General features: G+C 39.4%; 1 protein-coding gene and 1 long non-coding RNA gene across 3 annotated transcripts; one reads left to right on the top strand and one right to left on the bottom strand.

Moving 5' to 3' along the window:
- Nucleotides 1–32,743: 32,743 nt before the first annotated feature.
- EDARADD (EDAR associated death domain) lies at nucleotides 32,744–105,970 on the bottom strand. 2 transcript variants are annotated; one of them, XM_037821739.1, is made up of 6 exons: nucleotides 105,913–105,970; nucleotides 90,016–90,074; nucleotides 85,939–85,978; nucleotides 69,849–69,907; nucleotides 45,862–45,907; nucleotides 32,744–33,696 (listed from the first exon to the last, which is right to left on the bottom strand). In XM_037821739.1, exons 1-6 carry the CDS (start codon nucleotides 105,950–105,952, stop codon nucleotides 33,314–33,316), a joined length of 627 nt encoding a protein of 208 aa, XP_037677667.1. In that variant the 5' UTR covers nucleotides 105,953–105,970; the 3' UTR covers nucleotides 32,744–33,313. The 2 variants fall into 2 exon arrangements, with proteins under 2 accessions (XP_037677667.1, XP_037677671.1); XM_037821743.1 differs by lacking the exon at nucleotides 105,913–105,970 and adding an exon at nucleotides 104,498–104,727.
- On the top strand, nucleotides 35,574–120,899 carry LOC119523002. Its single transcript, XR_005214582.1, has 3 exons — nucleotides 35,574–36,071; nucleotides 36,166–36,256; nucleotides 120,840–120,899. It is a non-coding gene; the product is annotated as an uncharacterized LOC119523002 (long non-coding RNA).
- Nucleotides 120,900–127,831: the final 6,932 nt, after the last annotated feature.

Here is a 127,831-nt window from a genome sequence, read left to right as displayed (position 1 = left end):
GAATTTAGCAACATGGAGGTCATTGTTGACTCAGACTCTGAAGTGAGTTGAGGAATGTGAGGTGAAGTGATGAAGGTAGCGACTATAGCTATTTCCAGAAGTTCAGCTGTGAACAAGAACAGAAAAGCTTCATAACTGAGGAGGCAGTGGGGTAAAGGGAAGGTTTGGGGTTTCTTGGGTTCTTTTGGTTGTTGTCTGTAAAAAGAAAATACTTCAGCAGTGGCCTTCAGACCTTTTTCAAATGCTCTACAGTATGATCATGTTCATTTTGACTTATTCAATGCATACTAAAAACTGTTTTTGCCAAACAGTTTATTATACATGAAATACTCTACTTTTTCATTTTAAATAATGCTGCTCATAATCCACTAAACTGTTTGCAAGACCGGCTAATGGGTTGTGACCTGAAGTTTGAAAAACACTTTCAGGGGTATGCTGGAGTTGGCTCATTCCAGCTTGCAAGTACCAATTGTGCACATATCTTCCAAAACTGTTTGGTGATGTCATGTTAGTACCTTGAAATTGGCCAGAGGAGTGTTTTTACACCCTGGAAATAGATGACTGCTCCAATGTAGGGCTTTTTTCCCCCCTATAGAGCCTGATGTTCAACATTTAAAAGCAGGCTACTGACTGTACTAAGAATGATCCAGTAGAGAAAGAGAAACTGATGATGCAGGAGAGAGGGAACGGTTCTTCAGATGAATTCCCCCACCCCTCCAAAAAAAACACAAGGATAGGAGATGTAAATATCAGTTCAGAACAATAGTATAGATGTTACAAATTATTTGCACATACAATTGCCTTAGAATTCTAAGAATGGAAAGATCACTTCTGGGTGGATCAATTTCTCTTTCATCTATCTTAATCTTTCTCTTTCCTTACCCATGAAGGCACTTTTATATACTTCAGTGTGGCTGCAAACTTTGAAGTAGTGCAACATAAAAATATGAGGTCTTATAAGCAAAATGTGAAATAATATAAATTGCCCAAATTCAAGAAACTAGTAAAAAAAAAAAAAAAAAGAACATGATTTTAACTTATGAGTTATATACTTGTTTACTTAGCAGCATTAACTGATTAAACAAATATTTGCCATCTTTTATTAATCCTGTGAACCACATTGACAGGAACTTCTGCCAGTGATTTTGTTTATTGTGGTTTTGCTCTTGTAACTTTTTTTTTTTTTTTTCCCTAGAACAATGTCATTCAAACATTCCTTAAATGGTGCTGCCACTGCCGGGAAAACATGCCCACAAAACAATAACTTTAGAACACAAGTTAGATGCGATAAAACACCATGAAGCACTTTAAACAACTGCCTTGATGTATTGTGCTCTGAGTTTAGATCCAGAACTCTGAAACCTTTAGCGGTAATAATGATAAATAAGAAGTAATATTAAAGCAACATCTTGCCACAACAGTTATAGATTTATGCGCTCCAAAAACACATACTCTTGTTTTCCATTTATTTCTGTGAACAAATTAGTCTTGGATTATGGGGGTTTTAAGTTATGGGAAGTCTTCAAGAAAGTGTTCTTTACAAAACCACAACCCTCATATTTCTTATACACATGTCTACTTCCCAGAGAAACTTCGTGGTTGGTACCATCTACCTCTTCTCACCATTCTCCCCACTCTAAATGGACTAATTTCCTCTTTGAATCATCTTGCTTTAAACTGATCTCTCCCAATAGTACTAGCTCCACCCAAGAGCACTCAGTCTCGTTTCACTCTTCGAACCCCTTGTGTTCAGATTCATCAGTCTTACCTCTTATGTTCTACAGGATCATGCTGAAATAGTCTTCTCAGATGTGCAAAACAAGCTTCTAGAACTATGATTTTGTCATAAAATAAAAGAATCTTGGGGATGGGAGAAATCTTCAGAGGATCTATTGAATTAATTCATCCCAACAGCTCAAAAAATGAGATCTATCCTATTTTTAAATACTTCTCTTGAATGGTTTAGCAGACAGTGGTATATTAGCACTAAAGAATATTGTATTGTTATTTGAAATTATGTCAATTTTAAAAGGCAAGACACAAAATAGAACACTAAAAAAGCCATATATATGGTAACCATATTGCCTGTGTAACTGTATGCATGCATATATTTATGTATACATATATGTATATAAGTATGCATGTATATGGTAATTTATCCAAAAAATCATTTTTGGATACCTTCACATCCATACCATATTCTAGGTAATATGTTAGGCACTAAGATCCATGGGTAAAAGTATAGCTGTCACGGAGCTTAAAATCTAGGGGGAGTTAGCCATTAAGTAGTTATACATGTGTATTTAACGAAGTACAAAAGAATGAAGTTAATAACTGTTAATGTTCTTTGTGATCTTTGTTCCTGCAAAGTTACTGATTCATAATATTGCTTTCCTCAATGGCCCAGTCTCCCTATTTACCCAGCCTGTCTTGCACATAGCTAATCCACTTGTAACTTGTATTTTTATAGCTCATTATAAAATTAAATGACAAGTGTAACTGAAGGAAAGAATTTCTGTGATATGTTGGAACAAACAAGAAATCCAACTGGTTTTTCAAATAGAAAACTGTTATTGAGTTCAAGTGCTTAAAAAGACTTTTTATTTTGCAAATTTTAAAACATATCCCGAAGTAGATAGATGGTGTGATAAACTCCCAAGTACTCATTGTCCAGCTCCAACAATTATCAACATGGCCAATCTCATTTCATCTACACCTCACCCACACCCTCTCCCCTACTGGCTCATTTGGAAGCAAGGTTCAGACATCATTTAATCTGTAAAAACTTCAATGTGTATCTTTCCAAAAAATGACTTAAAAATATATCATATCCATAATATCATTATTACATCTAAAACATTAGCAAGATTAATATTAAATCTTCTTCTACTTTAACAATCATATCCATTTTTTCTCTATTAAATTATAGAGAGATATACTTTTATCTATAATATCGCATCTTTAAACTCTGTAGTAGCAAGGTGAAGCTAAATTTTATGGTCTTTTTTATTTTGAGCCTTAAGTAAAGCCATTTTAGCAAAATGGCTTCAAGATCAAAATGTGACTGCCAACTGGGGAGACCCAGAGGTTGTGTGAGGTGAGGGATGATGATATTTTAATTTATTTGGAGACGGGAGAGGCAGGAAAAAGCAGCAAATCATACAATATCTGCAGATGATATGGAGAGCTTTGTGTTAAGGATCTTGGGGCTTTGGAGTCAAGATGAACCAGGAACTGAATGCTGGCTCTTTTGTACACTAGCTTAGGTAAGGGGGCTTTGAACATTTTTGCTAACAGACTTTTGAAAAATGATGTAAACTTTGACACTTCTTAAAAGGACATTTAGGTTTAGTTAGTTGAAAGGATGTGATTTCTAGCATATTGCAAATATTGGCATTTTAAATAAAATTATGTTACCCTTTTTTTTTTTGATTGGATTTTTTTTAACTTTATTTTGAAATAAATTCAAACTTACAGGAACAGTTGCAAAAACAATACAAAACCCATACGCAGAACTCCAGCATACCCCGACCCCCCTCCCCCGATACCCCAATCCACCAACTTTAACATCCTGTCACACCACCATTCCTTTCTTTTCCTCCATCCCTCCCTCCCTTCCTCCCTATCTATCATCATCACCTATTGCTCTGTCTTCTGAACATATGAGAGCAAGCTGCACACATCCTTCAACAAACAGTATAATTCACCTATACAATTCCCATGAACAAGAACATTCTTTTATGCAATCCCATTAAGCGCAGCTAAGAAGTTCAAGAAATTCAACATTGATACAAAGCTTACATTCTATATTTCCTTTTTTTTTTTTTTCCTTATGTCCCAACTGTGTCCCTTTGAGCCTCCTCTCCTCCATCCTCAGATCCCATCCAGGATCATCCTTGGCATTTAATTGTCATTGCCTATTTAGACTGTCGTTTTCTTTTTTTTTTTTTTTTAAATTTTGGAAACATATATACAGCCTAAATCTTCCCATTCCACCCCCTCCCTAGCTTTCCATTAGTGGGATTAATCACATTTAGAATGTTGTAATGCTATCACCTTCCCACCATCCATTACTAGAAATTTCCCTTCACCCCAGACAGCAACCCTACACTCATTTCTTAACTCCCCATTTCCCCTTCCCCCACTTCTCGTAACCCATATTCTACTTTTCATCTCTATGGTCATATTCTCTGATAATTTATTTGTGTTTACCATGGGGCTTAAATTTAACCTCTTAAATCTATAACAGTCTTGTTTTTCTTTGATACCAGCTTAACTTCAATAGGACACATAAACTATGTTCCTATACTCCTCCATTCCCCCACCTTTATGTCAAAATTTACATATTTTACATTGAGTCCAAAACCACTGATTTGTCATTATACTTTACGTATTTTAGATCCTGTAGGAAGTAAATAGTGGAGTTACAAATAAAAAATTATTGACTTCTATTTGTATTCCATTGTGGTCAGAGAATGTGCTTTGAATATATTCAATTGTTTTTTGTTGTTTTTTTTTTTAATTTATTGAGGCTTGTTTTATGTCCCAGCATATGGTCTATTCTGCAGAAAGATCCGTGATTGCTAGAGAAGAATGTGTGTCCTGGTGATTTGGGATGTAAGGTTCTATATATGTCTGTTAAATTTTTCTATAGCTCTCTCTCCTTTCTTTGTTTCTCTGTTGGTAGGGCTCTCTTTAGTATCTGAAGTAGGGCAGGTCTTTTATTAGCAAAATCTCTCAGCATTTGTCTGTCTATGAAAAATTTAAGCTCTCCCTTAAATTTGAGAGAGTTTTGCTGGATAAAGTATTCTTGGTTGGAAATTTTTCTCTCTCATAATTTTAAATATGTCATGCCACTGCCTTTTCACCTCCATGGTGGCCGCTGAGTAGTCACTGCTTAGTCTTATGTTGTTTCCTTTGTATGTGGTGAATTGCTTTTCTCTTGCTGCTTTCAGAACTTGCTCTTTCTCTTCAGTATTTGACAGTCTGATCAGAATATGTCTTGGAGTGGGTTTATTTGGATTTGTTCTATTTGGAGTTCGCTGGGCATTTTTGCTTTGTGTATTTATATTGTGTAGAAGGTTTGGGAAGTTTCCCCAACAATTTCTTTGAATACTCTTTCTAGACCTTTACCCTTCTCTTCCCCTTCTGGGGCACCAACGAGTCTTAAATTTGGATGTTTTATTTTATATATTGTATCCCTGAGATCCATTTCAATTTTTTCGATTTTTCCCCCATTCTTTCTTTTGTTCTTTCATTTTCCATTCTGTGGTCATCAAGGATGCTGAGTCATTGTTCAACTTTCTCTAATCTTGTATCCAGAGTCTTTTTAATTTGGCCAACAGTTTCTTTTATTTCCATAAGATCTTCTATTTTTTTATTTACTCTTGCAATTTCTTCTTTATGCTCTTCTAGGGTCTTCTTTATGTCCTTTATATCCTGTGCCACGCTCTCATTGTTTGATTTTAGGTCTTTGATTAATTGCGCCAAGTACTGTGTCTCTTCTGATCTTTTGATTTGAGTGTTTGGGTTTTGGTTCTCCATATCATCTGGTTTTATCATGTGCTTTAAGATTTTCTGTTGTTTTTGACCTCTTGGCATTTGCTTTACTTAATAGGGTTTTTTCTGGATATAAAAAACACCAATCTCTAATTTGTCAGATCTACAGCTTGGTGGCGTACACTTTCTCTAACTAGCCAGCAGATGGCATCCGTGAGTCACCTATTCCCCTCAAGTCAGTTCTCTCCAACTTTGTCTTTGTGGTATGTGGGGATCTAATTCTTGTGGGGTTCAGTTGGTGCACTATGTTTCGGTGTGTTGTTGGTGCTGTCCGCCCTGAATGTGGGGCGTGTGTCTGGGTGGTTAGGGAGGCAGGGCAGCTTTAATAATCAAACCTCCCAGGTGTTCCCAGAGATTTAAGGCTGTTGCAAGAGTCTAAGCCTTTATTTCAGTCTTGCCACAGATTGTCTCTGCCGCTGACCCACAAGTCCTTGGTATTGGCTTAGGGTCCCTGGGATTTCCAAGCAAGTCCCCCTTCTCAGTCGTGCTCTTCCAGGACCTCTGCTGAGGGAAGGCTGTGCCACATCACAAGTGCATGCTGGCCCTGCAGGGAAGCCCTGGGCCACCGGGCCGTGCAGGGGCGTTCCCAGCCTGCTTTAAAGATGGTTGAATGGGGCGTGTTAATTTCCCCCCTTTTCGCACAGCTCCGCCTTCCCAGCTCTGGGAGAATTAGCTGTGGATGCACTAAAGGCCACTGTGCCCAGCCAGTATTGTGGCGTGTGCACAATGCTGTGGGAAACACTCTTGGTGCAGCTCTGGGCTATGGCTCCGTCCCCAGTCAAGAGTGTCTCCAGCCTGCTGGGGAGATGGCTGCAAGGGGCACGGTTTCTTTCTCCTTTTGGCTCCCCTGGCCCCGAGACAGTCAGCAGCGAGTGTGCAAGAGCTATCCTCTATGCCAGACACCAACGCGTTGGCTACAGCCTGCTCCTGCCGTGCTTCACCACACAGTTCTCATTGCTGTATCTGTAGCCACTCCTGGGTTTTTGTTTTTTTTTTAAAAAAAGAACTAGTCCATCTCCAAATGCCAACTCGCAGTTTCCCTACACTGCAGCGCTGCTGCTGGACTTTCAGCCGGTTTACTCAGTCGTTTCAGAATGCAGACTCCAGGTTTCACCAAATGCATGCTCCTTGTAGATTTAGCAGACCTTGTCCGGCTGGTGCATTGCTGGAACTGGCATTCTGGGTCACTTTCTGGCTTTAGTATTTTTCTCGGAGGTGTTTTTTTTGCCCTGTCTCACCTAGCCGCCATCTTAGGTTCCTCCTATGTTACTCTTTTAAAAGTATTAAGTGGAATATAAATACCAAAGTAATTTGATATCCACCATTATCCAATTAAAAAATACATCAGCATGTTTTTCTTTAAATCAGTTTTTTACTTCATTCCTTTCTCTCTTGAAATAAATTTATATTTTTCAAATTTCACTGGTTAGAAGGCTCTAAGTGTTAAAAACTTTTCTTCTAGATTGAGTTAGTGTTACATGTCTTTTTTTTTTTTAATCATTTTATTGAGATATATTCACATACCACGCAGTCATACAAAACAAATCGTACTTTCGATTGTTTACAGTACCATTACATAGTGGTACATTCATCACCTAAATCAATCCCTGACACCTTCATTAGCACACACACAAAAATAACAAGAATAATAATTAGAGTGAAAAAGAGCAATTGAAGTAAAAAAGAACACTGGGTACCTTTGTCTGTTTGTTTCCTTCCCCTATTTTTCTACTCATCCATCCATAAACTAGACAAAGTGGAGTGTGGTCCTTATGGCTTTCCCAATCCCATTGTCACCCCTCATAAGCTACATTTTTATACATCTGTCTTCGAGATTCATGGGTTCTGGGTTGTAGTTTGATAGTTTCAGGTATCCACCACCAGCTACCCCAATTCTTTAGAACCTAAAAAGGGTTGTCTAAAGTGTGCGTAAGAGTGCCCACCAGAGTGACCTCTCGGCTCGTTTTGGAATCTCTCTGCCACTGAAGCTTATTTCATTTCCTTTCACATCCCCCTTTTGGTCAAGAAGATGTTCTCCGTCCCACGATGCCGGGTCTACATTCCTCCCCGGGAGTCATATTCCACGTTGCCAGGGAGATTCACTCCCCTGGGTGTCTGATCCCACGTAGGGGGGAGGGCAGTGATTTCACCTTTCAAGTTGGCTTAGCCAGAGAGAGAGGGCCACATCTGAGCAACAAAGAGGCATTCAGGAGGAGACTCTTAGGCACAAATATAGGGAGGCCTAGCCTCTCCTTTGCAGCAACCGTCTTCCCAAGGGTAAAACTTATGGTAGAGGGCTCAACCCATCAAACCACCAGTCCCCTATGTCTGTGGTCATGTTAGCAACCATGGAGGTGGGGTAGGCGAATACCCCTGCATTCTCCACAGGCTCCTCAAGGGGGCACTACATCATTTTTTTTCCTTGTTTTTCTTTCTTTCTTTTTTTTTTTTTTTAACTTTCCCTTCTTTTTTAAATCAACTGTATGAAAAAAAAAGTTAAAAAGGAAACAAACATACAATAAAAGAACATTTCAAAGAGATCATAACAAGGGAGTAAGAAAAAGACAACTAACCTAAGATAACTGCTTAACTTCCAACATGTTCCTACTTTACCCCAAGAAAGTTACATAATATAGCAACCTTTCTGTGAATTTGTTCCTACTATATCCATCAGAAATTAACAGAACATAGTCATTTCTGGGCATCCCCAGAACGTTAAAAAGCTTATCTGTTCTTCTTGGATTATTGTTCCCCCTTCCTTAATTACTCTCTACTGCTAGTTCCCCTACATTCTACATTATAAACCATTTGTTTTACATTTTTGAAAGTTCACATTAGTGGTAGCATATAATATTTCTCTTTTTGTGCCTGGCTTATTTCACTCAGCATTATGTCTTCAAGGTTCATCCATGTTGTCATATGTTTCACAAGATCGTTCCTTCTTACTGACGCGTAGTATTCCATCATGTGTATATACCACATTTTATTTATCCACTCATCTGTTGAAGGACATTTGGGTTGTTTCCATTTCTTGGCAATTGTGAATAATGCTGCTATGAACATTGGCGTGCAGATATCTGTTCGTGTCACTGCTTTCCGAGCTTCCGGGTATATACCGAGAAGTGCAATCGCCGGATCGAATGGTAGCTCTATATCTAGTTTTCTAAGGAACTGCCAGACTGACTTCCAGAGTGGCTGAACCATTATACAGTCCCACCAACAGTGAATAAGAGTCCCAATTTCTCCACATCCCCTCCAGCATTTGTAGTTTCCTGTTTGTTTAATGGCAGCCATTCTAACCGGTGTTAGATGGTATCTCATTGTGGTTTTAATTTGCATCTCTCTAATAGCTAGTGAAGCTGAACATTTTTTCATGTGTTTCTTGGCCATTTGTATTTCCTCTTCAGAGAACTGTCTTTTCATATCTTTTGCCCATTTTATAATTGGGCTGTCTGTACTATTGTCATTGAGTTGTAGGATTTCTTTGTATATGCAAGATATCAGTCTTTTGTCAGATACATGGTTTCCAAAAATTTTTTCCCATTGAGTTGGCTGCCTCTTTACCTTTTTGAGAAATTCCTTTGAGGTGCAGAAACTTCTAAGCTTGAGGAGTTCCCATTTATCTATTTTCTCTTTTGTTGCTTGTGCTTTGGGTGTAAAGTCTAGGAAGTAGCCGCCTAATACAAGGTCTTGAAGATGTTTTCCTACATTATCTTCTAGGAGTTTTATGATACTTTCTTTTATATTGAGATCTTTGGTCCATTTTGAGTTAATTTTTGTGTAGGGGGTGAGGTAGGGGTCCTCTTTCATTCTTTTGGATATGGATATCCAACTCTCCCAGCCCCATTTGTTGAAAAGACCATTATGGCTCAGTTCAGTGACTTTGGGGGACTTATCAAAGATCAGTCGGCCATAGATCTGAGGGTCTATCTCTGAATTCTCAATTCAATTCCATTGATCTATATGTCTGTCTTTGTGCCAGTACCATGCTGTTTTGGCAACTGTGGCTTTATAATAAGCTTCAAAGTCAGGGAGTGTAAGTCCTCCCACTTCGTTTTTCTTTTTTAGAGTGTCTTTAGCAATTCGAGGCATCTTCCCTTTCCAAATAAATTTGATAACTAGCTTTTCCAAGTCTGCAAAGTAGGTTGTTGGAATTTTGATTGGGATTGCTTTGAATCTGTAGATGAGTTTGGGTAGAATTGACATCTTAATGACATTTAGCCTTCCTATCCATGAACATGGAATATTTTTCCATCTTTTAACGTCCTCTTCTATTTCTTTTAGTAGAGTTATGTAGTTTTCTTTGTATAGGTCTTTTACATCTTTGGTTAAGTTTATTCCTAGGTACTTGATTTTTTTAGTTGCTATTGAAAATGGTATCTTTTTCTTGAGTGTCTCTTCAGTTTGTTCATTTCTAGCATATAGAAACATTACTGACTTATGCGCATTAAGCTTGTATCCCGCTACTTTGCTAAATTTGTTTATTAGCTCTAGTAGCTGTATCGTCGATTTCTCAGGGTTTTCTAGATATAAGATCATATCATCTGCAAACAATGACAGTTTTACTTCTTCTTTTCCAATTTGGATGCCTTTTATTTCTTTGTCTTGCCGGATTGCCTTGGCTAGCACTTCCAGCACAATGTTGAATAACAGTGGTGACAGCGGGCATCCTTGTCTTGTTCCTGATCTTAGAGGGAAGGCTTTCAGTCTCTCACCATTGAGTACTATGCTGGCTGTGGGTTTTTCATATATGCTCTTTATCATGTTGAGGAAGTTTCCTTCAATTCCTACCTTTTGAAGTGTTTTTATCAAAAAGGGATGTTGGATTTTGTCAAATGCTTTTTCAGCATCTATTGAGATGATCAATTGATTTTTCCCTTTCGAGTTTTTAATGTGTTGTAATACATTGATTGTTTTTCTTATGTTGAACCATCCTTGCATGCCTGGAATGAACCCCACTTGGTCATGGTGTATGATTTTTTTAATGTGTCTTTGGATTCGAATTGCAAGTATTTTGTTGAGGATTTTTGCATCTATATTCATTAGGGAGATTGGCTGGTAGTTTTCCTTTTTTGTAACATCTTTGCCTGGTTTTGGTATTAGATTGATGTTAGCTTCATAAAATGAGTTAGGTAGTGTTCCATTTTCTTCAATGTTTTGAAAGAGTTTGAGTAAGATTGGTGTCAGTTCTTTCTGGAAAGTTTGGTAGAATTCCCCTGTGAAGCCATCTGGCCCTGGGCATTTATTTCTGGGAAGATTTTTGATGACTGATTGGATCTCTTTGCTTGTGATGGGTTGGTTGAGTTCTTCTATTTCTTCTCTGGTCAGTCTAGGTTGTTCATATGTTTCCAGGAAATTGTCCATTTCTTTTACATTGTCCAGTTTATTGCCATACAGTTGTTCATAATATCCTCTTATAATTTTTTTAATTTCTTCAGGATCTGCAGTTATGTCACCTTTTTCATTCATTATTTTGTTTATATGGGTCTTCTCTCTTTTTGATTTTGTCAGTCTAGCTAGGGGCTTGTCAATCTTGTTGATCTTCTCAAAGAACCAACTTTTGGTGATATTTATCCTCTCTATTGTTTTTTTGTTCTCTATGTCATTTATTTCTGCTTTAATCCTTGTTATTTCTTTTCTTGTACTTGGTTTAGGATTGGTTTGCTGTTCATTTTCTAGCTTCTTCAGTTGATCCATTAGTTCTTTGATTTTGGCTCTTTCTTCCTTTTTAATATATGCGTTTAGTGCTATAAATTTCCCCCTTAGCACTGCTTTTGCTGCATCCCATAGGTTTTGGTATGTTGTGTTCTCATTTTCGTTCATCTCTATATATTTAGCAATTTCTCTTGCTATTTCTTCTTTAACCCACTGATTGTTTAGGAGTGTGTTGTTTAACCTCCAGGTATTTGTGAATTTTCTAAGTCTCTGATGGTTATTGACTTCTAATTGTATTCCATTGTGGTCAGAGAATGTGCTTTGAATAATTTCAATCTTTTTAAATTTATTGAGGCTTGTTTTATGTCCCAGCATATGATCTATTCTGGAGAAAGTTCCGTGAGCACTAGAAAAGTATGTGTATCCTGGTGATTTGGGATGTAATGTCCTGTATATGTCTGTTAAATCTAATTCATTTATCAGATTGTTTAGGTTTTCAGTTTCCTTATTGGTCTTCTGTCTGGCTGATCTATCTATAGGAGAGAGTGATGTGTTGAAGTCTCCCACAATTATTGTGGAAACATCAATTGCTTCCTTTAGTTTTGCCAGTGTTTCTCTCATGTATTTTGTGGCACCTTGATTGGGTGCATAGACATTTACGATTGTTATTTCTTCTTGCTGAATTGCCCCTTTTATTAGTATGTAGTGGCCTTCTTTGTCTCTCAAAACATCCCTGCATTTGAAGTCTATTTTATCTGAGATTAATATTGCTACACCTGCTTTCTTTTGGCTGTAGCTTGCATGAAATATTTTTTTCCATCCTTTCACTTTCAGTTTCTTTGTGTCCCTATGTCTAAGATGAGTCTCTTGTATGCAACATATTGATGGTTCATTTTTTTTGATCCATTCTGCGAATCTATATCTTTTAATTTGGGAGTTTAATCCATTTACATTCAACGTTATAACCGTGAAGGCATTTCTTGAATCAGCCATCTTATCCTTTGGTTTATGTTTGCCATATTTTTCCCCTCTCTCTATTAATATCCTTTATTGTACCCATACTGAATCTCTTTAGTACTGAACCTTTCTCCAAGTCTCTCTGTCCTGTCTTTGTTTCTCTGTCTGTAGGGCTCCCTTTAGTATCTCCAGTAGGGCAGGTCTCTTGTTAGCAAATTCTCTCAGCATTTGTTTGTCTGTGAAAAATTTAAGCTCTCCCTCAAATTTGAAGGAGAGCTTTGCTGGATAAAGTATTCTTGGCTGGAAATTTTTCTCACTCAGAATGTTAAATATATCGTGCCACTGCCTTCTCGCCTCCATGGTGGCTGCTGAGTAGTCACTACTTAGTCTTATGCTGTTTCCTTTGTATGTGGTGAATTGCTTTTCTCTTGCTGCTTTCAGAACTTGCTCCTTCTCTTCTGTGTTTGACAGTGTGATCAGTATATGTCTCGGAGTGGGTTTATTTGGATTTATTCTATTTGGGGTTCGCTGAGCATTTATGATTTGTGTATTTATGTTGTTTAGAAGATTTGGGAAGTTTTCCCCAACAATTTCTTTGAATACTCTTCCTAGACCTTTACCCTTTTCTTCCCCTTCTGGGACACCAATGAGTCTTATATTTGGACATTTCATATTATCTATCATATCCCTGAGGTCCATTTCGATTTTTTCAATTTTTTTCCCCATTCTTTCTTTTATGCTTTCATTTTCCATTCTGTCATCTTCCAGGTCACTGATTCATTGTTCAACTTCCTCTAGTCTTGTACTATGAGTGTCCAGAATCTTTTTAATTTGGTCAACAGTTTCTTTAATTTCCATAAGATCATCCATTTTTTTATTTAGTCTTGTAATGTCTTCTTTATGCTCTTCTAGAGTCTTCTTGATTTCCTTCATATCCCGTACTATGGTCTCATTGTTCATCTTTAGTTCTTTGAGTAGCTGCTCTAGGTGCTGTGTCTCTTCTGGTCTTTTGATTTGGGTGCTTGGGCTTGGGTTATCCATATCGTCTGGTTTTTTCATATGCTTTATAATTTTCTGTTGTTTTTGGCCTCGTGGCATTTGCTGAACTTGATAGGGTTCTTTTAGGGTTTGTAGACCTATTGAAGTCCTTATCTCTAATTTATCAGATCTACAGCTTCGTGGAGTACACTTTCTCTAACTAACCAGCAGGTGGCGTCCACGAGCCAGCTGTTCTCCACAAGCCAGATCTCCCCTGCTTAGCCTTTTTGGTGAGTGGGGGAGTGAGTCTTGTGGGGCCCAATTGGTGTACCAAGCTTGCGTGTGTAGTTGGTGTTGCCTGCCCTGTATGTGGGGCGTGTTTCTGGGCAGTCGGGGAGGGGGGGTGGCCCTAACAATCAAATCTCCCTGGTGATCCTAGAGTTTTAAAGCTGGTGCAATAGTCTAATCCTTCAGTTCAGTCCTGCCACAGTTTGTCTCTGCCACTGACCCACAAGTCCTTGGTATTGGCGTATGGCTCCTGAGACTTGCAAGTGGGCCCCTCTTCCAGGCTGTGCACCCCGGGTCCTCTGTTGAGGGATGACTGTGCTATGTCACAGGTGAGTGCCGTCCCCTCAGGGCAGTTCTGGGCTGCTGGGCTGTGTAGGGAGGCTCCCAGTCTGCTCAAATGATGGCTGAATGAGGCTTTGTTAATTCACACTGCTCCACCTTCCCAACTCTGGGACAATCAGCTGAGGTTGCAGGGAAGGCTAATGTCCACGCCCAGTTTTGTGGTGTGTGCCTGTTATTTGAAGCCCTTCCGTCACACTGGGTTGTCTGGGGCAGCTGTGGGCTATGGGGCTGGCGATGGGCAGGAGTGTTTCCTGTCCACCAGGATGGTGGCTGTGAGCGGACACCCCCGTTTTCTTGGGAAGTTGTGGTGTTTAGTGAATTTTCTCAGCCACTGAATTATTGCCTTTTGTCTCAGAGCTCTCTTAGTTCTGCTCTTGACTTGACGTGCCCAAATTGAAAGTCTTTGAAGCTTTCTGTATTGGGCTTCTTAGAGTAATTGTTTTAGAAAAAGAAAAAAGGATTAAAAAAAAAAAAAAAAAAAAAGGGTCCTCCTCAGAGATCTAATGGGTTATTGAAATGCTAAGAGACAAAGCAACCGGGGCCATTAAGGAAAGGTCCACAGGGCAGAGAGATCGGCTTTTCTTCAGGATTTGCATATGCGCCTTAGGGCCTGAGCTCCGCCCTTCCCCTTTCTGTGTTCACCAGAACTCTAAAAATCCTCTGCTTTTATTTTGGAGTTTTTCGTGTTGTTTTTTTTTTTTCTATGCCTGTCTCCTCTCTGCTGGGCTGGCTGCTCACAGATTCTCTGGTGTCTGGTCTCTGTCTATCTATGGTTGGAGTCTGGATCAGTAGAATGAGTTTCCGTTAAGAGCAGCCACTGCAGTTCTCCCTTCTCCTTCCCGGAGCTGACAGCCCCTCCTCCCACGGGACTGAGCCTGGCAGGGAGGGGCGCGGGTCCCCTGGCCGCAAAAACTTACAGATTTCGCCGATCTCAGCAGTTCGACATTTTCATGAGTGTTGTATGAAGTATGCCCAAAGACAGATTGCTCTGTGGTGTCCAGTCCACGCAGTTCCTGGGTTTCTACCTACTTTCCTGGAGGAGTAACTAAAACATACAGCTCACCAGTCTTCCATCTTGCCCCGCCTCTCTACATGTCTTTTTATTATTACAATTATCAGTACACAATCAAAATTACAACTAAATTTTGTCATTTTTAACATAATTGTTAACATAAAAGTTTATTGGAACCTTCATTGAAGGAGGCTTTGCAGGCATCAGTTGGACTTGCCCCTTCATTAGGCAAAGTGGATTTTTTTTCTTAAACCTTGGGGCAATGCACCATATTAAAATATAGGATGGGTGAGAGTTCTGTTTTGTTTTGTTAAAGTGAGAGAAGAGCAATTGTGAAATGGGAAGTGGGAAAAAAGAATCAGCATCTTGATGCCCCCATTTGCAGGCCCTGTCTTAGACAGATCAGTGTTCAGAAAGAGCACAAATGGAGGTCAGTGATCCCTGTCCGTGGGCCCCATGCAAAGTCTTCATCTACCCTCAGGGGTATGCATGCCCCAATATGAAGACCGCTGGCTCCTGTGATATTAGTTTAGGGTCTTCATTTACAAAATGGAGGGTAATAAAACTTAACTTGCAGAGTTGTGAGGACTAAACACGATAATATGTCTGAAGTGCTTATACATATTATGATATGCATAATCACATTGCCTTCTGAGTTGGGCATTCATTGTTATTGCGCTTATGATCAGTGGTAAACATATCAATGATAATTAAGGTAAGGGATGAGAAGTATTTGTTGCACGTTCTCAACATACTCTTAAATAATTATGCCACTGAGTTGTAACTGCCTGTTTTTTTTGTTTTCATCCTTAGACTTGTTGGCTCCTTGAAGGTGGTGACTGTCACAGTTGTCATTTTTTTCCCAGTAATTAGCAGAGAGTTTGACCACAGTAAGTGCTTAGTAAATGTTTGTTGACTGAATTAATGTGATTTCTCCTATTTGTGTCTATTTGGTAGTTAAAACCAGAAACAGAAATCATCTTAAAAAGATGGAAGCAGTTAAGCCAAAATTGTCACAGCAGAAAAATGCCCCTTATGATCTGATTCTTTTCAGAGACAGACACTAACAGGATGAGCCCATTCTTGCCATTGTTTCTCATTGTCAAATGAATATGGGCTAAATAACTGTTTTTATTTGCACTGTTGCTGACATTGGCCATGCCCAAAATTCAGGCTGAATGTTTACTTAGGTCTAAGGTTTACCATTTCCCCTTGGTGCCCAATAAAGTAATGTTGCTGTCTTGACAAAAAGAAAGAGAAAAAATTAGAGAGTGAAGGAAAAATTCTTTATTAAAAGTATTTGAGATTTAATAGCCTCATAAATAATTACAACCATGTTGAATTCATGTATTTTACTGCATTGAAACCAAAGGTGCTGCAAGTTTCTGCGTCTGTAGAATCTGACTCCTGATGAACTCCAGAATCTCTCTAGTTCTAAAATTCTGAGTCTGTCCATACCAAAGTGACCCATTTTACTAGAGTGCCAGATTTTCACCAACTCTGTTTTTATTCAAATGGAAGAAAAGGCAGAAAAATTTGTTCGATTGGTTGAAATCTTTACTTCATCACAAGCTTGTTTCTTTTATGGTCAGCTAAATTTCTTTTCAATCGTTTTTCCTGTGGATGTCTAGTTTTTTCCCCTAGTCTAGAAGAGTTTCACTCTATCTCACTAGAGCTTTAATTATTCTGACAGATCATGAAGAATGTATGCATGCATGGTAGTGGAAAACTGCAGAGGACACTGTCTTCTTAATTGAGCAAGTGCTTCACAGTAGCAGAAATTAATCTTTTACATCAGCATGATTAGGCAAGAATTCATCTTGGTTTGACAATCATATATATTTAGGAACCCTATGCCCCTCCTGTGATCCACATTTCATCACCCATTTAATCCATGGAACAAATATATTAAAACAAACAAACAAACAAAATCCCACCCTATTTATTTGTGGAAAACTGTGGTGACCAGGATTGAATTATGAACCAGCTGTTGGGAAATTTTTGTGGGACCCTTTAAGAGAATGAGTCTTAAAAAAAAATTACCCAAGTAATTTAGTACAGGGGCTTGGAATTTGAGACTACCAGCTCTCCCTCCCTCCTATTCTTCCTTATCTATCATTTAATATCCAACAAACTTTTATTGAAGTGCTTATTTTGTAAGCACTAGGGACAGAGGTATATTGAGAGATATAATCACTACCCAGAATTGGAGTCATTCAACTTGTAAATGTTGTCAAAATTCTACCTGCCATGGGTTTGGTCCTGAGAGCTGCACCTCATGGTAGAGATTCCCTTCTAGGCCCTGACATCAGACCTTCAGGGAGAAGGGGCCCTAGCATAGGTGATTAGGAACCTGGGCCAACAGCTCCTTTCTTCAAAGTAATATCAGTTTAAGAACTTTTAATATTACTGGCCAAGGAACCAAAAAATCAGACCATTTTCACTGGCAATTCAACTCCTAAAGGTCCTCCTCACACCAAATATCATCTCTATGTGGCCATTATGCCTGGACTTTGTTTCTTCAAAACAATTGTATGAGATCAATATCAGTTTAAGAACTTTTGATATTACTGGCCAAGGAACAAAAAAAATCAGACCATTTCCACTGGCAGTTCAACTCCTAAAGGTCCTCCTAACTCCAAATGTCTTCTTCCCTGTGTGGCCATTATGCCTGTACTTTGTGCTGTTCCTGGTCGAGGTACTTAAGTATTGTGGGAGTGCAGGGTGGTGGGCAGAGGCAGGTCATGGGGAACTAGCTGCAGGGGTGCGGTAACCCTAATCAAAGCAAACCATCCCCTTGACCTGAGGATTCTGTCATAAAGCGGTCTTGGTTAAAGTAATCTCAGGACATAAGGGATTACCAACGTGCTAACAGATTTGCTTCTGGGGATTTAGTGTGCCTCCCTTCTGGTAAGCCAGGGTCCACTGTGCACCCCCCTTTTCTTCCTCAAAGCCCCAAAGGCTGCGCCTGTTTGCTTTGCTTTCTTAATATGCTGCTACCTACATTGCCATGCACAGTCTTCTCCTGAACAGTGAAATGCAGCTGGTCCACCGCCCCTTCTCTCCTCCCCACCCCCTCCACCCACCACCTACAAGAGAGACACACGGGTCCTTTTCCCTCCCTCCTCCCTTTCCTTCCTCACTCCTTTCCTCCCTTCCTTCTTTCCTTTCTTTTTAGATTTACTGATTTCACTCTAAGGAAACAGGAAGTTTGAAAAAGAACAGCAAGGGTGAAAATATAAGCATTCTAGGTATCTTGTGACTTCCTCATAAGATGAACGTATATTTCTTCACTTCCCATTCTCAGGTTATTCTGAAAGCGTGGCAGGGTGATTCAGCACGTAACCTCAGGGACCAGATTCCTGGTTCTTTCACTTAGTGGTTGCAAGTGACTGAACCTTTCTGTGGCTCAGTTTCCTTATCTATAAAGTGGGGATCAAAAGAGGACTTTCCTCACAGGGCTGTTGGGAGGAATAAATAAGGGAAAAGTGAACATATGTAATGTATGTGAACATGTGATGTCGTAAATGCCATGTAAGTATTATTACTCTTATTGCTATTACTATTATTGCTATTATTACTTTTAAAATTCTGGAAATCTCATAACCCATTTGGTTTGGATATGACTTTTACTTCTGAGGGAAGAACCAATTAATGGATTCAAGTGGAACAACAGATATTAATTATTTAAGTGTCATAGTATTTAGATCTTAGAGGTACTCTAGAATACCTCCCACAGTACAGAAAGTCTAATAAGGTTATACTCTGACTTAATGTTTATCATATTTTAACTAGGTCTTTCCTTGCAGAATAAGATGACTTCAAAGAACAACATCAACAGGGGGTGGCAGGCAGTGTAATATTTTTTGACTCAGATCATACAACATAGGTAGCTACTGTTTCAGCCAGTTATGGGGATTTAGGGAGGGAGTAGTGTTTTAGTTTTCTAGGCTTAGGCTGCTCAAGCAAACACCATGAAATGGGTGGGGTCAAACAATGGGAATTTATTCACTCACAGTTTGAAGCTGGGAAAAAGTCCAAATCAAAGCGTCTTCAAGGTGATGCTTTCTTCCCCAAAACTGTGGTGTTCTGGGGCTGGCTGCTTGTTATCTTCAGTCCTTAGCTTGTCATATGACAAGGCACATGGCAGGGTCTCCTGGTCTCTCCCTTCTCTTCTGGATTCTGTTGATGTTTATCTTCTTGCTTCCTGTGGCTTTCTCTCTGCCTGACTTTCATTTCACTTACAAAGAAGTTCAATAATAGAATTAAGACCCATCCTGATTGGGCTGGGCCACACTTTAACTGGAGTAACCTCATCAGAAGGTTCTACTTACAATGGGTTCAGACCCACAGGAATGGATTAGATTTAAGAACATGTTTTCCTGGAGGACATACAATTTCAAACCACCACAGGGGATTAGGCCAGCTCTAGCAATGAAAGCTGGATTTCCCCAAGTAAAAGGACATCTTACACTTAAATACCCTTGGCATTTAATTTCTTGATAGTCTCAATAGTATTTCTTCATCCCTCTGTTAATCTATTTTGTGATACCAGAATGAAAAAATACAACCTCATATGAGTGAGCCTCAGAATCAGTTTATCATCTAATTAACAATTTTATCAGTAGTGACCTCTTATAAGCATTATTGACACACAGCTATTTAGAGCTATCAGTTTTCCTGACTTTGGGAGAGCTAAGAATAGCATTCTTCCATCTTCATTCAGCCTTATAAAGTCCTTTTTTTTCCTACTCAAAATAAAGTATCTTTATTGTAGAAGCATGGTGGTGTAGTTTTGATGATTCCCTGGGTGATTCTTTGCCCGAAGGCCGAAAAAACTTTTTTAATGCTATCATAAGGTTGATGTTTTCTAACAGTATTCTGGGTTCAGTCAAACACGTTGACTTGTATTTTGGAAATTGCTCCTTTGTTAGCTGTGATGGGGAAAACCTGGCCAGGTAGGCCAGAAAACTGTTTGATACATCACTTAGGGAAATGAGATAGCCCAAGAGGGCAGGCAGTGCTGGCGAGGGCTACCCTTGACAGGAGGACATGCTGTTCATCAAAGTGGACGTGTCCAATTCCTTGGGGTCTAGAACAGTGCTTGCACTCTAGCATTATTTGTTGAACAAATGAAGCTTTTGGAAACTTTCCAGTGGGCCTATCCCTCCACCTGGAACACTTTCTAATTAAAGTGTTAACTTGGAGCAAAACATCATTTTCATAGTTAATCTGCTTGTTAGAAGCTCAGTTATCTTTGCCAAGAATAGGTAAAACAGTATCCGTTATGTATTTTTCTGTTGAATGGTAAGTAAAAGGACTTTTTGTTTTCATGAATGGAAGTAAAGATAGATTCATCAAAGAACTGAACAGAATTTTGCTTCTAGCTACAGAGAGTGTATTTGACTTGGACTGGGTTTTTAAATTGTCATAGGCTACAATAACAATGAGGTTTCATCACCATCACTTGAGTATAGTCATGATATATGTTTTTAGGACCAACATATATGACATTCTTGGAAAGAGTCAAAAAAGTCTTTTTCACTTGTAGGAGGTAGGCAGCTGGGGGTAGGTGGGTGGGGAGTATAGAGGAAGCAAATCAAGGAATTCAAGCTGAGTAGTAACTTGATTTGATTGTGATTTTGGATCACTCTAGCAGATATATTAAAGATGAACTGGGAATGTGGGATGGGGCATAAAGGGAAACTAGGGGTGGGAGACCAGAAAAAGATTATGACAATAGTTGAGGCAAGTGCAGATGAACTGGGAGAGGTGGTAGAGATGGAGGAGAGGTTCAACAGGATTGACGGTCAGTAGGGTGTGGTCACAGAGAGGATGGCAAAGTCAAGTTTGAATTCCCAGTTTCTTACTTGAGTAAATGGGTTTTAGGGGGGAAAGCCAATATTGGGGAGGAAATGATGTCTGCCATTAGAGATGTACTATATTTGAAGCACATGTGAGACATTTCAGTGCAAAGTTTCCATGTTCAGCCTTTTCTGTGTTCAGTGGAAAGTTGCATACGTGCATATAAAGCATAAGAAGCAGACAGGACTAAGGAACAAAATCATGTCTTACCCTCGTATAGGTGGCAATTGAAACTAGAGGGATTGAGTATAGAGTAAGAAAAGCAGGGAAGGAAAAATGCAACCCTGAGGCCCACCACCATTTAATGAGACAGGCAAGAAAGAAGAGCCAACAAAGAAGATGAGAAGCAAAAATCAGAGAAGTAACAGAGAACCAGGAGAGAAGGATGTCTTAGAAGCCAAGGAAGGAATGAGTTTTAATGTTAAACATGGCAGAAAGAAAATTTTCCTTGGTTCCTCACTTCCACCTGCAGACAGGGACCCCAGCACTCTCTGATTCCCCTGGGAAGTATATTCCTGGGAATCCTTGGGGCTGTTGCATCTGTGTTTCTCCCACGTGGAATTCTCTGGCTTCTCTCAGTAAGGCAGTTCTCTCCTGAGCCTGGTGAACCCTTCTCCATCCACATGGTTCCTTATTACTTGGTGGGCAAGTACCTGCTTCTCCCTGCTGTGCCATTTGTAGTCATTCTCTGTTGGCAGATGCCCTGAACAGTCAGGGTGCCAAAGCCATACAGTGATTCATGACAGAGTGAAGGAGAATGGGTCCCTCCCCTTGTGTCACAGTTTGTTAGAGGAGCATTATTCATTGGAGTGATCTCAAAGTTTGGGGACTTCATTGGGGGACGATTCAAGAAACATCCATTATGCCATGCTTAAAATCCCTACTTCCCTCCTGTTATAGATCGAATCAGATCCCCCACAAAGACATGTTCAAGTCCTAACCTCTAGTCCTGTGGTTGTGAATCCATTTGTAAATAGGTTCTTTGAAGATGTTATTAAAGTGGGGTCAAACGGAATTGGAGTAGGCCTTAATACAATAAGATGGGAGTGCATATAAACAGAGGAAATTTGGACACAGTAAGAAGAGACACAGACAGAAGGAGACAGATGGTCACGTGATGGAGGTAGAGACTGAGTTAATGGATTGCCAGCAAGCCACCACCAGAATCTTACAGACTTGAGAGAAAACATGATCCTGCTGACGCCTCGATTTTGAACTTCAAAGCCTCCAAAACTGGAAGGCAGTAAATTCCTGTTGTTTAAGTCCACCAGTCTGTTGTACTTTGTTAATCAGCCCTTGCAAACTAAGGCCCCCTCAATGGGTACATCTTGTTTTCTTGATAATTTGTTATAAAATTTTTTTGTTTTGTTTTGTTTTTTGTTTTTTTTTGCATTAAACAACAGGAATTTATTTATTGTCTCACAGTTTTAGAGGTTAGACGTTTGACATCAAGGCATTGTCAAGGCTTGCTTCCTTCTGGAGTCTGTAGTGGGTTTCTGGCAAACCTCCATCACATGGCGATTTCTCTCTCCCTGGGTCTGCTCTGGTTTCTGATGACTTCTGGATTCTCCTGGATTCAATTTCTTTTGCTTATAAGGACTTCAGCCGTTTTGGAGCAAGGCCCACCTTCAATCAGTTTGGTCATACCTTTAATAATAAATCTTTGACGGGCCTATTTACAGATGGGTTCACACCCACAGGAATGCAGATTAAGATCTGAATGTGTCTTTTCTGGGTGTGTCTTTTCTGGGCATGTAGGAGAAGGAGAGATTGAATGATCCTGACTCCACTTTTGGATAGGTAAAAAATAAGCAGCCATTGTCAACAGGGTTGTCTGTGTTGTTAGACTTGGTCTGGAAACGTCTTGAAAGAGTGGTGGACTCTGTGTTACTTTATGTCCTCAAGCCCAATGCAACTAGTTGCTTTATTAAAAACTTCTTGATGAGTGGTAATTAGAAGATCTTTTATGTTAGGATTTTATTATTTAAAATATGATATATCATTAACATTAAAAGACCACTGCTATTAAAAAAAAAAGTCTCACATAATCCAACCCATACATAATACAACTGTTTACATTTTAGCAAATCCCCTTCTTAGTCCTAGCCCATTTTATGCATATTTTTATAGAGGCAGAAATTATGATACAAAAGTCATTTAGCATTTTGATTTTTTTACTTGAGTTTGTAGCGAGAACTTTTATATGATCTTTATAATTTTTTAATGGTCTTATTCTTTTTTTAAAAAATTGTGGTAACATACCTACAACGTAACATTTCCCATTTTAACCACTTTCGAGTATACAATTCAGTGATGTTAACTACATTCACAATGTTGTGCTACCTTCACCACCCTCAAAACTTTTCCATCACCCCAAACAGAAACATTAAACATTGACTCCCCATTCCTCTCCCTCACCACTGTCCCTGCTATCTTGTGATTTTCATGTTGTCTCTAGGAATAATTTATTTATTTATTTATTTATTTTTTCATTTTTATTGAGATTGTTCAGATACCATACAATTATCCAAAGATCAAAAGTGTACAATCACTTGCCCCTGGGTACCCTCATACAGCTGTGCATCCATCACACTTAATTTTTGTTCAATTTTTAGAAACTTTTCATTACTCCAGACAAGAAATAAAGTGAAAGATGAAAAGAGAAAAAAAGAAAAGGAAACTGTAAACCTCCCCTATCCCTAACCAACCCCCCTCAATTGTTGACTCCTAGTATTGATATAGTACGTTTGTTACTGTTTATGAAAAAATGTTGAAATACTACTAACTGTATATTTCTTCCCTATGTGCCCCTCTATTATTAACTTCTAATTGTATTGTCATCCATTTGTTCTGGTTCATGGAAGCGATTTCTAGTATTTGTACAGTTGATCATGGACATTGCCCACCATAGGATTCAGTTTTATACATTTCCATCTTTTGACCTCCAACTTTCCTTCTGGTGACATATATGACTCTGAGCTTCCCCTTTCCACCTCATTCACACACCATTCGGCACTGTTAGTTATTCTCACATCTTGCTACCAATACCCCTGTTCATTTCCAAACATTTAAGTTCATCCTAATGGAACATTCTGCTCATACTAAGCAAGAGCATCTACATTTCTTCCACAAGGCAGGAGGGAGAGTCATAGAAGGTAGAGAGGCAAAAGAAAGAGGAAACAAAAAAATGACAGCTAGGAAGCAGCAAAAGGAAAAATAACCTTAAATCAAAGTAGAATAAAGAATCAGACAATACCACCAATGTCAAGTGTCTAACATGCCTCCCCTATCCCCACCTCTTATCTGCATTCACCTTGGTATATCACCTTTGTTACATTAAAGGAAACATAATACAATGATTCTATTAGTTACAGTCTCTAGTTTATGCTAATTGCATCCCTCCCCCAATGCCTCCCCATTTTTAACACCTTGCAAGGTTGACATTTGCTTGTTCTCCCTTGTAAAAGAACATATTTGTACATTTTATCACAATTGTTGAATACTCTAGATTTCACCAAGTTACACAGTCCCAGTCGTTATCTTTCCTCCTTTCTTGTGGTGTCTCACATGCTCCCCATCTTCCTCTCTCAACCGTATTCATAGTTACCTTTGTTCAGTGCACTTACATTGTTGTGCTACCATCTCCCAAAATTGTGTTCCAAACCACACACTCCTGTCTTCTATCACCCTGTAGTGCTCCCTTTAGTATTTCCTGTAGGGCAGGTGTCTTGTTCACAAAGCCTCTCATTGTCTGTTTGTCAGAAAATATTTTGAGCTCTACCTCACATTTGAAGGACAGCTTTGCTGGATACAGGATTCTTGGTTGGTGGTTTTTCTCTTTCAGTATTTTAAATATATCACACCACTTCCTTCTTGCCTCGATGGATTCTGCTGAGAGATCCGCACATAGTCTTATTAAGCTTCCTTTGTATGTAATGGATTGCTTTTCTCTTGCTGCTTTCAGGATTCTCTCTTTGTCTTTGACATTTGATAATCTGATTATTAAGTGTCTTGGCGTAGGCCTATTCATATCTCTTCTGTTTGGAGTATGCTGCGCTTCTTGGATCTGTAATTTTATGTCTTTCATAAGAGATGGGAAATTTTCATTAATTATTTCCTCTATTATTGCTTCTGCCCCCTTTCCCTTCTCTTCTCCTTCTGGGACACCAATGATACGTACATTATTGTACTTTGTTTCATCCTTGAGTTCCCGGAGACATTGCTCATATTTTTTCATTCTTTTCTCCATCTGCTCCTTTGCGTGTAGGCTTTCAGGTGTTTTGTTCTCCAGTTCCTGAGTGTTCTCTTCTGCCTCTTGAGATCTGCTGTTGTATGTTTCCATTGTGTCTTTCATCTCTTGTGTTGTGCCTTTCATTTCCATAGATTCTACTAGTAGGTTTTTTGAACTTTTGATTTCTGCCGTATACATGTCCAGGGCTTCCTTTACAGCCTCTATCTCTTTTGCAATATCTTCTCTAAACTTTTTGAATTGATTTAGCATTAGTTGTTTAAATTCCTGTATCTCAGTTGAAGTGTACGTTTGTTCCTTTGACTGGGCCATAACTTTGTTTTTCTTAGTGTCGGTTGTAATTTTCTGTTGTCTAGGCATGGTTTCCTTGGTTATCCAAATCAGGTTTTCCCAGACCAGAACAGGCTCAGGTCCCAGAGGGAAGAAATATTCAGTATCTGGTTTCCCTGCGGGTGTGTCTTAGAAAATTGCTCCACCCTTTGATGCCTCAGGTCACTGTGCTTTTCTGCCCAGCAGGTGATGCCTGTTAGCCTATAATTCTTGACTGGTGTGAGGAGGTGTGGCCGTGTTCCCCCAGGCTCTGGGGTCTGGTTCTGAATGGAAAGGGCCCCACCCCTTTCCTCCTAGAGAAGACAGACCCCTCAGGTGGAGGTCATTAGCATTTCAATGGTCTCTCTCTCAGCTTGTGGTGTCTCCACCCTTCCCAGAGTCACAACCCTGGAAACTGAAAATGACTGGGGCTTTCTCCACTGAGCCAAAAAAGAAACAGATAGTCCCCTTCAGACCCAGTCCGAGGCAACCCTCCGGCTCTCCCAGGTCAGTCGTCACCCAAAGCCTCTGTCTGTTTTTTGGGGCTGCGTACCTGTAGTGAGCAGTTCACACTCGCTACTTAAAACCCCAGTTGGAGCTCAGCTGAGCTATATTCACTTGCTGGGAGAGAGCTTCTCTGTGGCACCACGCGGCTCTGCAGCTCGGGCTATGGGGGAGGGGGTCTCCCGACCTGGTTCCGCAGGTTCCGCAGGTTTTACTTACAGATTTTATGCTGTGTTCTCAGGCATTCCTCCCAATTCAGGTTGGTGTATGATGAATGGATGGTCTCGTTTGTCCCCCCGCAGTTATTCTGGATTATTTACTAGTTGTTTCTGGTTTTTTGTAGTTGTTCCAGGGGGACTACTTAGCTTCCACTCCTCTCTATGCCGCCATCTTGCCCGAGTCCTGTTATCAAATTTTAAATTGTCATAGAGCTCTGAATGAGCTCTGTCCTGAGAAGCCCCTGCAAAAATATTTCTGTAGAAAGGCCCCTCCAATTCCCCTGATATTCCCAGATACACACAGAAGTAGCTGTGATTTGAGTTCAGTCTCAGAAACTCTGGAGATTCCATGCAACAATCTGTCAGGTCTGCCATTTTGTAAACATTTTTGAACCTCATCAGTGACCATGAGAGGCCAAGTGTGGAACAAGTGAGGCTCTTTGCTACATAAGGTTGTGGATGTGTATGGATAAGGATATGGCTGTGGTAATTAGAAGGTCATTGGCCACCGCTGCCTGACACTTTCATTGGCATCAGACAGTAGTGAGTCACTGAATCAAATGGGAAATTAAGAATTAGAAACAACAAGAGCAGGCAACTCTTTCAAGAGGCTTGGCTGTGAAGGAAAAGAGAAAGATAAGATGGTAGGCAGCCATAGACAACCATAAAATTGAGGGATTTTTTTTTTTTTTAAGATGGGAGAAATTTAAATGGAAGGCAAATATTGTCATAATCTAATTTATTCTTCAATTTACATTCCCTTCCATTTTTGTGGTTCAGTAGGTTCTCTTATGTTGTTATTGAATTGAGTCCATAACAAACATATGATGATTATCTGTAATGTACACAAATCCAACAGCTACCCTCCTGACCACTTCGATCTTGTCAGTGATTTGCTCTCTTCCAGGAGAGGGAAGGACTGTGAGGCTAGCAGGGTAAAGGAGGTTGGATGGAGAGTAGTATGTGTAACAGGGGCCCTAGCTCCACAGAGACGTTCTGTGAGGAATAGTCCAGCCCTAAGTCAAGCCAAGAAGAAGAGAGCAGGTCTCCAGAGCTCTTTTTGTTGTTTTAGCTGTCACTAAGGAAATGGAAGAAGTATTGCCTTGATGGGCTCACAAGACAACAGTCCTCACTGGCTGTCCAAGGTCAGCTTCCTCCTTTCCTCGTCTCCCCCTTTTTCCCTCTCCCCACAAACTGCAGACTCTTGCCTTTAAGTTTGGTGCTGCTCTCTTTGCCTCACTTTTTTTCTGTGGGAACAGCTTTGATTTTTTTAAAGCCTTTTTTTTAAAATATCGGGATAAAATTCACATAGCATAAAACCAACCATTTTTAAAGTTTTTAAAGTATACAGGTCAGTGGTTTTTAGTCTATTCATAAGGTTGTGCAACCATTACCACTATCCAATTCTAGGATATTTTTACTTTGATCCTTTAAGCTCAGAATAGGAACAGAAGGGGATGGAATAAACAAATAAATAAAATAAACAAAAATTCCCAATGTACTAGAATCATTCATGGTTGGAAGCAATTTCCCTCATTTTGTATTTTCTGTTTTTAACATTCTTCTTCCTCAAGGGCCATAAAATTTTAAAGAAAGGTTTTGCTGTATTTAGAGTATTTCATTTTATTCATTTATTCCATTTCATTCATTCAGCTTGTTTGGTATCTCTTCTAAGCCAGGTACTCGGTTAGTGTTGAGCTGATGATACAGAAGTGAATAAGCAAACAAAGCCCCTGCTTTCTGGGGTTTGCAGTCTCCAGGGAAGACAACTAGTGATCAAATAACTACTATTGTGGTAAGTGCTATAGAGTAAATAATAGGAAGATACTGAGTCTGGGGGGTCAAGGGAGACTTCTCTGAGGAAGTGGTGTTAAAGATAAGACCTGGGGACTGAGTACGATTAGCTAGGGAAAGATTGTATATCCATGTGTGAGTGTACCTGGGCAGGAGAGGGATGTGTGGGTGTCGACAGGGGCAGAGGGAAGAGCAAGTGCTGACGCCTTGAGTCAGGAAAGAGAATGATGACCTTTGGGACTCAGAAGAAGTCCAGTGTGGCTTCAGGAGCTGTGGGAGAATGCAGCAAGATGAACCTAGGCGAGAGGAAGCAAATCAGGCGGGGCCTTGTAGGTCATGTCAACAATTAGGACTTTATCTTCACAATGGGAATCTGTTGAAGGGGTTATTGCTGGGAATGGCAGGATCCATGAGCTGTATAGAGAAAGGAATGGAAGGAGGTAGGAGCTGAAGCATGGAGATCAGCTGGAGGCTATTGTAGGGTGACAAAGGACTGCTGCTTGGGTTGGGATGGTGCAGTGAGGATGGAGAGGAGTGGAAAGATTTACGAGATTTCTGGTGGAACAGACAGGAGGGAGAAGATCTTAAGGATGATATAAGCAAGTAAGTGGGCAGTAAGATAGGAAACAAGTTTCGCAGGAAAGATCATGGGTTCAGTTTAGGACAGGTTGAGTTTAACGTGCCTGTGGAAGCATCCATATGAAGAGGTCAGATAGATAGATACAGATGTCTGGTATTTCAGAGGACAAGCCTGGGCCAGAGAAGTAAGTTTAGGAGAGGTGGAAGGGAGCTGTGAAATTGCTCTTCACATACAGGTATTACAGCATCTGAAACACTATGTTGAATTGTTTATTTACCTGTCTTTCCTCCTAGATCAGTGATTCTCAGTTTTCTTCGTCCTTTCCTGGACCAAATGTGCAGCACTCTCACCAGTGTCTCTCATTGTGCACAGTGATTCTCCTGAGTCCATAGACTCCTTGAGGGTAGGAACTCTGTTGCTTATCTTTGCATCCCTAGTGTCCAGTACACATTTTAGGAACTACTAGGACTCAATAAATGATTAACAGTTGACCAACAGAACACGAATGAATGATTGTGTGGGACTCTATATGAAAGCACCAATTAGAGAGAGTGATTGACATCAATCTTTAATATTGGAGCACGCATTACTATAGTTAAAAATAATTTTTTATGTATGAGAAAAATAGAAAAATCATCAGAAGATCAAAGCTAAGACAACTTAAAAAGAACAGCTCACAGACATATAAAAGTAGAATGCCACAATGATTCAGTAGTTCCAACACATTGCCTTCATCAGCTGCAGAAATATCTCCTCTAAAGCTTCTGAGAGCATGTCTCAAAAGAAAATGGTCACCAGGTTGTCATATAAATCAATAGAGCCTGGCTTGGCTCAAGGAGTGGTGAGATACTCAGCTCTTTTAAAGAGCTGATAAGCTCAGTTGTTTCATTTCAAATTGTACTGTCGAGTCTATTTCAAATCTTTTCAATTCAAATGCGGAGATGATTTCTAGGAGGTATCCCCAGCTAGATATGACCACCAGTTTGATACAGCTGAGAAACCATCCCCATTCCCCCTCCACAGCTGCAGGAAGAAAGAGCACAGGTTCTCGTCTGCCATGGTCCATTTTAGTTGGGTGAGCACCATCAGGTCCACTCTGGCCAGAGGCCCCAATTTGGCCAGCACATTGTCCGGCACCACAGCCACAGTCCTCTCCAAACACCGGGGAAGCAAAACTTGCCCTCACGGCTTTTATAACCAAGTACACAGGGTTCAGAAGGTGGAATTTGGCAGAGAATTCCCAAGTAGCAAATCATGGTACAAATAAGGCGAAGGTTTTTCAATCACTTCTTTAGGTATGTGTAGACATATGTATTTCAGTTATAAGGGTAGAAAACAGTTTTAGTGTTATTAGGCCCAAAGTGCCATTAAAAATGAAAAATAATCCAACAAATTGCTTCTCCATGGTTAACTGAAACAAGGAAGCAGATGTTAGCCTGTGGCAGTGAAGGAGAAGGCCATACACAGGTAAAGGAAATCTGCTTCATGAAATGAGCAAACAGCTCTAGACAAGCCACACAAAGCAAAAGCATTAAACCAAAGGAGAGGAAAATTATAGAACAGGGAGGATAGAAGTAGGGAAAAAATGTTCTAATGAGGCTAGTCTGCTCAAAACTAAATAAAACATATTTATTCTTCTAAAAAAGAAAAGAATGGGAGAAAAAATCTACTAGAACTTAGTTATGAATACTTGTACTTAAAACAATTTTTTTAGTATTATATATTATAGAAGATGGAGGGAAGGCTAGTGCTCTTGGTAGTAACTGCTATAACTAAGGGAGATGAATCCCTTTGCCTTTGTATATAACAGTAACTGTTCATCATGACTCCTTATTCAATGTTAGACTGAACTTTGTTAAATTGAAAGGGAAAAGGACAAAATATCCACAAATGGCTAACCCTAAATCTACATGGAAGAAAAATCTTATTGTTTAAAATTAATCCCCAGAGTACAGAACTGTTATTAGAGTTGACTGATCACATATTAGATCTGAATTGTGCCAGCCTCATTCCACTTATACTTGCCAATGTGTAAGTAATTTAATTAACTGCACTCTTCCTATCTTTTAGCAGGGCAACTTATAGGGATTCTAAGGTATAACTAATAATTAATAGGAAATTGGTCAGAAAGGATGTGTATGCAGATTTTGTGCTCCACTAGAGGGCAGTGACACACAAAAATTACTGTTAAGGAAAACCTGAGGAGCAGCAGTCTTTTGTCTATTATGAATTTTCAGTTATTGAATAATTATTATTTAGTACCACAAAAAATGGGTGACTTGTTCATACAGGTTATGTTTTGAATGTCAGTGGGCAATCCCGGCACAAAATTTAAACCATAGCAATTTTAAATCTTATAATTTTAATCATACTTATTTGAGTCTCCCTCCTCTGTTTGTGAGTCTCTCTGTATGTGTCCTGGGTGTGTATAGCCTCTAATGTGGCTATTCTTTCCCTTCCCTTGCATATACTTTATTATTTAACCAAATAAAATCCATATTACACAGAACCTAATCATGTAACATTAGAGATGGGAATTTTGTTGGAGATATCTTGGAATTTAGCTAAGCAAGTTTCATTCTTTCAATAGCAGAAGGACCTCATCATAAACAGTTTAATTTATAATGTGATCAATTTAACACGGCTCCCCTCTGGACAGTGTTATGAGCAAAGCCCTTAAGTGTTAATGTATTAACCTAAATTTTAAGAATTAGTTGATCAATTAACCATAAAGTAATTTCCTTCCTTTCCTCTCTTGCCTTTGTAAAGCATCAGCAGATTTATGCTATTACAATATTTGCTTTCTATAAATTAACTTTAAAGAAAATTGTTTTGGGTGATTACACAAGTGACATACTTATATTTTACTTGAGACTTACTCTTTGGTATTTCTGTATGTAACACAGATAAAAGTCTAAATGAAATTTAGTAAAAAAAATTTTGTTAAATTTCTGTCTGTTCATAGGATGCTCCTAATAATTAAAACTTTTCATAAGATAAATGTCAACAGATACAGATGTGAATATATACAAATAATGGTAAAGACAAATCAAAACAGTAAATTTATGTCAACTCCCCTATTTTAAAAAATCCTTTCCATCCAGCCACTTCCCCTTGCAATTATAATAGGAATTTAAAAAACATAAGCCCTGCTGACATCCCGGGGAGGTGGCAGAGACATGAGGGAGTGAGGACATTGCACTCCCAGGGGCCTGGGACACCACAACACGAAATACTCACAGCCTTCTTAGTTTCCTTCCCCTAAAATGTCAATAATGAATGTCAAAGACATATTTATATTTTCTCACAGTAAATTTTGAACTAAGTAATGAGAACATGGCACATGTAGCTTAACGAGAACCTGGTATATAAAACCAAAGTCCTAGAAGACTAAACTCCCCCTTACAATTTCTGTATGGTGTCTCCAACATGCCTGTCAATGTGAAATATTTATTTGATTTATTTAGTTACCTCATTGAACAACAATTTGCAAATTAATCTACTTTTTAAAAATCTCTACATTTTATTACTGGCTGTTATTTTAAATACATCTTGCCATAAATCTTATAAGGGAAGATGAACTGGTTGTGATTAATACCAAGTCAGAAGTAATGAGCAAATCTCTGTAGTAGTTTTTGCTATACATTTAATGATAAAGCTGATTTTATGTGTTGGCAACCTAACAGAAGTCATTGTTAATGGAAAAGATGTTGGTAGCTTAGAAAATAACTTTCTTTTGAGTTAATCTTAATCTTTCTGTTGTACTCCAATTAGTGTTATTAATCATTTTTGCTTATTTTAATCAGGGACTTCTACAGAATCCCCCAAATTGAATGAAATGCTTTATTTTCTAAACCCATAGGCAAAAGCAAATAGCACTTCAATAGATTGCGAAGCCAACCAGAGCTTTGCTTTATTCTCTCTTCTGTCCGCCACCCCCCCCGCCAAAAAAAAAGCCTAGAAAATCTAATCTCTCCAATTACGTGCCCTCCTAGTCCCACACTCCACTCCCCCGAACCATCAGATAGGAGCATTAGATTTTTCTCATTTGTTTTAAAATTATTTAAAATTTGGATTTTAATGCATACCCTCTCCAGCCATTTAAAATTCTCTCTTCTTGGCTAAACTGCTATGTAGTGTTGTTGGGTCCTGTTTTAAGTTAGGACTAGAGCAGGCACTAGACGTGGTCGCATTTTAACAAGGCACCTACTGTTCCTTGTTTATTTTTTAACTGAGCTTCATCTCAGGGGAGGAACACTCAGCCCAATTAAAAGATGTAAAAGTAAATAGTAAATGAATCTTTTAGAAAGTCATGGGTAACAAAAGGGCACCACCATTCCCATGGCCCTTATTACCCTCAAATTTCCTGATTTTGACTTCTCAATAACCATTGCTTTTTGTATTTTAAAAATACTTGAGCAAATGACATTTTTTATTGTGCACAGATTATAAAAGTATTTGAATAAAAATGGCACATGTGTTCTGAAGAGAATGGCAACATAATACCAACAGCCCATTAATTCATGTAAGTACTTTTTATAAAAAAGTAACAGATAAAACAGAGTAATTTCTCAGTGTTGTTTTCTTCTAAGCTGTGGGAATGCCATGGATCTTGAAGGTTCTCATGTATGATGATTGCTGGGGGCCATCAACAACTGTAGGCCCTATTGTGTTTAAACCTTCAGCGGTATTTAAGGGAGAGGGCAATTTTATTTTCACAATGACATGAATCCCTTCTGCTCATAGGCTTTGGCCTCCCTCTGAGTCTACAAAATATTTTTCTCAATTCCAGATTCACATATTAAATTAATGTGCAAACATAAACAAGAAAAATCCACCACCAAAACAAAACCTACCTCTCCACAAAACCACCTGCTTTGGGGAAAACAAATGCCCTCTGTTCCATGTCTTTATCCTAAACTTAAAAAAGAACAGATTAACATTCCCCCCTGAACCTGTGGCTGTTTCAGTGTCCAAAGAGGCCAATGAAGGAAGGAGAAGCTCTAGAAGTGCCTGGGGTGGTCTCCACAGCCCCTCTTGGGCCACTCCTCCTCCACCCATCTCCGCAGGACCTTCTCCACATCAGCCCTGTGGTAGAGCCTGCAGAGCTCCATCAGCTGCTCCACAGTCCTCTCACTGTTCCGGAGCAAGAACTCCAAGGTGGGGCTCTGTGGCCTCTGCTCCAGGAAACATAATTCATCATAAGGCATGCCCCATTTGCTCGCAAAATTCCTCCAGTTTTTTACCGTTGGGTGACACGGATCCAGCTTTATCCTGATTACGTCTAGTAAGTCCTGATCATTGAGCAAGTCACTTATGTTGGGGGCCCGGAGCAAGCATAAGGAACAAGTACAATTTTCTTTACAGGATCTGTCCTTGCTTATATCTGCAGGGAGAAACAATATATCCAGCATGTCAACAAGTGGCCTAAAACATGTAGTCAATTCTCACAACCTCAATTGTCCTGCTGAATTGTCAGTGGCATCAGTGTAAATATAACATAGTATATCTTACAGAATGCTCATTTCTGTATGCTATCTACAACAGACAGACAAAATGAGTTGTGTTGCTGGAAGCAGAGTAAGTTTTTGTGAAGCCTGTTTCACTGTCTTTCTAAGGGTCTCTATGTCTTATAGTGTGCACCTGTGAGACCACTGACCCGAGATGAGGGCTCCAGGAAACTGCTCTCTGGATGCAAATAACCAGTCCAGGGGAGTCAGACTCTTACCAGCACCCTGCTGTGCCCTCGGAGTAACCAGCTCATACTTGCATGCACTGCAACCCTTACCCACTTCCAAGTTTCAAGTCAAGCCTGACAGCTTTTTAACACCAAACACAGCAAGTTAGGGTATAAAGGATTGCACAATTCTTTATAAGGTCTTAAAAAAAAAAAAAGAAAGAAACTGGCATATCCACTCCACATGCATATTTGAAAGTGAGTGATAACTGATAATGCCAGAAAACTTGTTTTTAATTTATGGCCACCTTTTCATGCCTTTGCCTTTATCTGTGTTTTCTTCACCCACGGGGCTCCCTTTGAAGCAGTGCCAATGGCCCGAGGTGTGTGCAGTGAGATGGAAACTGGGCTGGCCGAGCGGGAAGCTTTTGAGCTGAGCTCTCACCCTCAAGAGCACCCCATCCCAGTAGAAGGGCAGCATTCTTATATTCTGTCATTTTTAGCCTCATTTGATTAGTAGGAAGCATGTCAGTAGGAGGATGAAGTTAGTAGGCAAGAGGTGTTGGCAAATAATTTATAATAAATTATTAAGCCATGTCTGCAAAATGTGCCAACTTAAGCAACTTAAATTCTGCAACAACCCTGAATCTCATGAGCCCTGAATTCAGATTTTAACAGCCAATGGCTATGTTAGAAGTCACTGGCCTGTCACATTATGGGGAAGGTTATGATGACCTTTACTATGTATAACACTAAATTGAGTCCTGGACTTCTCAATTTAGGAAAGTAAAGAATTTGGCAAGAGGGAGTCACTTTGGTAACCAAAAGATCAAGAGCCAGCAACTTTGAGGCAAATATAAATTAAAAGATAACAAAGCAAGAGCCATGAAAATCGTGCTTATATCCTTCGACCTATGAATATGACTTTTGGGGTCTAGTCTATGAATATAATCTGAAATATGTCTATACATGAAAGTGTTTATAACAGTGTTATTTATATTAGCAAATGTTTAAACAATTTAAATGTCTAAAGTTAGGGGAATAGGAAGGAAATTATTGTATTACTTGATGGAATACTATTTAAATAATCATGCAGACTATGTAGCCACCTAGAAAATGCTTGTGCTGCAACATTAAGTGAAAAATTCAAGATATAAAGAATGTAGGTACTCCATGATTAGAACTATGTGAAATTGTATGTTAGTACTAGGAAAGAAAATGTACAAAAATAACAATAGCTATTATGTTAATATGGTAGGATTATTTTTCTATTTTCCAAACTTTTTCTAGTGGTGTTAGGTGTTATACTTCTGTAATAACTAAAACAATGTATTACATTAATAAACATTTTGTTTAGCTTAGCATAGAGAAGATTTATCAATGGAGCAGTTCTCTTCTTTACCCAACTAAATTTCAACCTTGGAGCTTACCACTTGAATTGGTTTCATTAGTTATTAACTTTTTCCTCCTAATCTTTGACCACCCACCTCAACTGATTCTCTCTCCCTTATCAAAAAATATGTGTAAAGTTCCTCTATCCTAAAAACAACCACCACCTTAAACTACCCTTGCTGAAGCCACTTTCTCTTTCTCTTCTTTCATTCACTGTTAAACTTCTAGAAGGAGAATTCAAAGCCTGCTACCTCCAATTTCTCACCAAGTTCTTAAGCTGCAGCTTCTTTGGCTTCCAGCAGCTTCTGACCCAGCCTTGTTCCTGCCAAACTCCTTGTGGAGACTGGACCCAGTTCCCAGTGCCCCACTGCTGGCCAGAGTCCAGTTCTGACTGGGCAGAAATTCCAGAGGAGGGAAGCTGATCCCCACCTGACTCTGAGGATCACTGTCTGCCTGGACCTCCTGCTGCTGCTAGTGCTCCATTCCATCAGCTCTCCCTTGGATGTGGCTGCCTCTGGAACAGAGCTCAAGACTCTTTTGCCCCTTTGGACACTATATTGCACTGCTGGCTGTGTCCTCCCTGATGATTCCCTCTTACAACCAAGTTGTATATTTCTAGGCACATCTTCAAGTCCTGGCCTCATCCCTTTCCTCAACTGCCTGACATGCTGAGAGCCCAGCCTGTCTCATGGGTGAGTCCTTGCAAATTATAAGGAGGTACCCTCATTCTGCTCTTAGCCCTAAGCTTTCCTCTCTCCATATTCCGCCCCCCCCCCCCCCACCCAGGTGATCTTCTCCACTGCCACAACTGATCAGTCACCTCTACAAGGCCCCCTGTCTTTGCATCTGCAGGACTCAGCACAGCCCTTGGCATAAAGTAAGTGCCTACCCGGTACTTGTTGAGTGATTACGTGAAAGCAGGAGTGAGTGAATAAATGAATGATTGGCCTGTCTACTCTCCTTGGCTCCAGAACTGACTACTTGGAAGCCTCTTCTTGATGTCCAGGTGACAGCACTAACTCAAGGGACACAAAACAGTACTTAAAAAATTTCCCCCATGCATCGAAAATACACCCACTCCCCAGTTTACACTTAGGGTTTCTAAATTCCTTAAAGACTTTTTTACTGAATCCAACCAGTTACCAAATCCCAGCCTTCCATTCACAGCTGTCTGTGCCGCTCTTTCTGCCTTATTTCCCAATGGCTTGTTTAAACACAACCTGTGCTCCAGCCAAATGGGATACTCAATTCCCTGAACAGATAACCTGGCATTTTCTGTTAAAAAGTTTAATTAAACTTTTAAAAAACTGATATAAGTTCAGTGTAGAAAATTTAGAAAATATACACAATTATGGAATGTTGGATAAATTATTGGATATTTAGGTTCTCCCAAATTCTCACAACTATGAAAAACAATGCAATACAGACACCTGTCCATAAATTTTGGACCACATCTTTAATCATCTCATCTGTAACAGGATTATTAGGTCAAAAGACATGAATATCCTAAAGCTATTGATATGTAGGTCCCAAATTGCTGTCTAGAAATAAAGGCCCTTCCAATTTACACTGATAACAGAGTATAAAGATGGTGCGTATCTCACTTCACCTGTGTCAGCACTGATAGTAGTTTCAGAAATCTTTGTTAATTTCCTAGGTTAAAAAATATACCTTACATTTTTCTACTTCCACACCTCTTCTTGTGCTTGCTCTATGATCAGAATGCCTTCCTTCCCTCTCTCGCTGAACTTTATTGAACTTCTCTTCCTCCCCTGTACTTTATCCAACCTATAAAACCACTTCAGATTCACTTCCTTCTATGAAGTCTTCCCTATTCTTACCCAAAATGCTGTCCCACTCAATCTTGACCTCCTTTGGTTTGCATCTCCTGACTCAGCCTCCTAGTGAAATAATCTATGTGGTTTTCTTGCTCCTCATTACACCCTAAATTCCCTAAACAGATCCACATCCCTCTGCAGTGTGTCGAATTAAATGTCTGTGAAATATAGGATTATTTTTCAGCTACATTAAAAATGGTGTATAAGGAAGTAAGACTTTAGGGACAGGTGGAGCAAAAATTTAGTTATTAAAAAAAAAAACTTTTAAATGGTGAGGGTTGTTTCTCACTAAATGAGAGGTATTAAGGGAGATCTGGAATTCCCTTTGCCCTTATTTTAAAGGTAGGGTCAAATTAACAATGCATCAAGTGGAAAAGAGAGCAGGTTACCAAAGAATATGGATAATCCAGTTTTTGTAAAAACAAATGATACAGGCATTTAACTCCATGTAAATCATATATTATATGTAATATATGATTTACATGCACCAGCTTGGAGAAATGTCCAGAAGGATGTAAAACAAAAATGTTAACAAGGGTTGATTCTGGGTAGAGAAAACTCAAGTGATTTTAATTTTCTTTTTGATTATGGGTATTTCCTAAATCTCTATAATCATTTGGCTACATATATACATACACACACACACACACACACACACACACACACACACACACACACACACACACACACACACACACATATATACACATGTACATGCAGAGAGAGAGAGAGTAATGTTTTAGGAAAATAAAGTAGAATTTAAACCTCTAAGTCCAAAACTATATATGTAATAGTACCTGAAGGTCCCTTTCTAGTCCTGTCTTTGTAAGATTCAGTGTTGGCAATGTTTTCTTATTTAGTGTCAAGAAGAGGAATAAGAACACCAGTAAGTTTTCTGTGAAGCTCCTTTAAACCTAGTATATGAGAAGCTTTTATATTACACTGACCATGTATCAGTTTGTTTTCAGATAAATTATGTGCCAAAAGATCTTCTGGTTTATTTTTCTTTTTGTATTTCCAACAGCACAAATGAATTAGAATCTAAATGGACTGCCAACATCAGTGAATTTAAAGCAACCTGTTAAAATCACAAACTATAATTAGCCCTCCAGGGGACTTAAGTGGGAGAAACATTTTTTTTTTCCTATCAAGTTCATTTTGTTCTGCCATACTGAAAAAAAAAAAAAAACCTATCATGTAATATTGCACATGAAAGGATGGGCAGGGTGATGCCCTGAGAAAGAAACAATTGCAGGGGTAGAAATACTTGGGACCAAAGAAATTTTAATCAGAAATGGGAAAAAATGGATTATTATTTGGTGCTTCTGAAAAGATAAGCACAGGATTGCTGTACAGTAGAATACAAAAATTGCTTGCTAAATGAACGAATGAGAACTGTGCTTTCTTCTCAAGAGACAAGATACATTAATATATTATTGCTTGATGAAATTTTAGAACCTGAATAGAGAACTTACTATAAAGGAAAGAGAATGCAGCCTGTGTCTGCTGACAGTAAACAGATATTGATCAAAAACAGATATTGATCAAAAATAGTACAGAATTGGTCTTAAAAAAAGACAAGTCAATTCTTTATTTGGGGAGTAAAGCAGAGAGCTTTTGAAAGAAGTTAATTATGTATAAAAATTCACTTAGATTCTTTAATAATTAAGGTAATCACATGCCATGTTTTGACAATTGTGCATTTTCCACCAATGCAAAGCAAGAATGGAACATAACATTAATTTATGTTGACTTCTTATCTTAGAGACCAAAATCCCAGGAAGATTTGCTTTCTGTAAGTCTAGTTTGAGTGCTGGCTCAGACTAAGGAAGAATTTGGCAGGAGAGTAAGAACCAGGTTTCTTGGTGGTTTTTCATCATTAGAGAGACTGTCATTTATTGACTGATATATACCCAGCACTGAGTCCTTTACATACATAATCCTGAATCATCACGATGATTCTGGATCTGCGTTAGGTGGAGCTCATTAAATACAGTGCTACAACTTCCTAGAGGCTTGCCTTCTCAGGGTATTTTATTTTCTGCCTCAGGGCCTTTGCACCAGCCAGCTTCTCTCCCTGGAGTCCTCTCCCCTCAGATCTGTACACATCTAGCTCCTCTTCATTACTCAGATTTCTATGCATCTACTTAGCTAAAGTGAAACCCTTCCCCTGATAGGCATCCCGTTATCCTGGTTTATTTTCTTCAAGGCACCAACCACCATATGGAATGTCTGACTTATTTATTTTGTGTTTATTGTCTGTCTCTCTCAACTAAATATGAGCTCCAAGAGGAAAGGGACTTTGATGCCACCCACTGTATGACAGACACATAGTAAGTGCTCAATAATATTTGTTGAATACATCAAATGCATGAAGAGTATGAAATAAAGAGATAGTTAAATTAGAAACCTCTGGGCAGCCCATGAAACAATATCTAGAAATTTTCAAATCAACTGAGACCATTTTTAGTGCTGAGTATATGCAAGGCAGAAGAAAGATTACTGGTTGCCATGGAGAAGGAGTACACTGTGGTTCTGTAAAGGTTAATGTCGGGCACCAGCTAACACTGTGCAGCTGTGCAGCCTGGACAGGTTACCGAGTTTGCTAAACCCATTTTCTCACTCTGAATTAATGGGGATAACGACAACCAACCTCACAAAGTTGTCGTGAGATAATCCATTAAAACCCCGTCCTCTAGCACACTGTAAACACACAGCAAAAGAACTTGTTGGGGTGAGAGATAATAACCAACAGTCTTTAAAGCCTTCAGTTCTCAGCCTTGGAGTCAAGCTGGAATCACCTGGGGAAATTTACAAAATACTGACATCTGGGTCTCACCCAGCCCAGATTCTTATTTAATTGGTCTGGGGTGCCAGCAGGACATGGGAAGTTTTCAAAGCTCCCCATGAATTCTAATGTGCAGCCAAGGTTGGGAACCCTACTGCCTTAAAGACTTCTAAGAAGGACTTTGTCAGAAGGGCTTGCCAACATGGAGCACAGCTACTTAGAATTTCATTTAGAAATTGGATTGGGGAATTGAGAGATACCATGTTTGTTTGGTGATGAAGAGTCTGGGAATTGTTTCCTCACTCTAGAAGTAGATGAATGGATTTTCCTACAGGGCATTGTTCTCTCGTACCCTTATTACAACTTGTCATTTCTCTCACACACCCTTCAAAGGGGGAAGAAAATGACTTATACTCTAAAGAAGTAGGCAGGAATCAAGTATGTTCATCAAAAAGGTATGTCTGTGTCACTTAAAACAATTGTAAGAAAGAGTTAATGTCCAATGGCGCCGTATCTAACTCTTGAATTTGGGGCTGGCAGGTTATAAAATACCTGTCAATTAACAGTTAATTTTGAATTTGGAACAAGCTTCAAAATTCACAAAGGTCATTATTAGTTGGGCCTAGAAAATGACTCCAGTCAGGATGTTGGCAGTGGATCACAGATTGCCTTAATATGTCTGCCTGCAGGTGAGGTGTTGTTTTATCTTGCACACTGGCTTTTTGAGAACTACTACCATGTGGGAGTTTCCTTCCAGTACACTCTAGTACAACCGTTAGCCCTCAAATAGTTTATAATGATATTTCCCAGGATAACCAGGTATTAAGTTAGCTCAAAACAATCAAACAGTAAGCCTTTCAAATTGGCAGCTTGAGAGATAGCAAAGTATTGAGGTTATGAAATAAAACAATTCTATCCCAGGTGTCCATAAATTATCAGATTTGGAGCCTGCATAACACCGAGTGTCAAAGTAGACTCAAATACTTCTGTAGTTGTATTTATTAAGGGTGTAAATTCATGCTTATTTCTGTGGTTTCCAATGTGGTCGGAAATAAATATTCTTAAAATGTCAGTTTATGACTGATAAATCACTGGGATACACATACGCCACATTATTCATCAAATGTAGCTCATATGCTTTGAGCTAGAAAGTGAGGAAGAACTACTTTTATCTACTAAGAAGCAGATCCAAGGGCTTTGAGTGGGTGCTTGATCCCTTAACCCAAGGGAAGCAACATGATTTCATTTTTCTCACTTTAAAACATCCTTTTATGAAGACGTCAGTTTGGAGGCAGCACTTTGGAGTCTGAAAAATTGGGTGGATTTAGGTAAGTAAATCATTTTAGGCCTTAATTTTATCATCAAAAAAAAGTGCAGTGCTTTCTATTATCTACTTCTTGTAGAGGATACATGAAAAAAAGAATTAAACTCTTATGTAAAAAAGGACCTGGCATGGTAGAATTTTATATGAATTTGAACCATGGGGTTCTGAAATAATGTGACACAAAGATATTAAAGTCTCACTTTATGTGCCAAATTTGAAAAAAATAAAAATCCTATTTTACATTCATTTCTTTGGAGAAGTAAGTTCTAGATTATACAAATTTTGGATTTTGTGTGGTCTTCAGAAACTCATTATCTTAAAAATAGCAACTGCTTCCACAGAACAGGTACAGAAAATGCCAAGTTCCATGTCATCTCTGCCGTCACTATGAGGTATACAAGAAGCAGAGTTTTTCTTAAATTACTTGAGTTTCTAAACATAAGAGTAAAGCTTCAATTTATTGGTTACATTGGGGAAATGAGGTCTTCCAATTTCATGGATTTTTGAATAACTGAGCCTTACTCCTTTAGTGCCCAAACATTTTCATTTTGTATAAAAACACTGTAAAACTTCATGTCTTCTTTAACAAGGTAGAGGGAACATAATTTATTTAGTTTAACTGCTGTGGTTTTTAGTCCAGGGCATCACTGTGACTGTGTTTTACTTTTTTGTGCCCTACCCGCAGGGATGATTGCTTCTATATTCAAGGGCTCCACCGAGGGGGCTTTGCTTTCCTAGTGGTGGCTAATTCTGAATTGTATTCTTTCTCTTTATTACAAACTGTTAGCTGTCATTTCTGCAGTCTTTGTCCCCCCTTCCTTAGTCAAGCCTTCCTCCCTTCCCATATTGCTTATTTTACTCAGCTGTAGATTGGATAACAGACAGCAAAGGTTTTCAAATTCCCCGAGTTAAACGGAAGCCAGGCTCTGACTCAAGGCCTGAGTGCCTCATCCGTGGACTATGTGGACGCTTTTGTGAAAGGTGTTTCAGGGGCTCAGAGACTGACTTTTTGGTGGGCTGGGGACTGGGCAGGTTTGGGCTTTGGCTTTGTTCCAGCTGAAGTTGGAAGTCTGAGCTAAGATGGTGCAGTATTACCACGCTGTGTTCACAAGAGGCAGCCTGGTGTGGGTGCTGGGCTCTGGGCCACCGGACCTCGAGTCCCATTGACTCCCTGTGTGACCCAGCGTGGGCCACTTAACCTCTCGCTGCCTCGGGCACTGCACCCATGCAATGAAGAAAATGGTAGGACTTATGCACAGAGTTGTCCTCAGGATTAGGTGAGCTACGTTAGTAAACTGCTTAGAAGAGTGCTGGTACACAGTAAGTGCTAAATTAATATTTCTAAAATAAAACATAAATCTTAAGTTGCTACCCTCATTCAAAGACAAAAACATTTGCTTTTGTCAGTTGTTCAAAACTGAACAACTGTTCAAAGCAGTTGAACAAAGCCATTAACCCAATGTTTCTCATTTGTTTTGTTTATAGAAACAGAACAAAACAAAACAAAACAAAAACCTCCCTACCCCTCTATGTGGCAGGCTACTTGGAGCTAAAGATATAACTTAGCACCATTTCTGCTCTGGAGAATGGCCCAAGGGCAGGTCCACAATGTACCAAAATACTATGGGCTATCACTGTGAAATATTTATTTCTGGGAGGGTTTATTGATATTCCTAATCAAGTTTCTTTATTCATTTTTATTTTAGCTAAGATTTCAGATTAATGTGTGGGGTGTTAGTCCTTTAAAGGTTAAAATACAGGTTTTTTTTTTTTTAATTATTATTATAAAAGAACACATTGTTGTCACAGAAATTCTGAAAATTCAGATGAGCATATGCCAAAAATAAAAATTAATGCTCTCCTCACCTACACTAATCATGGTCAAAATTTTGGATATTATTCTGGTAATTTCACCATGCATGTATGCATATTTGCCTATATCTGATCATTTGTTACATATACATTTGCATATATTGATTAAAATTTTTTTCTAGATTTTTCTGATACCTGTTCACGTTAGAAATTTTAGAAATATAGAATAGTAGAAAAAAATAAAAATTGCTTTTGCTTTCTCCAACCCTACATCCTTCAGTTAGGTACTTCTAATTTGAGCCTCTGTCAGCTGCAGCCTTGGTAGAAGAGGAATTCCTCATTAGCCAGTAGCCCAGGCCTCTGGTCAGGGTGGGATGTGGTCCAAGGAAGGTGAGTGTTCCAATGGGGTATGTGCTATGGAACCCTGGACATTAGGCCTGTCCCAGAACTCTAACTTCTGTCTCCCAGAACTGTACTTTTGCCTTATGACCTCCTTAGAGATCCCTGTGTACAGTGGGTCTTTAATAAATAAAAATCTGTTGAATGAAAAATAAAGTCACCTAGAATCTCACCACCCTGAGATAATTGCTGTTCACATATTTGGGTATTTTCTTATCATGATTTCTAAGGAAAAAAAAAAGTTGAGTATACACTGCATGTTCTGATTTTCAAACTGTTTACCTTTACACGGTCTGGGTTTGATGGCAGATTGCAGCTGCTCCTGAGAGTTTTATTGATCAACCCCCCACTCCACTCAAAAAGAAACAACCAAAACTCTGATGACTCTGATCATTCAATATATATTTTAAAAAATGTAGAAAATGTTGGTGGGGTTTTAATTTTTTAAAAATTATCATTTTGGTTATGTAGCTTGTTTTAATCCTCACTCCATATTCCCCCATGATTATATTAACAAGACATCTAAAATTACCAAAATTTCTGTCTTATGATAAAAATTGGCAGTGGGGAGCAAGCTTTCATGTTTCTTTGGTTAAATTCAATAAAAGCAGGAAAAGGCACGGGGATGTTAGATATGGCCTAATGTCAGGATGTGCTCCATTGGCTACCGATGTGCCCAGAGACAGAGAGAGGGAACTGAGATGGATGGTGGACAAGCTGATTTGATTTGCCTAATCCCAGGGGGAGTGGCTCTCACCCACCATCCATCCTTCCCTGCCAAGGCTGTGGCTCTCAGATGCAAAGGGAGGGTCTGCTCCTTTGTGACCTGCTGGGCCCCTCACAAGCAAAGTAAGGTTAGCTCAGAGAAAGTACTCTTTGAAGACTTTTGTGGAGTCTCATTAGATATAGATTTCCTTGCTTTTTACCATGACATACTACATGTTCCATACTACAAATTTTTTTTTATTAAATTCAGTTTTATTGAAATACATTCACACACCATACAATCATCCATGATATACAATCCACTGTCCACAGTATGATAACATAGTTATGCATTCATCACCACAATCTATCTCTGAACATTTTCCTTACATCAGAAAGAACCAGAACAAGAATAAAAAATAAAAGTGAAAAAAGAACACCCAAATCATCTCCCCATCCCACCCCGTTTGTCCTTTAGTTTTTATCCCCATTCCTCCACTCATCCATACACTAGATAAAGGGGGTGTGATCCACAAGGTCTTCAGAATCACACTGTCACCCCTTGTAATCTACATTATTATATAATTGTCTTCAGGAGTCCAGACTGCTGGGTTGGAGTTTGGTAGTTTCAGGTATTTACTTCTAGCTATTCCAATACATTAAAGCCTAAGAGGTGTTATCTATATAGTGCATAAGAATGTCCACCAGAGTGACCTCTCGACTCCATTTGGAATCTCTCAGCCACTGAAACTATTTTCGTCTCATTTTGCATCCCCCTTTTGGTCAAGAAGATACTCTCAGTCCCACGATGCCGGGTCCACATTCATCCCCTGGGAGTCATACTCTGCGTTGCCAGGGAGATTTACACCCCTGGGAGTCATGGTCCCACGTAGGGGGGAGGGCAGCGAGTTCACCTGTCGAGATGGCTCAGTTAGAGAGAGAGAGGGCCACATCTGAGCAACAAAGAGGTACTCAGGGGGAGACTCTTAGGCACCATTACATACAACTTTAGACTCTCCTTTGTGGTAATGAGCTTCATAAGGGCAAGTCCCATGCTCAAGGGCTCAGCACATCAAACCGCCAGTCCCAATGTTTGTGACAACATCAACACCAGTCCAGGTGAGGATGTCCAACACATCCGCACCTTCCCCCAGATCCTCGGGGCTGGGGAGGGGGAGGCTGTAAATATATTTTTTATTATCTGTCCAAATTACTCTGGGATGTGTCACTATTTCACTCCAGCCTATACTAACCTACCGTATCTCACTTCCTATTCAAAGTTCCATGCAATTGTGGTGTTTGAAAAAATCGACTGTAGAGTTGTACCGTTTAGAAAATTTAGATCCTGTACCAAATAGATATCTATTCCCTTGGTCTCATATGAAAGTTGAAGTTTTAAAACACAATCAGTTTCAACCTTTACCCTTTGGCCTGGCTTGCCCTGGTCTTAACCAGACCTGCTTCATTCATATCACTAATTGAAGTCTGGGCTCTTTTTCAGCTTTTTTTTTGACAGTGGCTGTCCATACTACAGATTTTTAAAGCTAATGATAAACACATTCTCAAATTCTCTTTCTCATTGAAGCCCAGATCTCATTAGAGTCAAAATCATTTACCTGAAAGTGTATCTTCAGTACTGTCTGGAAAGCCATGTTCTTCTCCCTAAAAACCAACAAAACAAAACAAAACAACCTTCATTAAAATCATACCTGTATGAGAATAGAAATATTACCAATTTAATTAAATTTCCACCAAAATCTATGGAAGATATGGATGTTAGGAATGGAATTTTAATGGGTCATGAACTGTGTCTCTCCATCTAGAATATAAGCTCCATGAGGGCAGGGCTTTTGTCTGTTTGCTCACAGTGCTGTGTCCCAATGCCAAGAATAGTGCCAGGTACACAGTAGGCACTCAATAAATACTTGTTAAATGAATTAGTGTCCCTATTTTAAAAATGTATCCACAGAGGAACCTAAGATGGTGGCTAGGAGAGATGGCAAAAAAAACACCTCTATGAAAAATACTAAACAGAGGCCAGAAAGTGACCCAGAACACCAGTTCCAGTGATGCACCAGCTGGACAGGGTCTGCTAAATCCACAGGGACCGTGCACTTGGTGAAACCAGGAGTCTGTGTTCTGAAATGAGTGAGTAAGCCAGCTGAATGTCCGGCAGCCAGGCTGCAGTGTGGGGAAACTGTGGGTTGGCGTTTGGAGGTGGACTACTTCTTTTTTAAAAAAACCCAAAAGTGGCTGCAGATATGGCACCGAGAACCACACAGTGAAGCACAGCAGGAAAGGGCTGAGCGAACACCTCAGTATCTGGCATGGAAGATAGCCTTTTGTGCACCCACTGCTAGTCGTCTCGGAGCAAGGAGGGCAGAGGGGAGCCAAAAGGGGACAAAAAACACGCACCTTACAGCCGTCTCCCCGGCGGGCTGGGAATGCTCTTGCCCGGCACTGGAGCTACAGCTCAGAGCCGCGCCAAGGGAGCCAGTGTGACGGGAAGTGTTTCTGGCAACACGTGCACACGCCACAATATCAGGGGTAGACAATAGCCTTTTGCGCACCCACAGCTAATTTTCCCAGAGCTGGGAAGGCGGAGCTGTGTGAAAAGGGGGAAATTAACATGCCCCATTCAGCCATCTTTACAGCAGGCTGGGAATGCCCCTGCACGGCCCGGCGGCCCAGGCCTTTCCTTGAGAGACGGCATGCACTTGTGACGTAGCACAGCCTTCCCTCAGCAAAGGCTGTAGAAGGGCATGGCTGGGAAGAGGAACCCACCTGAAATCCCAGGGACCCTACACCAATACCAAGGACTTGTGGGTCAGCGGCAGAGACAATCTGTGACAAGACTGAAATGAAGGTTTAAGACTCTTGCAACAGCCTTAAATCTCCAGGAACACCTGGGAGGTTTGATTATTAAAGCTGCCCTGCCCCCCTAACCACTCAGACAAATGCCCCACATTCAGGGCGGACAGCACCAACACCATACCCAAACTTGGTGCACCAATTGGACCCCACAAGAACCAGACCCCCACACACCACAAAGACAAAGTTGGGGAGAACTGACTTCAGGGGAATAGGTGACTCACGGTTAGTTAGAGAAAGTGTACACCACCAAGCTGTAGATCTGACAAATGAGAGATTGGTGACTGAATAATCCTTCATATCCTAAAAGAACCCTATCAAGTAAAGCAAATGGCAAGAGTCCAAAAACAACATAAAATTTTAAAGCATATGAAAAACCAGATGATATGGATAACCCAAACCCAAACATCGAAATCAAAAGATCAGAGGAGACATAGTATATGGAGCAATTAATCAAAGAACTAAAGACAAACAATGAGAGCATGGCACAGGATATAAAGGACATGAAGAAGACCTTAGAAGAGCATAAAGAAGAAATTGCAAGAGTAAATAAAAAAAAATAGATGATCTTATGGAAAGAAAAGAAACTGTTGACCAAATTAAAAAGATTCTGGATACTCATAGTACAAGACTAGAGGAAGCTGAACAATGACTCAGCAACCTCGAGAACCACAGAATGGAAAATGAAAGAACAAAAGAAAGAATGGGGAAAAAATTTGGAAAAATTGAAATGGATCTCAAGGATATGATAGATAAAATAAAACATCCAAATTTAAGACTCATTGGTGTCTCAGAAGGGGAAGAGAAGGGTAAAGGTCTAGAAAGAGTATTCAAAGAAATTGTTGGGGAAAACTTCCCAAACCTTCTACACGATATAAATACACAAAGCATAAATGCCCAGCGAACTCCAAACAGAATAAATCCAAATAAACCCACTCCAAGACATATTCTGATCAGACTATCAAATACTGAAGAGAAGGAGCAAGTTCTGAAAGCAGCAAGAGAAAAGCAATTCATCACATACAAAGGAAACAATGTAAGACTAAGCAGTGACTACTCAGCAGCACCATGGAGGTGAGAAGGAAGTGGCATGACATATTTAAAATACTGAGAGAGAAAAATTTCCAACCAAGAATACTTTATCCAGCAAAACTCTCCTTCAAATTTGAGGGAGAGCTTAAATTTTTCACAGACAGACAAATGCTGACGGATTTTGCTAATAAAAGACCTGCCCTACTTCAGATACTAAAGGGAGCCTTACCAACAGAGAAACAAAGAAAGGAGAGGGAGAGATAGAGAAATTTAACAGACATATATAGAACATTACATCTCAAATCACCAGGATACACATTCTTCTCTAGTGATCATGGAACTTTCTCCAGAATAGACCATAGGCTGGGACATAAAACAAGCCTCAATAAATTTTAAAAAAATTGAAATTATTCAAAGCACATTCTCTGACCACAATGGAATACAAATAGAAGTCAATAATCATCAGAGACTTAGAAAATTCACAAACACCTGAAGGTTAAAAATCAGGGGGAGATGAAAACATTCCCAGATAATCAAAAGCTAAGGGACTTCATCACCAGTAGATCAGTCCTATAAGAAATGCTAAAGGGAATTGTACAGGCTGAAAGGAAGGGACACTAAACAATTGACTGAAACCACATGAAGAAATAAAGATTTCCAGTAAAAATCACATGGTAAATATAAATACCAATACTACTGTATTTTTGATTTGTAACTCCACTATTTACTTCCTACAGGATCTAAAATACATAAAGTGATAAATCAGTGGTTTTGGACTCAATGTAAAATATGTAATTTTTGATGAGAACTACATAAAGGTGGGGGAATGGAGGAGTATAGGAACATACTTTATGTGTCCTATTGAAGTTAAGTTGGTATCAAAGAAAACAAGATTATGTTATAGACTTAAGTTGTTAAATTTAAGCCCCACGGTAAACACAAAGAAAGTATCAGAGAATATGATCTCAGAGATGAAAAGTAGAGTATGGTTTACAAGAAGTGGGGGAAGGGGCAATGGGAGTTAATAAGAAATGAGTGTAGGGTTTCTGTTTGGGGTGATGGGAAATTTCTAGTAATGGGTGGTGGGAAAGGTGTGTGTGTTTTTAAGTGTTTTCAATTAAGTCAGCAGAGGAGACCAGTCCCAATATTCATTTGTTCATTGTTAGCTTCACTTTTATAGAACTAAAATCTCTTTCAGCACCTGATGTCTCTTCCTCCATCCTTGAAATTGCAGAAGTACTAGACTTGGAGCAAAAGACTTGGGTTTTAGTCCCAGCTACACTAGTAACTTTAGGCAAATTGCTTACCAATTCTGGGTCTTATTTGGGCATTGGATAAACTCACCTCTAAGGTGCTTTTACATTCTCAGGTCTCTGAGTTTCACCTTAAAAAATGCTAACTCCCTGCTTTCAATGTATTTTAAACAGTCTTTTTCTCTTAATCACCTGAAAAGCCTTTCTTTCTCCTCTTTGCATGCTCATAAAATCCCATGTCTCAGCAGGGTCTACACATTTGCCTAATCATAGCCTAATTTTTTTTTTCTACACAAGAAGCAATTCCCATGTCTTAGCAGTCATATTTTTCTCCCTAACTAATCTAAATATTTTTTCCTTCTCTTTGAATCCCCTCCCTGGCTACAGTCTTTACTGGAAGGAAAAAACAAGCTGCTCACCATAATTCATACAAATTTGTTTCATTTACTTGAAGTCGTACTTTCCTCTCACATTTCCTTCACTCAGGGGTGTGTGTGTGTGTGTGTGTGTGTGTGTGTGTGTGTGTGTGTGTGTGTGTGTGTGTGTGTGTCTGTATGAGAGAGAAAGTTTGTAAGAGTTTTAAGAAATCTCTGAAAGAACAAAAATCTTCTTTCCATGCAACCTTTTACTTTTACAAGGCTAAAGACAGAAGCTGCAAGATATTAGGAACACTATTCACCATTCACCAGGTCATGTAGAGACCTGCCTTTTCACATCTGCAAAACTCCAGCAGGACAGGGCAGGTGTGCTCTTTTATCAACAGAGTCATGGTTCTGCTGAGTTGGAAACTAGTGCTGAGCAAACAAACAGGAACTTCAGGTCATGTGAAGGGACACAAATGTTAGAACTTGACAAATTTTGTGGAAAGAATGAGGTCCTGGCTAAAACATGAACTTACCTATTACATTATTACATTACATGGCATATTTGATTTAATTTCTCATAATCTAGATAAAATTTCACCAAAGTCAATATCTGGCCAGAATCATCACTGTGATAGAGACAGGGAACATGACTCAGAATTACTTGTGAAAGTTGATGAAGGGAGAATTTAGATTCATATCTACAATCTTTATTCTTGGCTCTGACTATTATATTATGCTACTTTTTAGGTTAGTTTTCCAAGAATAAAATCTGAAAAGACTAATGCTTGTGGTTTTTATCATCTTTCTTAAACCACATTCTTGCATTTATTCAACAACTATTTAAATTGAGCCAGCTAAGATCTACAAGCCTCCAGTTGGAGCCATTGTATAGGAAGATAAAAAACCTGAGTTCTTGACCTCACGGCAGATGCAAAGAAATAACTAAAATACAAGGCAGAAGACTGCGTGCTCCATCAGGGAGATACAAAAGATCAGAAGGGAGAGGATTCTTCTGATGAAAAACATCCTAGGAGATTCCTTCAAGACAGAAAAGTTTGAGATGGGCTTTGCAGATGATTGGACAGTGAAGACTTGGGAAGAGGGGCATTTAGCCACAGGTCTTTGCGAGTAGACAGGAAAAACATGGGGAACCTGTGGTAAGTAACAGGGCATTCTTAAGCAAAGGCCACGAGAGGGGAGATAAGACTGGAAAAAATGGACTGAGACCACACTGAGGCCAGAAAACCTGTCTAAAGATCTGGTCTTTATTTGGGAGACAATGTGAAGTCACTAAAGGGCTCTTGTCAGAAGCAGGGCACAAGTAGAACTGCTGGGAGCTCAGCAGGTAATAGTCACTTGGCAGTAGTGTATACAACAGACTGGGTAGTGGGGAGAGCCTCAAGGCATGGTGACCAGGGGGGAAACCATGACTGACTCATAGGCAAGGATTAATGAGAAGCCAAATCACTTACCCAGAGAGGAGGGCATAATGCAAGAGCTACTGTAGAGATAGAATCATTAGGGGACTAGTGAAAAGAGTTTCAGTGGAGAGCAAGGTATAAAGAGATGGTAGATAAGACAATGATGTCAAACTCAAAGACCACGAGTTTAAGATGCCCATGGACAAGTGGTGGTGTCCAGGGAGAGTTGAAAACATGGTGCTTGGGAAAGGCCAGGACAGGACATATAAATATGGATGTTGAAGTCATTATGGAAGAAGAAATTGACAATGGAGAGCAAGATGTGGGGACTACAACCTTGAGGAACACCTGAATACCTACTTGACAGTGGCAAGGGAAGGAGTGAGGAAGGAAAGCAGAGCAGGGGTTCACAGAGAAGAGGGAAGAAAGGCAGGTGGCTACAGCTTCAAAAGTTGCACAAAGGTCATGGAATCTGAGGGCCAAGTAAAGACAAGATTTGGTAATGAGGAATGAGTAGTAATTTTGGAAAGTTCTAGTAGAATGGTTAAAAGCTAGAGTTTTAAGGTTGGTAGTGAAGGTGGAGTCTTTTTTTTTTGAGAACACATATGTGGTCATATGTGCCTGGATGCTACATTCCCCATCCCATTTATCTGCTTATTTTCCTTTTATTTTTGAGGTGTTGGCTTAGATGTCACTCTCTCTAGGAAGACTTTTCAAAACCGAAATGTGCCTGAGGGTATCTCTGTCATCTCCTGTGTGTGCCGCCCCGAGGGAGTGCTTGAGATGCTGGGTGTAGAGGGTTGGAGACTCTCTCCTCTGCACCAGACTATAGACCACGAGGCTAGGACCTTGTCTGTGTTGTACCACAGTGAGTAGGGCGTGCCTGAGACAGAGTTAGCACCAAATATCTGCTGAAGAAAGGGAAGGAGAGAGGGAGGAAAAGAAGACTTCAACATAGAAGGGAGTGTCTGCTTTCTCCAAGCCAGTGGATGGATCACATTCTTCACGGTGCTTTTCCTTTCCCCTTCCCTCATTCCCTTTGACCCTGTTTGGTCCCCAGTTCTGTGGTCTCCATCCCCTCAAATTCCCTTCTGGTTTCCCCTGTATTCCTGTCCACTTAGTCACTGTCAAGCGTCTTAGTAATCTGCTTAAGAACACCCTAGAACTGTCTGTCAGTTGAGGATTTGTGCCAGTCCTTAACTCTACATAAACTCCACTCTGCCAGTTTTGCTCAAAACTGATGAGTGCTGCTGGGGAAAAAGAAACTACAAATATCTCACATTCGTGCTACCTGGTCCCAGCAGCTCTTTGGTAATTCTTGGATTCCCCTCTAATTGTCATCCTGAGGTCCCTGTGGTCTTATTCCAAACCTTTTCCACTCTGCTGATGGCCCTGTACCTATCCCTGCTCCCTCAGTCTCCGAGGTGTGGGCAAATGTAGTCCTCACCTCCCTCTAGATGTCTCTGGATTTGCTCCTATCATTTTCCTTCTTCATGTTCATCTCTGAAGAAATGGTGTCTTTTCATCTTCAAGTCCCATCCCTTGCCTCCTCCAAGCCCTTGCTTCTTCAATTATCATCCTATGCAGACCTTTTTTATGGCACTTACCTCGGTGCCCTGTGAAGAGTGGAGCTAGTGCCTTATTCTCTTGTGTAGCCCTGGCACTGAGCTCAGATGCTTTGTTAGAAATATGTCACTTCAATTAACTGAAATCAGAGTTATTGCAAAGTGGTCTCTTAAAATAACAGGATACTTGGAGGTTGGCCTGAGACCTGCCTCCATGACGAGATCAGCTCTGAGGAATGGCCTGAGATGGGCTTGCAGACAGAAGTCCAGCTCATGGACAAGGCACAGGAGGCAAAGGATGCGGCAAGTTCTGTGATGGCTTCAGCAGCAATGGGTGCAGGAATTTCCAGGAGGAGTTTGAGGGCTCCACTCGGATACTCAGAGGGGTAGACCAGGCCAGTAGGGAATGTGGGCAAGTGACACTTAGCATCCAGCAGAATATCACCCAGGGCCTATGGCAATCCTCAAAAGGAGGCTAGGAGTGGGTCTAGGAACTGGAGTCCATGGGGCTAGGGGGCTGTGACTTGGGCATGGAGGCCCAGCCCTGTGGCATCACTGGGCCACTAGATCCGAGCTGAGAAATGGAATAGGGTTCAGCAGCACAAGATGAGGAGCTCTCTCTTCTTTAAAAAATAATTTAGTAAATGGTTTTGAAAATATGATTTTAAACACCTGAGTGTATTTTGCTAACAGGGTTTATATAGCATGCATTTAGACAGTTCAGAAACTTTGTCACTTCACACAGCCAGTGGAACTCAAGCAGCTTTCAGTGATATGAATTTTCAAGGCAGTCCCAGTTTCTATATAATTCTTCTGAATATGTTTAATGACTATCCACTTCTAAACATTAGTATTAGACTGTGAATCTCCTGTTGGGTTTTCCCAAAAAGCCAACTGACACGTAGTTTTGTTTTGTTTTTTTTTTCCCCTGCAAATTAATTAATTATTATTATAATAGCTGTTGGTATTTATCCAGTTTTTAATTTATATTTGCTCTTTATTGAAGTATCCTATACTTCATATCCGTTTATTCAAAAGTATGTTCCAGAAATGGCTTTAAAAATGTATTTAATTTAGGATGCATTTATTGAGCACCCAAAAGTGTAAGAGACCCTACTAGGCACTGGAATATATAGACAAAGGAGAAATGTCCCTGCTGCCTCCAGGTTTTAATCCAGTAGTGGGACAAAGACAAGTACATGAATATTGATACCACAAGGAATAATGTATTAAAAAGGCACAAAAAGAATGCCAGGGGAGCACAGAGGTGGGTGAGAATTCAAGGGAGACCTCAGGGAACAGGGAAAGTTTCACTGAAGATGAAATACCCAAATAAGGAAGAATGGAAATTTAAAATGAATAATCCTGTGTTTTGTGACGATTAGAGCAAACCTGTGGGTTTGTATACATTTAATTCCTTCTTCTCTTTGGTGAGTTTTCTATCCAATTACAAGGGAGATTTGCTACTTCTGGAGTTGAAATGCGGGTCAAAAACTATAGTAGCCGTTCCTGTGGCTTTGAGGCTGGCATGCTCAAGTGTAATTTCATACCTTTGCTATGGTTTCAAAGATGAAAGATGGAGGGGTTTTCCCTTTGTGTATGAAGTATGGTTGATTATTGTTAAGAAATATCACAAAGCACTTTACAGAGGATTATGGTTTATACATGCAAATACAAGTAGACTATGAGAATATGTATATTACAGAGAGGCAAGGCATGTTTTGCTTGTATTTATTCCATTCACTGACACAGGGCCACAGGATAAATGATGCCAGAGTACAGACTAATCCAAAGTTGTTTGATGAGGAAGTTTATTAATAAATTCCTCAAATCTCCTGTGATGCCTATTTACATGTTAACTGAAGGAAGCCCACTTGATTTCAAGTGTTAATATATGAGAAGTTTACTGAGCCTAGATTCCAGTCTAAATTTTTGGATGACTTACTACATTTTTTTTCATTTGAAAAAATACTGAAAATAGACACAAAAAAGTAAAAATTACTCAAAATCATACTGTTTAAAAAATGTGAAAACCCTTTACCTCAATCCCATTTCACTTCTTAGTGGTAACTATTGATTTCTTAGCAGTAACTATTGATTACAATCTGGGCACATCCTTCCAGATTCCTTAGTTATAGCCATACTCACGACCTGTGTATGTGTATATGCGTGTGTGTATGCACCAAAAAAAAATGCAACATATTGGTCTACAACTTGCTGTATTTGTGTAACAATAGATCATGGACGTCTTTTAATGTCAGCGATCTTTTTTTAAAAATAGTTCCATAGTATTACATAGTGTTGCTCTATCACAAATTATTCAACCAATTCCTATTAGTAGGCATGTGAGTTATCTGCAACTCTTCTATTTCAAACACCACACTGTATATCTTACACTCTGCTATTATTTATATAGGATTGAGTCCTTAAAGTGGGATTGCTAGATCAGGGAGTAATAGATGCTGCTAATTGGCACACAAGGACAGAAACTACCTTAGCAAGCAGCTCTCCTGAAAGAGGTATTAAGTGGGCTGTAAGTGAAGCCTGCAGGGACTAACACTTTAGAAATAAAAGGAGGAGTGGAGATGGAGAGTTAAACTTTGCAGAGGGCGTGAAGAAAGAAAAAGAAAGAAAAGAGAAAAGACCGTGGTCAGAGAGGAGAACTTCAGAACCTGGGGCCTGGAGGTGGAGAGTTTGTCCTGAGTGATAATGTGATCATTCCCATGGGTGGGTAAGTTCAGTGGGGAGGAAGGTCATTGGAAGATCACAATTCAGGTTTGCTAAAGTATACCTAAGAGAAGCAGAATAACACAACTTGAGGAAGTTAAGAATCAGTGGGAGTGCTGGAGAGGATGTGGAGAAACTGGAACTCTTATTTGTTGGTGGGACTGTATAATGGTTCAGCCACTCTGGAAGTCAGTCTGGCGGTTCCTTAGAAAACTACATATAGAGTTACCCTTCGAGCTAGCAATTGCACTTCTCGGTATATACCCGGAAGATCGGAAAGCAGTGACACGAACAGATATCTGCACGCCAATGTTCATAGCAACATTATTCACAATTGCCAAGAGATGGAAACAACCCAAATGTCCTTCAACAGATAAGTGGATAAATAAAATGTGATATATACACACGATACAATACTATGCAGCAGTAAGAAGGAACGATGTCATGAAACATATGACAACGTGGATGAATCTTGAAGACAATGCTGAGCGAAATAAGCCAGGCACAAAAAAAAGAAATATCATATGCTACCACTAATATGAACATTGAAAAAATGTAAAATAAATGGTTTATAATGTAGAATGTAGGGGAACTAGCAATAGAGAGCAATTAATGAAGGGGGAACAATAACCCAATAAGAACAGATAAGCTATCATGGGTAAATTTAACATTCTGGGAATCCCCAGGAATGACTATGGTTTGTTAATTTCTGGTGAGTATGGTAGGAACAAATTCACAGAAATGTTGCTATAGTAGGTTATTTTCTTGGGGTAGAGTAGGAACATGTTGGAAGTAAAGTAGTTATATTAGGTTAGTTGTCTTTTTCTTACTGCCTTGTTATAGTTTGGAATGTTTTTTCATTGTATGTTTAAAAAAAATTTTTTTTTGATTATAGTTAATAGTTAATTAAAAAAAGAGTTAATAAAAAAACAAAAACAAAAACAATGAAAAAAAAAGAACCAATGGGAGATAGAATCAGATCTTTATCTGTTTATGTGAAAATTGTGTAGGGTAGCAAAAGACAAAAAAGTGATTTTTAAAGGCCCTCACAGAACATCTTCTTGACCAAAAGGGGGATGTGAAAGGAAATGAAATAAGCTTCAGTAGCAGAGAGATTCCAAAAGGAGCTGAGAGGTCGCTCTGGTGGGCACTCTTACGCACAATTTAGACAACCCTTTTTAGGTTCTAAAGAATTGGGGTAGCTGGTGGTGGATACCTGAAACTATCAAACTACAACCCAGAACCTATGAATCTCGAAGACAATTGTATAAAAATGTAGCTTATGAGGGGTGACAATGGGATTGGGAAAACCATAAGGACCACACTCCACTTTGTCTAGTTTATGGAGGGATGAGTAGAAAGATAGGGGAAGGAAACAAACATACAAAGGTACCCAGTGTTCTTTTTTACTTCAATTGCTCTTTTTCACTTTAATTATTATTCTTATTATTTTTGTGTGTGTGCTAATGAAGGTGTCAGGGATTGATTTAGGTGATGAATGTACAACTATGTAACGGTACTGTGAACAATCAAATGTACGATTTGTTTTGTATGACTGCGTGGTATGTGAATATATCTCAATAAAATGAAGATTAAAAAAAAAAAAACCATATGAGATACCATTTCACCCCTACAGAATGGTAACTATTTTAAAAAGCAGACAATTAACAAGGGTTGGAGAGAATATGGAGAAACAGAAACACTCATTCATTGCTGGTAGGAATGTAAAATGGTGCAGCCACTGTGGAAGACAGTTTGGCAGTTCCTTGAAGAATTAAATATAGAATTACTATATGACCCAGTAATCCCTCGGTTAGGTAAATACCCAGAAGAACTGAAAGCAGGAATTCGAACAGATATATTCACACCGATGTTCACAGCATTATTCACAATTGCCAAAAGATGGAAGCAATCCAGCTATCCATCAACCAAAGAATGGATAAACAAAATGTATATACATACAATGCAATATCATTCAGTCAAAAAAGGAATGAAGCTTTGATAAATGCAACAACATGGATGAACCTTGAAGATATCATGGTGAGTGAAATAAGCCAGAGATAAAATGGCAAATATCATATGACCTCATGATATGAAATAATTAGAATAAGCAAACTCCTAGAGTCAGAATACAGAATATAGGTTACAGGGGACAAAGTGGGCATAGGGAATAGGGAGTTAAGGCTTAAAATGAATAGGGTTTCTATTTGGGACTATGGAACAGTTTTGGTAATGGATGGTGGCGACGGTAGCACAACATTGTGAATGTTAATTAACAGCATTGAATTATGTATTTGAATGTGGTTAAAAGGAGAAATGTTAGGTTGTATATATGATTTTAGAATAAAAGCTTTTTTAAAAATCCAAAAAATAAATAAATAAATAAATAAATAAATAAAGGCCCTCACAAAGTCCACCTGGTATTATTCAGTTAGTTTTAACTTTCTAGTGGTTATGGTAGTTATTCTAAAATAACATCCTTGATCACCTTCCTAGAGGTGATGGTCAACTCTATAGACTGATGGGAAAGGTGGATAAACAAAGCAGGAAAAAAGACAAAGCTGGGAGAATGAGGAGCAAGTCAAGCAAGATTAGTGATGTCCCAATTCACAGAACAGCTGATTTCCAATCTAGTGACTCCAACCCTTTGAAATTCTTTCACCCTTCTCTAAATGCCCAGACAGCTCTGTGTCACAGAGCCTCCCCCGCTTGTTTCAAGAAAGTATAGTCTGTTTGGGCAGGTAGAATGTGGCTAGAAGGCTGAAGTGAGTCCCTCTTACCAGAATTAAAAATACCAAGTATACAATTTAGGGAAAGCTCTATTCTTCCTATCTTCTGATTTTACTCAGTAGCATTGGTTCCTCATTCTCTAAACTTCATATCAAGGGTGAAGTAAGACACCACCAAGTATTCCTTAAAACCAGAATGATCTGATTTTCCCTTAGAGGAAAAACGAAAAACACTCACCAATCTATTAAACAGATCTTGTTGGAGCTTGAAAGGATTGTTGTGTATCAAGAAGAGCAGGCAGGGGCCTGCTGGATTGACTCACGTAAGATATCATCTACAGCGAGTGCTGGTTGGGTCCATTCCCTGTTATTATAATGCACTTAATTACTTTGGGTTTGCAGGTAGTCTGGTAGGACCATTCCTCTGCCAAGGCAATGAGGTTGTTGTATGGGATTTGCCAGCTGCCTTTCAGTCCAATTTAAAGAAAGGAGTTAATCCCTCCATTTGCCAATTTTGTTGCAGCAGCTTTTACCCCATGCTATTCTGCCAGACTGATAGGACTGCAGAAAAGCCTAACATTTCCTTGGATTAGGCAAGGCAAGAGGCCCAGCAGCAACTGGGAACACCTACTGCTACTAACTCAGAAATGCTGGATATCCCCGGGGAGTGTAGGACACTGATTGAAGCTCCAGGTTCCAACTCTGCCCTTCATCAAGTATCTGGCTAGAAGCAAATTTATCCACTGGGCCACAGATTCCCACTTCTGTAAAACAAAGGACTGAACAAAATTATTTCTAAGGTCCCCTTCTGATCTAAAGATGTCAAGTTGTAAACTGGGTGTCTGGCCCCTGGCCCGTTTCCTAAATTGTCAGGATGAGCAATGCCAAGCCATCCCTCTACAAAGCACCTGGCTTGGGAGACAGGGCACAATAGACAGGGCTCTGGTCTCTTCCTGAACGGCAGGGTGGGCAGGGGTGCCAGGAGGAAGGTAGGAATCCAGGAATCAGAAAGAAAGGTGGTATGTGAGAAGTCAAAGCCACAGGTGAGAGTCACACCTAAGTTAAAAAATATGTCCTTTGAAATATGAGACTTCTGATTCTTGGGAGAATAAACAATGACACAAAATTAGTAATAATTTTCCTAAACTGCTACTTTAAGATCAAGCATTAACTATGATAGTTTTCTGGCTTACAACTGACTAAAAACCTTAAGCTTGGCCACTGTTCTTTACTTTTATAATGCTATCAAAATACCAGCATGCTTGGGGTTCTGTGACTTAAAAACTGTGTATGCCCTCTGCTCCCCTCCCCACCCCCCATTTACTCTGGATATCATGATTTGTAACTGTTTTTGAACAGTTTGTTTAAGTTCAAAGAAGGCAATTAGTTGTTGCTAGGCTTTTATCAGATAAAAGAGCATCTTTGGTTTTTGTTTTTTTTTTTTTTTTTTTAGATTTGGTGATATTTATCACTAGGACTGTCCTTTGAACTCTTATAGCCTGCTTAGTAAATGAGCAAACTAGCAGTTTGACCTATTAGGTTTGGTCTGCAAATATAATCTAAGGAAATACATAGCCTTACATGACAGCGTGGGGGTGGGGGGTTGGGGGGGTGTTGACACTTGGATGCTCACCAAAGCAGTACTTGAACAGCAAAATATTTGATATAATCTCAAAATCCAATAATAGAAAAACTCCTAAGTAATTCTATAGCATAGAATTTAACAGGATGTGAGATGGATTTTTCCTAGTGTCTTGAATTTTGATTGAGACTGCAAGCTGAGGACAAAGGTGTGTACACATTCTACAGAGAGGGAGCCAGGCTGAACCCCAAAGGACCAGCTAAGAAGGGTCTGGAAGTGGTGCTGTGACCCTTACCCACCCCCCACCTTCAGCTTATATTAGAGGAAGAGATTTCTTTGAAGGAATTGCTAGGTAAGAGCTGTGGCTGCCTCCCTTCCTCTCTCCATGAGGAGGAAAGGGGCTGCTTTCTGGCCCACCCAAGCCAAGTGTGGGGGCTGCAAGATCACCACTTGCTGGGCAGGGGGTTGCTTACCAGCACAGGGAGACCAGCCTCTCTGGAGACCAGCTGGGTGTCTGTTGACCTATGGAGACTCACGGGCCCAACCCCTCTACCTCTGGGAGACCCTAACCTGTTTGTGTGAGGAGGTAAGCAGCTAGTTGGAGCTGCCCTTGAGGGTGGAACAAGGGGCATGTTTTCCATGGGCCAAGTTGACCAGCGCCATCTTGAAAGGACCCTGCCAAAGACGTCTACCTGCTCAGGTAATTGTTGCACAATGAACCACTGGGAGAGAAGGAGCTAGGGTTGGAGGTCGGGGACAGATGTAAAAATTCAGCTGGGGAGTGCACTGCCCATATCAAGTGCAATGCTGAATTCTCATTTGCAGGGCGTGAGAGGGTGTACCTGAAAAACCTCATTAGGTACAACTTCCCAATGCCCAGGAGAGTGTTCCGACATTTTGGTATCTGCCCCACAGAAGGCAGCACTGACCAGGCAACCCCAGCAGAGTCAAGACTTTAACCTCATTTCCTCTCAGCCCTTCCCTACACCATCCCTGAGCCATAGCAGTAAAGTGAGTTGGGGGTTGGGGGGGAATGGGGAGGGAGAGAACCAGGTCTATGTGCCCATCTTCTGGGCCTCAAAATTTCAGACTGGGCCTGAGTAGGAGGTGAGGAGTAGAGAAGCTTTGAACTGGATGTGAGATTTAAGTCCTTTGTGGAGTCCATTTTATTTACATATGATACTAACCATTTATTTATTGAGTACCTATGGAGTGCTAGGAGATTGGTATTCTTATGCACATTTTACAGAGGAGGAAACTGACTGAGAGAGATTAGGTACTATCTCAAGGTGACACAACTAAGTAACAGCTAGAATTGGGGCCTAGAAGGTCTGTCTGGATCCAAAGGCCATGAAGAGGCTGTAGAGCATTTTACAAGCATGCGCTCTGGAGTCAGACTTGGTAACTGTGTGACCTTGAATAAATCATTTAATCTCTGTGCCTCCGTTTTATGCATCTGTAAAATGGGCATAATGAGAGTAGGTGCCACATAGGGTGTTTTGAAAATTAAATGAGTTAATACAGGTAAAATTCTTAGAACATTATGTGCCTTTAAAAATATTAACTATAATTATTGTTCTTTTGATTAGCTCAAGTTAACCCCTTATACAAAATGCTTATGATACTGTGTTAAGGGAAGAAAGGAAGACATTAAATTGTATATACAGTGGGATTATGATACAAAAAATAGTTACATCCATGCAAAGGAAAAAAAGAGGAAATAATACTTCCCTCATATTTTTTAATAAGCATATTACTTTCATTGGGAAAAGTAATTTAATAGAAAGAAGTTTGGATTCCTAGCTTTCAGGTACATCTAACTTTCTTCAACAAATACTGAGTGCCTAGCATGTGTAGGTGTTATGATTTGGCCAAGGGTGAGTAAACATATACTACTGTATCCCAGGTGGGAAATAGAACCAAAAAGGCTGCGAAGGCAAAGATCTAAATATGAACCATACAGCCAGAATGAAGGATAAAGCAAAATTATTCAACAGAGTTGATGTTAGTTGGAAAACTTCCATCATTCTCCTCAGGGTGTATATTTTCTGACACAGATTAAACTGCCAGCACACACAACACCTTGGGTGCTATGGTTTATGTATGCATCTACCCATTCCACTTATTAAATGCCTACTAAGTATCAGATCCCAAGAGAAATGCTGCATTATGATGAGCCCCAAAATATTGCATGTGATATGTTCATTGCTTCTGAAAAGGAAGAAATAAATCTGTTTTAGTATCTGCAAAGAGAGAAAGGCAGACCAAACAATACTTCTCCTTCCCCTCTAGTGTCCTGTAAGTCTTCCAAATCTCGGTATCAGAAACATACTCAGGTAGAGAACACATCTAAAACGGCCCAAACTCTTATTCAGGAAATACATTACATCAACATTTCCCAATGTGTGTTCCTTGGATTAGTAGACCCAAGAGAATGAAAAAAGAGTTTTGTGATCAAATGTGTTTGGATGTCAAAGATACTCTCTCACCTCCCCACCAGCAGCTGGGCCTGTCCTCTGTCCCAGCTCTGCCTGTGGCAGTTGGGGACAGGTTTCAGGATTAGGCCCATCCAGGCCACCCCAATTCTACTCTGGCTGATCAGGACCTGCCTGGCAGCTAGTGGGAGAAGTGCATATGCCAAATGAACTTCACTTAATGCTGTCAGCATGTCTGGGTTCTCCACCCTGCGGAGACATAGTCTAAGCCAGCATTCCTCATTCTGGCTGCATGGTAAAAACTCTGGGTCATCTAAAAATGTATCAGTGCTTGGAGTTTACCCCAGACCACTTAAATCAAAATCTCCAGGGGATGGGGCCCAGGCACTAGTATTTTATAAAAGTTCTCCAGGTGATTCTAATGGTGGCCAGGGTCAAGAACCATTGGTCTAAGCAGATCACAGGTGGACATCAATGACTTTTAGTAAGAAAATTTAAATGTACTTTCTCTGGACCACTAGTAGTTGCTTTCCACGTTTTTTCAAATATGTTCTTGAGGTTTATCATTACTGCCTATTGGGCCAGATTATATGGTGGGCACTTGCAGTATGCTGGCTCCCTGCCCCTCACCAGTTCCAACATCTGAAATATCTTCTATGTGCAAAATCATGCCTAGGCTCATGGTTTATCCAAAAATCACTGAGAAGGGAGGGGTGGGGAGAGGATATGGCAACTGCAGGGTAAAAGGTACATTTGTGACTAATCTCACAATAAATTTATGTTAACCCAAACTAAAGTTATTCGTACATCAACCTTGCTGTGGAATAGATGACTCTACCACATGGTCAGACCTTTATCCCTCCTGCTCAATGATTTCATTTTGGGGGTTGCAGTGGGGTGCCTCAGAGTCACCTATGAGGCTTTTAAAAACTACCCACTCCCTGCAGTTAGCTGGGAGAAGAGGGGAGATGTTGGGAAGTCCTGCTCTTGCTGTTCTGGAAACTCCTGAGCTCCTGCAACCTGGCTGGACTCCCTTCCCTGTCTCTCACCTGCCTTCTGTTCTCATAGATAGCCCAGCCAGGTGGTCTAGCTAAAGCCTCTCCTCCCTCCCCCAAAGTAACAGGACTAAGCCAGTGCATGAAAGGGTCCTAGAAAACCCCTCCGCAACAACGGTGTCAGTGCTCATGTGCCTGGTTATGCCTTAAGCTGTGGCTGTTCCCCACACGTGTGTCTCGCCTGCCTAGCTCTGCTGCAGGTTTCTGGAAGGAGGAACCTGGCCTGTACATCCTCTGGAAACCACTGTGCATGCACCACCCACCAGTGCAATGGAAGAGGCAAGGCTGCTTCAAGTTTCTTGATTTCTGGGGACTCCCTACATCTTTTACTGATTTCTTTTTTACTTTAATACTTGCCAAAAATACATTACTTATTCTGGTACCTTACACACTGCATAGTTTGTTTCCTGATTACCTTACAAAAACTGCAACTCTCACCCAGTCTTGCACTCCCTATTCTCTCCCCCTCTCTCTGCTTTATTTTTTTCTCAGCACTTATTGCTATTATAAATACTCTCTATTGTAAAAATTTTTCCATGGTTAGTCTTATTTATTCATTACACACTCATAAAGTACTTATGTGCTTCATGCTATTTTAAGGGGTTAAAAAATATTAGCTCAGGATATAGTAACATCACCAAGATGGCAGAGTAAGATGCTCCAGGTCGCCATCCCCCCACAGAATGTTTAAACAACAAGCCAAAACAGGCAGAAGCATCTTTCTCAGAGCTCCAGAAAATAGTTAATGGGTCACACTAACTGGACAAGCACTGAATCAAGAAAAAGCCAACTTAAAAATGATAGGAAAACCTCATGGAACCTTGCTGGCCCTATCAGTGCAGAGCCAACCCATGCTCTCAGTGCAGGTCTCTGGTCACAGTTCTGAAGGAAGCAGAGTAACCTTTATGCACATACTAGGGTTTGTGTATGTCTGTATCACTCTGGTAGCAGCATGAAGGAGAACTAGGACACTCGTCACAGGCTTCCCATCCCAGAACTTGCCCAGCATGTAAAGGAGGCCCACAGGGCAGTTAATATGTTGTAAGAAAGTAATCAAATTGCAGCAGCCTGGAGCAAAGGATTACCAGCTTAAGACATGCAATATAGCACTCTGGACTGGGAAGGAAGACTATTTCCTAGGGGAAAAGAGAACATTTGGATCCATTTAAACAAGGGAATTCCTATGCCAGCCTGCATACCCAAGTCAAGAAGCATGCTCAGGAAAGACCAGAAGGACCCTACACACTTTCACTTCAGCCCATTCAATAGACCCATTGTTAGGAAAGCTAAGCTCTCAAGGAGAACACTTGCACAGTCCAATCTGAAAAGATTAGGAAAAGTGTTTCCTTCCTCTTTCTCCTTCTTCTTTTCTCCTTTTTGTTAGCTCCTGGCATTCCAAGGAATTCTTTGTCATAACACTAGCTGGTTGCAAGCTTAAGGAACAGAAATCTCAGTGACTAAATTCCAGAAATAGCACATTAAAATACTAAAATGGCCAGTGGACAACAAAAGATTACAAGGTGTACAAAGAAACAGGAAATGTTGGCCCATGCAAAGGAACAAGAAAAAGCATTAGAAACCATCAAGGAAGACCAGACTTTGGACATACCAAACAAAGACTTTTAAAAAAAAGTCTTAAATATGCTCAAAGAGATAAAGGAAAAACACAGACAAAAAAAATTAAAGGAAATCGGGAAAAGGATAGATGAACAAAAAGAAAATTTCAATAAAGAGATAGAAACATTAAAAAGGAACAAAACAAATAATGATACTGAAGGCCACAGTAACTGAAATAAAAAGTTCCCTATAGGGATTCAGCAGAGGATTGGAGCTGGCAGAAGAAAGAATCAGTGAATTTGAAGATAGGACCATTGAAATTATACAGTCTGAGGAGCAGAAGACATGGAATATAGACCAAATGGTTTATATCAATGTTAAATTTTTTAACTTGATAATTATACTTAATGTGTTTACACAAGTGAATATTCTTCTATCTTAGGAAATATACATGAAAGTATTAAGTGGTAAAGGAGGATTAAGAGGTAAAAGAATGTATGCAAACAACTCAAATGTTTGGAAAGTAGATAAATGGATGGATAGATAGAGTGATATAACAAATGTGGCAAAATATTAACATTGGTAAATCTAGGCGTCTGGATTGGGGGTACACTGGAGTTCTCTGTTTTGTTTTTGTATTATGTTTGCAACATTTTCTGTATGTTTGAAATTATTTCAAAAATAAAAGGTTATAAAAATATATAAGCCCATTTAATCATTGTAACAACCCTATGAGGTAGGTCCTATTATTGTCCCCTATTATTTTACAGATGGGGAAACTGAGACACTGGGTGGTTTCAGCTAAGCTTCCCAAGGTCACAGAGCAGTGAATAGAGACTGTACCCTAGGCACTTTTACATCAGAATCGGTAATCTGACCCACCCTGCTATGCTATCTCTTTGCCCACCAGGATGTAAGCTCCATGAAGGTAGGGATTTTGTCTTTTGTTTACCACCATGTCATCTGTTCTTTGAACAGTACCTGGAACAATATGAACAAGTGACTGAATGAACTATCATTTACATACCCTATACTGAGTATCCCCTATATGGGACAAAGAGGAATAGGACACACTCTCTGCCTCCAAAGAATGCACAGTCTAATTTAGGATTTTTCAAGCTTTTTTGACCACAACCTACAGAAAAGAAAACATGTAACATTATTTTACGTAAGTATATGTGTGTAAAAATGTACACTTGAAACAAAACTTTAGAAAAATCCTTCTATTTTATGAATAGCCCTTTAACTCATTTTAAAAATTTTATTGTATTCTACTCATTTCATACTGCCCATTCCAAAAAAAAGAAAAGCTGGTCAACACCCAGGAAATGCTTATGACTCTCTAACCAGTATCATCATATGAAGCTTGAAAAATGCTGATCTAGAGGTAGGGGCAGGACTGTTAGAACTTATAATAAAACAGGAAAAGAGGTGTGTGCAACTACCCTGAGAGCAGGGGAAGACCCTCAAGAGGCCCAAGATGTCTGGGTCTTTGTTTAAATAATGGGAGCAGTAAGAAGGCTCATTGTTCTACTAGGATATAAAGGACACTTCATTCTTCACATTAAGCATATTTTCCAAAATGTCAGTGTCATACCCTGCAAACGCCAATAATGAATCATGTTTTCTCACTCTCTGGAAGTTTACACTCGGATACCTAGAATCACCAAACCTGAAAGCACACTGTGGGTTCTGGTCATGTGACCGCAAAGTCCGTGCTCTCAAGGGTCCATTCTAATGGGTGGGAACTGCCGAGAAGAGGCAAAGGCACAGAGGTAGTGAGCGCAGGGGGCCTGGAGTAAGAGGACCTAGTTCCTAGCTTGACTCTTCAGGCACATGCACAGATGGCTTAACTTTTCTGCATCTCTTTTTTCATGTTTAAACTGAAGGTAAAAAGATTGTTGGAGGCACCAAAAATGGGAATACACATTTATCAAGATCATACTATTTTGAGTCATAAATATATTTAAACATCTCATTAATCATCAGTTTAATTTTCCTCTTCCTCCTCCTCCTTCTCCCCCTGATCTTTTTCCAGTGACAAAGGTCATTGCTTATATTTTTTCTCCTTGTTGCCAAGCTTATCCTAGAGGTAGGTGGTAACTCATAAAAAATTGATTATGGAGTATTTGAGGAGAGTGGAAATGATGGCATTAGATAATCCACCAATGAACCAATCAGTTCTCAAAGTGTGGGACAACATGGAATCTTCAATGTCTGCTGATCCCAGACTGAGTCTGCATTTTCCATTGCCCTGTTAAACTAGGTAAGCTATTTTCTGATTTTTGCCAGTGGTCCCACCATGTTTCTGGTTGCCAGCTGGGATTCTCTGAAGCACATCTTCAATCTTTCCCTCCTCTTCTGTCCACTGTCCTGTCAGTGACCAAACCATTTTGATCTCACCTTCAAAATGTGTTATTGTTTGCCTGTTGTTTAGTTTTGTTTTCAAATGTTTTTGAATTGCATTCTTCCCTCTTCATTCCCCCTGTTGCAAGCTGAATTTAGGATTTGGGGATTACATTCCTGGCTGATTGCAATAGACTCTTTGCAGTCTCCTGGTCTGAGTCTTTCTTCCTACTAATCCCTGGATGAGCCACTGCTGGATAACCTTCCTAAAACCGTGTTTTTATCCCACAGTCTGAATATTTTGGGAACTTCCCAGGGCTTGGGAAATCAAACCCACACTTCCCCTGGAACTCAAGACTTCTGCTAGAGCAGAATTTCTAGCAGAATAGAGTTTAGAGGAAATGTTGGATGGAGAGGTGTTTTAAAAGTATGGCCAGGTGTGGGAGGAACAAGTCTTTCTCTGTTCAAATAAGTTTGTTCACCTATTGAACTCAATCAGGTGTCTTCTTTTCTCTTTTTTCCCTTTCTGTACATGCACTGAGATTCTCTAAGAGGGGGATTTTCTTAGCTTGCTTGTCTATAGAGCCTGTATTCTTAAAGCATACATGAACATTCCTATTCAGCTTTTCTGGTCAGAGGTTTTAGATTCTAAATTTAACTGTAGATTCTACAAATTTATCATTCATTGCAATCCCAGCATCTAAAAGAGTGCTGATAAATATATTCTAGGTAACTCAATACATACTTGACAGACGGATAGATGAATATCTCTAGTAGATGGTATACTGATTTTTAAATTAATAAAAGTAAAGGGATCTTCATGAAATTTTTGTCTTGAGATGTTAGACTTTAATTTTTAACACAAGGATACCACAGTGTTTTTCTTTGGCATTATTCAACCAGAAGCAGCTAAAATTAAGCCCAAGAAGAAGTAGATTTTTGTTTCTAAATTATAAAGCTCACTAAAAAGGTAGATATTAATTATTTTAAGAACGTATTTCCAGCTTGCTTTTAATGCCTGAACTATAGAAAATGGAATGTGGGTTTTGCTGGTTTTTTAAACATTTCTCTCCGGTGAGTTTTCTTTGTTCTAACTGCCAAGGTGGTTTCAAAGATTCTTTCTGGATTTCTAGCAGTTAAAACAAATCCTGTAGATTATACAAAGGAATAACCAACTGAAATAGCTTTAGTCCAGCTTTTTATAGAAGAATAAAACATTCTGTTTTTAAAACAGAACTTTTTAAAAATCCCAAATAGGTTTTTTTTCCTTTTATTTTTTGTTGATAAATATATTTTCAACTTTTAGCTAGACTTTACTTGATATAGTGAGAATTATAACCCTCAAATTGGAAAAAATGCTGTACAGTGTCCTAATATATGTTCTAATCATAACCCTGAGTGGTTTTGGAAAATCTCCAAAACCAAACTAAACAACATAGTATTCTTTAACTTCAAGAGAATTTATATCATGCCACAAAAAATGAGAGGAGCAAAACTTTGTTAAACAAATTAGGAATGTGAGAAAGGAAAATTTTACTTTACTAAAATAGCTTAAATTGATTCATTGCAGAAGTCAATCATTAGATTATAATTCCAAGGAAAATACTCAGTATCAGAACTAAAAAATAAGAATATGATATTCATAGCCAATGATTAAAGATTTTTTTTATGGATTAAATGAACTATTACCCAAATTAAAGTTAAAAGTAACCCCACTGACAATAATATTCAAGAGAATTGTCCTCTGTAATTAGAATTTCACATTTTATCAACTAATGCATAATTTTGCTTTACTACAAAGGTGTTCTGACTATCCAAAGATTATTAAAGATTTATTACAATAAATAAAGAAAGTTTTGTACAAAACCTTGAATCTGTCCTGTTAAAAATTATCTTGCTGTTATAGAAAGAGTAGGATGAAACCAGAATATCTTGAGGCAAGACATACTCTTTGAGACATTTAATGCTCTAAATAGAGTTTAGCAGATACGAGGTATTGTACAGTTTGGCTAATGAGCTTTGAGTGAGTGAAAAGAAATGAACTGGATAGTATAAGTAACTGAGGCACACAGTGACCCAGGGGAACCGCTGGAAGGATGTACATCAAAAGGCAAGGAGCTGGATGACAGGCAGTTCTCAATGTTTTCTTTGTCCTTTTCTGTACTATCTGAATTTTCAAATAATAAACATTCTGTTTTAATCAGAAAACAATAAATGTATTTGCTCTTTAGAAAAAGACATAAAAGTAATTATATTAAAGTTTGACTTCTGATATCTGAAAAAAGTAAAATTCTAGAAAAAATGTTATTAAATTGTCCAGGTTTGCTGTGGCTTAAAAAAATGTTCTCATCCATAGCCTACCAAATACTTGTGAAAGGAAGCTATACTCCTTTTTAACTTACTAGCATTGATTGTTCCTAGTATGTAGATAAATATTTATTTCAAAGAATGTACTAAAACTACCACAGTTATTTAAAGTTAATAGAAGTAGTATAGATAATGCTGTTACTGGGGTGCATAAAGATCATTTCTAAATGTATTTGATTGTTCAGAAATTCTGTTCTTCAATTTACTTTTAAAGGCTTCATAAGATAATTCCTAAAATGTTCTAGTTAGATTAGCATGTACCTAAGGATAAAAATATAGTTGAAATTATCATTCTTACCTGATGTTGCACGTCAGAATTTGATGGGCAGTTCAAAGTAATTGTATCACACTCCTTAGCTAGGAAAAAAAAGACACAACGCTTGATAAAGAAACACACACTCTGTGGTGTACCACCTAAAATTAAGACACATAATTGCGTGGTATATGGGAACCCTATTTTATGCATGACTTTTCTGTAATCTTACAACTTCTCAAAGTAAGTAAATAAACAAACAAACAAATAAATAAAAAACACTCGATATTATGTGCTTCCTTGTCACCTTGTTACACCAGGAGAGCGCCAATGGCTAACTTCCAATCCACACACACACACCCCACCCCCACTCTGCCCCCCGCAGATAAGGTTCCCTAGCTAAACAATGCTCCTTTTCAGGAGACCAGGTGCAGTTCCTGCTAATCCCTAAGCAGCAATTTTTGTTCCCTGCCAGCCCATAGAATTATTCAAATAAGCCAATCACACCTCCCCACAGAAACCAGGGTTCACCCCATCCTCTTGTTACTACAAAGCCTGCCTCCCTCAGCGCCCCCAGCTGGTTCACTCTTCCCAGGTTCAACCCCTGTGTGGCCCTGCATGGCATGTGGTGGCCTCCTCCCCTGGGCTGAGAGCATATGGGGCTAGCAAACTGCCATCAGTCTCATCCATCCAGTGTCAGGTGTTGCATGTTTGCCATCCCCATGGATGGCGGAACTCCTTTCCTCACCCATGAGGTGAAAAGGAGGTAATCAAAACACACTTTCCTCTGATTAACAACCTTACACCAAATTCCACTGTGTTCATGCATTTATCTGACATTTTACTAAGCCTTTCAGACAGCAAAGAATGAGATTATTCTTCTCCTGACAGCTCACCTTCCTAAAGATCAAACCAAAACCATTTCAGTACTATCATTAAAATATGAACTGCCAGTGGTAGTCAAAGAAAATGAAATGTGTGTTAAATGTTTAACACTTTTCAAAATTAACTTTTAGGAAGTGTGCTGGTTTGAAGCTTTATGCACCTTGGAAAGGACATGTTCTTTTAATCCATTCCTGTGGGTGCAGACCTGTTGTGGGTGGGACCTTCTGTTTGGTTATTTCAGTTCAGATGTGACCCAGCCCATTCAAGGTGGGTCTTAATCCCTTCTACTGAAATCCTTTATGAGCAGATAAAGGACAGAAAAAGCTGAGAGAGCTGAAACAGAAAAGCCCCAGAGATGCTAAGAGAGGACCCACAAAAGCTCAGAGAGGAGGCCACTGGAACCAGGAGCTGAAAGCAATAAAACTTGGGAGCGAAAGACCAGCAGATGCTGACTGTGTGCCTTGCTATCTGACAGAGAAACCCTGGATGCCAGTGGCCTTTTTTCAGAGAATGTATCATCTGTTGATGCCTTAATTGGGACATTTTCATGGCCTTAGAACTGTAAATTTGTAAACTAATAAATCCCTATTGTAAAACCCAATCCATTTCTGGTATACTGCATTCCAGCAGCTTTATCAAACCAAAACAGGAAGGAACTTCTCTCCTTAGGTTGTCTTACATATGTGTTAATTTCACAGCTCCTCTTTTGTGGTGAAGATTGTACAAAGAGTGTTAAAACCTGGTTTTCTTCCATCAGATTTTTTTTTCAATTTTTAAAATATTTTATTAGAGAAATTTTGGGTTTACAGAAAAATCATGCAGAAAACAGAGTTCTCATATACCCCTCCTATTACTAATGCTTTGCATTAGTGTAATACCTTTGTTACAATTGATGAAAGAATATTATTTTGACTATTAACTGTAGTCCATAGTTTACATTGGGTTCACTGTGTTGTACAATCTTATGGTGTTTTTTTAAAAATTTTTATTCTAGTAATGTATATATACATGTAAAAAAAAACTAGAATTCCCCCTTTTAACCACATTCAAATATATAATTCACTGGTGTTAATCACATTCACAGTGTTGTCCTACCATCATCATCATTCATTACTAAAACTTTTCCATCACCCCAAACAGAAATTCTGCACCAATTATGCATAAACTCCCCATTCCCTAACCCCACTCCAGCCCTTGGTAACCTGTACTTTAGTTTCTGATTCTATGAATTTGCTTAGTCTGGTTATTTCATATCAGTGAGATCATACAATATTTGTCCTTTTGTGTCTGGCTTATTTTACTCAATATGATGTGTTCAATGTTCATTCATGTTGTAGTACATATCAGAACGTCATTCCATTTCATGGCTGAATAATATTCCACTGTATGTAAGTACCACATTTTATTTATCCATTCACCAGTTGATGAACACTTTAATTGCTTCCATCTTTTGGCTATTGTGAGTAATGCTTCTGTGAACATTGGTGTGCAAATATCCTCTCAAGTGCCTGCTTTCAATTCCTTCAGATATATACCTAGAAGTTGGACTGCTGGCTCATAGGTAGTTCTATACTTAACTTTCTGAAGGACCACCAAAATGTTTTCCACAGCAGCTACACCATTTTATATTCCTGCCAATAGGAATGAGTTTCCTATTTCTCCACATCCTCCCCAACACTTATTTTCCTTTTTTTTTTTTTTCAATTGCAGCCATTCTAGTGGGTATGAAATGGTATCTCATTGTGGTTTAATTTGCATTTCCCTAATGGATAAAATGGCATTGAACATTGTGCTGGTTTGAATGTATTATATCCCCCAAAATGCCATTTTCTTTGATGTAATCTTGTGTGGGCAGATGTATCAGTGTTGATTAGATTGTAATTCTTTGAGTGTTTCCATGGAGATGTGCCCCACTCAACTGTGGGTGATGACTCTGATTGGATAATTTCCACGGAGATGTTACCCCACCCATTCAGGGTGGGTCTAAATTAGATCACTGGAGCCATATAAATGAGCTGACAAACAGAAGGAACTCAGTGCAGCTGAAAGTGACATTTTGAAGAGGAGCTACAGCCGAGAGGGACACTTTGAAGAATGCACAGAAGCTGAGAGAGTAGCTGCAGATGAGAGACGGTTTGAAGATGGCCGTTGAAAGTAGACTTTTGCTCCAGAGAAGATAAGAGAGGGCAAACATCCCAAGAGCAACTGAGAGTGACATTTTTGAGGAACTGCAATCTAGAGAGGAACATCCTGGGAGAAAGCCATTTTGAAACCAGAACTTTGGAGCAGATGCCAGCCACGTACCTTCCCAACTAACAGAATTTTTCCAGACGCCACTGGCCATCCTCCAATGAAGGTGCCCGATTGTTAACAACTTACCTTGGATACTTCATGGCCTTAAGACTGTAACTTTGTAATCAAATAAACCCCCTTTATTCTGGTGTTTTGCCTTCTAGCAGCATTAGCAAACTAGAACAAACATCTTTTCATGTGCTTTTTGGCCATTTGTGTATTTTCTTTGGAGAAACATCTATTCAAGCCTTTGTCCATGTTTTAATTGGGTCATGTGTCTTTTTGTTGTTGAGTTGAAGGATTTCTTTATATATTCTGGTTATTAAGCTGTTATCAGATGTGTGATTTTCAAATATTCTTTAGGTTGTATTTTTACTTTCCTGATGAAGTGCTTAATGCACAAAAGTTTTGAATTTTGATTAGGTCCATTTATCTATTTTTACTTTTGTTGCTTGTGCTTTTGGTGTAAAGTCTAAGAATCCATTGTCTAACACAAGGTTCTGAAGATGCTTCCCTATGTTTTCTTCTAGGGGTGTTATAATTTTGGTTCTTATATTTAGTTGTTTGATCCATTTTGAGTTAATTTTTGTATCAGGTGTGAGGTAGGGGTACACCTTCATCTTTTGCATATAAACATCCAGTTTTCCTAGCATCATTTGAAGACACTATTCTAGAGCAGCCTAGGCTCCCTTGTCAAAAACCAATTGGCCATTGGTCTATTCATCTGTCCTTGTGACAGGACCATGCTGTTTTTTTGTTTTGTTTTGTTTTGTTTTGTTTTTAATTTTATTTTGAAATAAATTCAAACTTACAGGAACAGTTGCAAAAACAATACAAAACCCATACACAGAACTCCAGCATACCCTGACCCCCTCCCCCGAAACCCTGATCCACCAACTTTAACATCCTGTCACACCACCATTTCTTTCTTTCTCTCCCTCCTTCCTTCCCTCCCTCCCTCCCTATCTATCATCCATCATCTATTGCTCTGTCTTCTGAACATATGAGAGCAAGCTGCACACATCCTTGAACAAACAATATAATTCACATATACGTCCCCCATGAGCCAAGAACATTCTTTTATGCAATCCCATTAAGTGCAGCTAAGAAGTTCAAGAAATTCAACATTGATACAAAGCTTACATTCTATATTTCCTTTTTTTTTCTTATGTCCCAACTGTGTCCCTTTGAGTCTCCTCTCCTTCACCCTCAGATCCCATCCAGGATCATCCTTGGCATTTAATTGTCATTATCTATTTAGACTGTCTTTTTTTTTTTCACTTGTGGAAACATATATACGGCCTAAATCTTCCCATTCCAACCCCTCCCTAGCATTCCATTAGTGGGATTAATCACATTTAGAATGTTGCAATGCTATCACCTTCCCACCATCCATTACTAGAAATTTCCCTTCACCCCAAACAGAAACCCTACACTCATTTCTTAACTCCCCATTGCTCCTTCCCCCACTTCTCATAACCCATACTCCACTTTTCATCTCTGTGGTCATATTCTCTGATACTTTCTTTGTGTTTACTGTGGGGCTTAAATTTAACCTCTTAAGTCTATACCAATCTTGTTTTTCTTTGATACCAACTTAACTTCAACAGGACGCATAAACTATATTCCTTTACTCCTCCATTCCCCCACCTTTATGTAGTTCTTGTCAAAAATTACGTATTTTACATTGAGTCCAAAACCACTGATTCATCATTATACTTTATGTCTTTTAGATCCTATAGGAAGTAAATAGTGGAGTTACAAATCAAAAATATAGTAGTATTGGTATTTATATTCACCATGTGATCTTTACTGGAAATCTTTATTTCTTCATGTGATTTCAGTCAGTTGTTTACTGTCCCTTCCTTTCAGCCTGCTCAATTCCCTTTAACATTTCTTATAGGACTGATCTACTGGTGATGAAGTCCCTCAGCTTTTGATTCTCCAGGAATGTTTTCATCTCCCCCTCATTTTTACCCTCCAGGTGTTTGTGAATTTTCTAAGTCTCTGACGGTTATTGACTTCTATTTGTATTCCATTGTGGTCTGAGAATGTGCTTTGAATAAATTCAATTTTTTTTTTAAATTCATTGAGGCTTGTTTTATGTCCCAGCATATGGTCTATTCTGGAGAAAGATCCGTGATCACTAGAGAAGAATGTGTGTCCTGGTGATTTGGGATGTAATGTTCTATATATATCTGCTAAATTTCCCTATATCTCTCTCTCCTTTCTTTGTTTCTCTGTCGGTCAGGCTCCCTTTAGTATCTGAAGTAGGGCAAATTTTTTATTGGCAAAATCTCTCAGCATTTGTTTGTCTGTGAAAAATTTAAGCTCTCCCTCAAATTTGAAGAAGAGTTTTGCTGGATAAAGTATTCTTGGTTGGAAATTTTTCTCTCTCAGAGTTTTAAATATGTCATGCCACTGCCTTCTTGCCTCCATGGTGGCAGCTGAGTAGTCACTACTTAGTCTTATGTTGTTTCCTTTGTATGTGATGAATTGCTTTTCTCTTGCTGCTTTCAGAACTTGCTCCTTCTCTTCAGTATTTGACAGTCTGATCAGAACATGTCTTGGAGTGGGTTTATTTGGATTTATTCTATTTGGAGTTCGCTGGGCATTTATGCTTTGTGTATTTATATTGTGTACAAGGTTGGGGAGATTTTCCCCAACAATTTCTTCAAATACTCTTTCTAGACCTTTACCCTTCTCTTCCCCTTCTGGGACACCAATGAGTCTTAAATTTGGATGTTGTATTTTATCTATTGTATCCCTGAAATCCATTTTAATTTTTTCTATTTTTTTTTCCCATTCTTTCTTTTGTTCTTTCATTTTCCATTCTGTGGTCTTCAAGGATGCTGAGTTGTTGTTCAACTTCCTTTAATCTTGTATTATGAGTATCCAGTGTCTTTTTAATGTGGCCAACAGTTTCTTTTATTTCCATAAGATTTTCTATTTTTTAATTTACTCTTGCAATTTCTTCTTTATGCTCTTCTAGGGTCTCCTTTATGTCCTTTATATCCTGTGCCATGCTCTTCTTCATGTCCTTTATATCCTGTGCCATGCTTTTGTTGTTTGATTTTAGGTCTTTCATTAATTGTGCCAAGTACTGTGTCTCTTCTGATCTTTTGATTTGGGTGTTTGGGTTTGGGTTCTCCATATAGTCTGGTTTTATCATATGCTTTAAGATTTTCTGTTGTTTTTGGCCTCTTGGCATTTGCTTTACTTGATAGGGTTCTTTCAGGGTCTATAAAATACCAGTCTCTAATTTGTCAGATCTACAGCTTGGTGGTGTACACTTTCTCAAACTAACCAGCAGATGGAGTCCGCAAGTCACCTATTCCCCTCAAGTCAGTTCTCCCCAACTTTGTCTTTGTGGTGTGTGGGGGTCTGATTCTTGTGGGGTTCAATTGGTGTGCCAGGTTTGGGTGTGTTGTTGGTACTGTCCACCCTGAATGTGGGGCGTGTGTCTGGGTGGCTAGGGGGACAGCGCAGCTTTAATAATCAAACCTCCTAGGTGTTCCTGGAGATTTAAGGCTATTGCAAGAGTCTAAGCCTTCATTTCGGTCTTGCCACAGATCGTCTCTGCCGCTGACCCACAAGTCCCTGGCACTGGTGTAGGGTCCCTGGGATTTCCGAGTGTGTCCCCCTTCTCAGCTGTGCTCTTCCAGGACCCCTGCCGAGGGAAGGTTGTGCCACATCACAAATGTGCACTGGCCCTTCAGAAGCCCTGGGTCACTGGGCCTTGCAGGGGCGTCCCCAGCCTGCTGTAAAGATGGTTGAATGGGGTGTGTTAATTTTCCCCTCTTCGTACAGCTCCGCCTTCCCAGCTCTGGGACAATTAGCTGTGGGTGCACTAAAGGCCACCGTCCACGGCCAATATTGTGGCATGTGTGTGGTGCTGCGGGAACCACTCCCTGTCACAGTGGGACCCTTGGTGTGGCTCTGAACTATGGGTCTGGCCCCAGGCGGCAGCGTCCCAAGCCCGCTCGGGAGATGGTTGCAAAGGGTGCGGTTTCTTTCTCCTTTTGGCTCCCCTCTGTCCCCCTGGCCCCAAGACAATCAGCAGTGGGTGTGGGAAGGGCTATCCTGCATGCCAGACACCGAGGTGTTGGGACAGCCCACTCCTGCCGTGCTTCACTGCACGGTTCTCACCGTTGTATCCACAGTCAGTCCCAGGTTTGTTTGTTTTTTTTTTATAAAGAACTAGTCTGTCTCCAAACACCAACCCGTGGTTTCCTCACACTGCAGTGTGGCCGCCAGGCTCTCAGCCAGCTCACTCACTTGTTTCAGAATGCAGACTTCCGGTTTCACCAAATGCATGATCCCTGTGGATTTAGCAGACCTTGTCCAGCTGGTGCATTGCTGGAACTGGTGTTCTGGGTCACTTTCTGGCTTTTATCTACTGTTTTTCACAGAGGTGTTTTTTTGCCCTGTCTTACCTAGCTGCCATCTAGGACCATGCTGTTTTGATTATGATGGCTTTGTAATAAGTTTTAAGATTGGGAAATGAGTCCACCAACTTCAGTCTTCTCTTTCAAGATGGCTTTTGCTATTTAGGGCTCTTTACCTTTCCAAATAAATTTGATGATTGGCTTTTACATTTCAGCAAAACAGACTAGGGGAATTTTGATTAAGATTGTGTTGAATCAGTAAATCACTTTGGGTAGAACTGTCATCTTAACAATATTTAGTCTTCCAATCCATGAACAAAGAATGTCCTTCCATTTATTTAGGTTGTCTTTGATTTCTTTTACTAGTGTTTTGTAGTTTTCCATGTATAAGTCCTTTACATCCTTGGTTAGATTTTTTCCTAGATATTTGACTCTTTTAGTGGCTATTGTAAGTGGAATTTTAAAAATTGATTTCCTCTTCAGGTTTTTCATTACTAGTGTATAGAAACACTACTGATTTTTGTTTATTGATCATGTACCTGGTCACTTTACAGAATTTTTTTATTAGCTCTAGGAGCTTTGTTGTAGATCTTTTGGGACTTTCTATATATAGGATCATGTCATCTGCAAATAGTGAAAGTTTTACTTCTTCCATTCCAATTTGGATGCCTTTTATTTCTTTTTCTGGCCTAACTGCTCTAGCTAGAACCTCCAGCACAATGTTGAATAACAGTGGTGACAGTGGGCATCGTTGTCTTGTTCCTGATCTTAGAAGAAAGCTTTCAGGTTTTTACCATTAAATGATGTTAGATGTGGGTATTTCATATGTGCCCTTTATCAGGTTGTGAAAGTTTCCTTCTATTCCTAATTTCCTAAGTGTTTTTATTAAGAAGGGGTGCTGAATTAGGTCAAAAACTTTTCTGCATCAATTGCGAAGACTGTGTGTTTTTTTTTTCGTTCATTCTAATAATGCAGTGTATTACATTAATTGATTTTTTTTATGTTGACTCACCCTTGCATACGTGGGAGACATTTCACTTCCTCATGGCTTATAATTCTTTTAATGTGCTGTTGGATTCAGTATGCTAGTAATTTGTTGAGGATTTTTGCATCATTATTCATAAGGGATACTGGTTTTTCTGGTATTGTACTGCTTTGGATATATTACATTCCCCAAAATGCCATGTTCTTTGATGCAGTCTTGTGGGAACAGATGTAGTAGTGTTGATTAGGTTGGAAACTATTGGTTCAGTGTTTCCATGGAGATATGACTCAATCAACTGTAGGTGAGACCTTTCATTGGATTATTTCTATGGAGGTATTGCCCTGCCCATTCAGGGTTGGTCTTTATTGGATCACTGGAGTACTTTAAAAAGAGCCACACAGGCCCAGATGCAGAGCAGCTGTGAGTAACATTTTAGAGAGCAACTGAGAGTGACATTTTGAAGAGCAGCTACAGCTAAGAGAGGACACAATGCCCCAAGAGCAACATTTTGGAGAACACCATTTTGAAATACCACCTGTGAGCAAGCAGATGCCAGTCACATGCCTTCTGAGCTAACAGAAGTTTTCTGGATGCCAATGGCCATCCTTCAGTGAAAGTACCCGATCGTTGATGCCTTACCTTGGACACTTTATGGCCTACAGACTGTAACTTTGTAACCAAATAGACCCCCTTTATAAAAGCCAATCCATTTCTGGTATTTTGCATAATGGCAGCATTAGCAAACCAGAACAGGTATGTTTATCTGGTTTTGGTATTTGGATGATGTTAGCCTCATATAATGAGTTAGGGAGTATTCCTCCCTCTTCAATTTTTTTGAAGATTGTGACCAGGAAGGGTATTAATTCTTCTTGGAACATTTGGTAAAATCTACCAGTGAAGCTCACTAGTCTTGGGCTTTTCTTCGTTGGGAGATTTTTGATTACCTGTTCAATCTCTCTATCCATTATTGGTCTGTTGGGATGTTTTTTTCTTCTTGAATTGGTATAGGTAGTTTGTGTTTCTAGGAATTTGTCTATTTCATCTAGTTTATCTAATTTGTTGGAGTACAGTTACAGTTGTTCATAGTATCCTTTTATAATCCTTTTTATTTCTGTGGGTTGGTAATATTGTCCCCATTTTCATTTCTTATTTTAGTTATTTGTGTCCTTTTTTTCTTAGTCAGTCTAGCTAAGATTTTCCAATTTTATTGATCTTTTCTAAGAATCAACTTTTGTCTCTGTTGGTTCGCTCCACTGTTTTCCTATTCTCTATTTTATTTTGTCTCCACTCTAATCTTTCTTCTTTACCTCCTGCTTGCTTTGGGTTTCATTTGCTCTTCTTTTTTTCTAGATCCCCACTTGTAAGGATAGGTCTCTGATTTGAAATCTTTCTTCTTTTTTAATGAAAGCATTTAGAACTATAAATTTCCACCTCAGCACTGCCTTTGCTGCATCCCGTAAGTTTTGGAATGTTGTGTTTTAATTTTCATCCCCCTCAAGATATTTCCTAATTTCCCTTGTGATTTATTCTTTGACCCACTGGTTGTTTAAGAGTGCGCTGTTTAATTTCCACGTATTTTGAATTTTCCATTTCTCCCTCTGTTATTGATTTCTAGATTCATTCCATTGTGGTCAAAGAAGATACATTGTAATACACTGTATGATTTCAATATTTTAAAATTTATTGTTACTGTTTTGTGAGCTAACATATAATCTATCCTGAAGAATAATTGTGTGCCCTTGAGAAGAATGTATATTCTGCTGCTGTTGGATGAAGTGTTCTAAATATGTATGTCAGGTCTAGATAGTTTAGAGTATACTTCAAGTCTATTTCTTCATTGATGATCTGTCTAGATGTTCCATCCATTACTGAAAATGGTGTATTGAAGTCTCCTACTATTAATATAGTATCATCTATTTCTCCCTTCAAATTCTTCAATATTTGCTTCATAATAGTTTGGGTCTCTGCCATTAGGTGCACATATATTTAAATACTTATATCTTCTTATTGACTTGACCGTTTGTCAGTGTATAGTGACCTACCTTGACCCTCCTAACAGTTTTTCACTTAATGTTTATTTTATCTTATATTAGTATAGCTACCACAGCTCTCTTTTGGTTACTAATTGTGTGGTACAATTTTCCCATTCTTTCATTTTTCTGTCTCCTTGTGTCTTTGAATTTAAGGTGAATCTCTTGTAACAGCATGTAGTTGAATCATGCTTTTTATCCATTCTGCCTATCTCTACCTTTTGACTGGAGAGTTTAGCTCATTATATTTAAAGTAACTACTGATAATGCAGGACTTTCTTCTATTTTGCTAGGAAGTCCTTATAAATCGCATACCTTTTTTGTTCCTCAACTCTATTAATGCTCACATGTACATAACACTTTGCTTTTCTCTTGCAGCTATTAGAACTCTCTCCTTGTCCTTGACATTCAACAGTTTGACTACTACATGTCTGGATGTGGTTGTCTTTGAGTTTATCCTGTTTGGGTTCATTGGGATTCTTGAATGTGTCTATTCAAAGCTTTCATAAAATTTGGGAAGTTTTCTGCCTTTATTTATTTGAATATTCCATGTGCTGGTTTGAATGTATTATGTCCCCCAGAAAAAGTCATATTCTTTAATGCAATTTTGTGAGGCAGACATATATTAGTGGGGATTAAGTTGGAACGTTTGGATTAGGTTGTTTGCATGGAAATGCGCCCCACCCAAATGTAGGTGATAACTCTGATGAGATAATTTCCATGGAGGCGTGGCCCCACCCATTCAGGATGGGCCTTGATAGTGGAACCATATAAATGAGCTGACAAACAGAAGGAACTCAGTGCAGGTGAGAGTGACATTTTGAAGAGGAGCTACAGCCAAGAGGGACACTTTGAAGAAGGCATAGGAGCTGCAGATGAGAGACAGTTTGAAGACAGCCGTTGAAAGCAGACTCTAGCTCCGAAGAAGCTGAGGACAAATACCCCAAGTGCAACTAAGAGTGACATTTTTGAGGAACTGCAGCCTAAAGAGGAATGTCCTGGGAGAAAGCCATTTTGAAACCAGAACTTTGGAGCAGACACCAGCCACGTGCCTTTCCAGCTGACAGAGGTTTTCCAGACACCATTGGCCATCCTCCAGTGAAGGTACCCGATTGCTGATGTGTTACCTTGGACACTTTATGGCCTTAAGACTGTAACTGTGTTAACCAAATAAACCCCCTTTTATAAAAGCCAATCCATCTCTGGTGTTTTGCATTCTGGCAGCATTAGCAAACTAGAACATTCCATTTTCCCCTTTTTCTCTTTCTTCTCCTTCTGGGACCCCCACAACATGTATAATGGCTTGCGTGATGGTGTCCCACATTTATCTTAGGCTTTGTTCACTTTTAATCGTTTTTACTTTCTGCTCCTCAGCTTGAATGATTTCAGTTGTCTTGTCTTTGAGTTCACTGGTTCTTTCTTCTGTATTGTTAACAACACTCCACACAGTTCTAATGCACACTAAAATTTTATTCTTCACAGCAAAAGTTAACAGATGTAATTTCAGCCATACTAATTCTGACCCCAGTCATACTAATTCTTATAATGGTCAATGTCATACTTTTTAACACGGCATTTTTGTAAAATTTTTTAATACAATGATAACTTGAATTTAAATAGTAATTTTTCTTACATGGTACTCCAAACATTCATTTTATGTGTCCATATCCTAGTCCTCCCCATACCCTCCTGTATACAAAAGAAAAAAATATTTTTGGAGAATCTTCACCTTTGGATTCTTGTAATAATTTGGGGGGGGGGGTGTGTGTGATTTATTTATTTATTTATTTATTTATTTATTTATTTATTTATTTTTTGGTAACAGAGATTGCCAAGAGGTTCCTATTAAGAATTGGAAGAAGGGAGTGTATTGATATAATGAGTAAGAGGAAGACACATAGAAAATAATGCAGGAAGGAGGGATATGTAGTTTCCTGTTAGAATGGGAGTGCCTATTAACAAAATAATAGGAGGTGAGAAATCGCATAAAATACAGCATATTACCTTGCTAGTTTTAAGGGAGAAATTTTTACTTTGTAATTATTTTAGTGATTTCCTAAGTACTTACTTCTTTTCTCCTAACTTTTTCAAACTGAACTACTACTTCTACATTTTAGTTAACAAATTATTCCAAAAGGCCTCCCCTAAATAGAATCCATGCTTCAGTTCAAATTCCTCAAAATGATAAGCAATAGAATCAGTCTACTTCACTTCTCTTTAACTTAACTCTAAATTCACTATACATTTTTTGAGCAATGTTAAAAGAAAAGCACAGGAAGCAACAACAGAGAAAATGGAAATGATAAAATCTTGATTGATCTATGATGTGAGTACTTATCTATATGCAACTTTCCTCCACTATAGGAGCTCAAAATTTCACATTCGTTTTCCAAATACGTTTTTCTCAAAATGTAAAGTCACATGCCCTTTGTGGTATATTTTATATCACATAATCCCTGATACCACATAGAAACTGCTAACTTATGCCAGTCTTGGGTTTAGTGCCTGCAGAGTCTCACAGAATGCCCATCAGAAAAGAGGCCTGAGATAAGGTACCCCTTGAAGTCTCTAAACTCAGGGTTGACTGAGTTAGAAACTATGTATTTGCCCACTGGTTTTTCTCCAATGAGAAAACAAGCATAATAACATGTTTCCCCCTCAAAAACAGATGCTAATCAGTGAAATACATTACATTTCCACAGTTGACTTATGGTTAAACCACTTTTTCAGAACCACTCTAGTTGGAGAGGGGTTGAAGAATAGCTTTATAATGTCCGTGAATAAAGCAGTAATACCCTAATACTATAATAAAGATTTTGTGAAATATGTTTAATCTGCTTAAGGAAGTAAATTTCAAGGACTTTAGAATTTTAACTATATGACAATTGTTAAAGCTATTTACAAATAACTCTTCTATTAAGTAAAATAACTGCCCTCCCCAAATTTACTTAAATGTTGGAGTCCTGATTTGTGCTTAAATATAATTAGATTGCATCTACTTTTAAGCCTATAAATTAGTCTTTTCACTAATCCACATGGATTATCTTTGCCTAAAAATTATTTTAATGAGAAAATTACCATAAAAGTTTAATTATGATATTGGAACAAGTAGTTATGTTTTTAAAAAAATACCAGAGTAAGTTCTTTAACTTAAACACATGTCCCATTTACATGTACAATGTATATTTTTTTGGAGACAAGAAATTAACCACTTAATTCTGTTCATCATGAATAAGGGCAAAGGAAAGGTTTCGGGTATGACTTTCATAATCATGTTACTTGTAAACTCATCACAATTTTACTTAAGGTTTTGTAAAACTCAAATTCTAGGAGACACCTTAGTGTATACAGTTACTATAGTATCAGGTTACTAAGCAACAGTCTTTTTCTTTCAAAGCAGGAAATCACATTCAAAGGTAATAAAAAAGATCTTTAGACAGATCACACCGTGATATTGCATTGTGCTATCCAGAGTCAATTCAGCTCAGTCTTCTGCTTTTTCCAAAACAGTTTCACTTTTGCCTGTTTGCTATGAAAGCTTCTGACAGTCTTCGGCCCTGATTTTTCACATATCTTTTGTAAGATTTCCCTCCCCCTGTGTATAGTGCTCATGTGTGCCATGTACTGTTCCAGACTTATTTCATTTAATTCTCACAACCACCCTGGGGGAAGGATGCCAACATGGTCCTCTCCACTCTACAGACAAGGAAACTGAGGCACTGAGAGGTGAAGTTACTTGCTGAGGTCACTCAGAACTGGGCAGATTAGTTCTCTTTTCTGCGTGCCCCATTGGTGGGCACACTGAATCCGTGAAGCTTCTTATGCAGGATCACAAACTGTGGTCTGCATCCCAGTCACCCAGGTATGTCTTAAAATGCAGATTCCTGGGCCTGACCCCAGAACTATCAAATCATGATTTTGGACAGCAGGGCCCAGAATCTGCATTTTAAACAAGCTCCCCAAAAGATTCTTCACTGCACACTGCAGTCTAAGAACCACTGCCCAAGACTGCCTCTGATCTGTTCCTTATTACCTGGTTTGTGACTTCTAGTTCCTTGCTGATATGAAGAATCAGATTTGGGGATTCAGGAGACTTACGGGGAAGTTATGGGAAACTGGGGTCCAAGGAGGTTGGAGCTTACCAAAAGCCTCCCCTGGTACAGCCAGAGTCTGAACTCAAATCTGACCATCAGATTCTTTTCTCTATACCACTGCAATCTCAGGGACATGCACTGGAGACAAAAGGAATGGAACTCTAATGGTATAATTGCAGGGATCAGGGAGAAGAGTCTGGGGGTAGGGAAGGAAAAGGAAGAGAGTCTTGGCAGAACCAGGCGTAATCACAAGGTTGGTTCTGGCAGGGAGCTCCCTCCCAACCCTCCAGACAGATGACCTTGTGGTCACCCAGGGGAAATCCAAATTATATTGTTCTGGGAAATCCTACCTCTCTGTGGTGACAAGGAAGCCTGTGTGCTTTGTGGGAGTAGGAAGGGGTCCCCATTGTTCATGCCAACTTTGAAACTTGTCCTATCTGATTGTTCCTTCCTCCATCCTTATCCTGCCCCCCGTCTCTGAGTTGTCAGCAGAGTACCAGATAAACGCTGCAGTCTGATGACCAGAAGCCTGGCTTCTATATGGAACACAGCTTTGCAGACTGCCCTGTGATGGAAATGAGGAACGCTCAGTCCTCATCATCCTTGTGGTCTGTGTCATGACCAAAACATTAGTCTATGGGTTAAAAAAGATAATATTTCAGGGGTGGGGATAGGGGCTGACAAGTAGCCCTTGTCCCTTTGTCTAGTAACAGAACCTCTTGCCTGTGGTCTGGATAGAATTGACTCCATGCCCTCCTCTGCCTGATCTCAAGGCTGGCACATTAGCTCAGTTTTTGGCCAAAGTCCTCCACCTCCCTGATGACAACAATTGATTCAGCGATGGGCACATGACCCCCACTGTCCCAATCATAATCTTCCCTAAAGTTGTGCTAATGGGTTTTGGGGGAATGGGGCCCTTTTCATCAGCTATTTTATTTTTAACACAGTTTTAGTGAAATTTTCTTCCCCAGTCATCTTGAGCAGCACCATTTATAGCCGGCTGGTTGATTGGTACTGGTGTCCATCTTTTCCTCCATGTGAGAAAACCTGCCCAAGCCAATGTAGGAGACAGAGAGCTTGATCACATCATTTAAATGCTTGGATCAAGCAGCACCCTAAGATACCTAAGCCAATAAACCCACCCTTCCCCCACCCTTAAACTAATTTAAGTTAGGATTCTGTCACTTGCAACCCAGAGTCCTGGATACCTTCATTTTATGCATGTATCGGCATGTTAAAAACACCACAGGAATTTAATTTATAATTTGTTACAAAACGATAGATTTTAATAAGAAAATTTATTTCTGAGATAATCGTCTAACAAGTCATGAGCTAAATTGTAGGCATGTTTCTGTTTTACAGTTTTAAATAATGAAAAAGCTAGTTGGACTAATGCTTTGTACAAGATAACTCTTATTAAAATAATCACTGAGTTCAAGTAGTAATATTAACTGTACATACCTTTAGGAAGTCCCGTATCTTGAATGGGATATTTGTCTGACTGTAGAAACCAACAAAAGAGGAGAGTTATTTTTAAATGGCCATCATCAATTAGAAGATCAAAGTGAAAAGAGCGTTTTGCCTTGGGAAAGTAATGATTTCAATTATACACTTTGGAAGTGTGTAGCCTTGGGCTTATCCATAGGTCTGACCCTTCAATTGTTTTTCTTCATAATTCACAGAAATGACACAAGCTTGACAAGAAGTTAATGTGGGGATGTGAAATAGAATAAACCTTCCTAATTTCTTCAGCTCTGACCACTAGACCACACTTCCTCTCTTCCCTGCAGTGCTATTCTCCCTATCTAGTTCCTGCAGTTTAAAACTGAGGAACACTTTTTCGCATGAATTATGAGGTAGACACATTTCTTCTCACCGTTTCTGTGTGAGAGTCATTCAGGTAAATAAGCATGTATCCTACCATTGTGGAGCTCTGCTCTGGGTTGAATACAATGGTGTTCTAAAGGTAACTATCCTTTTGGATGCACAAAGACCTAAAAATCAGTCCCTAATAAATGGCATTAATTAAGGGTAGTACTCTTAAAGGGAATTCAAAATAGCAAATGCTCTTATAATCACATAGATTTTTATTTGTTTGTATCTGTATACAGATGTCTAATATTCTGGAACCTTTAACTTCAGATTAAATAATGTAGCCATTCTCTGAAGACTTATATGAGAGGAGTAGGAATGTGCTTTATTTCCCTATTTTATCCCCTCACCTCTGCTCTTTTCCCTGTTCTCCACTCCATCTGGGCCTTTGGGCCCACTGTCCTCCAGCCTGAACAAAAGTGCACTTTCCAGGTTTCCCTGTGATTCTCCCCCATGTCTTCCTTTGACAGAGGAGAAAAAGAAATAAATGTGGAGCAAAAGGTTTTACTTTAAAGGCCTTTCTTTAGAGTTTCTTTAGAGCTGGGCAGTAAAGTTTCAGAACCTCTAAAAGGTCTCCAGTCCTTCCCCTCCAAAAATCAATCAATTGGTCTTAGAGAACTTAGAAGTCAATTAGAATTTTCCCCAGGAACAAATTAATCCTTCTTGCCACTCTAATCCAAGAGCATGGCAAACATACCCATAATTCTATATAATGCTTATCAGTCTGTTTTGAAAGTATTTGTTTGTTTCCCCAGATAGACAGAAAAAGGACTATGATATTTGCATCCCCAGATTTTTACACAGAATTAATTACATCTACTAGAAAGTCTGCATGACTACGCAAACAGCCTACAGCAAGTGCTGGTTTCCTGGAGAAACTGACAATTGAGCAGGCCTAGAAGTATGGCCAGGATTTGGGTGAAGGAGCAGAGGAGCTGCAGATGGTGCATACAGCATGAACAAAGGCCAGGTGGTTGGAAGAATGGCACGTAGAAAAGACTGGTCAGCCCGAAGCAGATATGTGTATCAGAGGGGAGGAGAGGAAAACAGGACTGTATTTGAAATGGTAGAGTTAGTTAAGCAAAGGAATTCTGGTGAGGTGCCATTCTAGGCTCTTGAGAAGATTAGCTTAGCAAACATCTATTGTCTCCTGCCTTGTGCTCAGTATATGGGATGATGGTCACTACAGCATTGAGGGAAGTCAGACAAGCAAACAATTTACTGCAATCTGATAAAAAGTAGGGAATGGGCTATGAAGAAGGGAGCACAAAGGTCCCAGGGCAAGACACAGAAGGCTTCAAGATCAGAGAATACTTGAACTGAGAAAGGAGGATGCATAAGGGTTCACTAGATGAGGAGATGGGAGGACCATAAGAGTTCATTAGATGAAGAGATGGATTTTCCTTGCCAGAGAGAATAACATTATAGCTATTCTAGGAATATGAGAGGGCAGGGAGTATCTGAGAAGCAGCAAATAGCTACATGTTTCTGGCTGATAGGTGAGCAGGGGTAAGTGGTGGATGTTGAGATAAGGTCATAGAAGACCTCATCTGCTGTGTCAAAGAATATCTATTCAATCCTGTAAGCAGTGGAAAGCTTTGGAAAGATTACCCTGTCCCCAGCATGGAGGAGCAATTTGAGGTAGCCACAACCCAAGGTGAGCAATAAAGACGTGGCTCCAAGAGAGGGTGACCCTGGTGTCAGGGAGAGTGAGTAGGAGACTGCTGTAACCGTAGGTGGTGGTAATGGGACTGGAAAGGAAAGAGGGAATTGGATAACACTTATAGAAACCAAAGGCCTTAGTCACAGATTACACTTGAAGGAATAATAAAAATGGTCACAGGATCATTGTTCATTCTGTTTTCATGAGAGTTAAAAGATAGGGATGTTTTCGTACTAGTTTCCAAACTAGTGACAAAGCTTGATTCCCTGTGCTGTCCACAGTCCTCACGCTGGGCAGCAATTATTAAAAATCCTGAAAACAAACACCTTGTGTCTCTAAAATACTGGGAAGCCTCATGAATCAGCAAAGATCTGAAGACACTTAATTTAATTCTATTGTTTAGTGTATTTTATATCATTCTGACTAAATTAGAATCTCATGGTTACCAGATCTCAGTTAATCAGAATTTTTCATGACTCAATGACCCTATTCTCTAAAACATTTTGAGTGAGAGCAATGTGCCTTATATAATATATATAGTAATAAATTTAATGTTGTCAAGACATAATTTGATCATAAGCGAGAGGCAGGACCTCATAGCAGAGTGGGGCTCTGGTCTGGGTCATTTTATACAAATTAGTTAACTTCCATTTCCTCATCTGTAAAATGGGGATAAAAATATCTGCCTTCAAACCTACTAGGATGGCTATAAAAAAAAAAAATAACCAGTGTTGGCAAGGATGTAGAGAAATTTAAGTCCTTATACATTGCTGGTAGGAATGTAAAACGGTGCAGACATTGTAGAAACAATTTGGCAGTTCTTCAAAAAGTTAAAAGCAGAATTACATATGACCTGGCAATCCCAGTCCCAGGTATTTAGGAATTAAAAATAGAAACCCAAACAGAGACTTGTATGCCAATGTTCATAGCAGCATTATTCACAATAGCCAAAAGGTGGAAACAGCCCAAGTTGTTGTTGCCCATCAACAGATGAAAGAATAAACAAAATGTGGCATATACATACAGTGGAAAACTATTCAGCCATAAAAAGGAATGACATGAATCTTGAAAACATTGTACCAAATGAAGTAAGTCAGGCACAAAAGGACAGTATGAAATATCTACAATAGATAATTCATAGAGACAGAAAGTAGATTAGAGGTTACCAGGGGCTGAGGGAAGAGAGGAATTGGGAATTTATTGCCTGATGGGTACAGAGTTTCTGTTTTGGGTAATGAAAAATTTTGGAAATGGATAGTGGTGATGGTAAAACAACATTGTGAACACAATGCCACTAAATTGCACACTTAAAAATGATTAAAATGGCAAAATTTATGTTATATATATTTCAATTGCACAAAAAGGTGAAATTATCTGCTCCACCATCTCACAGGATGGTATGCAGGATGCAAACAAACAGTACATGAAAGCTTTTGTAAACTTTAAAGCAGTAGACAAGCCACAGAGTGGTTAAGGGAGAGTGGGTGGGTAGGGCTGCCTGGGTTCAAAGCCAGCCTGGCTGCTTTCAGGCCGGACAACTTACTTTACCTCCTGTGCCTTAGTATTTCATTCGTAAAATGGTCAGTAAAATGGATTATTGTGGGGATTAAACAAGATAACAGAGTTAACACAAATAGTGTGTGCGCATCTAGTATATAACCGTGCTCAGTAGTTGTAAGTTAGTAGTCCTGTTTTTCTCTTCACTCTTACATTACGTATTTCGATTTTCTAAGAAGAGTCATTAAAAACAGACAAATAGTAGACAAAGACCTCAGATAATCTAGGAAAATCACTTCTGGTATATGCAAAACAAGTACAGAATCTACCACTACTCTGTGGAAATCCGAAGTTTTTGTCACAAAGAATAATATGATAAAGTTTATCTTTGGAAAATCTTATTATGGGTTTTGGATCACATGTAAATACTGAGTAATAAAGATGTAAAGAAAGAAAGTGAGAAGAAAAACCAAGTCATCACCAAGCATGTAACAGTTGTAACCTACCATGTTAAAGGATAAAGTGCTAGGGTCTGTATCTTCCACTGGCTCCTTTGCCACATGATCTGTAAAAAAAAAGCAGAGAGTATTTCCTTTAATTTAAAAGCACAAATGTGTCCTTTGGCAAATTTTTCATATAGATGCAAGCTACTTTAATCAGGTTGGAGAAAAACTTACTTTCAACTACTAGGAGTCAAAATAAGGAGGAACAGTTTCAGATTGCATTAAGAAAAAGAAACTTGGTTAAAAAAGAAAAACATTTTGGAGCAGGTTATTTATAAACATCTACTCAGAGAGTTACCAAACAACCACAAGTTATGCAGAAGTATTGGATTTGACATAACTTTGGGCAGGCATGATTTAATTCTGAGTTCTGCTGCTTGCTTTATTTCCTACTATATAGCAACATGTTTTTATTCCATGTGGGCCATGGGAATTCATGAAATAAAAAATACCTTTCAGTGACTTCAAAGCATATTACAAAGCTACCATTGTCAAAACAGCATGGTACTGGCATAAAGATAGATTATATTGACCAATGAAATTGACTTGAGAGTTCACTAATAGACTCTCAGATCCGACCAACTGATATTTGACAAGGCTGCCAAGTCCACTCAACTGGGACAGAATAGTCTCTTCAACAAATGGTGCTGGGAGAACTGGATATCCATATGCAAAAGAATGAAAGATGACCCCTATCTCACATCTCCTATAAAACTTAACTCAAAATGGATCAAAGACTTAAATATAAGAACCAGAACCACAAAACTCCTAGAAGAAAATGTAGGGAAGCATCTTCAAGATCTTGTGGTAGGCAGTGGTTTCTTAGACTTTATACCCAAAGCACAAGCAACAAAAGAAAAAATAAATAAATGGGGCCTCCTCAAAACTGAATACTTTTGTGCTTCAAAGGACTTTGTCAAGAGGGTGAAAAGGCAGCCTGTTCAATGGGAGAAAATATTTGGAAATCACATATCTGAAAAGGGTTTGTTTTATATCCAGAATATATAAAGAAGTCCTACAACTCCACAATAAAAAGACAAAAAACCCAATTTAAAAAAGGGGCAAAGACTTGACTAGGCATCTCTCCAAAGAGAATATATAAATGGCTAAAAAGCAACATGAAAAGATTCTCAGCATCTCTACCTACTAGGGAAATGCAAATCAAAACCACAATGAGGTTATCATTTCATATCTACTAAAATGGCCATTATTAAAAAACAGAAAACTACAAGTGTTGGAGAGGATGTGGAGAAATAGGAACACTCCTTCTCTGATGGTGGGAATGTAAAATATGTAAAATGGTTCAGTGGCTGTGGAAGACAGTCTGGCAGTTCCTCAGAAAGCTAAGTACAGAATTGCCATATGATCCTGCAGTCCTGCTACTGCATACAGACCCAGAAGAACTGAAAGCAGGGACTCGAACAAACATTTGCACACCAATGTTCATTGTGGCATTATTCACAATTGCCGAAAGATGGAAGCAACCCAAGTGTCCATCCACCGATGAATGGATAAACAAAATGTGGTACAAACACACAATGGAATATTATTCAGCTATAAAAAGGAATGAAATCTTGATACATACAACAACATGGATGAACCTTGAGGACATTACATTGAGTGAAATAAGCCAGACACAAAAGGACAAATATTGTATGATCTCACTGATGTGAAGTAATTATAATAAGCAAGCTCATAGAGTTAGAATCTAGAGTATAGGTTACCAGGTGATAGACTGGGGTTGGAGAATGGGGAGTTGATGCTTAACCTGTACAGAATTTCTATTTGGGCTGATGGTAACTGTTTAGAAATGGAAGGTGGTGATGGTAGCACATTATTGTGAGGGTAATCAACAGCACTGAACTAGACAGGTGAATGTGGTTAAAAGAGGAAACTTTAGGAGATATGTGTGTGTGTGTGTGTGTGTGTGTGTGTGTGTGTATATATATCTAGCATAAAATTAAAAGATAAAACATAGGACTGCACAGCACAGTGAACCCTATTAACCCTGTTAATAATACAAGTATAAGAATGTTCTTTCATGGGTTATAACAAACGTATGACGAGGTAATAATAGAATGGTAGGTTGGAAAAAATGCACCTAATGTAAATAATGGACAATAGGTACTATTTTAATAATCTTTCATCAATTATAACATAGGTAATTACTGTCAAAAAATTCAATTATTAAATAAATACCTTTTAGTATTCTTATCAAAAAAAAAGCAATTTTGCTTTCTCAATATTTTGCTTCTTATGCTTTAGTATTTTTTGCACTTGAGGTATTTAATGAGGATAGATGGAAAGAGGTACTGGCCTTGGTCAGGGTCACCACTAGACCATACAGAAATTCTGTACAATTTTAAAAAGGATCCTCTTCTCTGTTACCTGCCAGAGAACAGTTTTAATAAATAACCAAATCTATAATGACTACTGTTTAAGTGGGATTCTCTATAGTTGTGCAGTGTACAACCTGCACAATACTAACTGGCAGCCTTGGGACAGGCCAGATTCAACATTCTTTTTTTTTTTTTATGAGATTGTTTACATACTATACAATTATCCAAAGATCCAAAGTGTACAATCAGTCGCCCCCAGTACCATCATCCATCACCACAATTAATTTTTGTTCAATTTTTAGAACATTTTCTTTACTCCAGAAAAGAAATAAAGACAAAGAAGAAGAAAAAAAAAAGGAAACTCCAATCCTCCCATATCCCTAACCAACCCCCACCCCCAATTGTTGACAAGTAGTATTGGTATAGTACATTTGTTACTGTTTATGAAAGAACATTGAAATACTACTAACTGTAGTATATAGTTTGCAATAGGTTTATATTTTTCCCTATATGACCCTGTATTATTAACTTCTAGTTGTAGTGTCATACATTTGTTCTGGGTCATGAAAGAGATTTCTAATATTTGTACAGTTAATCACAGACATTGCCCACCACAAGGTTCACTGTTTTAAAATTCCCATCTTTTAATCTCCAACTTTCCTTCTGGTGACGTGCATGACTCTTGGGCTTCTCCTTTCCACCACATTCATGCACCATTCAGCACTTATTCTCACAATGTGCTACCATCACCCCTGTTCATTTCCAAACATTTAAGTTCATTCTAGTTAAACATTCTGCTCATACTAAGCAACTGCTCTCCATTCTTTAGCCTCATTCTATATCTTGGTAACTTATATTTCATGTCTATGAGCTTACATATTATAATTAGGTACTATCAGTGAGACCCTGCAATATTTGTCCTTATGTGTCTGGCTTATTTCACTCAGTATATTGCCCTCAAGATTTCATCATCAACCCATTTTTTTTTAAGATGGTTTTGTTCACACACCACACATTCCATCCTAAGTAAACAATCGATGGTTCCCTGTATAGTTCACATATTTATGTGTTCACCACCCTCACCACTATCTATATAAGGACATATACATTTCTTTCACAAAGCAGGAGGAAGAGTCAAAGAAGGTAGAGAGACAAAAGAAAAAGAAAAAAGAAAGAGAGAGAGAAAAAAAACATGACAGCTAGGAAGCAGCAAAAGGAAAGATAACCTTAGACCAAAGTAGAATAAAGAGTCAGACAACAACCCCAATGCTAAGAGTCTCACACCCCTCCCCTATGCATTTACCTTGGTATATTGCCTTTGTTACATTAAAGGAAGCATAATACAATGATTCTGTTAATTATAGTCCTAGTTTATGTTGATTATATTTTTCCTCCAATACATCCCTATTTTTAACACCTTGCAAGGTTGACAGTCGTTTGTTCTCCCTTGTGAAAAAAACATATTTGTACATTTTATCACAATTGTTGAACACTCTAGGTTTCACTGAGTTAATACAGTCCCAGTCTTTATCTTTCTTCTTTTTCTTCTGGTGTCCCACATGCTCCTAACCTTCCTCTTTCAACTATATTCATAGTTATCTTTGTTTAGGTACTTACATTGCTGTGCTACCATCACCCAAAATTGTGTTCCAAACCTCTCACTCTGTCTTTTCCTATCAGTCTGTAGTGCTCCCTTTAGTATTTCCTGTAGGGCAGGTATCTTGTTCACAAACTCTCTCATTGTCTATTTGTCAGAGAATATTTTGAACTCTCCCTTATATGTGAAGGACAATTTTGCCAGATGTAGGATTCTTGGTTGGCGGTTTTTCTCTTACGGTATCTTAAATATATCACACCACTTCCTTCTTGCTTCCATGGTTTCTGCTGAGAAATCCGCACATAGTCTTATGAAGCTTCTTTTGTATGTGATGGATCACTTTTCTCTTGCTGCTTTCAGGATTCTCTCTTTGTCTTTGACGTTTGATATTCTGATTATTAAGTGTCTTGGCATAGGAGACACTTCTGTTTGGAGTACGCTGCACTTCTTGGATCTGTAATTTTATGTCTTTCATAAGAGATGGGAAATTTTCATTGATTATTTCCCCTATCATTGCTTCTGCCCCTTTTCCCTTCTCTTCTCCTTCTGGGACACCAATGATATGTACATTCTTGTATTTCATTTTGTCCCGGAGATGTTGCTCATATTTTTCCATTATTTTCTCTATCTGTTCTTTGGTGTGTAGGCTTTTAGGTGCCTTGTTCTCCAGTTCCTAAATGTTTTGTTTTGCCTCTTGAAATCTGCTGTTGTATGTTTCCATTGTATCTTTCATCTCTTGTGTTGGGCCTTTCATTTTCATAGATTCTGTCAGTTGTTTTTTTGCACTTTTGATTTATGCCGTTTGTATACCCAGTGTTTTCTTTATAGCCTTTATCTCTTTTGTCATATCTTCTCTAAACTTTTTGAATTGATTTAGCATTAGTTATTTAAATTCCTATATCTCAGTTGAAGTGTGAGTTTGTTCCTTTGACTGGGCCATAACTTCATTTTTCTTAGTGTAGCTTGTAGTTTTCTGTTGTCTAGGCATCTGACCTCTTTGGCCACCCCAGTCAGGTTTTCCCAGATGAGAACAGGTCAGGTCCCAGAAGGAGAAAATATTCAGTATCCAGTTTCCCTGATGGTGTGTCTTAGAGGGTTGACACTCCCTGTGCTTTTCTGCCCAGCAGGTGGCACCCATCAGCCTGTCACTCCAGTCTGGTGTAAAGAGGTGTGGCCCATGGCTGTTTTCCCCCAGGCGCTAGGGTCTGGTTCTGAATGGAAGGCAGGTAGTAGAGCTGGGCCCCACCTCTTTCCTCGTGGGAAGATATGCCCTGTAGAGAGAGGTCACTTGCATATAAGTAGGTTCTTTGTTTCTCTGACTCTGCTATCTCCACCCTTGTCTGGGTCAGAGTGCTGCAAGCCAAAAACAGTTGAGGCTTTCTCCACTGAGCTGCCCAGGTTGAGAGAGAGAGAAAGGGACAGAAAGCCCCCTTTCAGGGTCAGTCTGTAGCCCCCAGATTCACCCATTGGTCAGAAATAGCACCCGATCCTTTGGGTTCCCCGTCCCGAGACCCATACATCCCCTGATTCTCCAAGGTCATTCGTCACTAAAAGCCTCTATCTGCTTGTTGGGGATTCGTAGTTTGTATTGAGCGGTTAACATTAAAACCCCAGTTGGAGCTGGGCTGATGTATATTTGCTTGTTCAGAGAGTGCTGCTCTCTAGTTCTGCAAGGCTTCTGTGAGGGAGGGGCTCTCGGCTCAGGTCCGCAGTTTTTACTTACAGATTTTATGCTGTGATCTCAGGCACTTCTCCCAATTCAGATTGGTATATAAAGAGTGGACAGTCACGTTTGTCTCCCCGCAGTTATTCCAGGTTATTTACTAGTTGTTCCTGTTGTTTATTAGTTGTTCCACTCCTCTCTATGCCACCATCTTCAATACCACCAACATTCATATTTTTCACAAGTCCTCGTTAAGTCCCACTGTGGATCAGACACTAAGGTCTGGGAACACCTTTGGGGATCCAGGCCAGAAAGGCAGGACAATTTATTGAGATAATAATTTGTTTTTTCTTCTTATATGTTTCTCTTCTGAAGTTGTATTTGGGCTTTCCACATTTCTTTGTCTATCAGGTGTTGACAATGCCCTAAGCAGAAGCTTCATGAAGGTAAAACATCTCTTTATGGATTTGTTTTATGACAACCCACAGTCACTGAAGATATTACACCAGGTGGCCCATAGGAGTGGGGCAAATGGAGAAGCTTTGGTCAGCATCCTCCTCTTGAGTGGAGACAGACATCTGCAGCACTGGTGAATGGAGACATGGCCCTTTACCTTAGATAGTCCAGTGGTGATAAGACCACTGTGGGGAATGCATGGAGGGGGCTGACCCCAGCAGAGATACCCGTGCCTTTTGCCTGGCACAGAAACAGGACCACAAGGACTTCTCAGGGGACTTCTCATACTTGGGCAATGAGAACACCAATGCCTACCCTGATGGACTAAAAATTCAAGGTCCCTCCCTGGTTTTCCAAGCACCACGTGAGTCTCAGATTCTTGTGTGATCCTAAGGAGGGGGGCAGGGCTCCAGTTCTGACTGAAATGTAACTTCCTGCCAGCCCAGTGGAATATAGACTCAAAAGTGGATTTAAATTGATGTAAAGAAAATAAAACAAATTGTGATGCTAACTCCACCCTGAGCTTGCAGAAGTTGTTTCATATCTGCTGCTGAAGTTATAGGCAATTCTAATACAGTGTACATGGTGTTGAGACAGTGGAAGAGCAGGGTGGGATGGACAGTGGGGAGAGGGAAGAGGGTTAAGGAAGTAGAGAAAAGCCTGCAGAGGAACTGATATCTGAATTAAGTAGGATGCTCAGAATTAGCCAGGCGAAGGAGCTCTGAAGGGAAGAGATTTCTAGGCCAATGGAACAGCATAGGAAAGGCCTGGAAATGAGAGAGAACCTGACATATTAGTGGATGTCAAATACATCCTTACAGCGTGAACTCACCTGCATTCGATTTTCTAGTTTTTCCTTCCCACCCTTCTTACATTCTGGTTCTGGGCTGGGGCGGAGATACTAGAAGCCACCAAGAAGTGGTCCCAATTTCCTTCTTCTCTTCTTCTATCAAAGCCTAATCTCAGATATTTCATTTATACTAAAGTGTACATGGATGACAGTACTTTAAAATCACCACCACCACCACCACCTATGATATTTAACAGGAATTCAAGGTAAATGGACCATAGAGGATTTAGAGTGCTGGGAAGTGGGGTGAGTGGGGTGTACTTTCTAAATGATGCTGATAGTGTCCTCTGCAAACAACTGCCCACTGGGTCTATGACAAGCTGGTCCTGTTTCCTACAGAAAAACTAGCAAGAGAGGAAGGAAAACCAAAAAGACAGAAAAAAGGAGGACAATGGAGGAGCTGCCTGAGAAAGGCAGAATTACACCACAAGCTGCAGTGAGGATGCCAGTGGGACAGTTCCCTGGAGGGAACACTGGGCTGGGTGGAGGAGCCTGGGTCCTCTCTGCTGAGAGCTAGCGGCGTGACCTTGAATGAGTTACAGAAGTCTTCCAAGCCTCAGGATTTCCTCTGTAACATGAGGGGTGGCCTGGGACTCTGGCTGTAACATCAGCAGGTCACCGTAATGCCAGTGCAGACCAGGTTTGCTCACCCCTCAGAATCGGACATAGTCCTGTGATAGAACTGGGCACGGCTCAGAGGGTTACAAGGCTAATGGGAAGTAGAGACAGAAGTCAAGGGTTTGGAGGCACAAAGTCTTTTGCTTTTATCTGAAATCTCTGAGAATAAATGGAACTCAGGAAGGGAAAGATATGTAGAATTTAGGTTTTTGGTTTTCTGAAGTGCAATGGTGATGGGAGGAGGGGAATCAGAGGAAAGGCAAGGTTTTTAGAACTAGTCTTAGAGAAGCGTTCCATCTTCTTATTTTCATTCTAATGATTCTGTTATCAACCTTTGACCAAATGTGTCAGCTTGTGGATTAAGTTCTTATGCTTTATGACCAAACATGACTGCAGACCCAGACACACTGTGGCATGTCCCCTGTGCTGTGTCTGATCTGTGCCTTCTCCATGGCAGTCGTTCTGGTTCATGCAGAGTTACTTTTGCTCTCACGGGCCCAGATATTTGTGTGCCAAATAAGTGATTTGGAGGAGGGCTGATTGCTGTTAAGAGTGGTCTAGAAATAGGAGTTCTGAAGTATTTCTTGGAGACACTATTGGTATAGAATCAAATACAGTAGCTTATTTAGAAGCTTTAAAGTGTTTATTTTTATAGCAGGTGAGGACCCCTGGCTGGGCTCTGACATCAGATAGGACCTGGAGCACAGAGCTCGTAGAACCTGACCCCCACTTAGCACACAGGGGCAGAAACAGAAAGGGCAGCCGTGCGAGCACTAAGGTGGCAGGACCAGTGGCTCCTGCCAGCGCTGAGTGGCAGGACTCACCTCCTGCTCCTGACGTTGGCTCTGTGGGTGTCCCTTGAGCTGGACGCTGTCTCATGCAGTGCTTTCCTTCCAAAGCTGCCCCAACTCTTCTGGCCCAGTGGCTTTAAACAAGGTATAGGTCACACCAAATTAGCTGGCAACTGACCATAAGGGGTTCTTTTCTATGGCAATGGGAATGATGTTTAATCCATATTAGCATCTTCTGGAGAGTTCCCAAAAGGGGTATGCTTGTTGGGTATGGAGTGTTTGTAAATAAAAATTAATTTAAAAATTTAAATATTAAAAGAAAAACCACACACATAAAAAGGTGAGGTAGAAACTGGAAGTGAAATGGGATACCAGGGAGAGGACACCTGGTCTGGCACTCAGGGTCTCAGGTGGGAGCAGGCTGGGCCAGCTGCACACATCCTTTTGGATCTCAAGCTCTAACCTATAATATTAGGAGGGTAAAGAGAGAACCCCTATGTCTCCTTCCGGCTTTAAAAGTCCATGAGTGGTGAGTAGTATTAGCCAAACAGATAAAAGGACATCTTCAGGCTGAAAGCTGCTATGATTAGAAATTTTTGTTTTCAGCACTTTAATCTTAAATAACAATTAGAGCCTCTACTTTCCTAATGCCTCCTCAGTGCTACCTGGTTTACATACAGTCTCAGCTCATCCTTACAATCCCGAGAAAGGTGTAAGTATTCCCTTTTTCCATACTGAGTGCCCAAGGTCACTGGGTAAAGGGAAGAGCCCAAACTGGGATCTGGGTCTTTCTGACTTCAAAGTCTGCATGTTTTCCACTATGAAAGTTCTAGAAGTGTGCTCTGGACAGACTCTCCTGAGGGGAGGGGGCACTTGCCCTACCTCACACCTACTGAATCAGAACCTCTCCAGGAGGGGCTGGGAGCCACACACAGTCTGGCAGCCCCTCCAAAAGGAATAATCAGTGCATTGTCTGCCACAGAAACTGTCAAATTCCAAGGGCTGCACTGTCACATTCTGACATCTGCCTTTAGTAGCTATGATAGATAAGGGGCCATGGTTCCTAGAGACAGTTTCTCGAAGGAAGTTTAGACATCTCTAAAAATGTTCTTTCAGAGAAAACAAAGAGAGAAGTGAGTCAGCTTCCCAGCTTTCCCACGTATCATGAGCCAAATGAGTAAGGTCCTTTGTGCTTTCTAGAGAAGAATTAAAGGCAATTCTTTGAACTTGTGGATTTTTTATTTTATTTGTGTTTGTGTGTGTGTGTGTACCATAGTTTTTCTTTTAATCTATAGCTGTTTCCATTACTGGTTATAAAGAAGCCCTAAAGTGCTGAGCCATATTCAGGATTACAAAAGCTCTGGGAGCCACAGAAATCTATGGCTGTGCCGATACACTGTTTATTATCTTCTTTCAGAGCAAGAGGGAGGCTGACTTTTGCAGCAGCCCTGCTCTGTGATCCTCAGATCTTGGAGCAGGGGCTGAACCAGGAAAGGAACAGGGATCAAGAAAGCATGCTTAAGGTGATTTCTCTGGAGAGCAGCCAGCAGTGTTTCCAAGAATTAAGTTTATCAGTCAGGACCCACACCTACCAAAGGGGACCAAACTGAAGAGGGGAGAGAGGACACAAAAGGAGATTTAGACGAGGGAGTAATGCTCCTGTAGAGAGAAGAACCATAGAATGCAGAGCATTATCAGAAAGGAAAAGAAATGACATGAGCATTGAAAAACCTCATAGGGAGGGGAAGGGGAGAGGGAAGAAGGAAGGCAGCAAGGAAAACCTCAATTAGCCAACCATTCTCTTGGGTAGGTTTGGAAAAAGAACCCCACTGGTCCAGCTTTTAAAACAAGGGTGCTTTGAGAAGTGGAGCACACTTTACTCCTGGTTCTGTCCCAGTCTACTGGAGTTGGCATGGGGGCAGGTTGCCACCTCTGACTCATCTAAATATAAAAGGCTTTGGTAGTCTAGGAGGGCTTGGGGTGGTGGGTGAGAGATGACATGTCACCAAAGGGATGGTTCTGAGCTGGCCTCCATGGTCAGGCTCCCAGGGAGCAGCCAGGCTGTGCAGTGCAAACAAAAAACAATCCTCAGAACAAAGGGAGAATATACGTTGAGGTGCTCTGTGGCCATGGGCATCTGAGCTCATTGCAGAGAAGCAACAAATTGAACCACCTCCTCAACCCAGATTTTCAAAGCCTCTTTCTTTGTTACTGCTTTCAATATTTAAATGAACAGGAACCAGATTTTATTCGCATTTGACAGACAATTCCGGCTCATTCAGTGTTAGATTGTTTATTCATAGTAGAGTAACATAGTAACGAGCATGACTTTTTTTTTTTTTTTTTTTTTTTCCCATTTGACTCCATAGTCTTGTGAATTTTCATAGTGGACTAAAGTTGTTTTTCTTTTTAAAAAAAATGAACTCATTACCTCTTCGTTGCTCAGATGTGGCCCTCTCTCTCTCTAACTGAGCCATCTCGACAGGTGAACTCGCTGCCCTCCTCCCTACGTGGGACCCGACTCCCAGGGGTGTAAATCTCCCTGGCAACGCAGAATACGACTCCCGGGGATGAATGTGGACCCGGCATCGTGGGACTGAGAGTATCTTCTTGACCAAAAGGGGGATGCAAAATGAGATGAAATAGTTTCAGTGGCTGAGAGATTCCAAATGGAGTCGAGAGGTCACTCTGGTGGACATTCTTATGCACTATATAGATAACACCTCTTAGGCTTTAATGTATTGGAATAGCTAGAAGTAAATACCTGAAACTGCCAAACTCCAACCCAGCAGTCTGGACTCCTGAAGACAATCATATAATAATGTAGATTACAAGGGGTGACAGTGTGATTGTGAAGACCTTGTGGATCACACCCCCTTTATCTAGTGTATGGATGAGTGGAGGAATGGGGATAAAAACTAAAGGACAAACGGGATGGGATGGGGAGATGATTTGGGTGTTCTTTTTTCACTTTTATTTTTTATTCTTGTTCTGGTTCTTTCTGATGTAAGGAAAATGTTCAGAGATAGATTGTGGTGATGAACGCATAACTATGTTATCATACTGTGGACAGTGGATTGTATATCATGGATGATTGTATGGTGTGTGAATGTATTTCAATAAAACTGAATTTAATAAAAAAATTGAACTCATAACATAGTATAATGTTATCCATTACTTTGTCATATGTATGTGGATATACAAATGTCTTTTTCCCCCTAAATTTACAAGATAAACTCAGTCAGCATATCTAACTTGATGAATAAATTCCTAAGATACCCAATATGGGCAGAGGTTTTTCTGTTTGTTTTTTTTTTCTCCGTCCACAGGTTAGAAGGATATGTGGTGACATTTTATATTCTCATTCATTGACTGAAGCAATATGTATTTATCCAGAGCTTACTACTATATGCCTTATACTGTGCTTGGTATTAGAGATGAGCTATTGAGCAAAACACATGGACTCTTGTCAGAGAACTTACAGTCTAATGAGGGCAGAGATACAGATCAAATAATCACAGCTAGAAACTGTGATAAGTGCTACAGAAGAAAGGTACGGGATGCACTGAGAGTGTATACCATGGGGGCCTGACCTAGCTCACTTTTGAGCTGGGATGTGGAGGACAAGTTGGAGTTAATTGGGCATTGGGGGAGGGAAAGGAAGTCTTCTATGAAGTAGGAACAACCCCATGCAAAGGCCCAGAGGCAGGAAAGTACAGGGGCTTTCAAGAAAACAAAAGGAGGCAGTGTGGCTGCAGTGCAGAGAGCAGAAGGCAAAAGAGGGCATGAGTTGGTAGAAGAGATAGGTAGGGATCGACCATACAGAGTATGGAAATCATCAAAGGATGGAAGATTTGTTAGAAAGCATTGGAAAAGCAGTACGGGATTTTAAGCAGAGGGATGACAAGATCTGATCTGTTTTTAAAAGGATACTCTGGCCACTTTTGGGAGAATAGATTGGAGGAAGGCAAGAGTACATGTGCGAACACCATTTTTAGGAGGTAAGTGTGAGAAATCAGATGACAAAGTATGGTAACTTGGACTGGGGTAGAGAAGTAAAAATTCCATTAAACAAGTTTCATATATTGCCACCATCTGTGGTTTATGATAGAAATGGAAATGGTAAGCTTGTTTGTCCAGTGAGTTGCAGAAACAAAATGAATTGTTAGAAAAGGGGCAATAGGTTTTTGGTTTTTTTTTTAAATGGAGGACCTCTCATTTTACTGATAGTAGCTTAGAGTGGAAATAAACATTTGGATCATCTTTCAGACGCCTGGATTGGTTCTTCAACATCTCTGCCACATGATACAGAGATCACAACCCATGAAACCTCTCTTCTCTGCACCAATCCCAAATCCCTCTCTCCCTAAAGATTTCACCTACTAATTTGTGTTTCTTAAAGTCAAGAAGACAAATTCCATCCTTGTGACACCCTTCTATTATCATAGCCTTTGTTCTCTCAACTATGTGCTGAGATTTGTAAGTCTCTTTGTTCCAGGTTGCCCATTTGTCCCAGGTTGTGTACATCCATTTTGGCTGAGAAAAGTAGCTAAGAGACCATCACCAGAATTCTAGATCCTGTAATTCTATTACTGTCTTTTAAGATCATATTAGCTCCTTTGATGGCCTCATTATACTGTTGATTTGCTGAGACTTTTTATATATTGTGTTGCTGCTAAGCTGTGTCTACCAGTCCTCACCTTCTCTGGTGCAGTTGATTGGAGGGGGGAGCATATAAAATTTTCCATTTATCTCATTGAAGTGCATTCCATGTCTCAAGACTATTGAGATCTTTTTGAATCCCCACCATTGCCATCATTTAATGAAATTTGGAACCACAGTTGGCACCTTGTCAATTAGGTTTTCAGAAGAGGCAGTGGATGTGAGGATGGGAGGAGGAATGGGAGTGTGAGGAGAATTTCTCCTTTTATTTCCCCTTCTATTTTTCCAAACAATGGTTGGCATGGGGGGGGGGGGAGGATATCCAGGTAATTTGTTTATTTTCCATCTCTAATCAGTAAAATGTTTACCATTCCCAACCTGAAGAAGAATGCAGATTTTTCTTTGAAGCTTTCAGGAAACAACCCCATCCCCAGCACATCACAATGTCAGCTGAGCTGACTAGCTATGTCTTCTCACCCACATCCTGCCACTTTCTCTTTTTCCTAACTGCCCAAGTGACAAATTAACTATGGAACATTCAAGCTCTGTCCTGTACAAGCCCAAGAAATAAAACAGGAAACACATTAGTTATATTGGGTTCTGTTATGCTCTTGGGAGGGTTTCCCACCTCAACAAAACTAGAAAAAACCCTATTGTACTCTGCTATATCATTCATTCGTGTGTTCAACAAACATTTATTGCTTGTCAGAACTAAGTTATGGGAGAGCAAGGATATAGAATTCCCGAAGCATTAAGTCTGAGGAGGATTAATTTCAAGTGAGAGATTTTTAAAGTCTAGATTCCAGCCTCAGGTACAAGTATACAATATTTTAAAATAAGGGCATCAACTAGAGGCCATTCTAGTCAAAAGCCCCCCCATAGGTGGGATACCGCAAGTGGGAATCAGCCTCTTGGATCTGTGGATACTAGTCCATGAAATAGCTCTGAGAGTCAATATTTAGCATAACAAAACCAGTTAATAAAAGTGTACTAAGGAGAGAGGAACGGGAGAAATGTGAAGGCATGCGAGCTGGAGAAAGATAAAAAAAAAAAAAAAAGAAAGAAAGAAAAGAAATCCAGCCCTTGCGTTCTTTTCTGCCAGAGAGGTTTGCTGGACTTGTTTCATCCTGGCACCCCGGGTCCAGAACAAAAGCGGCTGGGGCCACAGGGTGGGAAGAGGGAAGGGCGTCTTAGGCACGCGAGCGGGTGAGGCGGGCCGCGGGGCTGTGGAGGTGCTGGAGGCCGGCGGACCGAGGCAGTGCTCAGCCGCTGCTCGCTGGGTGGAAAAGCCCGCACCGCGCCCACCGGGTCCTGGCGCCGCCGCTGCCCCACGCCCCACCCAGAGAGGCCCCGGGAGGAGCGCTGGGGTCTGGGGTCGACCCGGGAAGCCCCTCCCGGGTCGCCGGTAGGCTCTGCCCTGACAGCCCCGCAGCAGCCACTGGGCGCCCCGCGCAGCTCCTGGCCCGCGGTCCCCACTCCAGATGAGGACGCGGCGCGATGCCACTTTACCTGCGCGCAGAGGGTCGTCCGGAGAAGCCATGGGGACTGGGTGAGGGCAGGCGAGCGCCCCAGTGGGCCTGGGCAGCCTCCCAGGTGGAGGAGGTAGGTGGGACGGCAAGGATGGAAAGTCCTGCTTTTCTGACGCGCCAGAGAAAACCTCGGTGGCTCTGTGCGCTCCTCCTCCTTTTTCTCCTCCTCTTCCCTGTGTCTCCGCGGGCTTCTTCCTCGTGCTCACTTCCTGCTTTGCAATTAGCAAAGCCCCTTCACCTCCCAGGTCTCCTTCCATCTCTCCGGGGGCGCGGGGCAGGAGCTGAGTTGCTCCCGAGTGGCCCGGGCGTCTCCAGCGCCCAGATCCCGCTTGGGCAGGTCCCAGCGCGAGTCTCACGGGGACTGCAGCCCCGGATGGCTGCGAGGGAATTGTTGGCCTTAAAAATAGGCTGCAGGGTCGCTGATAAGCAACTAGTTTTGGTCTGGTGGAGAGAACGTTATCAGAATGGCTAAGCATATAAACTAATCAATGTACATATGCTCCCCACTTTGGTAAGACATATAAAATGGAAACGTAATGTCAGCCAATCAGAACATTTCTTCACTTGTTTCTGCATTGGCCCTGTATGAGTTTCCCCTTGCCAGCCCCTTGTGGAGCTCCCTTCTTTTTGAATGGGATTCTGCCCATTCATGAATTACGAAATAAACCTGTGAGATCCAGAAAACAAAAACACAAGCCAAAATTAAAAAGTGCCGCAATCGGGGTGGCTTAACTGGCTCTCTAATCAGCCTTCAGCCGGGACACTAGAACTCTCCACACGCAGGCCTGGGCTGAGATGCCTGGAGGCACTCTAATATTTAAACAATTTCCTGATCTTTAGCAGAGAGTATGCTGTGGCATGATGGCACACGCTAATAATTTCTATTTTGATTTTTCTTTGGCATTAGTTACTACATGACCTCCAGGGTAAGTACACAAAGGTAGTGTAAAGGAAGATGCCAGATACACACTCACAGCCTCTCTAGAAAAATAGCTTTGGGTTCTCTCAGAAATACTAAATTGTTCCTTATACTGAACTGTTCCTTATAAAAAAAAAAAAGTACAGCTTAATTTAAAAGTGATTTTATGCTAACTATTTAAGAGCGCACAGTCTGGAATCATATACTAATGTGTATTAAAAATGTATTCTTAATACCAATCACAGGTCTATTATACAACAGTTACAGGCAATTTAAATTTAATGGAAAGCTTAGAAGGGTTTTAAGAAATCTATGCCTGCCTTCACACAAGAACAGAAAGATAAAAATTGATTTGAAAGAGAAAATTTAATATCTTTTTGTTGTACAAAATCTGCAGTTTATCATACTAAAGGAGCAACTGGCTAAAACTTCAGTTCTGAAAAATGTATGAAAATACTCAGCAAATGACTACATACCCTCTTGGTGACCTGGGAGTTCCTTTGTACCTCTCCCCATCTGTGTGGTTGTCCTGAGGCCCATGGTGCTGGGATTGGTGTCTTATTTTCTGAAATATCCTGTGGAAGAAACAAGAGAAGAGGGTGCCCACTGTGTATCTAAAGAGAGTAAAACCTAGATGAAAGCTCTCGGGGGAATTTGTGGGTGGGAGGATAAACTTCCTCTTGGTCTGGTCTGCCTTCTGATAGGGAGGGAAATTTTTTTAAAGGGTATTTTCTCCTAGAATCCATTTTGAGATTTGTCTTGTGGTTCTTTCTGTACTTCTCATGAATGATGGAATCATTTCTGAGGTTGAGAGTTCAAGTTGAACTGTCTTGTTTAGCAGCACAACCTTAAGCTGGTTTGTTTTTCAAAACTATGAACTATAATTCATCTTTTTATTACTACTATTTTTCATGATATCAAATAGACGATGGGTGGCAGAAATGCATTTTAAGTTTTTTTTGTTTTTAAAAAAGAAGATTGACTTTGTACAAAAGTTATTATTCCCTTTCATTCCATTTCCTTGTACCTTTCCTATGCATTGCAACCATACTGTCATTACCTTTATTTTTCCCACGTTCTTTGTGAACTTCACTTTGTGCGATGAAAATGAGTTATTATTTTCTGCAATTTATGAAAAAAAATATATTTTAAAAATTAGTCGTCTACCGGAGCTCCAGATGAAGGTGGCTGTATACTCAATTTGCTATCACATTGTGTCCTTCTGTTTTTGCTTCTATTGTTGCCCACAGAGTGTTTTAAAAGACTCTTTAACATGGATGTTGTCAACATTTCTTAATAGTACCCAAATACTCATGAATTTTAGAGTCATGTCTTAAATTTCATACTTCCATAGCTACACTGCTCTCTCTATGACTGCCTAGTTTCATTTTTGGATAGTGGGAATAGTGGGACTTGTTAATCCTGGAGCCCTATGTGTTGGATTTGACTCATGGGTCTATCACCAAAAGGTTGCATTACCTTGAGCAAGTAATCAGCTATCTCCAAGTCTGTAAGAATTTGCAGGATTGTGAGAATTCAGTGAAATAATGTATACATAAAAATACCTAATCTTGTGCCTATCACATAGTAAGCACAAATAAACCAGCTGCCTTCCTGACTTTGTTCTTTCCTTGGAACTTTAGTCTATTTAGAGAAGCCCCTACTGCCTTTGTTATAGGAGATGAATCAATATTTATTATAGTATTTGTACATAGCATAGATCGGTGGATAGATTGCTAGCATTCATTAATGCGGTTTTGTAGACCTCTCTCCTGCATGTGCCAAACAAAATGCCAAGCCCTGGAGAAACCAAAAAGAGGTGTCCCTGTCTTTTAGGAGTATATGATCAAGAGTGATTTGAAAATATTGTTGCAATATAGAACTGGGGTAAAGAAAATTTAAACCAGGAAGGACTTGTGTGTGGAAGAAAGGCACTGAAGATGTAGGGAAGCAAAGTGACTTGGTGGTGACTACCTTCTTACCTACAGTTTGCCATGGCAGCTTCCAGGCAGATTTTGAGACCTTAATTCATGGCTTCATGTCTCAACCTTAAATGGAGAAGAAGCCATTGGTCTCGTGTCTTTCACAAACAGATGATGACAATGATCAGAAATGTTGTCTTCAAATGTAAGAATCAGCAACTCAAAATCTATTTTATTTGATTCATCATGGAACCATCAAAATGGTTCATTTTTCACCATTTTGGGTGTTACAGCTAAGTTTCTGCAATCTAAGATTAAAAGTTATGTTATTGGAACACATATTTCCTTATTTCATAGGATATGTACATCGTATACAGATAATCTATTTAAAAGTGGCTGGAACTTCAATGATAATGTATGGATTTAGGAATAAAAGAGAATTATGTCCCAGAAAGGGATGGTACCTGCAGTTGAATTTGCCTGATAAACTCTTGTGGAACTGTATGTGGTAGAAGAGGCCTAAACAAGAATTAATGATAAATTAATGTGTCTCCTCATTTTTGGAATAGACATTTGTTAAATAGTGTTCAGAGTGCTTTAAGTGCTAGGCAGTTGTAGTGAGAACTGTTGTTTTGCCTTCTAACTTCTCATAATTGTGCCCCAGTTTTCTTCTGGAGAACCACCATTCCCTACTCTCTGTTCATGTAATTAGGTGGTGGCAACAGTCATCCCTGACTCTAGTGTTTGACCTGTGACTCAGGAATGGCCTTTCAGAACATCGCTGCCATGAGCCAAGGAGCTGATGGGATTTCTGCTGGGACAGTTGGTAGATGGGTCTTTAAATAATGAGCCCAAGATCACAAAGCTGGTAAGAGGTGGAAGAAATGAGAAAGAATGAAGAATTTTGGAAAGTCCATATTACAGAGAGCCTTGAATGCCAGACAAAAGCATTTTAAACAGTTTTTTAGGCAACAGGAAACCAGGAAGCTAATTTTTGAGAAATGGTGTTAAGAAAATTGGTGTTTTAGGAGTATTAGTTTGTCAGCTACGTGTAGGATAGAACAGATCAAGGAGAGAATGCAGGTCGAGAGACCATTTACTCTTTACAATACACTATAATTTATTGCAGAGTTGAATTTATATCCCAGTCTAAATGTGGGGAAAATCATATGTGAACATTTAAAATATTCCTATATTTTCTTTTTAGGCATTCAAAGTCACACACAAATCAACCGCCTGATAGATTTGCCAAAGGCATAAAAATAATCTGGTAGGATATACACCAAAATCTTAACAGAGGAACTAAAACAATAGATGCATACAATATTACTTTTTTTGCTAATTTGATTCCTGTTTGACAGGGTGCACAGCATTCTGGTGCGTACAGTTAAGCATGAATAATTCTTAAAGCTTCCTCTATTTCTCGCTTATGCAATGCCTTTCTGTTTACAAGAGATTAAATCTCTCTTGCTTACACGGATCAGTTTACTTTGAATTATTTAGCCATTAAGAAGCATGAGCTAGAAAACCACAGTTTTGTACTATGTTTGGTTTCCCACAAAGAGAATGGCAAAGTGTGGGTGATTCTTGGTATGATGCAGTACTGAAAATCGTAGAGTGCCATGAGGGGGAGTGAGAGGAAGGGAAGGAGGGGAGAGAAGGTGCAACTGTGTAGCCAGGACTTTTGTGCTAGAACCTTCTCCACCCTGAGGAGAGTCGCTCACTACCTGGTAGGTGTTTCCTGGTGCCTTGATCTTAAGTTCTTTCATACTTTGCATCGTTTCCAGCTGCTGTCTTACTCAGTATCTTTATACATAGCAATTTATTTCTTGCTCCAGATTTTGGGAGGAAATCTGTTCAAAGAGATGAACTTGAAACCTAAGTAATTAAAGTCAGCTGGAGGAGGTTTTGTTTTTGCGGTTAGGAGTAAAAGGCAAATCAGGAGGAAACCCAACGTTATCAGTGCTCAATTAAAAATTGCAGAGAGAACACACGGACCACATGGTTCCCTGCGCTGTGTATCCCCAGGATGTTGGTCACTTGAGAATCTGTGAAATAATCAATTATTTTAAAAATTAACAAATAGTCATTTAGAACTTACTCTGAGCTAAGACAAGAATGTAGACTTAGATCCAAGTGAGTCAGCTAAGAAATTATTGGAACTAAAAAATGAATTTAGCTTGGTGGAGAGATAAAGCTCAACATACCAAAAACCAATAGCTTTTTTTTGTATACCAACAATAACCAGTGGGGAGAAAAATCTCATTGATAATAGCAAGTAAAGCTATAAAATACCTAGGAATAACTTCAATAAAACTGTGCAAGAGCATTATTGCAGAAACTACAAAGCTTTACTGGAAAACACAAAAATAAACCTGATCAAATGGAAAGCTACACCTGGTTAATGGATAAGAAGCCTCAGTATTGTATAGATTCAATGCTAAACAAGCAAACTAACAAGATTTTCTTGGAACATGAAACTGATTTCAGAATTCACATGGAAGGGTAAATTCAAAATAATTTTGAAAAAAAATAACAAAGAAGAGGGCATTGCGCCACAAGATAGCAATATAATACAAATATTACACAATAGTAATTAAACCAGTGAGTGTTGGTCCAAGAAAAGTAAAAGAGATTAATGGAATGGAACAAAAATGAAAGATACAGACCTATGCATCTTTTTTGGAATTTGATATATGATAGGGACATTTAAATGGTGAAAAGATGGACAGTGCAAAAAATGGTTGGGAACATTTTGCTGTTTATATGAATAATGTAATTTATATTTCTGCCTCACTCTACACACAAAAATAAGTTTCAGACAGATTAAAGTTCTAAATGCAAAACATACAACTTTAAAATTATTAAGAGCACATATCAAGAGAATCTCTTAACTTTGGTATCAGGAAAAGCTTTATTAAGGCAAAAAAAAATCAAAAGATGTAAAAGAAAAATCTAATAAACCCAATCAGATAAAAATTAAAATTCTGTGCTTTAAGACAATAGAAAGTTATAAAACAGGGGATAAATACAGAGAAATTAATTTGCATGTATATAAAACAAAGGGTTATCTAAATTTTTAAGAATTTCTTCACATAAAATGTGGTAAAAGAAAATTGAACATGAAATAAGCAAAGACTAAGCAGAAAATTTTTAGAAGAAATAAAAATGCTCAGAAACCTCATTAAAAATCACAGAAATGCAAATTAAAACAATAATGAATTAGCAGATTGACGAAAATTGTAAAATTTTCTCATACCAAATTTTGACAAGATTGTGGCGAAACAGGTCCTCATACACTGTAGGAATGTAAACTGATGTGGTCATATTGGAGAGCAACTTGGCCTATGTATTGGGTACAAGGAAACATGCATAAGAACATTGATTGCAGCATTGTTTGTAATAGCAACATCAACAACTATCTAAATGCCCATCAATAGGGGAATGATAAATATGATAAAATATGTTCATGCAGTGGAGTATTTTGCAGCAGTTAAAAGACATGGGCATCCGGCAAAGAAGGACGGTGATCCCTGCAAGACAGGAAACAAACAAGGTGAGTCCTGCAATTGTCCTACCTTACTGCCATGAGAGAACTTCTAGGTTGCAGTGCAGGGAGGGGGTTCCTAGCAGAGCCCAATGGACTCCCTGATTTGAGGAGAAGGAGCCCAGAGTCAAAGGAGACATGGCAGCTGGAGGTCTCAGAACATGGTGCTATAAAGACTTCACAGAAAGAGTCCCAGATATCTTTGGAATATGCCCTTGAGCATTCAATGAACACTTATTGTTTGTTGCATGTGTGTTAGGAAATTATGCATGACTGGGGAATGAACCATCTGAGAGGATAAGGGAACAGTGCTTAGTGCTCACTCAGGGACACTAATAGGGCCTGTTCCTACCAGCCAGACTAGAGGAAAAAACCTTGTAATTCAGGGCATTTGGTAGAGTACATAGAAGGGTCTTGCCTCAGTTCTGTAGAATAATTAAGTCTAGATTGAGCAAGCACGGCTCCAGTCCCACCAAACAAATCTTAAACGTAAGACCCCAAAAGGTCAAACTGTTTCCTGGTAACTTAATTGCATTCCAAAACAAAGCTCAAGAAGATTTATAGGAATACAAAAATACCCAGCACCCAACAAAGTAAATTTAAATGTCTGAGATACAAATATTACCATGCATGGAAGAAGCAGGAAAATAGAACTCATAATAAGAATAGTCAATTGAAAGTGACCCAGAAGTGACACAGATGTTAGAATTAGCAGAGAAGGACATTAAAACTTTTATTAAACTTGTATTCCATATATTCAACAAGCTAAGTGGAGACATGGAAGAAAATATAACTTCTAGAGATTAAACCATAATCCTGAGATTAAAAAATACACTGGATGGGATTAATGTCAGATGAAACATTGGGGAAGAAAGATTAGTGGCAATAATTTAGCAATTAAAACTATCGAAAATGAAATACAGAGAGGAGAAAGGAATTTTAAAAAATGAAAAGCGCTACAGGACAATTTCAAGTAGCCTAATATATACATAATTGGAATTCCTGAAATTAGGAGAGGGAAGGTGACAAAAAATGTTTGAAAAAATAGTGGCCAAAAATTTTCCAAATTTGATGAAAACCCTAAACCCACAGATCCAAAAGGCTCAATGAGCCCCAAGCACAAAAGACATGAAAAACTTCACCAAGGGTCAGCATAAGCAAATTGCTAAAAGCCAGGCATAAAGAGAAAATTTTAAAGCAGCCTGAAAAGAAAGACACATTGTGGACAGAGGGACACAAATAAGGAGAACAGCAGATTTCTCATCAGAAACAATGCAAACCAGAAGACAGTGGAGCTTTAAAGAACTGAAAGAAAAAACTGACAACTTGGAACTGTATATGCCATGGAAATAACTTTCAAAAATGAAGATAAAATAAAGACTTTTTCAGAAATAAAAAAGTTGAAAGAATTGATCTCCAGCACTACAAGAAATGTTTAAAGGAAATCCTCATATAGGAGGAAAATGATCCCAGAAGGAAATTTGGATCTACACAAAGGAATAAAGAGCACCAGAAATGGAAAATATGTGGATAAATACTAAAAGGATTTTTCTTATTATTTAAACCTATTTAAAAGCAAATGGATTTTAAAAGCAAAAATAGTAACAATGTATGTGGAATTTTTAACATAGGTAGAGGTAAAATTTATGACAACAATTGCTCAAAAGCCTGGAGGACAGAAATGCAAGTATACTCTTTTAAGGTTTCTATACGTGAATTATTGTAATATCACTTAAAAATATACTGTGATAAGCTAAAGATGTATGTGATAAACTCTAAAGTAACCACCAATACAATATAATGAATAGTTATAGCTAAAACGCCAACAAAGGAGATAAAATGATATCAGAAATAATATAACTTGGCAGTTTCTTAAAAAATTAAACGTATACCTAGTATATGGCCCAGTCATTATTCTCTTAGTTATTCACCCAAGAGAAATTAAGGCATTTGTCTGTAAAAAGACTTGTACATAGATGTAGAACCTAAAGCTATAAAACTTCTAGAAGAAAACACAAGAGAACATTTTTGTGACTGTGAGTTAGGCAAAGATTTCTTAGCTACAACTCCAAAAACATGATGCCTGAAAGGAAAAAAAATGAAAAATTGGACTTCATCAAATTTAAACTTTTGCTTCGCCTGCAATATTCTAATTTTATAAATGGATAATTAAGTATATCTTATTTAATTAAAAAATGTTTAAATAGTGAATTTAGGAATGATTTTCACACAGGGGCCTGCTTAAGGAAATCAGTCTTGAACTGCTCTCTTCCAATATTTCACAGATTGATCTAACAAAGATTTAGTCACTTGAACACTTTCCTTCATTCTTCTCATTTTCCAGACTTTGAAATGTTTAAATAAATTTGAAAGTAATGATGGATTTCCCCCTACTTTTACAGACTAAGTTGTAATTAGTATATTTGAGTGATTTGAGACTTTTTCTACCGGAGATAACAGTATAAGCAGTTCATTCCTTTGTATTACACAATTTGGATCTCTTTTAAAATGCAAATAGTCTGAAACCACTATCTATTATTCTTACCAGATTTTTGCTAGGGAACACGGGTGCATTTTGAAGTCAGGAAACATCAGGGAGCAAGGAGATGGCAGTGCACTGAGAGTGACAGTAGGGAGCACCAAAGCCAAACAATTGTGCAGAGGCCCCCTGCATGCCTCAGACCAGCACATCACACCCGTAACATAGCAGTTAGTGGAGGAAATTCATAGCAAGTTGCACCTGGCACCCTTAGCGTGGAGAGAAGTTTAATTCAGTTGAAACAGAAGGGGAAGTTTTAAGTTGCAAGTTGTGGAAAATAATTTCTCGTGGATTAACAGAAGTTAATTCACCTTTCTCTTGTGATCATTAAAAACTTAAATTTTCATAATGCCTTTCACCCAGCATTTCAATGAAAGCTGTCTCAATTCCAGGACTACTTATTTTTTTAGGGAGAGAGGTGGGGATAATGGCTTTAGTTTTTTTAAACAGGCTACTTCCTATGATGCTGAGTTTTTCTCAGAAATGTTCTATTTCAATTAGTGCAAAGGCTTTCAGCCATGGAGTCTAACACCACTCTCCATCCCCTTTATCCTCCACTCCACAGGAATCTAATACGTTAAGAATACTATAGTAGTTTTTTTTGAAGGAGTTTGGGACTGAGGATTATGTATCTGAATTTTGGATATAAGAAGATAATCAAAAAGAATATTAATTTTCAATGAATAAAGGTGATCATTTTAGCTGAAGTATGAAAAAGAAATATTTAAGGGAAAAGTGGTAGCACTTGAATGTCTGATGAGAGTAGAGTAGTTGAATTTTGGTACATTAATGACAATTGTAAAAGTATATCAATACAATAATAAAACAATTATTGTGTTGTCAAATACTTAACATTTCATAATGCAAGACAATTAAAAAAAACAGATCAAGGGAAAATAGTATTTTAAAGAGGAACAGAGAGCTTGGATAAGGTGTATTTAGGGATTTTAGATTCACATTGGTACAAACTTCACGCTGTCATTAAGGATTGTTTTTTATCTCTTCAAAGCAGGTATACAGATAAATAAATGATAGTGAAAATTTAAAAAAAAAAACATTTAAAATGAAAATGGCTTCTTTAGGCTCAAAGGATGGAACAAAAAGTGTTTTTCATCTAATGCTTCTTGGCTTTAAAAAGGCTATGGGAAATAAAGGGGCAGGATTTAAATTCAGCTTTATGATTTTTAAAAGTTCAGATAATATGACCTTTTACAAAGAAGGTCCATCTGAATAATGGAAAAATGAATATGGGAGCAGATCAAAAAGACTACTTTCATCTTCAGCTCACTCTCGCAGAAGCACTGATATCTTGCAATTATTGGAGACTCAAGACTATTTGATGAGTGATGAATGGTACTCCGTTACGTTCCTGAGATTTCCACTAAGGAATCTTGATATTCCAGTAATTGATGAAGTCTGCAAACTGATTTTTGTATATATAAAAATGTTTACACTGCAAATATTTGCAAATAACTGGTTGAAGTTTTGGAGAGGAAATGTTCAATCAGCAGAGAAAGTCAAAATGGCCGTTTCAGGATGGAAGCAGCTAAATGTGTGAGTATATAAGACTTCCTTATGATTTAAATTTCTCTAAAAGGTAACTGACTGTTTAAACAAAAAATTGTAACTCCCTAGGAGAATCACATTATTTATGTAGGCAGAGGGACTTGGGAGGCTGTTTTTTGGATAAGGAAATGGAATCACTAGAAGGTCTCCCGACCTGCTCTGTGAGTGGCTGGATTTTTGTTGTTGTTGTTGTTTTGTTTTGTTTTTGTTTTTTGTTTTTATTAAATTCAGTTTTATTGAAATACATTCACACACCATACAATCATCCATGATATATAATCCACTGTCCACAGTATGATAACATAGTGAGTGGCTGGATTTACTCTTAAGCAGCAGACTGCACTGGGAGGCCTCTGAGAACTGAGAATCAGAAGTTACTCTGTTTCTCATGTGCTAACAAGTGTTTGAGTAAATTTACAGTACGTTAAGAACATACTTGAGATGGTCAGCATCTTAAAACACCTTGCGAGCTTCCTATTTGAACAATCCCCACCTTTACCCCATAGTTTGAGAATTCGTTTTTGGAAACACCTGTTCTAAAATTTCTCAGGGCTGTTACAAACTTGGCAAAAAACAAGGTTATCTATTAATCAAGTGTCCAGAAGAGGGTGCCACTGCCAAGAGCCATGAGAGTTCTTGGAGAGAACTTACAGAGAGAGGGGCAAGTTTGTTGCAGAAACAGATGCAAGCAGTTAGGTAAAAACAGAGCCAAGTGCTGGAGGGGTTTTTAAAGTTAAACAATGTTCAAGAATCTAAGTTTGCCAGTAAAGGTATGACAGGGTTCTAAGACCAAAATTATATTTGAAGAAGACGGTGGGAGTAGAGAATTCCCAGCCAGGGAGACTGGAATAATTGACAAACACAGCATTGGGGTTGGTGTTGAAGTATCATCAGTGCTAGCAGGATACACTTCGATAGAGTATCTTTGGCGTTTCATTTAGAGAGCTTAAGTCTCCTAGGCTATCCAAGTATTTTTCATTGGTTTTGGACAGCACATTCAAGATAAGTAGGATTCATTTGTGGTTATTGGTTCACTCACAAGAAATGTTTCTTAGGTTTCATTTGGACAAGAAAAAGTTTTGATAGCACCAAAGGCCAGCCCCAGTGTAAACAGGGCATGATGCTTATCCCTTAAAATATTGGACAGAGACTAGATGAAAAACCAGACTAGCCTAGCCTGACTCTGCAGGATAGATAAGGGTTAGCCTGGCTGGGGATAGGGATGAGGGATGGATGGGAAGTGCCCACCCCTGTTAGAAGAGTTGGAGATGAGAGACGCCTCCTGGAGAGACCACTGCAAGAGGAGAGCAGAGGGCATTGAGCGGCGCTGGGGCTCTGCCTAACGGAGCACTGCCTGAGCTGGCCCTAGGGAGTTGCATGAGAGCAGAACAATCCTGCAGACCACCTTTCCTCCTTCAGTGCTCACTGCTTCTCACTGCATTAGTCGCCCCTCATTCCAGTCTGCTGAGGCCCTTGCATCCCCCTTGCATGCTAAATGCTCTGATGTCCAACAGAAGGGATGCCTGTCAGCATCCCACTTAGCCCAACTCCTTGTGGGCCACACATGTACTGAGTACAGTTTGAAGTCCTGAAACAGAGTGTGATCCTCAACTCCTGAGAAGTGAGTGGTGGGGGAAACTTGTATAGGAGATAAAATAAAACCAGCTCAAAGAACCCCCATGAGCTGGGACAGTGGTGAAACTCAGCTCCATACAGTAAAAAGTTATTTTCCTGTTTGAAATCCTAACAGAGCAATGAGGAATGATCATTGGATACTTCACCTCCACAAGGTCCACATTTGTTGCTCAACAAAGGCAGTGAATGGGGAATGGCATAGATTTTCAGTATAAACCCGAGCAACTGGAAGGGCCATCAGCTCACATCCAGCAGGGGCCGGCTCTCTGTAAAATACATTCCAGGTCTTCTCTATTGCTCCCCTGGCTTCTTGCTCTGTTTTGGGGATGTTGCATCATCCCATGGGCACCAGCACTCTCTGATACCCAGAGCACTCCCTTGTGGTTTCTCAAACATAACTCACCTTATTCCCATGATCAAAATTTACTGGTGCTGGGTTTTGTTATCAAAGCCCTGAATAATGATGGAAAGTCAGAGGCTATGGTGTCCGTGGTTGCAATGTGTTGACCTTCTCTAAGAATACAGTATTTTAAACTTGGGCCGTTTATGCCTAAAATAATTAAAAATATTTCTGTCTACAAGGTGACTGACAGATGATTTCATAATAATTTCATTATAAAGGCATATCCCTTATCTCAAAAAATGTATGTACTCTTGGGAAGACATACACAGACGTAGTAAAATTAAAATATATAGCAAGACAATGTACTGTCAAATGATTGATACAGAGAGAATTGCTATAAAAAGTTCAGAAGAGATTGAAATATGAGAGAAAGAGCCCCTTTTGATTTGGAAAGTTCACAAAAGACTATCAAGTGGTAAAAAGCACTGCTGGCCCTTGAATGGGTAGGGAACTGGAGCGGGGAGAAGTAGGAACACATTCTGCAGACAAGGGAAACAATCTGGATAGTCATAGAGTGAGAAATCTAAAAAGAGCAAGTAGATCATTTGGCTTAAGTAAAGATTTCTATAGGAGATAATGTTGGAAAGAGGTAGAGGGGATCAACTGATGAACTTAAATGCTAACCAGAGGTCTTATTTGGGCTATTAAAGGTGGTCAATATTATGGGTTATATGGTGAAATTATTTATGATGATTTTTAAAGGTACAGAAATAAGTTTTAATTGAATTATGAATGCTCTGCAACAGGTAGTGGAATTAGAAATTAAAGACTCGAAAAATCTGTTTCATCTTGCTCCTTCTGGACAGCACATCTACTTTTCAGCATTATTTCTTCAATCATAAAATAATCTCATTTTACATGATAAACTTCATTGCTCTATTACTCTCTATATAATATGTGCTTCAGTGATACAAAAGTACCCAAGAAGAGAATATAACACCTTGATTTAATGGTCAATTTTAAATCCAAATGGACCATCAACTTTTATGTTGGGAGTTTTTTTTTTTCCTATTTATTTTCTATAAAAATCAGTTGTTAAATTTATGTCTACTGTAGCCTATTGCTAAGTGAGCCTCTTCTTATAAATTAATAACTTAAGAAATATCAACCAAAATATCTCAAAATGCAAAAGTCAACATGCTAAAATCAATTATATTTCCATATTCTAGCAATGAAAATCAGAAATTGAAATTTAAAAAACACCAGTCACAATAGAATAAAATATACGAAATACATAGAAATCAATCTGACTAAAGATGTGAAAGACCTGTACACTGAAAACTACATAATATTTCTGAGAGATATTAAAGAAGACCTGGATAAATGGAGACATATACTTGTTAATGGGTTGGAAGACTCAATTTCCTTGAGATGTCAATTCTTGCCAAATTGATCTATATAGGCAATGCAATTCCAATCAAACTCCAACCAGGTTTTTGTGTGGAAATTGAGAAGCTGATTCTATAAGTCATATGGAAATGCAAAGGATATAGAGTAGTTAAAACAACCTTGCAAAAGAAGAGCAAAGTTGGAGGACTAGCGCTATCTGATTTCAAGAATTTGCATAAATCTACAGTAATCAAAACAGCATGGTATTGGCATTAAGTAGACAAATAGATCAATAGAACAGAGAGGAAACAGACACATAGATGTATGAACAACTGATTTTTGATAAAGGCAATGCAGTGAAGAAAAGATAGTCTTTTCAAAAAATGTTGCTAGAACAATTGGATATCCACAAGGAAAAAAATATGAACCTGGATCCTTACCTTCTACCATATACAAGAAATTAACTCAGAATTGATCAATGTCTTAAATGTAAAACATAAGACTGTAAAACTTCTAGAAGAAACAGGAAAAACTACTTTGTAACATTGGGTTAGGCATTTCTTAGATAAAACACCAAAATGAAGTCCATAAAATAACCAATTGATAACTTCAACTTCATCAAAATTAACAACTTCTGTTCTTCAAAAAAACACTGTTAAAAGAATGATTAAGACAAGCCACAGACTGGGAGAAAACTTTGCAAAGCAGCTATCTGATAAACTACTTGTATTCTCAATGTACAAAGAGCTCTCAAAAGTCAACAACAGGAAACAACTCAATTAAAAATGGGCAAAAAATTTAAGCAGATATGTCACCAAAAAGATATACACATGGCAAGTCAGTGGTCAACCTCAGTCATTAGAGAAATGCAAATCAAAACCACAATGAGATACCACTACATACCCATTAAATGGCTAAAATTTAAAAAGATGACAATACCAAGTGTTGATAAGTACTGGAGCGACTGGAACTGGAACTCTCATATTCTGCCCATGAGAATGTAAAATGGTACAACCACTTTGGAAAACCATTAGGCAGTTTCTTTAAAAAGTTAAACATACACATAGCATGTGATCCAGCCATTCCACACCTAGGTATTTACTCAATACTTATCTTGAATGTGCTGTCATACAAAGACTTGTGTCCAAATGTTCATAGCAGTTTTATTTGTAAAAGTGCCAAACTTGAAACAACCCAAATGTCCATCAATAAGTGAATGGTTAAACTGTGGTAGAACCATGTAACAGAATAGTACAGAATGATATAAAGGAAGGAACCACTGATACATGCAACAACATGGATAAATCTGAAAATAATAATGCCGAGTAAAAGAAGCCAGATCAAAAAGAGTACTTATTGTATGAATGCATTTATATAAAATTTTAGAAAATGCAGTGCAATCTATGGTGACATAAAGTAGTTCAGTGATTGCTTGGGAACTGAAGGGGCTGGTCAGGGAAGGTGGGAGGAAGGATTATGAGGAAACTTCTGGAGGTGATGAATATATTCACCATTTTGATTGTGATGATGTTCCACAAGTGTATACATATGTTGAAACTTATTAAATTGTACAGTTAAAATATGTGCAGTTTATTGTGTGACAATTATACCTCAATAAAGCTGTTTCACAGTAAGCCTTTGTGTTGGATTGAATGTATTATGTACCCCAAAACACCATTATCTTTGATGCAATCTTGTGTGGGCAGACTTATTAGTGTTGATTAGATTGTAATTCTTTGATTGTTTCCATGGAGATGCGACCCACCCAACTGTGGGTGGTAACTCTGATTGGGTAATTTCCCTGGAGGTGTGGCCACACCCATTCAGTGTGATTAGTTTACTGGAGCACTATATAAGCTCAGACAGAAGGAACGAGCTTGCTACAGCCAAGAGGGACACTTTGAAGAATGCACAGGAGCTGAGAGAGGAGCTGGAGCTGGAGCTGAGACAGACATTTTGAAGGCAGCCATTGGAAGCTGGTGCATACATTTTGGAGAACACCATTTTGAAACGCAATCTGGGAGCAAAAAGACAGCAGCCACATGCCTTCCCAGCTAACAGAGGTTTTCCAGATGCCAATGGCATTTCTCCAGTGAAGGTACCCTTTGTTGATGGACACTTTATAGCCTTAAGACTGTAACTATGTAACCAAATAAACCCCCTTTTATAAAAGCCAATCCATTTGTGGTGTTTTGCATTCTGGCAGCATTAGAAAACCAGAATACCCCTTAAGATGAGAATATTTGGAGTGCCATTCGAGGGCCTGTTGGCTCTCAACTCCCTTCTTTGTCCTTCCCTGGCTCTGCTTCGTAGCTCAGTGGAGCTGACCACTACAATCTGTTTCCCAGGCTCCATAGCAGGTGGCTTCTAACTGGGTTTAGTCAGTGCAAGGCCCTCACCTAGGTTTGGAGGGCAGGGAGGAGGGGACCCCCTGACATTTCTCTCCTTCCTCTTTGCTTTAGGCAGCTGCTGCCTCTGCATCTCCTCTGTGGATCCAGCTCCTGCTGTACAAACTCTCCACGGTTCCAGTTTTTGCGGTGTGTCCCTGGGCACTGGTAACACTGCCTTTTCCTTGTCTCTCTGGCTGCCCTTCAGCTCTGGCTGATTTCTGAGTCACCTCACTGCCCAGTTTGGCTTCTCAGCTTCTCTGTCACCCGTGTAAAAACTTCCCCGAACTAAATTCCTTCTCTCTTCAATATGTGATGTAGTCTCTGTTTTCCTGGTTAAAGCCTAACTGATATATTTGGTCATCACACAATAATTTATACCGAAGTGGGGCGACTGAATCACGTCTCCAAAAATTACATGTTCTTAAACTTAATCCATATTCCCATGAATGTGAACCCACTGTAAATAGGACCTTTTAAAGATGTTATTAGTTAAGGTGTGGCCAACCGAATCAAGATGGTCTTAATCTGTATTATTGGAGGCCTTATGAAAAGAACAAACAGGAAGCCAGAAGTCAGAGAAGACCACAGGAAGGAGCCGGAAGCAGGAGGATCAGGGGAAAGCAGAAGAGCATCACATGGAGAGAGAGATGGTCATGGGACGGGAGGTAGAGATGTAAGCCAAGGAACCCCAAGGATTGCAGCAAGCAGGCACTGGAATGCTACAGACTTTGGGGAGAAAGCATGACCTTGATAATACCTTGATATTGGACTTCTAGCCTTCCAAACTGAGAACCAATAAATTCCTATTTTTAAGCCAGCTCATTGTGTTGTATTTATTATAACAGCCTGGCAAACTAAGATACAAGGCTATTGGGTGGGTCTCTGTGTAATCTTGAAAGAATGTCATAAGGCCAAGTCTTCTGGGTGCGTGAAATTCTCACTCTTGATGTCACTGCTTTGTTGGCCTTCTAGAGAGATGTACATTTATTCTTGGAAAGACATTTTATTGATTGAAAAGGGCAGTGTGCTGCCGACAGGGAAATGGGTAGCTAGAAGGGTGGGAGTGAGACAACTCCAGGAAAGAGATCCTTGTTAAATAGAAAGGTTCCAGAAGGAATGGTAGAGAATATAACAATAAATTTTGCCTTCCTCACTACTGTGCTCAGAGCCATCTATTAACTCATTTAAAAATATCAAAAATAAATTTCTCGCATGTTAACATAAAGACTATGTATTTTGTGAAAAAACTATATTTTCCAAAAAAATTAGCAATAAGTGTATTATTGTTTGACATGTTTGCAAATTTCTTTGTGCCAGGTGTCAGAGAAGATAGTGGGATTTTGTATCTGCTTTTTTTCATTCAATCTGTTGTGATATTGTTTTGGTTGAAGTATAGGAAGAAAATCCAGCCTCACATAAATATGTGGTAGGTAAAGGTAGGGTTATTTTAATAGCCTTTCCAAACAATTATGATTTTTTTATGCAAACCAAAACTTGACAAGTGGTATTTCTTATATGTTAGTTGCATCATGAAATCTGAAACAAAATCAATGAACTTTTTGTGTTATGTTACATTAAAATTCATTAGTCTATCTTCCTGCCCCAGTTTGCTAATGCTGCCATTATGCAAAATATCAGAAATGGATTGGCTTTTAAAAAGGGGGGTTATTAGGTTACAAATTTACAGTTCAAAGGCCATAGAAGTGTCCAAACTAAGGTTTCAACAAGAGGATACCTTCACTGAGGAAAGGCCGATAGCATCCGGAACCCCTTTGTTAGCTGGGAAGGGATGTGGCTGGCATCTGCTGGTCCTTTGCTCCTAGGTTCTGGTTTCAAAGTGGCTTTCTCCAAAATGTCTCTGGGCTCTGTCTTTGCTCCTCTCTCTCAGCTCATGTGCATCCTTGCTTCTTTCTCCCGGGCCGTTTCTCTGTAAGCATCTGGGGGTCCTCTCTTAGCTTCTTCGGGCAAACTCTGGGCTTCATCTCTTAACTTAGCTTCTCCAGACATCCTTCTGTCTGCATCTCCGAGCATCTGCAGGCATTAGCAAGTGTCTGGGACTGGGTCGTCTCTTAGCTTCTCTCTTAAATACTCCAGTGAACTAATCAAGACCCACCCTAAATAGGCGGGGTCCACACCTCCATGGAAATAATTTAATCAGAGTTCTCACCCACAGTTGAGTGGGTCACATCTCCATAGAAATACTCAATCAAAAGTTCCACCCAACAAGATTGGGTTAAAAGATAATGGCTCTTCTGGACCCATAACAGTTTCAAACCGGCACATTTACACTGATGCATTTTTTTACCCATGCATGATTTTGTAACGTCAAGCTATGGTTATAGAGAAATACTCTATTAGTTTTCCTAAGTTATGCAGATCTTCCAAATGTTGACATGTTTCATTACACACAATTTTAAAAATCACATTTGCTAGTATCACCACCAATCTCATCAGGCAAGTCTCTGAAGTATCGAGAAGCTGTCAAGCTCACAGTGGCAGAAGAGTTTTCCAAAATTCTCATTTCTTGTAGAATGAATTTTGTGATTGGCAACAAATACTTTTGGTTGTTTTCATTGAAACAGCTTTGCTTGCTTTATTCATTTTTGAGAAAATGTCTGCCAAATATCCAAGTTTTAAAAGCCTTAGTTTGTTTTTCAAGTAAAACTGGTGTTCCATGACATAAGCTGCTCACAACCAAATCTTACAAATGCATTTCCTTGAGACAATGATCATACTTGGACATGCAACAGAAGTGCTTCATGTATACTTCTTTGAAACGCAAAATATTAAAAAGACATGTACTCAAGGATTAAGATTTAATAAAATTAATAATTGTTAAAATTCCATCAAAGACATTCTTAAGTGAAACTGGCATTTTCCTTTTTTTTTTTTTCCTGACTGTAAGTACATGGAGGTGAAGAGCACAATGACTGCTAACCATTGCCTTGAATCTTGCCATGGCCCCAGCAGTTTTATCCACCACTGCTTCTGTAACATTAGTGCAAATGTCAACAAGTTTAAAGGCAAATAATAGCTTAGTATCACTGTAAAAATAGTTTTGACCTTGTGGGCCCTTTGAAAGAGTCTCGGGGACCCCCAGGAGTCCACAAACCAAAGTTTAAGAACCACTGTCACATGAGGCATACAACTAGGTGAATGGATCTTGACGGCAGCGTTTTGAGTGAAATAAGCCAGAAATGTAAATAAACATTATAATGCCTCACTAATATGGACTATTATAATATGAAAACTCTGAGAATTGAATCTGAGAGCATAGGTTACCAAGGGAATGATTATTGTAAAGCTCCCTAGAGTGTAAACTCTTACAGCAGTCACATCTATTCTTGAGTTGTAAGGGTTATTTCTAAATTCTGAGATGTGGAGCTCTTTGTGTATATCCTTGTCAGTCCCTGTATCTTCGGTAATCTGTATGACACCTGCGACTCAGAGCTCGAGTTTGGCAGCTATGAATGTCAGCATTACCCCATATGGCAAATGTTAAAGAAGCTGAAAAAGAGTTCAGACTTCAATGAGAGATATGAATGAAACAGATCTGGTTAGGACTAAGGCAAATCAGACTAAAGGGTAAAGAACGATATTGGTGGTGTGTTCCGGTTTGCTCATGCTGCTGTTTGCAAAACACCAGAAATGGATCGGCTTTTATAAAGGAGGTTTATTTGGTTACAAAGTTACAGTCTTAAGGCCATAAAAGTGTCCAAGCTATGGCATCAACAAGTTTACCTTCACCAAAGGAAGGCCAATGGTATCTGGAAAACATCTGTTAGCTGGGTAGGCACATGGTTGGTGTCTGCTCCAGAATTCTGGTTTCAAAATGGCTTTCTCTCAGGATGTTCCTCTCTGGGCTGCAGCTCCTCTTGAAAGTGTCACTCTCAGTTGCTCCAAGTTCCTTCTGTTTGTCAGCTTTCTATATGGCTCCAGTGATTTAATTCAGACCCACCCTGAATGGGCAGGTAACACCTCCATGGAAATTATCCAATCAAATGTTTCACTCACAGATGATTGAGTCACATCTCCATGGAAACACTCAAAGAATTCCAATCTAATCAATACTAATACATTTGGCCCCACAAGATTGCATCAAAGAACATGGTGTTTGGGGGGTACATAATACATCCAAACTGGCTTGTGGTGTTTTAAAACTTCAACTTCTGTGTGAGACCAAAGGAAGAGATGTTTATTTGGTGCAAAATCTATGTTTTCTGTAGCACACTATATAATTTAACTTTTATGGTCAGTTTATTCAAACAACATAATTACATGGAACTTTGAATAGGGAGTGAGATCTAGTTGGTTTGTACAGGTTAGTGTGAAGCCCCAATACATCCCAAAGTAATTTGGGCAAAGAATAAAAATGTATTTGCAAAGCCTCCTTGAGAGACTGGGGGAAAAGGTGGAAATATTAAACTTCCCCACCTGGGGAATTATAGATATTCTCACAAGCACTGGGGACTACTAATTTAGAAGGCCGAACCCTCGATCTTGGGGCTTGCCCTTATGAAGCTTGTTACTGCAAAGGAGAGGCTAAGCCTACTTACAATTGTGCCTAAGAGTCACCCTCAGAGAACCTCTTCTGTTGCTGAGATGTGGCCTCTCTCTCTAAGCCAACTAAGCAGTAAACTTACTGCCCTCCCCCCTACATGGTACATGACTCCCAGGGTTGTAAATCTCCCTGGCATTGTGGGACGTGACTCCCAGAGATGAGCTTGGGACCTGGCATCATGATTGAGAAAGTCTTCTTGACCAAAAGGGGGAAGAGAAATGAAACAAAATAAAGTTTCAGTGGCTGAGAGATTTCAAATGGAGTCAAGAGGTCATTCTGGAGATTATTCTTATGTGTTTTATATATACCCCTTTGTAGGTTTTAGTGTATTGGAATAGCTAGAAGGAAATACCTGAAACTGTTGAACTGCAACTCAGTAGCCTTGATTCGTGAAGACAGTTGTTTAACTAGCTTACACAGTGTGACTGTGTGATTGTGAAAACCTTGTGGTTCCCACTCCCTTTTCCCAGTGTACGGATAGATGAGTAGAAAAATGGGGAGAAAAATTAAATGAATAATAGGGGGTTATGGGGAGAATGGGATGTTTTGAGTGTTCTTTCTTACTTTTATTTTTATTCTTATTTTTATTTTTTATTTTTGGAGTAGTGAAAATGTTCAAAAATTGTGGTGATGAATGCACAACTATATGAAGGTACTGAGAACAATTGATTGTACACTGTGGATGATTGTATGGTATGTGATTATATCTCAATAAAATGGAATAAAAAATTTAGGGGCAAATAAAACAAATCAATTAAAGGAAAAGACATATAAGTTAAAAAAAAAAAAAAAGAACCATGGTCACGAACCATGGTCAGGTCAGGCTCAGGGCTAGGCCAGAGTGTCCAGTGAGCTTAGCTGCTCCAAGCCGTGGCCTAAACGACTCTCTTGTTCTTATCAATCTGTTTTCCCTAGGAGGAGGCTACTTTGATTGCTCATGGGGAACCTGTTTTCAAAACTACTCATCCCCTCCTTCCCCCCAAATCTTCATCCAGAATGCACATATCAGGGCTCTAAGTTGAAAAAAGGAAAAGAAAAACAAACAAAAAATAAAAATAAACAAACAAACAAAAAAACTAGGGAGAGGCTACTGCTGGTGTCCTGGGTGAGGTAGCTAAGCCGTTGAAAGCCATAAAATGGCTATTAAGTCCTTTTCTCTTTCCTGTCCTCTCATTGCTGATTGTTCAAGTGATCTTCAAAGGCAAATCATGGAGAACCTGAAAGCCAGGCTAAGGGGTATGGCCACATGCTGTTGTTGCTATTGAGCCACTGATTTTTTTTTTTTTTTCTAGTTAGTGATTAGTAACTTTATTTAACGAAATTTTGTAATGTGTTAAATTGTTGGTAAATATAATTGTTATTTTATTTTATTTTATTATTTTTTTAAAATTCAGTTTTATTGAAATATATTCACATACCATACAATCATCCATGGTATACAATCAACTGTTCACAGTATGATCATATAATTATGCATTCATCACCACAATCTATTTCTGAACATTTTCCTTACATCGGAAAGAATCAGAATAAGAATAAAAAATAGAAGTAAAAAAAGAACACCCAAACCATCCCCCCCATCCCACCCTATTTGTCATTTAGTTTTTATCCCCATTTTTCTACTCATCCATCCATACACTAGATAAAGGGAGTGTGATCCACAAGGTTTTCACAAACACACTGTCACCCCTTGTAATCTACATTATTATATAATCGTCATCAGGAGCCCAGACTACTGGGTTGGAGTTTGGTAGTTTCAGGTATTTACTTCTAGCTATTTCAATACATTAAAACCTAACCAGTGTTATCTATACAGTGCATAAGAATGTCCACCAGAGTGACCTCTCAACTCCATTTGAAATCTCTCAGCCACTGAAACTATTTCGTCTCATTTTGCATCCCCTTTTTGGTCAAGAAGATATTCTCAATCCCGCGATGCCGGGTCCAGATTCATCCCTGGGAGTCATATCCTGCGTTGCCAGGGAGATTTACACCCCTGGGAGTCGGGTCCCATGTAGGGGGGAGGGCAGTGAGTTCACCTGCCGAGGTGGCTCAGTTAGAGAGAGAGAGGGCCACATCTGAGCAACAAAGAGGTACTCAGGGGGAGACTCTTAGGCACAATTAAATGCAAGTTTAGCCTCTCCTTTGCAGTAATGAGCTTCATAAGGGCAAGTCCCATGATTGAGGGCTCAGCACATCAAACTGCCAGTTCTAATGTTTGTGACAACATCAACACCAGTCCAGGTGAGGAAGTCCAACACTTCTGCACCTTCCCCCAGCTCCTCGGGGCGGGGGGGGCGGGGGGGAGGCTGTAAATATATTTTTTATTCTCTGTCCTAATTACTTTGGGATGTGTCACTATTTCACTCTAACCTATACTAACCTACCGTATCTCACTTCCTATTCAAAGTTCCATGTAATTGTGGTGTTTGAACAAACCAACTGTAGAGTTATACTGTTTAGAAAATATAGATCCTGCACCAAATAGACATCTCTTCCCTTG

This window comes from Choloepus didactylus, chromosome 2, assembly GCF_015220235.1.
Source record: "Choloepus didactylus isolate mChoDid1 chromosome 2, mChoDid1.pri, whole genome shotgun sequence".
Taxonomy (NCBI): Eukaryota; Metazoa; Chordata; class Mammalia; order Pilosa; family Megalonychidae; genus Choloepus; species Choloepus didactylus.
Note: the sequence above shows the minus strand (reverse complement) of the source record. Positions and strands in the feature narration are given on the sequence as shown.

Excerpts from the sequence above, each read along its gene's own strand:
- EDARADD (XM_037821739.1), bottom strand. The coding sequence starts at position 105,952 with ATGGGGAGAGGTACAAAGGAACTCCCAGGTCACCAAGAGG. Across the intron at positions 90,075-105,912 it reads ACTCCCAGGTCACCAAGAGG|ATCATGTGGCAAAGGAGCCA; the intron begins GTATGTAGTCAT and ends TTTTTTTTACAG. Across the intron at positions 33,697-45,861 it reads TACTGAAGATACACTTTCAG|ATATAAGCAAGGACAGATCC; the intron begins GTAAATGATTTT and ends TTCTCCCTGCAG.